Source organism: Diplotaxodon limnothrissa, linkage group LG23, assembly GCF_057381915.1.
Source record: "Diplotaxodon limnothrissa isolate DT_005_m linkage group LG23, D_limnothrissa_male_GT1.1, whole genome shotgun sequence".
Classification (NCBI taxonomy): domain Eukaryota; kingdom Metazoa; phylum Chordata; class Actinopteri; order Cichliformes; family Cichlidae; genus Diplotaxodon; species Diplotaxodon limnothrissa.
In genome coordinates, this window is record NC_140617.1 from 35,440,882 (window position 1) to 35,585,060 (window position 144,179).

At 41.0% G+C, this 144,179-nt stretch overlaps 6 protein-coding genes across 6 annotated transcripts; 2 read left to right on the forward strand and 4 right to left on the reverse strand.

Moving 5' to 3' along the window:
* Positions 1-2,835: 2,835 nt before the first annotated feature.
* Positions 2,836-9,337, reverse strand: xkr6a (XK, Kell blood group complex subunit-related family, member 6a). The gene is made up of 4 exons (XM_085347585.1): positions 8,748-9,337; positions 5,482-5,678; positions 4,489-4,906; positions 2,836-3,340 (listed from the first exon to the last, which is right to left on the reverse strand). The coding sequence occupies exons 1-4, from the start codon at positions 9,335-9,337 to the stop codon at positions 2,836-2,838; spliced, it is 1,710 nt and encodes a 569-aa protein (XP_085203711.1).
* Positions 9,338-22,064: 12,727 nt separating this feature from the next.
* LOC146608609 (general transcription factor II-I repeat domain-containing protein 2A-like) lies at positions 22,065-22,769 on the reverse strand. Its single transcript, XM_085348667.1, has one exon. It carries the CDS (start codon positions 22,767-22,769, stop codon positions 22,065-22,067), a length of 705 nt encoding a protein of 234 aa, XP_085204793.1.
* Positions 22,770-25,710: 2,941 nt separating this feature from the next.
* gckr (glucokinase (hexokinase 4) regulator) lies at positions 25,711-39,353 on the forward strand. Its single transcript, XM_085347843.1, has 19 exons — positions 25,711-25,810; positions 29,231-29,380; positions 29,465-29,533; positions 29,625-29,693; positions 29,923-29,996; positions 30,111-30,177; positions 30,251-30,304; positions 30,475-30,569; positions 30,669-30,774; positions 30,892-31,010; positions 33,348-33,446; positions 33,755-33,852; positions 34,016-34,092; positions 35,930-36,026; positions 36,099-36,208; positions 37,434-37,517; positions 37,836-37,976; positions 38,262-38,396; positions 39,199-39,353. The coding sequence occupies exons 1-19, from the start codon at positions 25,760-25,762 to the stop codon at positions 39,310-39,312; spliced, it is 1,809 nt and encodes a 602-aa protein (XP_085203969.1). The 5' UTR covers positions 25,711-25,759; the 3' UTR covers positions 39,313-39,353.
* Positions 39,354-44,007: 4,654 nt separating this feature from the next.
* Positions 44,008-56,154, reverse strand: rp1l1a (rp1 like 1a). The gene is made up of 7 exons (XM_085348347.1): positions 55,921-56,154; positions 54,727-55,125; positions 54,389-54,632; positions 49,751-54,279; positions 46,288-47,256; positions 45,179-46,192; positions 44,008-44,433 (listed from the first exon to the last, which is right to left on the reverse strand). Exons 1-7 carry the CDS (start codon positions 56,152-56,154, stop codon positions 44,008-44,010), a joined length of 7,815 nt encoding a protein of 2,604 aa, XP_085204473.1.
* Positions 56,155-63,816: 7,662 nt separating this feature from the next.
* lg23h8orf74 (linkage group 23 C8orf74 homolog) lies at positions 63,817-65,749 on the forward strand. Its single transcript, XM_085348982.1, has 5 exons — positions 63,817-63,897; positions 64,227-64,410; positions 64,736-64,959; positions 65,106-65,261; positions 65,486-65,749. Exons 1-5 carry the CDS (start codon positions 63,817-63,819, stop codon positions 65,747-65,749), a joined length of 909 nt encoding a protein of 302 aa, XP_085205108.1.
* Positions 65,750-68,454: 2,705 nt separating this feature from the next.
* On the reverse strand, positions 68,455-75,594 carry LOC146608613 (L-threonine 3-dehydrogenase, mitochondrial-like). Its single transcript, XM_085347518.1, has 10 exons — positions 75,523-75,594; positions 73,146-73,307; positions 72,553-72,595; positions 71,363-71,433; positions 71,021-71,170; positions 70,775-70,947; positions 70,545-70,635; positions 70,128-70,220; positions 69,862-70,038; positions 68,455-69,771 (listed from the first exon to the last, which is right to left on the reverse strand). Exons 2-10 carry the CDS (start codon positions 73,297-73,299, stop codon positions 69,632-69,634), a joined length of 1,092 nt encoding a protein of 363 aa, XP_085203644.1. The 5' UTR covers positions 73,300-73,307; positions 75,523-75,594; the 3' UTR covers positions 68,455-69,631.
* Between the last annotated feature and the right edge of the window lie 68,585 nt (positions 75,595-144,179).

A 144,179-nucleotide genomic window follows, 5' to 3' on the forward strand; every position in this document is an offset into this window, starting at 1 on the left:
ATCCTTAGAGATAAGGTAAGGACTCAGAGTAGAGATGTTTCTTCTCAGCATATAAAGACACCAAGTGAGGTGTTTCAGGCATCTGACTAATATGCATCCTGGAAGTTTCTTAGGTGAGACTACTGAGGAGAGACCTTGGGTAGACCCAGGACAAACTAAAGATATTGTCTCTTGGCTGTTTTTGGGAATGCCTTGGTATCTTCAGAGTCAGTGGCCATGGAAAGGGAGCACTGGTCATATCCGACAAGCTTTTCTACAACCAAATTTTAATGTGATACCTTAAAATTGCAGGTTTTACCAATAATTCAAAAGATTCTCATACTTCTGGGTCACTGGTTGAAATCAATCACAGAATTATAATTTGAGGACTAATAAATTAATAAATTACGTATATTTGCAAGTCGCTCTCAGAAAGACTTTGACTTTTACCAAAATTACAAAATTTGTTGACGTACCCCAGTTTTAACTCTCTCTATACCCAGCCCTCATAGCAAAGGCGGTTGTAGAAAGCAGGAGAAAGTGGGCTCATGGAACGGGATCAGAGGAAACACCCCCCCCCCCCCCCCCCCACAGCGTGAGATTTCAGGAGTTGCACCGTTCCCGTTGACATGCTGATGACTAATATCTCAGCTCATGTGTTTTCGCCTGCCAATGTAACAGCTTGGATTACAGGGGTAAACAAACCAAAAGAAATAAATAATGAGCCATACACCACAGCTCAGCTGTGGGTGGCTTTGGAGGAGTTGATATTGGACACGAAACAGGAGAAGACAAGTCACTGGGAGGGTTGTGATGACTGAAGTCCAAAACTGTTTTATGTCATTTTCAGTGGCAGCACCCTGTTAGTGTGGGACCAACATGATTAAGCTATCACACAAAAAAAATTTAGTAGACCTCAATTAAAAACAATTACTCTTGAATCTACCTTTATTTTTATGATATAAAAAGACCTCCCACAACTGCTTGGAGCATAAAAGGAAATGATGGAGAACTTCCCCTAAGATGGCATTCAAATTTCACACTTTATTTCCCTCCCAGATGAGCAATATGGTTATGACCAACATCATCTAGGACTTTACTTTTTACATTTTTACTTTTCCAAATGTTCAGGAAGAAATTATTTTAGTGCTTTTGTAATATGCTTTAAGAAGCAACTGTTTTTCATTTTTCCACATTACAGCTAACATGTTGCTAACTGCCCTCAACATACTTTTTTCAAGTCTATCTTAAGGATATAGTTGGGCTTGCTTTGTTCTATGCTCAATTGGCCTTTGAGTTACATGAGGAAAGTTGTACTAGTTCTTTATCTCTCCATTAAATATGAGTTCCTGCAAGCAGACTGCCTAGGTTAGCATAACAACCAAAAACAGGTAGAAACCTTTAGCTTTCAAGATCTCGAGTCAGATTTTGTGGCAGGACTTGCTGAGTTGTTGACATCGTGTAGGCAGAAACGAGCATAGAAAAGTAACTATTTTGTTGATAGAAATAACATTTGCTACAAATTCATATACATGCTTTTCTTTATTTAGATAAGTATGAATTTATAACATAGCATCTACTATTGCGCTACACAAAGTAACCCAGATTAGCTGGAAAACTTACTCCCCTGATTACCCTGATAGGTCAGGTATGAACTAACACATTTCTTTTAAAAGCCCTGATCAATAAGAATTATAATTTTTATAGTATGAATTTGTTTCCATATTTTGAATCACAAGCACATGAACTCCAAAATTCGAAGAGTTACTCTTTTACTGTCTTAGGAGCAAGTAAATGTGCAATTATTCTTAATGGTAGATGGTTTGGCTACTTTCTGAACCCACAAAAAACTATTTTTTACATTTATCTTTTTGTATAATTTAAATAAGACAAGATGCTAGCTACTAGATACTTTAGGAGAAGAAATCCAGGCTAGCTGTTTTTACCTGTTTTCAGTTTTTTTAAGCTAAGCTAAGCTAGTCAACTCTCTAGTGCTAATATTTTACTTGTTGCCTTTGACAAGACAAGTAAATCTACTAAACTAAAACTGTCCTTCTGAGAGACTTTAGCTAAAATTTTAGATTCTTTAAAATTGAGGCTGCAAATGTAAAAATTGTTGTTTGAGTGTGCCTTGGATGCCATTACTGCCACTTTGTCTCCATCTTTTCCATCATGCTCGGCCACTCTCCCCGTTAACCTTGTCAGTGATGTCGAGAAACTGATGTGTCCAACAACAACATAACAACAGATTAAAAAACATCCTCTCTGTACATAGAAAATATATACACTATCTTTTGACCAGACTAATAACGACATGTTACAACTCATTTTATTAAAAGTGACCGTCATTGTGTCACATCCTTTTATTCTTCTTAAACCTGTGAACGCGTGCAACATAAATGGCTTGCGGTGGTCAAGGACTCCATCGTAAAACTACGCTTATTTTTCATATTTTTACTTTTTTTTTCTTTGCCGCGGAGCGCGCACATGTGAAATTAAGGAAATGAGACCAAGTGAGGGACGATTAAAGTTAAATAGAGTGACAAAAGGTTTAAGAGAGGAGGAGACGGACTCGCGCCGAAGCAGCTTGTTGAGTCATGGCCATGGGACTCACAGGTCGCAGGTGCCCGCAAGGAATGTAAGTGTGATCGCGTGTGTGCGCACACATATAAGTGTGACAGATTGCTTCTGTGTGTGTATGTGCTTATATCAAGTGTGACTTTCTGTGCATGAACGTGTTTCTAAATCTTCTCTAAATCTGAACATCCACATATACATACATGTTTTTTTATGGTGCACATGTGCTTTTGTGTACTTGTCTGTATATGTGTGTGTGTGTGCTGATTTGTGTGTTTGTCAGAGTGAGGACTCATACTGCAACAGTTCATACAGGAGGGGTCCATCACGATAGCGGATGCCCACAGCGGCTGGCGTTATGTACTGCAGGATGTTTATAGTCCTCCGCAGGCGCCTGTCTACATAGTGGGCATCCCATGCTGGGTAACGCTTCCTGGGCATGTCGATCTTTATAAGCGGGCCCTCGGGCTTGGAAGTGGGGGGCGCAGACCTCACCTGGAAGACGGGAAGACACGTCTCGGCCACATCCTCTTCCGTCTGTGACTTGGCCATGTGGGCTGGTGTGGGAGGGGCTGTGGGTGGGGCTGACGGGGGGAGAGGGAGACCCCAGAGCAGCTGGGCACAGCAGGATGAGGCGGGACTTGGCTGGAGGTGGGCAGTGGCAGGATGGAGGAAACCGTAGTACAGCAGCATGACCAGGACGCCCCCTGCGAATGTCAGGTAGACGCTGCACAGTGCCAGGACGGCATAGGAGTCGGTCAGCACTGGATCTCTGTAGGCATACCTACAGGATGACAGGTGACAGTACAGGGGTTAAATTAATCGGTGTACATCTACACGTGTTTATAGCATTAAACCATCTTTCCCACTGGTCCCCCAAATCTGATTATAATTGTTTTATCTACTGATGGGTAGCCCAGTGTGTATTTTAAAACATGGTTTATTAGTGGAGTTGTACTTAATATTAATAATCTAAATCGGCAAAATAATTTCTAATCATCGTTTTAAAATAAATGTAGAGTCGTACACTCAGTAACCCTTCTTTTAGACAAGCCCCTGCATGCTGCAGGTGGCACTGCTAGAGGGACAGGAGGAGGGCACCAAACTTTAAAGCGATCTGTCAAATTTAACCAAGCAGTTTGTTTGCATACACGCAGCTTTTTGCTTTAGCATATTAAAACGACTGCACAAACATGTAAAGCATGCTGGTGGTGGATGAGAGCACATGAAAAGATGGATGAATTTCAATAAAGCCATGACTGTGATAACTCTGGCTGCCAGAAACACTGTCATCAACTGGCAAAACAATTTTTCGGTGTACTACTTACTGGCCCTGGGCCATGTGGCCATTAGTTATATTGCAAGTAGTATGGCAGTAAACTCATCACGAAAGCATTTACTAGCCTTTTATTACATGAATATTGTGATATAGGCTTACCTTGCTAGTGTTGTAAATGGGCTAAGCCTTGGTAAGCACTTATGGTATACTTTAAATGTGTCTGTTTACTTGTTCATTTCAGAATAAATTTGAAGTCTGAGCAGGATACAATACAGATTAAATACTCAGCAGAACAAGAACAAGTAACCTTCAAAATAAAACAGGAAGTAAAGAATGAAAGGAAAGCCTGAGAGAACACAGGCAGCATAGAAAAGATAAAAAAAACTCCAAAATTACAAAGGAAGGAGAAGAAAACATTTATAAGAGAATTAGAAAGAGATCATTATACAGATCATTGCCATTTAGCTTTGTGAAGCTGGATGAACCTGCGTGCCTTTACGGTAGCTCCTTGTGAAGTAAGAGGTACGCCTACCTTTTATAGTTTTTGGATATTCTTGCATACATTCTGTGATATTTATGTGAAAAAACATATTTTACGATTTTACGCTTGTTGCATCAGGGATATCAAAGAATGCAAACGGCGCTAAACTCACCACAGCCCGGTCAGGATGCTGTTCTCGGCCAGCACCACGGTGTAGTACGCCACCATCCTGTATCGCGTCCGACCCTCTTTCACGTTGAACCAGCAGAAGATGTAGACAATGCCGACCACCATGTTGAAGAGCACCTCCTCCCACTTGGACATGCAGAAATCAGTGCCTCCGTGCACCACCCAGAAGGCCATGGCGCACCAGTGGAGCACCACGAAGATGCCGAAGTAGATGTGGAAGAGGGAGGCAAAGAGGGCGAGCGAGAGGACGCGGGAGAAGATGGTGAAGAGGCGCCAGAAGAGGTGCAGCAGCGCCCCGCGGTAACTCATGCTGCGCTGGTCGTCACGAGAGTCTCGGAGCAGTTTGTGGTAGGAGGCCAGAACCCAGGCGAGAGACAGGAGGGAGGCTAAGGAGGAAATGCCTGCAGGGAGACACAGAGGTGGATGATTTCCATGCTTCTCCTGTTTTGTATAAACACGACATTATAATGACTCACTAGGGAGGGAGAGGGGGGAAGGTTGTTTTGTGTAATGGTGTGAGCATACAATAAGTAAGAGGTAGTGCGTGTCACGACCGAGACATTTGGTAATGACGAGTCTCAAATACAAAGTTATTTTTAATGTCCCAGCTGCCGTGTGTATCCGCCCCCTTGTGTACTCGTCACATCTTTCCATTAAGGTAAACTGTGTCCCAAAACTCCAGAGTGAGCGCGATGAATAACACCAGTGGGTGGCCGCCCAAGATGATGCATGCAACACGGAAGAGGAGGATGATGGAGTCTGACTCGCACATCGCTTTCTATCTTTGACAACCTGAACAACAGTAAAAACCTGCGAAATCCAGCAGCCATCTGCAGCTACACATAATCAAGCACAATAGGTGCAAATTGATAATTAGCACTTGAGCAGCTGCTCATTTGCATGCTGTTTGCCGGCTACGCGAAAACATGCTATTACGCCGGTACAGTGCAGTCTGTAAATCCATCCAACCACCTACACTGTAGCGTCTCAGCTCGGTTCTCCTGGATCATGATGCAGAGCTGCAGGACCAACTGAGGCGCCGACTCCAGAAACGTTTCCAGCAAACGCAACATGTTGACGTCAGCGTACTCGAACATCATGGCCCAGTACCAGCGCCGCTGGTGCTCCTTCTGCCGACGCGACATGACGCCTAGGTACAGCGTCCTGATGTACCTGTAGGGGTTCAGAGGGGCAAACACGCATATGTCAGGCTTTTCTACACACATTCAATCAGGGAAGTCAAACTCATTTCACGTCGTGGGCCATGTACGGCCTGCTTTGATCTTAAGTGTGCCAGACTCACTTAAGATCAAAGTGTAAAGCAGTTTATCTGCACATTAAATCTCTGCGATATCACAATGTAATAAAGAAGAAGTGCAAATTCAACAGTACATGTTAGTTTTTCTACATGATAAAGAAATTACTCTTTGGGCTTAAAATGTAAGAAATAAATGTGTAAAAATAACAGTAAAAGTTCTGGATTGTCCTGTACGTTTGAAGCAGAATGTTTTTGTTAAATCACAGAAAATATCTTTTTTAATTAATTAATTATATTTTACTGAGGACAAACTGAAAAAAACTTAAATTTCTATAGTAGATCATGAAAAAATCTATTACTTCATTACTTTGATGTAGTATGGATGGTGAACAAGATGTCAACTTTATTAAAATATAGATAAATTCAAAATTTACGCCCTCCTTCAGACTCCACCAAAGATGTCCACTGGGTCGGGTTGGAGCCTGTGCTGGGCCACTTCTGGCCCTCAGGCCTTATTTTTAACACACCTCCTTTAGATGCAAAAAATATAAATAAAAAAATCTGCATGCTGTCACTGATAGCAGATCTCCCTAATATGGTCATCTAAGGCACACGAGCAGCTTCCCGCCTGCTGGAGGGCCGGCCAATTAGAAAAAGCTGGTTTAAAGGGAGCCAAAAGAGCTGGTCTCAGACGGCAGTCAAACTCGTGGACTTCATCAAGGTCCCGTATCAGACAGATATGGATTATTTTGAACTCTACCAGAGTCCAGGAATAAGAATAAGGAGCTGGAAATGAGCCTAATAGGTCACATCTTCCCTTGCGTTCTTTCGCTTAATTGGGCAACTAAATCAAAACCAACACTCTGACTTATTCCTGTTTCACCTGATTGGTGGCTGTGAATATTTCTAGCCTTCATTACTTCATTACACTGAATTTAACCTTTCTATAAACAGCCTTGAAGAGATGCTGATCTATACGTGCTGGATGTGGGAAACTACAGCACATGTGGGCGGGATGTAGGCAGTGATCTCAATTAAACTGCCTCACTGCCACACTGAGCGTGTGTGTGTGTGTGAGAGGAGTATGCACACAAATGTAAACGTGCTGTAAAAATAAAATCCTTCAGCTTCCCCGTGCATGGCTGCAGTCCATGCATGGGTGTCCTCCATGCAGACGTGCACTTCTACATTATGTACAGTACGCCTATTAGAGCTGGAGGTTAATTCACGCCCCATAAATAATGCAGCGTCCCTGGAAGAAAATGCCCACATGTGCATCGATTTACAGCACGCCGGCCCTCCCAAACGAACCATTTCGAGATGTTTTGGTTTTAAAATAAGGCCAGAAGGATGTGTGTCCTTGACTCAAGAGCAGTGAAGGATAAATAATCAGTATCATTTGTTTGGCTTCTGTAAACAGGAGCTCTGGTCTGCAGTGTTGAGTGTAGCAGGCAAGCTCCTTAATGGCCTGACATGGAAGGAGGTGGTCTCAAACCAAGTACAGCTGATCTTCCATCCAGCCCACCCTGCCCCCACCACTCTCACGTCTCCTTCTTCTCCCCTCCCCCTTCTTTTTCACTCCACTTGTGCATGTCCTCACCCCCCATCTCTCCCTCTCCACGGCCTCTCCATCTCTCAATTTCCCCAGCTATAACCACCCTTTCTCGCCCTCTTCTCCCCCACCCTCTCTCTATGCTCCTTCCCATCCGGCCCTTCCTCCAGGTGGGAGAGTCCATTCTGAGGGCCAAGGGGGGACAAATACTGGTAAGTGTGTATGGGTGTGAGAGGGGTTGATTTAACCCTACAACCAAAGCACAGAAGCTGTGTAGCACATCAGCATAGTAGGACGTAAACACACACACACACTACTCTACTCTCCCTGCTGCCCACCCAGGGGCAAGTGGACACCATTAAGAAGTCTTCTCAGAGAGAAGAGAGAGGAGGGAGGGAAGAGAGCAAACGTTGTCCTTACATAGACTGGGAAGCTGGAAAGGAAAAAAAAAAACACCAGCGCACTCGTGTTACTTCTATAACTACAGTGTGTGTGTTTGTGTGTGTAGACCAAGCTGCATGCTTATATGAGGCAAGAAGCTCACAATGAAAAGAAGTGTGTGTATTTCAGTTTTTCCCCCAACAGTGCTTTTAGCACAATTAACACCTAACATTGTCCAACTGTGGGAATATATGTGTGTGTCTGTGTGTGTGAGAGAGAGAGATAAATAGAGAGAGGGAGAGAGAGAGAGAGTAAGAGATGTGCTGCCAAAAGCGCAGATGCTTTTCCTCTTTGTACTCTCCATGCATGCTGACACTCATGGGAAGAGCCTTGACACCGTTTTTCCACTGTTCACACACACGTGCTGACATGTGTCAGCGCACACACAGATACACGCAAAGGCATGCTGACATTTCAGAAGGGAAGAGCCTTGACCAAAAGCTGGAAATGCTGGGAATCTGTTCAGCACCATGGAGAGCGCTTCGGTCAGCCCTTAAAACACACACTCTGAAGGATGTGGCTCACTTTGTTTCTTTACACTGTGTGAAGGCTTAACTGTAGCTACTCTGCAACTGCAGATGCTTTACTCAGGTTCTGTTCTGGCTCTGAATTCTACTCTTTCTTACTGCAGGGCGGTCAGCGAGTTGCTGAATTAGCTTTTCATAGGATGAGTCAGAAATGAAAAGTTTCAACAGATCAGAGTTTGTGTGTGAAATCAGGCTCTCTGTTCTCCTGACTGTCTCTCTTAATATCTTCCTGTCATTCCCAGACAGCAACTGAAGCACAGAGGGAGTCGCAGAGAGCCTTTCCATGTCTTCCTCTCGCTTTTCTCTCCTGCCTGTCACTGTGAAGCGAGCTGTCTTTTCTAGTAGCCACATCAAGTGGACACCCTGCTCTGCTCATTAGGAGCATTAAGTTTTTGTGAGCCTGTTAGAGAGAGAGAGCGAGAGAAGGATCAGGTGTGTTTGTGTTGCCCCCCTCCCCCTCTTACCTCCACACTTGTCCCAGCTGGAGGATGTGTATGGTGGCCTGCCACAGCCAGATAGTGGCCAGCTGCAGGCGGTCCCTTCCAGGATACAGGCACCCCAGAACCACCGTGCCCCGCTTGGTCAGCCCCTCGACCTCCCCGAGCCCCCCGCCGGTGTAGTCCTGCACGAACCATCGGAAACTCAGAATCTGGACCAGTACCGAGGGCACCAGTACGAAGAAAAGAGTGAGGCCGAACCAGAGGTAGTCCTGCCTCTGGTAGTAGTCCATCGCCAGGCACAGGTCCGTGCCGACGTCCCAGAAGAAGACAAGGAGGGCAAGGATGATCCAGAGGCAGTCCAGCCACAGCTGCTCCCGGGGCGGGCAGTGAGTCTCCCGGATGCCGACCCCTCCGGCAGGCGGACTCCCGCCGAGCAGAGAGCCGAGGCAAGCTGAGCGGCAGCCCCAGTAGCAAGCGGAAGAGCGGCAGCACTGACAGATGTGGATCGCCGCGGAGTCCAGAGGCTCCTCGGCGTCAACATCATAGAGCTGGGCGAAACCCCCGCCGCCGCCGCACCCGACCCCGGCTTTGCCGCCGTCGGACTGTGCGGCCATGTTCGCCTTCCCGCTCCTGCCCTCCTGCGAGATGCACGACAAACGCACCGTTTTGCTTTCTTGTGGGGCGCGGACACCACGTCACTTCCCAGATACCTGCTGTCCCCTACCCTCTCGCTCCGCGGCGACTGCTGTGACTCTTTCCCGCCCTGGGCGCGAGGAGCCATCAGAGCCGGCGGCCGCGCGACGGCGGCTCCTCTTCTTTCTCTACCGGCCGACACACACCCGCCGGGGGCTCGCGGTCAGCAGCAGCAGCAGCGGAATCTGTTACCGTTCTAGTCCGGCAGCCCCGCATCCTCCCCGTCCTGCGCGCGCGGTCATCTAGGGCAATGAGAGGCTATGACGTAATGCATCTCCCGCTGTTCTTAAGATGTGTGAGTGACTGTGTGTGTGTGTGTGTGTGTGGGCGCTAAACGGACAGCAGGCTATTCTCTTTAACTGCGGCTCTGCTAATGTAAACCTTCCTGTTCAGTCAACTGGAGGCCCTCCTGCTCCTCCTGCCCCCAGCACTCAGGCTGCAGATGCCCGGCGTCCGCTGCCACCCATGTCCGCTCCGTTCCTTTCCGCAGCTCCAGCCCTCTGCAGCTCCTGCTTCCCCTCTCCTCACGTTCTCTTACGCTTTCACTCCGCCCTCTACCGGATAACAACTTCAAACCCCCCGATCCACATCCGCACACACGCTCGAGCGAGCGCGCGCACACGGACTATGGTCGTGCACTGTATGGGAACATATGGACTGTTTTTCCAAGTAGTTTTTCATTGGAAAGAAAAAATTCCCAACACCTGACGCTCAATCAATCAATACCCCCCCTCCCCCCCAACACACACAGCTCTCCATGACTCCCTCACACTCTCCACGAATCTCTCCATCATCTCCTCCAGTGGGCCGAGCGCCCAGTGGCTGTGCCAGCCTAATCAGCCCTAACATATGTGCGTTTGAGAGATCCCTGCTAGGCAACCATGGTGCCAGAGAGGGAAGGATTTAGGAACACGAGGAAATGGATGGACACTGTATATGTATGCGCGGAGACGGAGGGGGGTAGAAATGAGAGCATGGATGAAAGGAGGTGTGCAGAGAGAGAGAGAGAGACAAAGATAGAAAAGAAGGTTTAGCTGAAGCAGTTTGAGAGGATGAAAAGGCTGACGGGATGAATGCAAGAGAGAGAGGATGAGTGTGGAAGATTAAGGAATTGTTGTTGACGGGATGAAGAGGTTGTGTCAGAGGTAGAAGAGGGGGAAAAGGCCAGAAAATGTATGGTGAAACGGAGTGGAACAAAACAACGAAATGACATTAAAAATGAGCACATTCAGCAGATTTAAATGGAAAGAAGTTAGGATGGGGAAGTAGATACAGATGATGAAGGTCAGGAGAAGGGAAAATGGGAGGAGAGAATTTTTTTTAAAAGGAAGAAGGGAACAGTTGATTTAGGAATTCTCAGTGGGATGGAGAACATGTGTGTTTTTTTCCAATCATACTCCATTATTATTTTTAAAAAAAGCTCACACAATCTCTCTCTCTCTCACACACACACACACACACACACACACACACACACACAGACGTAAGCAAGCGTGCACTGCATCTCTTCATCACACTCGCACGCCTTTTCCGCGTCCCCAGAAGCACGTTTCTGTGCGAGCTCATGCACTCTCTTTCTCTCTCTCTGTCCACTGGAGATTAGCCGCTCTGTTGTCATGACAACCGTGGCTGGCTGAAGGACAGGGAGATGGTTGTAAAGCCATTTGCATGTGAGCAATAGGAGTGAGTGAGTGACAGCAACACTCGAGGTATTTAGTCATACAGGTCGTAACACCTGGACTCGAGGGTAATTCCACCCGGTCTTTTGGAAAAGGGCAGAGAATCAGCTGAGGTCGCAGCTGCAGCCTCCTATACAATATTTATCCCAATGAGTTTGCAAAGATGCCAGAAGACTTGAGATCAAACGCGTGCCGATGATTTGCTCGAGACAAAGGAGAGGAAGCGGTAGTTACATCAGCAGTGAACTTCTGAAGATCAAAACAGTGGCCTTGTTCTGAGCTGATGGGAATCATGAGGACACAAATAGGAAGTTTAATGTGGCTGTGACTGTGGAGGGAGCTAGATGAGATATAGATGTAATTAGACAATTCAGCTCATTCCATTCAGCGTACAGGACAGTGATTTGTGCAGCTTAGAGGAAAAGCTGAGTCGGAAAATGAAGTTGATTACAAATCTAACAGCAAGAGATGTGCGCTTGTTTGCAGTGGGGAGCACAGAGTTTCCACCGGTCTGTGCTTACAGTGCACAGACCGGTGGGAAAAAAATGCATCCAAAGTGGGTTGTCATTTGGCTCTAGATAGAGATCACCCTGCTGAAGATGTAAGCACAGTAGGGAGGATTACCGGGGAGGATGCTAACAACTTTCAGCCTCTAAATAGAATCCTACAGTGGTGGTAAACTGTGTTCAGATCCAGTGGCAATCCTGCTCTGTAGCTATGCATATCGACTCAATTTACATAAATGTTCTGCATTCAAGATATCACTTTACCTCTTAACATCTACAGAGTTATTTTCAGGTTTACATCCCATTACATGTTTGACTTATGGCATATCCAAGTGGAAATATTATAAAAGAAGAACCATAAGATGAAATTGATTTGAAAGACAGCATCTTTAGTTAACTGGGACAAAAAGAGAAAGCATATTTCTCCCACATTAGCTTCTCTTCATTGATTCCCTGTTGAGTCAATGAAAAGATTGAACTGAAATTCCTTCTCTTGACAGACAAGGTCTTGAATAATCAGACCCCATCTTGTCTTAAGGACCTCGTAGTACCATATCATCCAACTTTGCTCTCAGATTGAGAGGTTTACTTGTAGTTCCCAGGATATTTAAAAGTCGAATGGGAGGCAGAGTCTTCAGTTCACAGGCCCCTCTTCTGCTGAACCAGGTCCCAGTACCCAGGCCCACAACAATGCTTTTTTGTTAAACAACAAACAAAGTTTAAAGATTTGTGGTTCCAACAGGAGCACATGCCATCGCACCATAATTTTGTAGCTCGATCTCACTGCTGAGCCTGAGCAGAAGTCATCAGCCAAACAAATTTGTGTCTTGTTTCTGTTTTATCCATTTTAGGACAAGGTTATTATTACAGATAAATTCACGGGTAAGCATCTCTTTATCCCTCCTATCTATCCTGAACATTCATTTCGCAGAATCTGTAATGTTTTTGGTTCTTGGAATTCAGAGTCTTGCTCAAAAACCTTCTGACATGTGTACAGAAGCAAATAAAGTCTCTGATTAAGGTGAAACCAACAATAACTCGAGGTGTCAGTGTGTAAATTCAATTCAGTTTTATTTATATAGCACCAAATCACAACAGCAGTCACCTTAAGGTGTTTTGTATTGTAAGGACCGTATAATAATAATAATAATAATAATAATAAAAAAAAGTTTAAAAAGCATCATAATTGTCTTTGTACTATAGTGAAGAATAAAGTAAAGGTTTATTTTGTGTAGGATTTTTTTTTTTAAATATACCACTATTTCAGGATGACTGTATAAAATGTAAACCTCTTAAATGCCAAGAGAGAGATGTCTGGAGAAAAAAAACAAAAACAAACAAAAAATGCAAAACAAAAAAAAAAAAACAGCACATCTAGAGACACACCTTTTGTGGATGTAAATCTACAGCCATAGCTGATCACTTCATATTTGTTCTGTTTGCCTTACAGAAGCAGTTTGAAACTGATTTTTTTTTTTATTACAAAACTGCATCTTGCTTTCATTCCATTGGCTCCTAATTGAACTTGAAGAAAAAAAAAAAAGGCAAAGTTAGAGAGGAGACATCCATAAAAAGTATTTTAAATAAAGAATGTTGCATTATAATTCAGGGAGGTTCTACAGTACCCGACACTGGTTTGTGTTTGACTTGGTGACAACATCACACAAGAAATTACAGCAGAGCTCCAAGAAACAACATGTTTTCCCCTCCACACGAACAATTTTCTCTTCCAGGGTTTTATGGTTGATAATATGAAGAGCCACTTACGTGTTGATGGCTTTCTTGCTCCTCCGGGGTGGATGATTTGTCAAGAATTAAGAATCATACTGGGAATAAGTATGATGAGAAGGAGATCCTGCAGCTCCTTCAAAATCGAAGGGCCTTTTATGGTTTGCTGTCAAGGTCAGTGAACCGCTGCCTACTGCAGTCAGACAGTGCACACAGACCTTGAGCTAACCCCTCTGTTTTGAATGCAGGGGTTAGCTCAGGTGAATTTACTATTTACGAGGTGCTTCTGTGAACAGGTTCGAAAACATGTCAGTTTTGAAAGCCAGAGTAAACATCCTGTAGTTGCTGAGAGACAATATGAGCAGACATAGAAGGAAATTGACTGTACTCAGCAGCTGAGGCAAGAAGAGAACAAGACACGTTGTGCTTGATTTCCTCAGACTGTAGGATGTACAAATTCAGACACTGTTATCAGCTGGTCAACGAGTCTGCTGCTGATTCATTCAGTGGGGACGCTGTGTTCAGTTTGTGAAAAATGCAGCACAGCTGCTTCTCTACTCTGCCACCACAGACACAAATGCAGACATTTACAGTTTAAGTGGCATGTTAGATTTGTGCCAATTCAAGACAGTAAAGAGAGACCTGGATAGACTAGAAGGCCGTTTTTGTCCTGCAAGAATAAGAAATGTAATAATGTCCTGTGCATTTCTGCCTCCTTCACCATCTGTTTCCAGCTCTGTGGGGAAAGATCATCATCAGTTAGGTTAATTAAAGAGTCAGCTCTGACTGACCACTGATCCTTGGGTTCCTACAAATTAAAATTGAGTTAGTTTTAGTTTAAGTGTGTGAAATAAAGCCTCTGACACTTCCCTGTTCCTTTAAGACTGTTTATCTGAGAAGTAAATTATCTATCTGGCAACCAAATTGAACTTCTACTATTCACAGAAATATGCAGCAGAACAAATCTATATTTTTTAACCTGATAGGGTGGCCCAAGGGAAAAATGAACTGGTGGCTCCTCATTAACTTCCTGTTCTCCCAACCCTGTTTGTAATGTGACCTCTGCCACATCCCACAGGTTTGCTGTGGTTATTTAATAGGAATATCCACGAGTAAAAGCAAAAATGGTAAATGGACTGGCGCTTATATAGCGCTTTTCTAATCTTCTGAGCACTCAAAGTGCTTTATACAACTTGTGCATTCACCCAAGCACATTTGTCTAAGTGCTTTTTTTTTTTTAAGCTAACATTCACACATTCATACTCCGATGCATTGGAGAGCGTCTTGCCCAAGGATATTTGGCATGCAGACTAGGGGAAGCCAGGAATCGAACCACCAACCTTTCGATCAGTAGATGACCTGCTCTACCGCCTGAGCTACAGCCACCCTACAAAAGGATGAGAGTCTTGAACAAGGACTGAAGCAGGACATATTTTTTTTTAGCATATTTGTAATGCTACACTGTCTGATGCTTAGATGGCTCTGTGGTGTAGTGGTTTACACTACGTCATTCACACGAAAGAAATCCAGTTTTAGTCTGGGAAACATAACCCTAGCATTATTGGTCACAACCTGGTATACTCCCGATGGTGGTCCCAAGCCTGGGAAAATGGGAGGACAGCACCATTAAATCTGTGCAAAATCAAACATGTGGATTCCTCTGCTGTGATGACCTCTTGGGAAATAACAGAACAGCCAAAAGTACCTCACACTGTTAGATGTTCAAACAAAAATACAGCCAAAGTTTAAAATGGTAAATGTTTGTTTTTTTTTGTGACGAGCTCATGGCTTCCTTCTTAAAGTCATCTGCTAGGCACAGCACACCAGGAAGTACAGCTAGTAAGTGATCACACAATGAGTTGCAATGGCTGCTCTTTGGCACGCATCTGGAAGTTGGACAGTGAAAGTAAATAGGGTTTAAGAGAGGGAAATCCTAAAGACACAGGAATCAAAATGAGTCTAGTCAAGACTTCTAAGAATTGCCTTTTCCAAATTATCCGTACCATTCTTAATCCACAGGGTTTAATAGGATGTTGCTCCCCCTTTGCAGTTATAACAGCTTCAATCCTTCGGAGAAGGCTTAAGTCAGTGTTTATGGGAACCATTGACCATTCGTTCAGAAGTACATTTAAGAGGTCAGGAAGTCCTGACTCTGGTGCCAGTTTAGCTCAGTTGGTGAGCAGGCAACCACATACCAGCCTGTGTTCAAGTCTGACATCGCTTCAGGATACCTACACCAGGATTTGCCGGACTAGAGCAGCGCAGATACTGAAGGACCCGTCCCATCCTGGCAAACTGTTCCAACTTCTGCAATCCGGTAGAAGGTTCCGCATCATCCTGGCAAGAACAGAGAGACCCAAGAGGAGCTTCTATCCCCAAGCCATCCGGGCCCTAAACCAACTCCCCCCAATGTTTTCTGTTGGGTTGAGGTTAGGACTCTGTGCAGGCCAGCCAAGTTCTTCCACGCCAAACTCACTCATCCATGTCTTTCTGGACTTTGCTTTGTGTGCTGGTGTGCAGTTGTGCTTGAACAGGAAGGGAGTCAAACTTTTCCGACAAAATTGGGATCATGAAATTGTCCAAAATGTCTTGGTATGCTGAAGCATTAAGAGTTCCTTTCACTGGAACAAGGAGCTGAGCCCAGCTCCTGAAAACAAAACAGTCCATCACCATTATATCCCCTCCATTAAACTTTGCACTTGGCGCACTGCAGTCAGACAGATACCGTTCTGACAACCGTCAAACCCAGATTATTTTTCTCTCCAGAGAAGAAGTCTTCACTCCTAGCTAAATGCAAAACTAGTTAATTTCTTAAGAGACTTTTACATTCATTAATCATCAGAGATCAGATCCTCAGAAAGCATGTACTGTAAAACTTGCATGTTTCAACCTTACCACAATGCTCACAGTTCATTGTATATTTAATTTCTTTATGATAGCAATGAATAAAAACTCCTAAAGTTCTAAATAGCTTGCTTAAAAATGCTAAAGGAACCCTTTTTAGTCAGAGTATAGCATCAAGCTAGTTAAACTTCTGGGATATTGAACTGGTTATTTAGGGACCAGTGGGGATTGTTAATCAGTTTCAGTTGCTTTGATGTTAATGAAATGAACCACAGGGGCACTAGAGGGATAACAATGAGACGACCTCTAAAACAGGAATGGTTTTGCAGCTGGAGACCACTGACATTTTCTCTCTCATCTTTTCTGACTATTTTTTTTTCACTAGTTTTGCATTTTGATAGGGTCAGTGTCCCTACTGGTAGCATGAGGCGATACCTGGATCCTACAGAAGTTGCACACGCAGTCCAATTCCTCCAGGATTGCACATTAATACATGCCATTGCCAGAAGGGTTGCTGTTTCTCCCAGCACAGTCTCGAGAGCATTTTGGAGACTCAAGAAGACAGACAGTTCCTCCAGGAGAGCTGGACAGGACCAGAGAAGGTACTTAACCCAACAACAGGACCGATATTTGCCCCTTTGTGAAGGAGGGACAGGATGAGCACTGTTAGAGCTACAAAATGACCTCCAGCAGGTCACTGGTGTAAATGTCTCTGACCAAACAATCATAAACAGACTTCATGAAGGTGGCCTAACGGCCCAATGTCCTCTAGTGGACCCTGGTCGCTGCCCAGCACCATGGAGGATGACTGACATTTGCCACAGAATACCAGAATTAGCAGATTGCCCCCAAACAGTCCCGGGAGGTTGGATTTACTTTACCCGGTAAAGTAAATGAGTTGGGTATCTTTGTTGGCCTTCAGGAAACATGACCTGGAGGCTCTGAACACTAGAATGAGAGGAGACAAGTTTTAGTGACCGAATCTGTAAATCCTGGTGAGTATGAACCATAAAGAAACATTCTTACTTTGGCAGGTGGAGGAATGGCAAGGAAGGGGTGAGTGGTCCGAGTGAGCAGTTTTGGTCTCCAGGAGATGGTGGTCCGATTGAGTACTGTGACAGGAGGGCAGGCAGGTGGGTGAATCCGAGAGGTGTTGTGACGCAAAGAGCTGCCAAGCACAAACCAGCTTCAGGATGAAAGCGTGTATTGCCAGGAGATGGAGGTGGCAGACAACAGGATAGCTGATGGAAGAAAAAGCACAGGTTGGATATAATCCTCTTACAAACAAAATCTCTTTCAGTGACCCACTATGGTGACCAGCACTAACTGTGCTTAGCTGAATACTTGGTGAAGAGGAGTGATGAGCACTGGTCTTAAGTACTGGCAGCTCAATTGCCAGCAGGTGTGGAGACATGCAGGAAAGCAGCGACTGCTCCCAGGGGTGGAACTGTGACTCAGTGGAAAAACCCCAGCACTCACCCAGACCACGACAATTGTAGGGTCTACCTTATAATATAAAACGCCTTGAGGCAACTGTTGTTGTGGTTTGGTGCTGTATAAATAAACTGAATTGAAATTGGTGCCCTGTGCTTTTCACACTTGAGTTAAAGTTCATCCTGAGCACTTGTGACTGATGTGACACGGTCTGGAGAAGCTGTTGAGATGCTGCTTGTAACATTGTTCAGCATGACCGGTTTGGTGGTAGGTCAGTAATGGTCTGGGGAGGCATATCCTTGGAGAGACACACAGACCTTTACAAGCTAAGCTACAACACCCTGAGAGCCATTAGGTATAATAGGTATAAAAATGCTTGGACCAATTGTCAAACCCTACACTGGTGAAGGGGGTCCTGAGTTCCTCCTGATGTTCAGCAAAGCCTGCTCTCATGTGGCACGAATATGCAGGCAGTTTATGGAGAATGAAGGAATTGATACCATTGACTGTTCTTAATGCTCATCTGACCTAAATCCTTTTTTTTTTTTTTTTTTTTTTGTGTCCCGTTTGGATCTTTAGCCATCAGAATTGTTGTCTTAAGGCCAAGAAAGATGCCAAGCGGATTTATTTTACCAAGTGGATCATCATGGCCTTGCCATATTGGTCCATTTGACCCTTTATTATAGTTATGAATTTATTTTATTTTCAGTTGCTACAAACAGGACAGACATGACTGGGGGATAGGACAGGGAGAAAGAATGAAAGAAAGAGAGGGAGAGAAAGAAAACCGAAGGGGAGAAGAGATGGTGAGAAGGGGGGGAAGAAAGAAAAAAAAAACAAACAAAAAAAACCCAAAACACCTGGGTCACCTGTATGGAGAAAAAAAACAGAAGAGAAAGCAAACAACAAAGAGCAACATAATAAAAAAAACAGCACCATCACAATAAACTAGCTAGCAGTAGATATCAGTAGATACTAAATAATAAACTATATTGTGCAGCACGCAAGATAGACAGTGCACAATGTGCTTTGGGGCAGCAGCCAAGAAAGCTGTAGTCCGCGTCTGTAAATACCCGTGTGTACACCTGTGTGCATACCTGTGTGGATCAGCATGCTTGCATTCCAAAGGTTTCTCCATGTAACGATCTGCTAGGGAGTGTGGGGAGCCACAGCCCCGTCCTCCAGGGTATGAAGCAGGTATGGAGGAGATCAAAACTCCAGACATCCAGAGGCCCCCAGAACACAAGAGACCAAGGAAGACCAACAGAGGGGCAGCCGCGCCACTGTCTCAGTAAGAGCTGAGGAGAGTCCCAGATGAGGGCTCACTCAGCAGCCGCGGAGCAGAAGCCAGGGGGAGTTGCAGTGACGCGCCCGTGAGCTCCGCCGGCAGCCAGCTGTGCCTGAGTGACCGAGCCCCAGGCCGAGAGGCCGGGGGCACCCCACCTCCGAAGTGGCCCGAGCGAGCCCCAGGCTCCAGGCCCCGATAAGCGGCCGCCAAGGAGTGAGCCGGTGTGTACCCGGACGCCCATCCCCAGACACAAAGAACCACCAACGCACCGATACCTGAGGGAGTCCGCCACTGGCAGGGGAAGTGGTGGTAGGGGGAGATAGGCCTCCAAACCTTGGAGGGCCTGAGATGTCCCCAGAGAGGTGGCGCCTGACACCCAACCTGACATATAGACACAGACATACAGGCACACACAGACACAAACATCCATTCCCACCCTCATGCTCTCATATGCACTTACTCCACACTCAACCAACGTGGAGACAGACATAAAGAGACGCTGTACACACGATCACACTCCCCAAGCGTACTCTACGAACCGGGTCTAGGTACCCTTGCCCCTGGAGGGGGGAACTGCACCCAGACCCAGGTGGTGTTACCCTTTTCCCTGCGGTGGGGAGAGGCAGACCGCCCCGACTCCGCAGCAGCAGGGAGGCCCCACACCCCAGACCGCAGTCGGACGGCCAACTCCTCCTCCTAGCCCCCCCGCTCCAGCAGGTCGCAGAGAATGGGGGTGGGAGAAGACTCCAAACCTCCCTCCACCCGCTCATTGTAGTGTTGATGCATGTGTGTTCTAAGGTGCATTTAAAACCCAGGAGGGCATGGAGCTACCTGCCAGAGAGCAGCAGGTAAGCGCATGGTCTCTCCTGCTAGCCCTCAATGTCTCCAGCATGATTTTTTCCCATTTAGAGCTGATGTATTTTCGAAGTGTAAGTTTTTGAGCAGTGTAGAAAGTCAGAGTTAAGAGAATTGCATCACTATTTTTACACCGTTTGCTGAGAACATTTTGAGTTTTTATTTCACGTTTCCTTTGCAATCCAGTCTGAATCCAGCCCTCTGCTGGGATCAGAGTACTCCTAATATTTTGGATCAAAGTAACTGTAGCGAACCCCCCCGAATGAAGGATGACACTTTACTGATGACGTTTTGAAGGTTTAATGGCAGTAAACCATCAATCTCACCGTAAGAGCTGGTGATGTATACATAGAAACAGCGTGTAAGCAAAATAATCCACACTCTTACAATCGTAAACCTTATAACATGAAGTTCGTTTCAACGTAACATTTAACAAATGTAGCGACTGTCACAAAAACATCTAAACGTCTCCTTATTTACATCATAACCATACCTTGTGCCTCTATCAAGGGGGCTGCTAATGACAAAAGAAATCACCATAGGCTCCGTTAGGCCATCACTTTTCTAAACTCCCGCGACTGCTGCTGAAAACTGCGCCAAAAACAGTTTTACAGGAAATCGTCCCATCAAAATAAAAGCTTCTACACACGGACAGGAAGTTGGTAGTAGAAAACAGGAATGAGTGCCAAAATAAGGTGCAAGGAAACGCATTCAGGGTTATTTACAGTAACCCTTATCCGATTTAAATTATTTAAACAACAGAAACTGGAGGATTGATTGAGATAACTAGATTAAATTACCTGATTGTATCAAATCACGTAATCCTGTTTTTCCTTTGAACAGCTGAGCTCTGCTGTTTGTAGCTGTGGTTTTACCCCTCAATATCCTGAGTTGGTGCAGCCAACAAACTATGGTGGAGACATGTCCTGGTTGTGACTTCCCACAGAGTCCCACGCACAGCTCTGGTGTTGGACTGAGTCATATTTGATTGAGTCAAACTGTGCTTCAGATGTCTGGTGTGAGAATGAGAAGTACAAATGCATCACTACAAAGTCACAGGCCTTCACTGAAAATTCTAATTCATTTCATGTGGGAGAGAGAGAGAAAAGAGGCGACACGATTTATGAAGTGCGAGGAGAAATAACATTAGTCTTTTCTTTGTTGATGGAACATGATGTGAAAAATGTCCTCTCTGCAGTGTCGCTGACAGCAATTAGCCGGCAGCCACGAGAGACTGGTGGGAGTTTGGAGGAGTGATGAAATATATTAGACTCCACAATCTGCTGTGGTGTAAATATTTTCACTGCTGAGAATCAGTTGGGTCTTTTGGTACGTTGTAGGGTTGAAAAGCATGTTGGATAATGATGGAAGAAGAGGTTCTTATTTAAACTGCGCCAGCACTCTCGGAGCTGAGATCAAAGACTTTCTAATGCTGAGCTTTCAGTTTGATCTCCATGTTAACTGCTACTGTGGCAGCATGATTTAAAACCAGGGATCGGAAATGTTTGATCATTGGTTCCGTTAAAGAGAGACGGCTACACTTTATTTTCAGGAATGACATTTGCCAGATAAACACACAGGTGCTCATAGTGGTGATTGTGTGTGTGTTTGTGTTTCCCTTTTCCCGGTCTCAAAGGTCAAGTAGGTGAACTTTGCTACTACAGACAGAGCGGTGCCCTTTGTGGTTTTTATTCTGAGATGCTGTAAACAAACAGACAGGCTGGAGCGTTTGTTAGGACTGTAGCTGCCTCCACGCACGAAGCGATTCGTTCCTCACGTATCGTTTTGAAGCTGACGGCGGACTTTCCAAGCTGCTGTTGCCTGGGTGACCCTCTATTACAGGGGTATTAAACTAAAATTTGAGGAGGTCCAGTTGGAGAAAATCTTCTCAAGCAGAGGTCCGGGACATCATAATGTCTAACTTACGTTATGATTGTGATAGAGAAGCAACCTTTTTTTTTTTTTTTTAATTTATATCTGAACGTATGAACAATAGACTGTCAAATCAATGAAAATACAAGTTAAAACATTTCAACAAAATTTATTGTTAACACTGAAACACACAGTAGGCCTACATTAGAAATAGGGCTGCTGTTTAAAATGAATTAGAGAAAATAAATAAAATGGCTAAATTGTGCATCTTAAAACAAAGTGCTTAATTTCAGAAAAAAAAAGTTTCCCTTTTTCTTTACATTTTACATCTCGACTAAACAGTCTCAATACATTTTCAACAGATAACATCAAAACATTTTAACAATTTTACAGTTTCTCTTTCTTTCACCCCCTTATATTCCACGTCCCAACTTTCTGTTGTTCAGTGAGAGAACTGAGCTTTAGTTCGCTCTACTAGGATTTTAAATCTGGGCTGGAATGGTGTCAGGGCCATTCTCATACACATGTGTAAGTGCTCATTGGTGATCCTGGAACGATATTTAGTTTTTATTATGTTCATTGTGGAGAAAGCTGCCTCACAGCTGTATGTGGAGCCAAACATGGTCAAGATGTACAGGGCTACTTTCCTCAGATTTGGGAAAGCTGTCTCAGAGACCAATTGGGGCCAGAAAGTGGCAGGTTCAGTTCTTCCAAACTGCTCTTTCAGGGCCACATCTGCTTGGAGATCAATTAGTTGCATTTGAAGAGGCCCAGCATTTGCCCACTTGAAGTGCTGTGTGACTTCCTTTGAGAACCCTCTGACATCAGTGATGGCAAATGGGTTCTTTATGAACATGGTGAGCTGCTGTCCAAAGCTGAAGCTATCAAAACGTTTGCTGAAGTTTTCAATCAGCTTATCAACAAAGTCAACAAAAGAGGACACATCTCTCTGTCCCTGAACCTGTTCCTTCACTGTTGGGAAGTGTGCATAGTCTCCTTGCAGGTCTTCTTTGAACACTTCAAGTTTCCTCTGAAAGCAGCGGACAGCTGTCATCAGTTCACAAATTGAATTGTCCTTGCCCTGCAGCTTCAAATTCAGTTCATTCAGGTGTGAAGTGATATCAACCAAAAAGGCCACAATATCCATGTTTTTCCCATCATTTAAAAAGAGAGAAAAGTTTGTTGCTTTTTGACTTTCCAGCTCTTCCAAGAAAGCTGCTACTTCACTTCTGATGGACCAAAATCGCTCCAATGCCCTGCCTTTGCTAAGCCATCTCACATTGTTGTGAAGCAGAAGATCATCAGCGTGTGCATCAACTTCTCTGAGAAATTCCCTGAGCATGCGATGCTGACAAGAAGAAGATGCCCTGAGAAAATTTATCATTTTCATCATTGTTTTCATCACCTCAGCATACTCGTCTGACAGGGTGGAGCATAACACTGACTGATGAATAATGCAATGATAAGAGATTAGCTCGGGATTGTCCTCTTTCATTCTTGCTACAGCTCCTTTCTCTCTCCCCATCATAGCAGGGGCTCCATCTGTGGTTATTGAAACCACTTGGTTTGGCTCTATTCCTCGCTTTGTTAACATTTCCTTAATGGCCAGGTAAATATCCTCTCCTCTTGTAGTGCTGTGAAGGGAAGTTACACCTAGCAGGTCTTCACAGAACTCTTTCTTATCATTGTTGAAGAACCTTACATAAACTAACAGCTGAGCATTGTCAGACACATCAGTGGACTCATCTACAGCCAAGCCTACACGTGGTGTCTTATGAATAGCTTCTTCCAGCTGGGATAGCACATCCTGAGCTAATAATTCACTTCTCTTTGTGGCTGTTGATGCTGACATAGGTATTTGCTTTATTTTGTCATGAAGCTCTTCTTTTTGTTTACCCTCAAGTAATGTTTCTGCTACTGCACTCATGCACTCTTTGACAACACCTGCAAAGGGCTTTTTGTGTTGACCTAAAATCCAAGCAACTCTGAGGGAACATTCATGAGCACGTTGTTGGGCGGTGAAAGAACTGGTTAAGATCCTTGTGGACTGATCATATTGGGCTCTGAGACTGCTAATTTTCTGGGACCTGAGTTCAGACTTGGGTGGGTATGATTGTTCAAAAGCTTTGTGCTTTGTCTCATAGTGGCGTTTGACATTGCCACTTTTAATCAGTGCCACGGTTTCTGAACATATGAGACACACTGGTTTGCTGCTTGCGGCCGGAAGAATGAACATATATGCGTCAGTCCATTCAGTCTTGAAAGTTCTATTTTCGGTGTCTACTTTTCTCTTTTTTGAAAGCGCCATAGTTGTTTTACCTCTTGTGACTCCCGCTCACGTCTTGTCTCACTGTATCGTTAATCGTCTCGCTTGTCATTCACCTCTCACCATGTCTTTCCTCTGTCTGTCTGTGTCTGCACTAGTGATGGGTCGTTCGCGAACGAAATGGCTCTTAGAGCCGACTCTTTGACGTGAACGACGCGAGCCGGCTCCTTATCGCGAGCCGTCACGTGGGTTTTTTTTTTTTTCTTTCTCTCAGCCTCTCTCTCGCACTTTTTTCCCGCTTCACTCTGCACGCGGGCCTTGTGCTTTACGCTGGGCAGAGGGGGGAGGGGCGGTAGTTACACTCAGTAGCACAGGAACAGAGCCAGAGAGAGAGAAAGAGAGGCAGGGACAACAACATTAGAAAGGTATAGTAATCATCCACAACTATTTTCGGTTGCAGATGATAAAGGATTGAGAAAGTTTATTCATGCAGGTCCATATGACAGAGAATATGCATGTTCTTTTAGTTTTCATATTATAATTTATATTTAATTGTGTTGTGGTTTGCAGTGTTTTGTGTTCTTTTCACTTTAAATTTGTGAAAGGAAAAAGCTGAAAATTTAAATAGTTAAAACTTGAAATGTGAATAGTTGATTTTTGTATTATATGATTCATTTATTACATTTTATGTGGAGTGAATAAATAAAAGTATATTTACGGTGGCCCCTAGAGACAAAGCACATACAAACTTCAAATCACGTACGAACTCTGAAGCATGTACAAACTCCAAAACACGTACAAACTCCAAAACACGTAAAAACTCCAAAACATGTAAAAACACGTACAAACTCCGAAGCACGTAAAAACTCAGAAGCATATAAAAACTCAGAAGCACATAAAAACTCAAAACACGTACAAAAGAGAACAGAAGTGCTCCAGGATGCTGGGCGCAGTGTTGAGCCTTTGTTATCTTGTGGCTACACAAGCCAGCAAGTACCAACGACCGGATTTGGTGTGTGGTAATAACAGGTAAATGAACTTTTTTTTTAAATTATTTGAATATATATATGAGTGCCTGTGTATAAATACACAAACAATACACACATGCTTTCAATTGTGTAATTTAAGTGATCTAGTAGCTCTGCTTTGGAAGTTCAGTTCATGCTAGAAATGTGTTTTGGAGTTTGTACGTGTTTTGTCTCTAGGGGCCACCGCATATATTTATATATAAACATATATAAATAAAACCACTTGTTTTTACGTTAGTAATTCCTTTTGTGCATAATTTTATATTATTGTTAATAATAAATTAATTAAAGCAACAAAACAACCTGAAGAGCCGGTTCGGAGCCGAAAGAGCCGGCTCTTTTTAGTGGGTCGAACCGAAAGAGCCGGATCTCTAAAAAGAGCCGGAAATCCCATCACTAGTCTGCACTCAGAGTTGCGATCGCCTTGAATGCGCAGATGTGATTGGCTAAGTAGTGTCACGTGGGTGGCTTAACTCGCACACAATTGGTTTGTATGTTCCCTGGTCTAATACAATGTAAGGTTACCGCTTAAAATTGAATCGCCCCGTCAAAATTAAATATAATTTAATATTTTGTTAACTATAGGTCCGGGTCCATATAGGATGGCGACTGGGTCCGGACTCGGACCCCGGTCCGCCTGTTAGTGACCCCTGCTCTATTATATTTACTACCAGGTCATGTGTCAATCAACGGCATTCTTCATTCTCATTCGTTGTCACTTTTCAGTTGCCTGGAAGTTGAGCAAAGTTAAATCGGGTCCCGCCCACTTCCCCCTTTCGCTCGCAGTTTCTGTTTTCTCTGCAAATCGTTACCAGTGACCATTTTTGCCAGATAAAGTGGACAATGGCAGGATTAGACTGGACTTATGGTGTTTCCACTTTACGTCAATGGGAAGTAAGTTTATAGAAATCGGCGGACTATTTAGGGAAGTGATTTCTTTTCCTGCAAAGAGTTAGATGAGAAGGTTAACACCGCTTTTGACAGTAAATATAGTGGTAAATGTTGTGTATAGCTACAGACAGGATTTGGTTTGATACATTATTGTGAAAAAGTCTTGATTAGGGTTGCTAACTTTTAAACTATCAAATAATGGAGACTCTGGCGTGCACAGCCAGCTGGGCATAGTGTAAATATGCACTGTGTGTTCATATTCTTACAGTAAAAATACAGTAAAACTTTGGCATTCGGTTAATCAATACCTCATCTAAATCAATAAAGAAAAATGCAGTAAATGATGACAGAAATCACAAACAAGCAAAAAATAAAAAAATATTCAAATCAAATACTGCAAATACAGGCATCAATTAGCCAGGTTTCTATGCTACGGAGACCAAACGGAGTCGTAATTTTACGAATCACGCATTACTCCTCATACATGTTGTTCGTCAGGGACCGTCGCTAACTGGGCACAAACACTATAAAACACTCGTCTGATACAATTGCAGTCAAATCAGATTTAATATTCGTAAGGTCAATATATTATATTTTGCTCATTATACGGGATGTTCCGGCTAAAACGGGACAGTTGGCAACTATAATCGTGATCCACATCTCATTTCTTTATGCAGTGCTGTAAAAAAGTTTTTCTTTTTTGTCCATATTTGTTACACTTAGTTCAGATCATCAAACAAATTTCAATATCAGACAACAGGGTTGTGGCCAAGCAACTCACAGTTGTTCTAGATGAACATAACATTCTTGATAAATTTCAATCTGGCTTTCGTAAGGCTCACTCTACCGAAACTGCACTTCTTAGAGTGTCTAATGGTATTTTGATGAATTGTGATGCTGGAGAGTGCACTGTTTTGATGTTGCTGGATCTGACCTCTGCTTTTGACACTGTTTATCATCTTATTTTGTTAGATAGATTAAACCACTGGGTGGGTGTATCGGGTACCACATTGGAATGGTTTAAATCCTATTTGTCAAATCGATCTTTCTCTGTGGCTGCCTCTAAGTTCAGATCCTCCGTCAGCTCTCTTGCCTATGGGGTGCCTCAGGGCTCTGTCTTGGGACCGTTATTGTTTTTGTTGTATTTACTCCCTCTTCTGCAACTTCTTAGCTCTTTCTCTGATATTTCATATAATTGTTATGCAGATGATATTCAGCTATATATCTCTTTTAGGCCACCTGATGTTTCTAAGCTCCAAATCTTGCAGTCCTGCTTAGATTCCGTTAGAGAGTGGATGGCTGGTAATTACCTTCAACTAAATGCTGATAAAACGGAAGTCATTGTCTTTGCTCCTGAGAAATTTGTTCCCCACGTGGTTAATAATATAGGCCCTTTTGCTTTTTATATTAAATCCTCCATTAGGAACCTTGGTGTTACATTTGATCCAGCTCTGACGCTGGACACACACGTTAAATCTTTGGTTCGCTCTTGTTTTTACCATTTAAGAAATATCGCTAAGCTGAGTCCCATTGTGTCACGTTCCGAATTGGAAATGATTATTCATGTTTTTGTTTCATCTCGCTTAGACTATTGTAATTCCTTGTTTACTTGCTTAAGCAATGCCTCCCTGGAACGACTGCAGGGTGTTCAAAGTGCTGCTGCTAGGCTTCTGATAAAGCATCACAAATACTCCCATGCCACTCTCCTGCTGATTCAGCTGCATTGGCTCCCTGTCAAGTTCAGGGTCCATTTTAAGATCATAATCATGACCTATAGGGCCCTGCACGGTGTAGCTCCAACTTACATAAGTGATCTTCTTCTTCCTTATCACCCCAGCAGGTCCCTGAGGTCTTGTGACCAGGGGTTGCTTGTTGTCCAGCATACAAGGTTAAAAACAAAAGGTGACAGAGCGTTTGTATCAGCGGCTCCCAGACTCTGGAACTCGCTCCCTTTGAGTTTGAGATCTGTGGACTTAATGTCTGTTTTCTGCCTTTGTAAAGCACTTTGTGATTTTATCTTGAAAGGTGCTATATCAGGGGTAGTGCCATTTAAAATTTCCTCAGAGGTCAGTGTGCCATATGATTGCATTAGCAATAAATTTAATAACGCTCTATATGAACAGTTACACACTATCTATAGAACCACTTTATAGAATTATATTTGTTTGCAGATGTTGGCAGCTATCAGCAAATAGTTATCAGCTATTTTGAAACAAAAAAAGACTTTTTATCCATAACATCAAATGAACTGTACAACAGAAAATACAAATGCTATTTATGGCCTCCTCACAACAATGATAAGAAAAATAAACTAAGCCAATATGGCATGTTTGTTAATACAGAGACACACATGTTATGTGATCTCTGGTCTCCCACTCAGAGACCCAGGTCTCCGAGTGTCCAGCATTCAGACGGCTACCTGAGGACTCATGTGAGAGAAAATCTGCTCACACAGATATTTAGAGCCAAATACTGTCAATAAGGCCTCTGCAGTGTTCTGAAGACAGTTAAACTTGTCAGGTGTAGTGATGTCCAGCAGGTGAAAATGCAAGCTCCATGAACACACACAGCTGTGGATTACAGCTGCTTCGATGTCACATTAACTGGCATTAACTCAGCCAGTTAATGCGAGACAAATCTAGCTGCTCATTAAAGATTTCTGGTTTGTTCAGAAAATAAAACATTGGTCCATACACCTGAAAGTCCCAAAAATGCATTGTGTCTCGAGCCTACGGATGTATCCGTGTATTTCCGTGGTGCTGACACTGTGCTGTACAGTATTTATTCTAGCTAAGGTAACCAACCTTACGTTTTCCCCATTTGGCTCATCCTTGCTTCATGTTAGCTACTTTATGCTAGCTAAAGTAGTTGACTGCTGGATCTTACTTGCTTCATTCATTTTATGCTAGCTCAGGTAAACGTAGTTTGCTTCATGCCATCTATTTATTCTAGGTACGTAATAAACCTTATAAAAGATGGACCTAACTACTTGGCAACCTTTTTAAAGTTATAACAGTTATAAAAGTCCTGTTTTGAAGCTTAGTGCTGAGAACTTTTACCGCCGCCATCTTGCTGTTTGAAAACTGGATGTGACCAGCATGAGGCAGAAGTGATTGTGAAACTGCTAACAACTTATTAATCACAGGTCTTTAGTCAATGAGGATACCGTGACACTGAGACTGACCGGCATGTATAAAATGAACATGTTTTATACACCATGAGGTGAAATGATTGATTTGAACTCATAAACTCATCAGGAAGGTCAAGGCAGAGGGCCATTTTTCTCATTGTTATATAAGCCTGAGGTCAGTCACAGCGATCGGGCTTTGATGGTCCTTCAAAATGATGCAATTGTTTTCATGTTGGATTCACTTTTCAAAGATAGAAGTCAGTTAGTCGTCAGTCTAATTTGTTGTTTCTTAGTCCGCAGATTATGAGCCTTCACTTCCTGTTTCAGAGAAGTCTAACCCCCTGACATGTGACATCGACCGAGCTTCGGCCTATAGCATTGTGAAGATGTTACAAGTTTGTGATTCCCAGATGTTCCAGAAAGAGGCAGGAACGACCTACCAGGTATATCAGTACTAGCCTTCATGATGGGAAAATGTATTCTCAAAATTTCCTTTTGAGAATTTCTTTCTTTAAATCTCATTTCAGAGGCTTTTGAGTGACCAAGTGTTGAAAACCTTAATGGAGGTTGCTAAAAGGGTCGAGGTCATAATAAAGGTGCCTTTTTTTTCTCCTCCCTCAATATTTGGATCTGTATTTGCGTCGGTCAGTCGGGCATAGGCTATTGTGCCTTCTGTGTCTTTAACAGGATCCTCAGGAGAGCTGTGTTGTGATGAGCGGTTGTGGCACTTCTGGTCGGCTGGCTTTCCTGATCTCGGTAAAAGTTGTCCTGAAATACTCTCTGCGCTGTTCAGGCTTCTGGAAAGCGTATCAGTTACTTTCATAATGGAAAATCAAGTGCACAGTGAGCCAGAGCAGAACGAAACAGACCCTGCCAGTAATATGAGGAAAATGGCTCTTAATTAAATTATGTGATCAGATCTCTCTTGCTCATGGAAAAAAAATGCTTCCTGTATTGTGTGTTTATTGTCTGTTTGTGTTGTTAGTCAGGCTTCAACAAAGCACTGAGTCAGCTGAACCAAAGTGAAGTGTATTCATACATCATTGCAGGAGGAGACAGGTGAGTTGGGGTTGTGTAAACAGAATATAACCAGCAGCAATTTTTTTGCTTGATTAAAATCCTGTAATTAACCTGACATATGCACACATACATGTTCTGGTATCATGTCCTCAGAGCTCTGCTTTCCTCTCAAGAGGCTCCTGAAGACGACCCCAGACTGGGCGTGCTCAGTCTGAAGAAGGTCTGGGACATCCTGGAGTGTGTGTCTTGTGTTTTGTGAGAGCATTTTGACCACAGCATGTTGTTCTCTGCAGGTGTGTGAGGGAAAGAAGCGAGTCTTGTTCATTGGCATTTCCTGTGGACTGTCTGTAAGTCAGCCTCAGCTCTGAGGTCAGAGTTTGAATAGTGTATAGCAAATAAGGTTTACCTTGCTCATACCTGAGAAACAATTCAATCTGCAGGTAACTCGAGATCAACCTTTTGAGTTTTGGCGTTCACAACTCTTAACTTCTCGTGTGTGCGATTTCTGCCCCCATAGGCTCCATTTGTGGCAGGGCAGCTGGATTTCTGCTTGCAGCACCCTGAAGTCTACACACCTGTGCTGGTTGGCTTCAACCCTGCACATCAGGCCAGGTACAGGACTTTAAATATTTGCAATGAATGTATGATATGTGATAAGTTGTGAATAAATATCCATTTTGTCTTTGAAACAAACTGTCTTTATGTATGTAGAGATGAGCCCATACAAGACTGCACCTTCACGTTTCACAGTGTGGTACAAAGGATGCAAGAACTTGCAAAAAGCCAGAAGGCCTTCCTCATTAACCCAGCAGTTGGGGTACTTGTACCTTTTGAACTTGATGCCCTACACATTACGGTCGATGTGCATTTATATTCAAAAAAGTAAGTGAGCGGTGTGTTTATGATTGGCTGGTGACTGTGTGTGTCTGTTCAGCCCGAAGCCATCAGTGGGTCCTCCAGGATGAAGGGAGGCAGTGCAACTAAGATTCTCCTGGAAGTTGCCTTCTCTGCTGCTCATGCTGCCACTTCCTCCAACACACCTATCACACATAAGTAAGCTGGAAGACATATGTTATGTGTCATATGCCATGTAATGTCATGAACATGCTAACTCTTGGCATGTTGCTGTTGCAAGTGTGCCACAAGATTAGCTAAAGGGACAGAAAACTTACAAACATACAGTGCAGCACTTCAGAGTCACACTGCTAGTGACCAATGATTTATGTAAATTTGACAAGCTGAACACATTCTGTACTGCACTGGAAGCACGGCACGGAGGAGATTGATTGACAATGGTCTACAGCCAATCAGGACGCAGAACACAACGTGCTGTCAAAAAACCCCAAAAAGCAGCATGCAAAATTGCCCCCAAAAAATCTGCGAGACAGCGAGGCTGCGAAAAGTGAACCGCGTTACAGCGAGGGACCACTGTATACCTACTTCAAAGTGGCCTACAAGTAAGGATTTAGATGATGGTGCCACTGGTTCATATATTACCAGTTACATATTAAAGCCTTCCTTAGGCCTGGGGGATGAACTGCCGTGTTTCTCATCTGCTAGAAATTCCTCAGTCTGTGTCATTTGTTTGACAGTTTATGTTTATGGAAGTTTCCTGTGTTGCAAAGAAATTCTACTAAGTGAAACAATAGATTTCGATCAAATACACAGACCACATAAATAACCACATAAATAACACAAGCTTTAAGTGAGCATACATTTTGGACTAGGCCTAGTCCATCTAGTGCAGCGTTTCAGAACCGCACCACCAAACAAAAATGTCACAAAAAGCATATTGATAATTTTTCCCCTCACACCAGGCATAGCGGAATTGGCTCAGTTTGTCCCCAGTATACCTTTTTTGCTTTCTTCTGATCAGCACTCATGCTAGGGCCTTCATCTGGGTCGGAGTTTTCTCCAGGACCCAGGTCAGACTGGCTACTTTTTCTTTTCAAATATTTATCTATTGCTATTATGCGCTGCATTGTCTCACTATTATGTAATTTCTTCTTCATCTTCTTCTATTTTACTGGCAGTTGGCAACCCATTCAATTAGAGCAGGTAGTTGTACTGCCCTCTAGTGGAGGAGAATGTAATTGTTCTGCCCGTTATTCACGCCAGTCGCTTAGAGTAGCGGTCCCCAACCCCCAGGCAGAGACTGGTCCGTGAGTCGTTTGGTACCGGGCCGTCTGATACCAGGCTGTGAGAGTCGAGACTCGGGTGTGAAATTTATGGTTTTCAGGGTTTTTATAGGTTTTTATCATTTTTGATTGATTGATACTGATTGGAAGACTATACAAGAACAGCTGAACCAAAATAGTTTCATGTGTATTTAAGAAAATAATAAAAAGACAGAATGTACAGTTACTTCTGGGTCTCCATAATAACCCAACTTTACTCACAATAACTCACATTGTGTGCTTGTCAGTTGCATGTATCAATTTAGTATCTGCTCATGTTCTCATAACCCACAGAAAATTTACTGAAATGTCCTTGAAGCTGACATCACCAGCAAGTTGAGATTAAGCAGAAAAGTATGGGCTCAAAATGTGGTCATAAATATTTTGTACTTGTAAATCGGTTTTGTATGTGTAAAAAAAATTTGTGTGTGTATAAAAAAGATTTGTATGTGTAAAACTTGTGTGTAAAAAAGATTTGTATGTGTAAAAAAACTTGTGTGTACGTAAAAAAGATTTGTGTGTGGACTTAGCTAAAAAAAACCCTGCAAATTACAAGTACAAATTTTGACCCTATTTTTCTTCCTTTCATCTTATTGGTCAATGTCATGTCAATCACAAATGTAACAATCCAATCAGAGAACAGATGGGTTTGGCTGTCGGAGGGGCGCTTTTTTTGAAAAATCTTTTTTACGCGCGCACACATACAAATCCTGATTTACAAGTACAAAATATTTATGGCCTGTATTTTATATAGCACTTTTACTAGTCCCTAAGGACCCCAAAGCGCTTTACATATCCAGTCATCCACCCATTCATTCACACACTGGTGATGGCAAGCTACATTGTAGCCACAGCCACCCTGGGGCGCACTGACAGAGGCGAGGCTGCCGGACACTGGCGCCACCGGGCCCTCTGACCACCACCAGTAGGCAACGGGTGAAGTGTCTTGCCCAAGGACACAACGACTGAGACTGTCCGAGCCCGGGCTCGAACCGGCAACCTTCCGATTACAAGGCGAACTCCCAACTCTTGAGCCACGATGACCACATTTTGAGCCTATAGAAAAGCTGTTATGTGTATTGGAGGACACCACAGCGTATTTTATTGGGTTTTGCTGACCTCTAGAGGTCATTACAGAAAAGAGAATCTGTTTGGCATGATGATAGACACAAAAATCTGCACTCTGTGCTTTGTTTTTGTGTCTGTTCAATAGTGGTGTTCTGCAGCACATGATGGAATATGAGAGAACTCTGGCTGTCACGTACTCTCAGCCTGATGGCATCACTACTCTGGTGGAGGCAGCGGGAGAAAGGTAGAACATCTCATCCGACATCTTTAACTGACGCCTCGAAACTCACTGAAAAAGAAAACGAAGTATGTTGATTTATAGCAGCACACTGGTTCTAGCAGTTAGTGCAGGTTACAACTGAATTAGTTAATGAATCAGCACAAAAAGCATAGAAGCAAAAATGACTACAGATACTTAACATGTTGCCATACTCACAGCTTCCTTTGGCAATCTGTTTGCTGTGAGTAGAGAAAGCTTCTGAACTTCCCCCCGTGACATTTTTCATGTCGGGTCGGCAGTTTCAGTCTGATGTGCGTCTGGCTGTGTTTCAGTTTGCGGTGCAGCAGGCACGTGTATTACCTGGGCTGGGGTTCGCTGGCTTTGCTGGGCCTCATTGATGCCAGTGAGTGTAGCCCCACATTTGGTGCAGGTAAGCGCAGTGCGATGTCCTCATTAGGAGCCAAACTACACTGCCATAAAGAAAATGTCTTTTCTTTTTGTTTCGCATCACAACTAGTGATGGAAACTGTGTGTGTGTGTGTGTGTGTGTGTGTGTGTGTGTGTGTGTGTGTGTGTGTGTGTGGGGGGCACAGACTATGAAGACGTTCGAGGCTTCATCAGAGGAGGATACAGAGAGCTGAATAACAATGACGGTCCCTTAACTTCACTGGTGTGTGAAAGAAAACAATGTAATAACATCTATTTAGACAAAAGATAAACGATTAAGTAATTACTGCATCAAATCTTTCATTTCACACAATGCTCAATCAATTCACAGTGAAGTGCACAGATTCTTCTTCTACAGAAATCCTGCCACTACCAGCTGACTGCAAGCATGGAGATTTCTATTCTAACATGTCTGTGGGTTTGAAACAAGGCCACACAAAGTAATAACATGTCTGAAATCCTGTAAAATCCAATTAACATTAACATCCAGGTCTTGTTGTGTACCTTGCAATGACACATCTGTCTCTGCAGAGCAGAGACTAGAGCAGGATTAGAGTAAAATACACACTGCTGTATCTGCTCAATGTTCCTTAATCTTTTTTTTTTAATTATACCGCTTGTTGGTGTTAATTAGATTTTCATATCAGTGTCGGTAGGACTTACAGGGCACTCTATCAGTCATTTAGACATAAAATTACATGTTTGCTCCAGCATTCACCTGTTTCAGGGTAGGGATTATATGAATGGAATAATGTAAAAAAAAAATGAGCAAGATTAATGTAGAAAACAGAGAAAAATAACATATTTATAAAGCATTACAGCTAGCAAGTGCATGCTGAGGTGCCTGTTGCCACAAATTTAGCTAGCAGGTAGTACAAGGGGTTATTGTCTCTGACTAGTTCTGACTTACACTTGATTTCCTAGCATCCCAGCCTCAGTGGATCCCCAGGATCTTACAAGACCGAACTTATGGCTCCAGATGTTTTTCTACTAACATTTATGACCAGATCACCACCAAGTCATAAATGTGTATTAGCAAAATAATCTGAATGCAAGGAACAGAGCCAAACTTAGCCTGCATCATCTGACATCCTTCTACACATTCAACTGGAAAATGTGATATAGCCATACTGCTACAGTTTTGCAAACTGTGTGAATCATTAAGTCTTATTAAAGGACCCAAAATCCAAGATACAGGAGGCAAGGAGGCAGTCCAAGAGAACAAACGTTGAATTCAATTTATTTTATTTCAGTTTAAAGGGCCAAATCACAAAAACAGTCACCTCAAGGCGGTTTATATTGTAAGGTAAAGACGCTACACTAATACAGAGAAAAACCCAACAATCTGATGTCCCTCTTTGCACAAGCACTTGGCGACAGTGGGAAGGAAAAAGTCCCTTTTAAGAGGAAGAAACTTCCAGAAGAATCACAAGAATATCACAATGGAAAAAAAGGGGAAACATACTATTAGTAGACACCCCGTCAAAGAGAGGCGTGTCCTATTACACTAATTAGGGCAACAGGACACAGGGTGGAAACTATCAGGGAAGAGTGAAAGTCGGAAATGAGGGAAAAGGGAGGAAGTCGAACTGACTTAAATAGATAAAGATTAACCTTGAACAAATAAATACTAAGACATGACAGTGACAGACATGGATAACACACAGAGAACCAAAAACTAGAATACATACTAAAATAAAAAAGATTCAAAGCCTCTACAAACAAAACACCCCAAAGTTCTCTGAAGTGTAAAAACAGTAAAACTGAAACTCAAATATTGACTAAGAATACAACCTCCCCCCCAAAACAGTTGAACCATGGCACGCCTCGGTGAACAGCTTTCCACAGCTGTTATTGCTGCACGCCACCTTCCAACCCACCTCCAGCTCAGCTCCACATCTTCTGTCATCGTTGCCGTTCTGTTCTGTGCTGAGGCCACGCTGCCCTTTGCTTTCATTATAAACATGTGACAGGGCAGAGAGATGCTAATACCAGTCTTCTTCTTCTTCAGTGGTCCTGGCTATACCATAGTTTTCTCTGAAACTATGTCTTTCCTGTAGGGCCCCAAGTTCTCCATAGCACATGAGGACTTCCTACATCTGATCCTGCCGTGTCTTACTGATAAGGACACTGTGCTGCTAATCTACACGCACTCCGGTGAGACGGCGCTTTGTTTGTAACTTGGATTTTTTCCAGAGCAGCAAGTGTTTTGACAGCCTCTCTCCACAGATGACGCCACTGAAGTGGGTAACATGGCCCGCAGAGTGAGAGAAAAGACGCCCAACCTCCATGCTGTTTATCACCAGGCTGATGGAGACACAGCAGCTTCTTTACAACAAGTAGATGTCTGAAGTTTTGGAGCTGCAATATTATTGTCTGATCTTTATGGAGTCACAATTAGAGACAGAGAGGATCTAGCTAAACTAATAACACACAAACTGCACTGTTATTCACATGTCCAGCCCAAACTAAGTGTCATTTTAAAAAATAAGCTGTATTTTTCATTTTGGCAGTGACTTGACAATCACTCAGCCTACAGCGAGGTCTGTGTTCACACGTTAATCTTGAATCGTGTTTCACGCACAGTGCTGACTGATGGATTTTACAAACATGCACACTGCTGTGCGCACTGCATGTATGAACACCTGTTCAAGGTTTAACTGCATTGCTTTGACATTAGCATGAGCCAAGATGTTGTAAGACCTTGGGGGTCTTAGCATAACAACCTCCATCAGCTACAAAACTATTTCAGTTCATCAGTATTTTGGCATTTAAAAATATGAATTTCATTTCATTAGCCATTTTGTTTCAGGTTATGTACTGCTGCACTCAAAGCCCTCTTTAAAATATGTTTATAGACTGTTAAATCAGTTGTTCCCTCAGTAATTACAGGTTTTCCATGCCCTGAGGTATCACAACAAATTCTTTCTCATCTGTCAACAGAACAACATCCCGAAGTGCTCTGTTGCAAACTTGGGATGTGCCAGTGACAGCTGTTGCTAGAGGCATTATGTGTTCAGGTTCTCTTTTCTTTCCATTTCCAATTTGGGAACATCTGAGGAACACCTGGATGAAATTTCAGTACATCTTTGATCTCAAACCTGTACTTTAACCTTGAATGTCTCAGGAGTTCCTTGAGGGAATGTTTTGGATGGACTACAACTGGTAGTTTCTCTTTCCCAGTGTAAAAAAGATTAGTTTAAAGTCAGGTCTGTGGTAGTAAATCTACCAATTTAAATGAACTCTATGAATTCTGCCAGGAAGACTGATCAAATATTAAGCCAGAAGCTGATGGTTACCAAAAGGGCCTGGTCGTGGTTCAGCTTACTGTGGGACATTAGTGGGTTTGTATTGTATACAAACGTCTGACTAAGTTCTTCCAGCCTGAACCATGAGTGATCATGAATGTGTCTGGGTATAGTGTAGTCAGATGGTGTCTGGCTACAATTGTGTCTTATATGAAAATCAGATAACATATTAGCATTAACTGATACAAAAATCAAGGTTCACAACCTTTTATAACAACTGTACTTGGGTATTAATGTGGGTATCTTTTCTTTGCAGGACGACATCAAAAAACTGTGTTTATCTACACTAAAGATAACTTGGCCTCAAGAAGCACTTGTTTCAGGGACCTTGCAGCATATGGTACAGTATACACACACACTTTGACACACATTAGCCCAACAACTCACTGAAGCATGAGAAATAATATAATATTAAATGCTCTGCCTCTGCCATTATATTTCTGCCACCTTCTTTCCTTAGAGACGTTTGCACCCATATAAAGAGATAAATACAGTGTAAGGAGGGAGTGTCAAAAAAAGTAGTCTTTATTGATTCTCAATTTTTCTTGCTTCTGTAGATCTTATTTTGGATGGCAGGTTATTTTCTTTAATGTTTCCTCTCAGTGTGGTTTTTATAAATGCAGGGGAAGGAAAATCAATAACTTTTCTGTGTGAGCAGCGGGAGCTGTCCACCAAGCTGGTGCTGAACGCTGTGAGCACTGGAGCTCATGTCTTAAAGGGGAAGATATACCAGAACCACATGATTGACCTGCAGGTCACCAACACTAAACTGTACCGCAGGGCCACGCGTTTACTCCAGGTACTGTGATGTAAAACGCTAACAAAGCTTAAACACTGCATTACAGGGTGTACTGTTTGTGCTCCGTCCTTTTCATGATTACTGACTACAATTTTCATACTATGCCCTTTTTTTTAGTAACCAATAAACAACATGATGGGAACCCACAGGGCAAAGTGTTTTTGTTTTTTTAAATAAGTCCATCTTCTTACTTTTCTTTCTGTTTACGTGCAGCACATTCAGCAAAGAAGACTATAACTTACTAGAACTTAGAGGTAAATTAAGGCTTAATCATTCTATTTTCAGAAGCTTTCTACATGTCCAGAGGAAAAATGTGAGGAAGCTCTTTTAAAGGCAATCTACCGAGTAGACATGCTGACACTGGAGATGACATCCTCTGACATCACCACACACACGTGCTTTGCCAGAAACAGCACCAAGGTAAAGAGGTGATGTGCATGTTGCTGACAGATCCATACCAGAAACCCGATTTTAAAAACGGTTTCTTCTTGTCATTACCTCTTTCAGTTATACGTAAGTGCTTTAAAAAGCTTTACAAACATATGTTGAAACACATTTTAGAATTTAAAAACAACCGCTTTTTAAAATAATATTATTTTGACACATTAGCCTATAGCTGTGGAAACTACTATATTGCTGTTCATTGGTTCTGTGTAAGAGGTTGGAGGTTTTTATCAAAGTTCTTATAATCAAGAGGGTCTCAGGCTGTGATAGTTTTCTCTTGGGATTACATCACATTCACTTTTACTCATTTTACTCCATTTCAGAGGGGAAGTGCCAACTGCTGTGGCACTCCTCATCTCTTTGCTTGATTTTGCTCGTCGTCAGATTGTCCATTGATCCAAAGATGCTTTGTGACATAGAAAGAATCATGTTTAGAAGTTAACTTTGGTCTTCTTCCCCTCACCCCCAACCAGTCACAGCTGATTGCCGCCCTTTCCTGTGTCTGGTTCTGCTGGAAGCTTCTTCCTGTTAAAAGGGAGTTTTTCCTTCCCACTGTCGCTGAGCGCTTGCTAGTAGGGGTTTGTCTCACTGTTGTTGTTTTGTTGTGATTTTGCAGTATATAAATAAAAGTGAATTAAATTGAATAAATTACTTTATGTAGAATGACCCACATGGTTGAAGAAAAATCTGGTTTCTGGTACGGAAATCACATAAAGAGCTGAATAACTGAAGAGAGAGGAACTAAACGGCTGTATCATGTTGTCTCCCTCTTTTTAAGGTGGTCCCTCTGGCTTTGGTCATTTTACTTACCGGTTGGTCACTGGTGGAGGCGGAGTCACATTTGAAGCAGCAGCCAATTGTTAGGGAAGCCGTGGCTCAGTGGATGTGGTAACGGAGGCCGTTAAGTTAAAATCTTACATACAAAACACAAATTTGAGCACTTTTATCTCACTCTTAAATGAACATACTTCTGTTTTAATTTAATGTGATTGAAATAAAATAAGTAAATTAAAAAAAGTGTGTTTTCTAAGATAATGAAAGTTTTAGCCTTTTTGACTCAAATTCACTAAACTATGTTAGAAAGCCTGACACTCTATGTTCTGTAAGTGTTTTCTGGAATTTAAAGGCTCAGCAGGATCTGTCCGTGTGATGTAAGTCAATCTCAATCCCTCTTTTGCTCAACTTACTCACAGGTAGGGGATTAGCGTGGTTTATGTGTGAGTATCTTGAGAGAGAGGTTGAACAGCTTTGGAACTCCACTGGAGGAGAGCCAAACACAGCGGCGAAGCCGAGAGAGAAGGAGGTCCCAAGAAGATGAAGTGCACATCAGGTCTGGATCAGAAAGCGTTAGGACACAATTCTCAGCATTTCTGTTTGCCACCTATAAAATCACAGTGATTTTACTTCATAAACCATTTATTACTTACACTACTGGCTGTTTGATTTTGTAGCATGATGTTAACAAGTGCAGGAAAAAATGGAAGTAAAGGGCCTGAGATCATTGCACTTTATTATGTGTAAGACTAAAGCCGGGAAGTGATTAGCGTAGCTTAATAACCTGAAAGTAGAAGGACACATCTTGCTCTCTCTCATTTCTTGGGTTTCGATCTATACACAGAAACAAATTTGTTACACAATCAAAGTGTCTAATTGTCTCTAAACCGCTACTAGTGGAAGTTCCTTTCACCTGTAGCTTTTGAGTTTATAGGCGTTTAGCCATGCTAGCTGTTTCTTTCTGGTTAGATGCCATGCTAACCTAAGCTAATCACCATGTAACTAGACTTATTAATGTAAGTTTGCGTTTCAGTACTCTAAAGCTGGGCATTTTAACATGGTGGTCTGTGGGTATAACTCACTTTTGGAGCAACCTCAAGTGGCCATTAGAGGAACTGACATTTTTAGACATTTCACTGCATTTAACAATCATTTACAGATGAGGACAGAATTATTAAACAAATCAGGGCCTTGTGCTGGCCAGTCAGTCACATTCACTTAGGTCTTCTGGGGCAGTTTTTCACACACACCACAAGATCTGATATCTCCGTGTTGGCGTTGTCCCAACATCATAATAACAATAGTCCCAGATCAACATCGCAACTAACCAATATGTCTGAGCATTCAATTATCTTTAGTCAAGAAGTTAACTAATGCTATTAAAAAGTATCATTAGCAAACCAACTTTAGTAACCTAAATTTGGCTAAGAGGAAACCAAACTTGATAATATATTCATTATATCAATAAAATTAATAAAGAAAACACTTCAAATTCTTACCATTTGTCTGACAAGAAAGTTTTATATAAAGAAGGGTATTTTTCTTCTTTTTTTATCCACATTGCGAAGCTATGACAACATGATTGCTTAGTTGCAATGTTGATCCTGGAACGAGGTTAACACACCAAAACAGGCATGTTTTGAGTTATTTTCCAGTGTTAGAAAATTAAGCACTGCTCAGTGTTAGCCATTGTTAATCTTCAAAACTGACTAGGTTACTTTTAAACATATAACACTGTCAAAAGTGTTAATTTAACACTCAACAGTGTTGTATTTAACACTCAGAGGTGTGGACCCATATAGACACTCTCCAGTGTTAATTTAACACTGGAGATTTTGCTGTGTAGGCTCCACTCAACAAGAACTTACGAGAGGCAGCGAAGACCGGATTATGAATAAGCGCCAAGAAGACAGGTACTTCGTGTGGGTTATGCTTACATTTGAGTACCAGTCATGATCAGACAGCAACAAGTTGACGAAGTTGAGAATTTCTGCTACCTAGGTAGCATTATCTCAAACGACGATGTCGCCGATCGAGATGTCTGTTCCAGGATTGGCATGGTGTCTGGAGTTACAGCACATCTGGAACTCAACTTTACTGAACACGCCGATCAAGATTCATCTGTTCAACTCCATTGCTATCCCAATCACCCTCTACGTTAGCGAGACATGGCAATCAAGAAATGCAACAATCCGTCAGCTGAACGTGCTCCAACAACGTGGCCTCCGGCAAATTCTGGGACCGGATAATGAACAAAGAGGTGCTACAAAGAGCAGACATGCTTCCCCTAGCCGATATTGTTGCTCAACGTTGATTTCGGTTTGCAGCAAAATTCCTTTGCCTACTCCTTCACCGGCCAGCCAAAGTCGCCATGACATGGTTTCCACATAGAGGGAAACGCAAAAGAGGAGGTCCTAAGACCACCTGGTGCCGGACCATAATAGATGATCTGGAGCATGCCAGCATTAACTTGGATGAAGCCGAAGCAATAGCAGCTGATCAACAACAATGGACATCAATAGCTGGCCGATGCGCTGCATGGTGTAGGAGAAACTAAAGACTAAAGAAAAGACCACTCTCCAATCTTTCTTTAAACATAATCAATGTTTCTATGACCAAAGAGCTCTAGTTTCATTTCATCTGACTAATAGACGTACTTCCACGATACATGCTTGCATAACTGACTTGGAGTTTCAGCTCCATCAAACACTGCTGAGTTACAGAAATGTGTCCAGATTATTATAGAACATTTGGAGAATTACCATTCAGTGCATTTATTTTATTTCTGTCAGTATCATTACATTCATATAATCATTTGCTCTAAGTACATGATGTTCACTTTGTGATGCTTAAGATTAGTGGACGGACAGACAGACCAGTAACAGCATAGGCACACACACCTTCTTGGTGCCACAAAATAGGAGGCTTTTGTCAAACTAAGCAGTAAGAGATAAGCGCCTCATTCTCACTGTCCTGAGCACACACTGACCGTGTGCAGTGTCCCTGCTCTAATATACAGTTGAAGAGTAAGCCTGAAGCCTTTACCAGCAGCTTTGACTCATTCCAGCTTGTTTAACAGGCTTTGTGAGTCTAATGGAGAGCCACTAACTTAAGTGTGATCTCCTCCTCTGTTTGTGTCGATCATCCTCTATGTAACCATGGATACAATAAGGCATCAGTAACACGCTTCACGCTGTTGTTCCACATGGCTGGTGTGCAAACTCCGCCAGTATCTACAGCATGTAACACACACCTAAGGAGACTCCTTTACCAAAGCAGCAGAGAAAGGTTTACATCAACCTTAAAGTCAGGCTGTCGTCTCCTAAAATTTCCTGCAGCTACATGCTGCACACTGTTTCTCCTGGGACAAAAAGCATTTATGGTATGATCACAGTAATAGGATTACATAAATACAGTGAGGTACAGCACAGTTAAAACACATTCTAACTGTCAAGAATTCAAAGATAATACATTGTTATTAAAGTACAGTATGTATTATTTGAAGGTACCTGAAAATAGAATACTTTGACATTTTGAAAAATACAGCTGTTTACTTTCTTGCTAAGAATTGACTAAGAAAACATTTATATATGCAAGCTAAATGCTAAATGAATACAAAGTTGGGAGTTAATGAGCTTTGTTTAACTTAACACTGGAAGAAAAAGGAAACTGTGAGCTAGCTTTGTTTAGAGGACAATAAAAATGACATTAGTTTATTAGACACTCTAAAGGTCAGTAATTAGCTATGCTAAGCTAAGCTAATTCTAGCTTTTAAGTGTGTACGCTTGATAGTGCTGATAAGTCTTCATACTAGCTCAGCAAGAAAGCAAACAAGCCTATTTTTCAAAAAAAAGATTCTAATGTAATCACATTACAGACTTGTATAGGTTTAAACAATTGATTTAACAGGTTAAAGATTTAAACAAGTAGTTAAATAATAGGTAAGCTAGGAAATAACCTTTTTTAAAATCTCCACGACAATGACATTTTATGACTTCCTTTGTACACTTAATGACAAGTTTTGACAACTAAATATATATATAATGAAGACATGGTTTGAAGAGCAGTAGAGTAGAATAGTTTGGGGTTTTTCCGTAGCTGCAGCGGCAGAGACCACCCTCACTAACTTCTGATGCACACCCAGTCACTTTGTTTTATAAGCAGGGTGAAATATGACAAAAAACCCACAGTTCATAAAAGACCTTCAAGGATTACTTCTAGTATGATTTTTTTACCCTGAAAAACAAAGCAAGCTGGGTGACCAAAACCCTGAGAATCCAGCACTGACTCAATGATACAGCTCCAAGAAATAATCGCAGAACTGAACCGATAACCCAAGTAAATACAACTGCCACGGCTGAGCAAACGTGTAGTAAATATAAAAAGCTATTCCATTCAATACAGCAATAAATCTGTCCACTGAGCACAAAACTGAGTTCTGATAAGTCACCCATAGATACCAAGTGTTAGTTTTTCAAAAATATATTCTCATATGCCTTCTTACATACAGTTAACTTCAAAAATATACACAGATCCATTATAAACACAATAAATGTACGATAGACTGGTTTCAAGTTTCATTTTGCTTTTGTAACATAAATCAGTTTTGTTCCTCCTAAACAAGATCTGGATTAATAAAGTGCTTCAAGTTTTTAAGTGAGTCTTTAAACCTATAAAAATGCCTATGTTGATCCAGTGTAGTCCCAGGAAGAGCAAATTATGTTTTTAAAACTATGTCACTAAGTTGGGGATTCACCTGGCGAATAGTCTTTGAAAGTGTCCTGAGGTGTATCCAAAAACTGTCCAGTTTGTCTTAACCCTCTTTCGGTTTGAGTTGCTTGACCTTGGCTGGTGACCGGCTCCTTCTCTGGCCATTGCTACCACCTGTGGATATGCTGTCAGCCGTTTTGGACACTTCAGTGGAGTCCACAGGATTTTGTGGGGACTCAGCGTCGATGTCCTCCAATGAGCCAGGCTGGGACTCCACTGAGGTTCTGGTGAACTGATGCAGAAGAGCACCATCCTCTCCTTTGCTTCCATTTGCCTTATCCTCTTCCTCTAGCTTGAACTCTTTAACAGCATCTTCCTCCTCATCTTTGTCTTCTCCACTCTCTTCCTTCTCCTCCGATCCCGATTTGTCAGCAGTGGTGTCGCTTGAACGTTTGCTATCTATGTCCGAGTCTTCCGCGTCTGCCTTCTCTCCCTCGGTCATGCAGGCAGCTGGAATCGCGTCCTGCCCCTGTAGGGTTAAATGAGATAACAATAAATGATTTCTGAGCAGTTTTAATTAGATGAATTGGGCATTAGAGTGCTGTAATTACATCTACAAGATGCTTACATAGTACCACCAAATTAATGTGTGAGATTAAAATGAGTTAATCAGTGCAGGGAGGTGCCAGTAAATAATATCACCAAACTGATCCTTAACTGGTTTCAGCTTCCGATGGAGGCAAAAATACACAGTTTAAAAGTATTTTTAACATGTTGAAGCTTTTTTTGTAACTGGCAAAAGCAGCATACGTCCATCAGCGGAAGCTTCATGTTGGTGCCAAACAAAACAGATTTGTTCAGGCTCTCTAATTGGATGGCGAGATTATCTTTTCCCACAGGCTTAGAATTAGTGGTGAGGATGCAATAGGTCAGATTCCTCTTTAAGGAACAGCGCAGTTTGTTGTTCAGGGACTCAGTGGTGTTTTGTATTCACTTTGTATTCTATATTCACTTGTATTGGATTGATACAATAATTTGCGGTACTGCACGGCACTAAAGGGGAGTCAAAATTAAGCTGGAGAGTCAGTCTGATCATGTTTGTTGGCCTATTTGACATCTTTAATCAATGCGGTTAAACTTCCATGAGTGCAGTGCTGTTTTACTAACATGAAAGTGACTGTCCTTTAAAAGAAAAAAAAGAAAACAATGCTATCCTTTGTGTTATACATAATAATTACTGAATAAACTTCAGTAAAAACATGGTTCACATTTACCTGTGGCGAGGTTCTTTCCTTTTCAGATGCCTCCCCTTCCTGTTCCTCACTCGATTCACCCTCTCCTGTGTTGTCTTCCTCGTCATCTTCACCCTCTGCTGATGCACTGTCCCTCTCTGCAACCTCCTTTGACAATGTCGACTTTTCAATTTCTGTCGTTTCTGCGGCACTATCCTCCCCCTCTTCCACACTTTCACCCTCGGTGGGTTTTTCTTTATCGTCTACTCTCTCATCACTCTCTTCATTTTCTGGGGTTTCTCCTTTGCCCACTGACGCCTCTTTTACTGTGTCTTGGTCGCTTGTCTCCTCTTCTTCGCCAGTTCCTGTGTCTCCCTCATTTTCCTCTGTTTCATCTTCTCCCATCTCTTCTTCATCCTCTCCTGTTTGCTCCTCTCCCTCCTCCTCTTGGTCACTCTCATCCTCGTTTCTGGTACACTTACACTGATGTTCTTCATCCTCCCCTCCAGTTTCTGATGTCTCATCTTCTCTCACTTCTTCACCACTTGTTCCTTCTTCTTCCTCCTCCTCTTTGCTTGCATCACTTTCCTCATTTTCCTCCTGTTCATCTTCTGTCTCCTCTTCTTCCCTTGCTTTACCGTCATCGTTTTCTTTTTCAGCCTCTTCATCTTCCTCTGCAATCGTCTCCTCTAAAACAACAACAGCTCTGATGTCCTCTTTGGTTTCCTCGTCTTCCTCTTCCTCCTGGACTACGTCTAAATTCCTCCCATCGTCGTCTACAGCCGCCTGGCTTTCGTCTTCCACTGCCGCAGGCTGCGGCACGGTTGCAGGGGCTGGGGTTTTCTTCAGCTGAAGTATCTTAAGTAGGTCAAAGTCCTTCATCACCGGTGCTTCAGCCGCTAGCGGGTTGATTTTGAAAGGCCGTGCAGCCATTTTCTTGCGAACACAAGCTTCGCATGGACAGTATTCGTCGTCACTTCGCTGGTCGCTGAACTCCCCCGTCATCTCTCCGTCGCTGAGGGACTCGCTGGTCTTCACCGACTGTTTCTTCATAATCTAAAAAGACAAACAAACAAACAAAAATTAAATCCAACAATTTATGTCATCCAAGCAGTATCCTCTGCTATGAAGACAGTTTGTGGTAGATTTACCTTCAACATCTGACGTCTCTTCTCTGTTGTAGTGGACTCTCTGGAGAGATGTGTTCCTTGTGGCGGCCGAGGTGACCTACCACCTCTCCCCGCTCGACCCTGAATCTTCCTCATTTCACGTTCAATACTGCCCTGGATGCGTCGGCTCACCTCATCCCTCAGCTCGCATATCATGGTGTCCAGGATGTGACTGTCATCTAGATCCCATCGAACTTTGAACTCTGCCACTGCATTAATGTAGTGGACCATAAACTGTTTTTCAAGCTTCTTCAGAAGGTGAAGTACCCACACTGGGTCAGGGTCTTGGGATGGTCTTTTGGCCAAAGATGCTCGAAGAACAGTTGGGGGTGTGCCTGTACTAGAGTCTTCCAATGTCTCGTGCTCATTATCGGTGGGAGATTTGGAACTGTCTTTGGCAGAGGTCTTGTCTGATGACTCTGAGGGTTTGGAGCTTTCGCTTTTTTGAGGAGCTTCTTCACTTTGCACTGGTTCCTCTGCTGTGTCTGCCTTAGCTTGGTCTGTGAATGTTTCCTTGTGTTCTGTCTCAATATCTGTATCTCCTGCCATTTCATTTCCCTCTTCCTCCTCTTCTACAATGTTCTCTGCTACCTCGTGTGCTTGTAGAGATTCTCTCTCTTTTGGAGGTGTCTCATCTCCTCCTTGATTGCCATTTTCCTTCCCTGAACCTGCAGAGCCACTGCTCATATCCACCCCAGATGAGGACCTTGGTGGTGTCACCTGCTCTGGGCTACTGTTCTTGTTCTCCTTTGTCTCCTTGGCTTGGATGTTCCCAGGCTCAGTGAGCCACAGGGAATGAAGGATAGCCATTATGTCTTCATACTGCTGGCTGCGACCCTTCTGTACATCACAGCCAGGGCCCAATGAAGGCTCAATGAGCTGGAGCTGGGCCAAACAGTCCAAAAGACCCCTGGCTGATGTGCTTAGTCGGCGTCCATAAACCGGAGACACCTAAGATCAAAAAGAAAACATTCAGAGAATGTAGAATATGTTCAATGCAGGAATTATAGTCAAATTCAAATAATTACAACTGGTTAAAAAGGAATTTCAAAATCCTGAAATTAACTGAGCAGAATTTTAGGATTTCTAGATTTAACATCTAAGATCTGCAGGGACACAGGTTGCCTGTTTAGGACTGAAGGTAGTTTATGTTAACATCCACCTCTTTTCATGTCATTTTCACATATTCATCATCAGACGATCGTGGCTCAAGAGTTGGGAGCTCGCCTTGTAATCGGAAGGTTGCCGGTTCGAGCCCCGGCTTGGACAGTCTTGGTCGTTGTGTCCTTGGGCAAGACACTTCACCCGTTGCCTACTGGTGGCGCCAGTGTCCGGCAGCCTCGCCTCTGTCAGTGCGCCCCAGGGTGGCTGTGGCTACAAAAAGTAGCTTGCCATCACCAGTGTGTGAATGTGTGTGTGAATGGGTGGATGACTGGATATGTAAAGCGCTTTGGGGTCCTTAGGGACTAGTAAAGCGCTATATAAATACAGGCCATTTACCATTTATTTGGCATATCTAACCCAAAACGTATAACTTCTAAATTTGAAAATTTGCATGTTAATTATGTAGGGTCAAATGGATCATGAACATGGTACATTTCCTAGCAAGTCAAGTACTTTTGGTTGCTCACTTGCTCACAAGTGATTGCCACAAACTTGGCAGTTTTATTCCAGATGCCTCTGGTGATGCAACTTTCAGAGGTGGGACCAAGTCATTGTTTTGCAAGTCTCAAGTAAGTCTCAAGTCTTTATCCTCAAGTCTCAAGTCAAGTCTCAAGTAATGTCAGGCAAGTCAGAGTCGAGTCTCAAGTCACTGGTGTAAAAGTCCGAGTCAAGTCACAAGTCTGAAACTTTGAATTTCAAGTCCTTTCGAGTCTTTAAAAAAAAAAAAAAAAACGAAAAAATAATGTTGCAGTTATATGCTAAATGTAAATATTAGACCATGTAATTTTAAATCTGTGTTTTTCTCAACACATGACAAAATAGTGAACTTAGAAAATATACACAAGTTGTGAAATTGCACCTCTTTAAAATGCAGCTCAATTAAACTTAGCTCCAAGAATAATTTTCACCGACAGTTCTGAGATAAGCTGCATGTTATTCTTGGATGCGGTTGTAGGACCGGCTTTAAAATCGCATGACAAAAATATCATACACATTAAAAAAAAAAACTGTATCACCAACGTAGCCTGGACAACATTTGCTAGTTAGATGAAGTCAGCTATCTCATTGTAGCATATTTATATGCATATTTATAATCATACGGTTCTTGGAGTGAGTGCATACACTCATGAAGTTTAGTAACTTCAGGTCACTGCAACAAGCCCAGGTACAGTTTACCGCCAGATGGGTGCAGGACCTTGAAATGCACCGTGTAGAACGAAAGACCATCGTACGTATCATAAGTTTACCAGTCTCACAAATTGTCGTCATAAATACACATTCATTAACAGTTTATTAATATAACCTTTGAGCTCAACGGTAATTAATTAGCAGTGGAAATAATTTCTGGTACCCATCACAGAAATGTAGCAGTGACAATAATACTGTATGCTGTAATCGTACTGGGCAATTAGTGATACAAAAAACCTGTTTTATCCTGTGAATAAAAGTATATGTTTTTGTCAATGTACCATAATAACAGAAGCGAAACGCAATATTGTGTCAGGACAATTCACTATTTATGCACAATAAATAAAGGAGCATAGCGCGACAATTTCTGTTCAGCGCCAGACTTGCTTGTAACCTATATCACTAATTATGTTATGAAAATGACGTATTAACTACTAAAAAACACTGACCTTCGTGTAAATGCTTGGAGCAGACTAACCTGTGAGCTGGAGTGTTCTGGGACGTTATATTTGGTCTTAGAATGGCTGCAATCCAGGCCATCCGTCGCGTCTTTGTTACTTCGGAAACATGGCTGAACAATTTCTCTTCAACGACGTAATCCGATAACAACCGATCTCTTTACCCGTCGGCTTCCCGTGGCTGTCATGCGACCGGCTATTGCAGTTAATGATACAACAGCTTCTTGCCATTTTTGTGTTTCTTTTTATCGCTGTGTGACTGATTTTAATTGAAAGCCGCTAGTACCGCTTGCCACGAGTTCCCAGAATCCTTTGCGGTTCTACCCGTGAATGACGTCACATTTTCAATCTCTATATAATATGCATGTTAAATTTTATATTTGGGGTAAAATATCAAGTCTTTTCAAGTAAACCGGTTCAAGTCCAATTCAAGTCCCAAGTCATTGGTGTAAAAGTCCAAGTCAAGTCACAAGTCTTAGAACATTTTTTCGAGTCAAGTCTAAAGTCATAAAATTAATGACTCGAGTCTGACTCGAGTCCAAGTCATGTGACTCGAGTCCACACCTCTGGCAACTTTTTATCTATAGCTCTGTATAGCAGAATAATTTTCTGTCACAAAAAAGTAACTGGCTTACCTCGGGCATACTCCTACATCGACCCAGAGAAGAACTTAGAAGAACTTTCATCACAGCTGCAGAAGACTGCCAGCTTCTAGGCAGAGCCTCACTTTGTAATAGTAGAGCACTAGGGTGACCAGAAGTCCCCTCTGCATCTCCTGAAGTTGGATCTGAGCCCTTCTCCTCCTGTGCTATCTCACATTTAGCTTCATCTTCTTTCTCTTCATCCTCTTCAGGGTCACCTTTTTCCTCCAATTCTAACTTCTCACCTTCAGGACTCTCCTGTGCTAACTCTCCTCCAGGCATCTCTTCCATTTCCTTTGGCGTCAGCTCTTCCTCATTAAACTCATTGCCAAGTGCTAGCATGCTGCTGTTAGCAGGAATACTTCGCAGCCAGTCACTAACAACCTCACTGGGGGACGTGTTGGGCAAACAGGCAGGTGTCAGTTCCTCTCTTTTATCCATCTGATTGCTGCGTCTTTGACACATTCCACTTTTCTTGCTCTTGGACTTGTCACTGGACTTACTGGCTTTAGATTGTCGGCTGCATGGGCGTGCTGCAGCCATTGTTTCCTTTAGCAAGTCAGCAGCAGACAGAGATTGAGACAAAGTGCTTTCACTGCATGTCTCTACTTTGCTGTGTAAGGGACAAGGGCTTGAGGACTTGATAGGGGTTCCTTTCTTCAGAGAGCTGGCCATTTTGACACTACCACAATCGCTCCCTGTGCTAAATCTGGACTTACATTCGACCTGATCTTTTTCTTTACTCTGATCTGAAGCTAAATCTGCCGACTCAGCCCTGAGGCAACAGGGACTTTGGGAGGAGATTACTTTACTGTATGCAGTGTCTTCTTCCTGTTTGGCCTCACTAGCTGCTCTAGGGTTTCTTTGATTTTCCGTGCCATTATTTTCTGAGTTTCCAGGAACTGTTTTTGCTGTTGTGTTTGCAGAGGATTTTATCTGGACTTTCGCACCTGCTAATGACATTGCAGATGAGTTCCTGCTGTTGCTACCATTTGTCACCGGAGCAGACTTCACATTTTCTGTTTCACTGCCATTTCCAAGTTTGGTCGAGCTAGCATTAGCATGTTTTTCTTTAGACTTACAGTTGCAAGAAGACTTGTTAGACCTGCTGCTTCTGACTGAAATTGTACTTGCTGCTTTTTCTGTCTTTTGCAATCCATTTTCTTCACCTGATGGAGTTTCAATAGTTGGGATATCCACTGCTGAACCCCTCCTCCTGCCAGTACTGTTGGATTTTTGAGAAACGGTGGACCCCGTTATCTCCACATCCTCCTTCATGGTGGAAACCTCTGGGCTTTTTGGGAGACTGGGAGTTGAGGTCTTTGCCGTTTTTGCCTCATCAAATTCTGAAGTGGCTCCACAGCAGCATCTGGATTTGCCAGATTTAGCAGAGCCCGCGGAGTGAACTGACAAGACACTGGGCCCTCTTGTGTCTCCAGCATCAGAGCCATTCAACAACTGCTGCACAGGAGACTTACAACTTTTGGTGGATGCGGCTGAAGCATCGGGAGAGCGCATCCGCGGCGAACGTGTTCGCTTAGGTGAGAGAGTTTGGACATTAGATTTAATTTTTGGTGCACTCTCATTTGTTACCTTTTTGTCTCCATCCGCTGTTTCAATAATAGAAATATCAGTTTTTCCATTACAATTTGACTTTTGAGACACTGTAGATGAAACATTTGATCTTCCTGATGCAGCACTTGGTGCTCTCTCATTCGTCACATTTTCCTCGTCATCAACTGTAGGCGTTTTAATGGTGACAACATTTGCACTTGAATTTGATTTATGAGAAATGTTGGACCTTACTGAAGATTTTGACTTGGCAGACATGACACTTTCCACCCTCTCCTGATTCTCTTTAGCTTCACTTGGAACTGGAGATGCAGTTGTGTGATTTGACTTCTGGGACTTGGAGGACTTGGCACTAGGGGCTCTGTCCACCATGTCATCTCCCTCTATCTTTGTACTGTGAGACTTTGCAGAGGAAGCTGACTTATGGGATAAAATACTAGCAGTTCGCTTCTCAGCTTTTTCTGTTTTGTGTACTATTTCGGAGTCTGATTCTGTGTTTTGATTACTGTCAGATTCATGAGATTTGGAGGACTCTGCACTGGGTGTCCTCTCATTATTTACCAGTTTAAGATTGTTCTTTTTTTCTTCAGCTTCATCTGCTGTCTTTGAGCTTGAACATGTCACCATTTCATTGCCATCACATTTAGACCTGAACGACTTTGTAGACTTAGCAGACTTGTTCGATTTAACTGACGTGCCAGACATTTGACTTGGTGCCCTTTCTTCTCCCTCTCCCCCAGGCTCTGAGGCTTTAGTGGACTTATGGGATTTAATAGACTTTGCAGACAGGTTGGACTTTGATGACATTGCACTTGTTGGTCTTTCCTCTACCTCTGTTTCTGTTCCTTTTCCAGTTACCTTTATGGTAGCTTCAACTGCTGTCGCTTTTACACAGTTACTGCAAGTCGACCTCTGAGATATGCTGGACTTTACAGAAATATTTGAGTTTTTTGATCTAGCACTATCAGGTCTTTCAGCCTTTTCAGCCTTTGCAGACACATTTGACTTCACAGAGAGGCTACTGGGAGCTCTGTTGTTTGGGTCATGCTCTTCTACAGCTGGATTGTCACTTTGGGATGTGCCTTTAGCTCCTGACTGACAGGTGGAGTTACGAGACTTGACTGATGCATCAGTCTGAGCTGAAACACAAGATTTGGCTGACAAGGAGCTGACTGCTCTTTCTACAGTGTTCTCGCTGACTGCTGTCTCCCTTGAACTGATATCAGGAGCTTCACTTGTGTGTTCAGACTTGCTGGACTTTGCAGACTGATTTGACACTACGCTGAAGCTTCTCTTGTCCTCTTTTTTTGCACGAATATCAGTGCTGCCCTTACAGCCAGAGTTGTGTGATCTATTGGACCTGTGGCTTGTAGCTGAAGTAGCACTGGGAGCCCTTTCTTTCTCTTTTTGTGTTGCCTGAGGACTGGATGTTCTAGACATGGCACTGGATACTTTGCCCTCCAAGATATTTGGTGTGGCAGAGAGGCGTCCATTATTGGTGAGGTTGGTTTTGTTGGATTGGGTAGAAACATCTGAGGCAGCATCATCACTGTTAGGAAGGGGAGAGGCTTGGTTGGAACGATTGGTTCTCTGTGATTCCCTGCCACCGGAAACAGAATCGACCTTGCGTTTGCAGCCCCCGCAATTCGGACACACGCTGGAAGTCGCTGACTTTTGAGAGCTTGCTGAGAGTCCTGTGTGATTTGACAAGTCACTTACAGCCCTCTTTATCCCTTCATCATCATCACAGGCCCCTCCTTCCTCTGATTCTGACATCCTGGTTACGCTTATTTTAGATGTGTTGCAAGGGACTTGATCTACCTCATCTGGGCCAGCTGAGCAAGCGGCAGCTCCTCCACAGAGACAGGAAGAGGCTGCAGACACTGCCCTGCTTCCTAGCTCTTCCTGCTCCTTGTGTTTGGTAGAGTGGAAAGAATTGGCTGAGACGTCATTTATTGGCTTTTCGTGCAGTTGAGTTTCAGGGGTTGGGGACGGTTCATTGCTATGGTAACACCGTGAGATGCTTGGTGGCAGATCATCGTCCTCATCATCTTCATCTTCTTTCAACGACTGAAGGACATGTGAGGAGCTGCTGACTGCTGATGGCGGGCGATCTTCTTCGTCTTCAGCTGACTTTCTTCTGAGTGGTTGAAGGTTACTGTCCGCGACAACCACTTCACTTCGACTGCAACACCGGCTCACCTTGTGTACCTCAATATGGGTGTCCCCATCCTGCTCTACCTCTAATCTGTGCTCAACCTGCTCGGTTACACACATTTCCTCCTGGACCAGTTTGCTCTGCTCTGAACCTGAGCCACCCCCGCAGCTGGAGAGCCGTGCTCTGCAGCGCACCACCCTTCTTGAATTGCACGATGAGGAAGAGCTAGAAGAGTGCGTATGTCTCATCATACTGTGGGTGTGGCTGGGTGCATGTGGGGGTGGAACAGGAGCTGATTTATGGCTGTGTGCAGGGTTTTCCCATAAGTCGTAATGCTGTTCATGCCTCTGATGGCAACACGGGCAGCGGTTCCCTTCCAACTCGCACTGCAGCGGCTGGCTGGAATAGTCCACACCGTACTGATCAAAGGATGTTGAATCAGGGTCAGAACAACTTTCTGACTGGCCCTGCTGGAGATAATGAGGCTGAGCCTGACTTAGAGGGCAACATTCATTGCTCAGAGATGGAGATTTTTTAATTTGAGTGGACCACTGGAGGGTCTCGTCATTCTGGAGGTGAAAACGCACCCTCATCTCCACCGAGAGGCTGCCATCTTTATTTACCAGAACACGCTTTTCAATGTCATCATTCATAATGGCTGGCTTTCCCTGGGGGCATGCAGTGACACCATTGCCATATGACTTTTCAGAGGAAAAAGAGAAACGTGCCGAGCGGTTTGAGGAATCAGAACGAGGGTGAATGATGCTCTTTTTGGTTTCCAGACCAAAGTTAACTGAAGGAAAAGAGAAAAGTACAATATTTAACAAAATGTATTCCCTCTTTTTCTTGTACCTTTTAAAACTTGTCTGTTGTTAACTTGCCCAGTTGTCTAAAAAACTCACCATTTTTCTTGCTTTCATGTCCTTCGCTGTACTCACTGGCTCTGGATTGAGCTCCATGAGGTGGGGACCTTATTCCTTGAGTAGCAGGGGATCGTGCCCCATTTCCAGGAGTCCGGGGACCCAGACCAGGGAGTTTCTCTTCTGAAGTTTTCCTAATAAAGTTTATCAGCAAGGGGCTGAAGGCTTCCCGGCCAACACATACCAGAACACCTGGACAAGTCATCAGGCTTTGAATGCTGTCAATCTGGAAACAATTCACTAGAGTCAACAGTTTTCACTAAAATGAGCAACCTTTGCAAAGTTTTACTATGCAAATTCAAATAAATATAACTTTTTACCCTGCGTCCCTCTACAGTGTAGATCTTGCGGACATGAAACTGCATCACTTCGGACACCTCATCTAAAAAAGCTCTCAGGCTCCTGGCTGTCCTTCTGCTCAGGACCACGCTCCTCCTCATCCCCGGTTCGCTGTTCTTCACGAGCAAGATCCGTCGCTGTCTGTAAGGCATATGCAAATGGCCAGGTGGTGTTGCAGATGATGTTTCAGGCCTCTGGGGCCTCCGGTTGTGATGGTACCAGATGCCTGAGTGTTTGTTGACCAGCTCCATGTTTACTGGCTTCGCCTGGCGTCGGTCAGAGCAGAGGTAGCAGCCACCATCCTGGAGCTGCTCCAGGTGTTTGATGGTGTGAGTGCCACGAGGGGTGGTCACAGTCCGCACACCAAATGGCAGCGGCACCTGTGGACAAATTGTACATAAATATCAAATGTGACTGTTAATCTGTCTCTATCTCGTATCCATGTATTGCTCTCCCTACATTGTATAAAGCACTGCTGATCAGGACAAGCGCCGTTTTAGCCACTTAACATCCACCCTAGATGACCCATCTAGGGTTTGTTAAATATCCACCCCATTTTGTAGGATTTTCAGTTGTTTCGAACATGTAATGACAAAATAATTGGGATTTAATTTGAAATCAACAGTTCCTGAAAAATTGCTTATTTATCATGTGGCTAAAGCAAAACCCAACCATAACCTTTGATTAGCGTGGATGTTAAGAGGTGAAAAGACCTGCATCAGTAAAGTCAAAGCCACATACAGCATGCCGCACCTTATATCTTAGTGGGCCAGATGAGTGAAAGTATTTGATAAATGTATAAAATGAAAGAAAATGTTGTGGTAGTTCATTGCTCAGACTGTCCTGTAATTATAAAGCATAACATTTTTGTTAATTGACAGAAAATGTCTGTTCTTGTGTTTTTGTTTTGTTTTTTACACTGTGATATTACTTTTGTGTCATATGGATGGCCACGAGAGAGGTCTTTATCAGTAGGAAATGCTTAAATACAGTTAAAAGTCTAAAATTTATACATTTATATCCTACTTCACATTTTGCAAAGCTGTCCAAGGGTCATATTGGAGTCTTTTACTCTTCAGTTCTAGTCCCCAGGCCTAATGTTTGACACCCCTGACCTATATGCATGCATCTAAGCATTCAGCTTCAAAAGAAGTCTCTACTACAGTTCATCTAACCTTTTGAGAAAGGTCGTCCAGCAGGGCGTCAAAGCATTTGAAGCTGCGCTTGTGGATGGCCATCCTGACGCCCCCAAACTGGCTGTCACCACTTTTGTAGAATGTGATCCGTTTGGCTGGGGTGGTTGAGCTCACGTGAGCGGGGCGCGAGTTGGAAGGGGGCGGGGCAGGGATGGGGAAGACATGTTTAAATGGGGGCCGGGGGTTCCACAGCCCTGTCTGGACCGAATGCATGCTGTGGTCTCACATACACCTGGGAAACACACAAAGATAAGAACATGTTTATTTTTTTCTGCAGGTTTCTGTTTATTTTTCTGATCCCGTGCGTGCTAATCACACTCACAAGAAGAACAAGTCTTAATCAGGATGATTAATGGAGGATTTAGGACAGGACATCCGCTGAAAGGACTAGCTGACATTGGTGGGAAAAACCTTCTGTATCGTTTACAACTAAATTCTAATAATAAGCTGTCACTTTTCCAGCTGCTGAGGTGAATGTCTTGTTTCTGTAATGATTTTCTAGAAAAAGACATTTACCTGGATCCCCTCAAAATATTCTGTGCAGTCCCCCCCTGATCATTGATGATCATTGATCAGTTTCAATTTGTTTTTTGAATAAGAACTGCAAATCCTACAAAAGTTCAACAAAAACAAGCCACATACTTTACTGTGAACTGTAGACAAATGCTATATTTACATGGATGTTAAAGGCGGAGCTTCGCACAGGGAGCTATTTTTATTAGTGTGGCCTAGGACACGTATAGAAATCCTGTTTGGAACAGACGTAAAAAGTTTCTGCCCTGCTTCTGGAAAGGCAGCATCAATCGGCTTACATAACATATGCTGAGTATTTCAAACATTTAGCTTTTTTCTCTAGTTTTACAACACATGGATGAACATAGATGAACACTGCAAATAACTACTTGTTAGTTTTGAGTTTTGATGGGTTTCAGGTCTGTATCGACACACATATTAGCTTATATAATAGTTATAAAAACCACAAGCTAATTTCACGTGTATGTTGAGAGATCTGCTGTGGTGACCCTTAAATCCTTCAGCATCAAGACAAATATCACTTTTTCTACTCAGTGCATGTGGTCACAATGTGCCTCTTGATTGTTTCCTGTTATGTCTTCTGATGGGCTTAGCAGGCTTTTAAGTCTCACGAGGCCAAATCAGTGTTGACACTGCTTCTTAATGCCTCTTTAGCTCAGTCTTTCCTAATAACATTACATCAAACATATCATTTAAAATTCTATGAAGGGCACAGTTAACCCAACATTTAGGGACATGTTAAACAGGTTTTCAGTGTAGAACAGCATAAATAAAACTGACTGTAACGTTTATTTTACACTTGAAACTAACTCAGTCGATCTCATATAACTTATTCTGGCTTTCTTCTGAAATGGACAACAAAGTTGCTTTTGATGTGCAACATGAAAAGCAACCACTGAAGCTGTGGGAAAGTGATTATGCTGTGGGACTAAAGGAAGGTCTCAGGCTTACAGCTATGCTGATGTCCATGTGCACTAAGCAAGTTTTTCCAGCAAAGAGGCAAGTTAATCCAAGCAAATGTTAGCTTAGAGCTTTCAGACACTTAAACACATTCAGTTAGTGTTTCATTATCACCCTCTGCTTCTTTCTCACTGACATTCAAGATTTAATGGAATCAATATATCAGATTTTAGAAGTGGAATAAAGGAATATTTTCACTTTCTGTTAATCTCATCTAGTTTCTTCAGTGCTATTTTTAGACTTAATGAATTACAAATACTTCTTAAAAACTATTTTTTTTAGAAGCACACCAACAGTCCCAGTTTATATATGACAAACAAAGCTTAAAGTTCCCACATTTAAGCAGAATAAATGACTCATCTGTTAAATGAAAAGCTGTGGACGGACTGCTCGATGGACTGATCATTTCATATCTAACACACAGATTTTTCTTTCCAATACAAAACTCTGACTCACATATATTAGCCTTTAACACATTACACTGAAGCAAACCATTAACAGATAACAGCATTGTAGGTTTAAGCCTTTTCAACATAAAGCTCTATTATTTTCCCATGAAAGCATTATTATAGCAGATTTAATGTTTTTGCTCGTTTAGAATCTTTTTCAAATGATTTGAAGATGCTTACCGTTGTCGTAAAAGAACAGGAGAATGACTGCTGCCACTAATTAACAACCACTTTTTCCATGCCATATGTATTAGTTGCACTACTCACATATTCGGGAAGCATGGTCCAAAGAGGTATGGAAAAGCTGAAGAGAAATTTGTGGATATCTAGTCAGACCAGGAGACTGGTTTGCAGTAATTGTGCAAGTGTGTATGGTGGCGATCCCCGAGTGTACATATAAAGCAGAGTCCCTGATTCCACTCTCCAGCTCTCAGGGTAAAATGGCAGATGGACAAGAGGAGGGAGGAAGGGAGTGGGGGTGGAGAGAGGAGAACTGAGGAGATAGGAGAAGACAGGAGGGGTGAGGCTAAGGATAGAATGAAAAGCCTGCTTAAGAACCTCTGTGTGTGTGTGGGAGAAGGAGGGGTTGCTATGGTGAGGCCAAGACGTTAATAAGGCAAGTGATGCTCTTATGCATGCCGCACCTGAGCAGCAGAAGACACATATGCTAATTTGTAGTTGTGAGGTTGAATTATTGAGATTGAATAGAAATATTAATAGGCAAGTGGCAAATACATCAAAGATGTTTAGATTGTTAGTGAAATTATAATTTGAATCATGTCAACATGAAAGTTACAGGACGCCGAAGGACAAAGTTAGGTAGATAAAGTCTTAAAAAAAGTCTGACTTAGATAAAGTCAGATAAAGGCAGTCGGTTTTCACATTCTGGTTGCAGAGTTGGTGCAGAGGCCACAGGTTTTAGCACATATAACGGCCTCTATCTGTGTCTTCCTCACACACAGGGATCTAGTTGGAGGATTGTAATTACACACAACCTGTCTAACAGCAGGGTTCCTCCTGTCTAGAAACCCCTGAAACCACCAACTGCTGCCCTGGCAAAAAAAACCAACCCTCTAATACTACAGACAGAGTAGCAGTAAATCTGTAATGAGACAATCACGACCAGCTGATTGTCTCAGTCTGGCAAAGCACCATCTCACAAAGCCAGAAGGGGAAAGAGCAGCAGCAAGCCCTAGCACAAAACCAGCACCAGAGACAACAGTTGTGGCATTGATCAGGCTGGACACAGCATGAAAGGAGGAGCTGAAGGGCAAGGTGGGTTGCACAGCAGCTTGCAGAAAGAAAAAAAAAGTATTTGTCTAGTAGGTATTCTAAATGATAAATATGAATGTTGTGTATTGCTTTCCCAGTGTGGGTAAGCGGATGGCATATTATTTATATCCACAGTTCTTATTCCATTATCTTTTCTTTTAGTGGGATTAACGGTCTATATCTGTACCTAAAGAACACGTCCAAACTTAACAAGCTCTTTAGCTGCTATTGGCTCCGATAATTTCAACAGCCTGTTGCCAGCTTTTTCATATTTTAAGTTTTTTATTATCTGGAAAAGAACTGCCCACTGTGGTCGGGAGATGGTACTGACACGAACGATGAGGGTGAACAAAACAGTGAGCGAAAAGAGGCTCACACAAACATGCATATAAAGCGTGTTAGAGACAGAGTGTTAATTATTTGCGGATTCATAAGTGACGCTGGCCACATTACAGGTCATTTTAGCTGCTGTTTGCATATGAATATGATTGGAGCACATTCAAATATCGCACTGGTGGAAAAGACTTTCACTAAAGACACTTGATGTTCCAGGTTATGGTTGCCTAGGTAATCCTCTAATGTATTTACTATTAGATCACCAAGCTTAATCACCCCCATAGAACCTTATAGCATTGGCACATGTATAAATGTATACACATATTGTTTTCTTCTTGTCATAGGTGGGTATTTGGGTGTTAAAATACTATATGTATACTTATGATGCCAGCATATAGCAGGACAAGGATTATAGTTATTACTTAAAGTATTGTTATAAATACTATTAGCATTTATTTTATCCCATCCTTTAGTTGATCAGTGAGGCAACATGGTTAAGCGTCCTCACACAGTGGGTCTTTGCACCAACACGTTCTCATCCCAAAGTGTAACATACCGACGCTATGTGACAAATCCTCAGTATGTTACGCTTTCAGTCACCACATCCGTCTGTACGTTACACGTTCGGAAACGTGAGAACCTTTTGGAATGAATCAACACATGTACATTTATTTTACTTTCTCATCATTAATTGCTTTGGAAAACACTATCTAATATGATTAAGACTGTGTTTATCATTAGGATTAAGGTTAGGGTTAGGGCTGGAATACAAGGCTGGAATGTGTGTTACTGCCGGGAGTCTATTGGATTGCATCCACAATCCGGCGCGTATCACAGGGACTCGGAAAGTTACCTTTCGTGTTCCTATGGGACGCCTTGGGACGTGACAAATCGGCGGTATGTTGCACATTGGGAATGAGAATGGCCCCCTTTGCACACTGTTCCTACTAAACTCCTGTTCCGATGATTGTTTTTCTGTTAGTGTTGCTGTTGTAAGTCTGCGATTTCCTTGTTCTGGATATGTCCTATTTAGCTGCTGACCTGATTTGTTTATAATAATAATTTAAAGAAAACATGCATGTGGTCAAGCTAACGTCATCAACAACAACCTCAATCACTTATTATTTTCAAAACACTCTTCCCCAGCTGACAGTGTGGAGCGTAAGATGTGTATACATGAGCCAACAGGTGCCATGTAAACCCCACGATACCCTTTGAATGGCAGCCACATCACGTTTATACACAAGCAGAAAAGAAATGAAGCAAGAGACAACCCCCCAAAACAAACAAACAAACAAACAAACAAACAAACAAACAAACAAACAAACAAACAAACAAACAAACAAACAAACAAACAAACGGGAAATACAAAGGGAATAAATACATGTAAAAATAAATTAAATGGAAAAGTAAATAAATTAAGGAAATAATAAAAAAAAAACATCTGAAAACATCAATTTAAATTTCTGTATACATTTTTTAAAATATATATTTTATGTTAGGTGCCATTAACGGTAAACTGTTTAAAATTAATCATCATTTATATATTTTGGCTGTTATTACTCAACAGGTTGGTTTGTTACAGATGTTTAATCAGAGCAGTGTTTGGTACCGCTGTTCAGGGGCATGCTGTGTTGTGGAGTTAAAAATAATCTCTAGTAAGAGCAGAAGAAGAAAAACAGAATCAAACACGTCTTTTTACACTTTTAAAAACACCAGGGACATTTATTATTTCCATCTACAGGCTCAAAATGTCCTTGAAATATGTCTTGGTTTTATAGAAGTGTCTTATTGCATAAGTAAAATTTATGTAACTCCTCATTTCATCAATCTGTATCTGCTTCACAGCCTTAATGAGAGACAGAGGAGAGGTAGGTGGCCCTCAGGGGGATTCTGGGTAGACAGGAAGTCAAGGATGAGTAGTTCCGGTGCTGACAGGAACCTGAGGCATCACAGTGAGGCGTCAGGATGCTGCTCTCTGAGAAAGTTTTGGTACTAATGTGTATTCCTAGAGGATAAATCAAGCAGTTCATCACCTGTGCGCTTTGCCTGATGATGTTACACATGGGTATAGGCTTCAGTCCTGCAGGAGTACTTTCCTTTGTGATATGAACACAGTGAATCACTGAATTTGAACATGTTCACCTTAAAACTGACTGAAAACGGAGAGAAGTTCTGCTCTTGCTCTTGTGTGATCACTTCAGTCAGCAGAAAAAATGAAAATGAAAACAGAGCAGAGATTATTCCGCATGCGGTGGCCTATTTTTGGAAGTGCGCTCACTCCTTTGCTCAATCCCTTTTGTCTCTTATCCTATAAGCAGGTATGTGATGACCTTATTCCCACAACTGGACCACATACACAAACACAAGCCTTCTGGATATATGACCACTTGCTCATTGGGGTTTGTATTCTCACTAAAATAAATTAAATTAAATTGAAAACACACAAACACAGAACCTTACCACAGATGTTCAGCTTTGTCTAAGTTCAGAGAAGCAGGTGTTCGTAAAGCAACAGGTGAGAAAGAGAGGTTCATCTTACCTGTGAGGAAACATGCTGGAAGGAACCAGTGAAGATCAGTGTCCGAGTGTAGATCCCGATAAAGAAGCAGTTTGATAACAGAGTGATAATAAAGTCAGGTGTGGTCAGCGGCAGACAGCGCCGCGAGCTCGCTATCTGAGATTTGAGAAGTGAGCACAGGTTGCGGGCGCGCGCGTTCACGCACGCTGCAAGTCCGCGGCATGAAAACCCGGAAGTACAGCGATTAAGACTTTCAAAGTAATGACTTGAAAGCCTTTCAGTAAAAACGGTATGATTGAACGTAAACACACAAACTGCACAGCTCGGAAAATCAAGTCCAATCAGTTTATTTATTGTGAAAGCAATAAAGTAACAAGACTCATTTAGATTGGCTTTTAACTAAATTTGTGTTGAATATTTGATTGTGCTATTTTATGTATATCAGTTTTATATTATTGTGAAGCACTTTGTGGTTCTTATCCTGTGAAGAGTGCTATATAAATAAATAAAGTAAAGTAAAGTAAGGACAATACAGGAAAAAAACATAAACTAAACTACCGGTAAATAAAAGAAAAACACAAGGGAGGTACGATCTGTCTTCGAGTGAGCTTCAAAGATGTTGAGTACTGGTGAGGTCCTACTTTGAAGAGGAAGACTGTTCCAAATTTTAGGTGCAACTAAAGAAAAAGGCCTGATTTAAACAACCAGAACAACTAGAAGCATCTAGTCAGTTAACCTTAATGATCTAGGAGTGTGCATAGAGTTAAAAGTTCAAAAATGTAAGAAAGTGCTGATCTATTTTTTGCCTTAATAATAAACAAAAGGATCCTAAAATTCTGGAAGGCACTGGCATTACTTTCTCAAAATCAGCAGATGAGAGAATTGTCTTAATCTTTGCAAGGGCCCTCAGCTGGAAGAAACTGGCTTTAACAGCAGAATGTATTTGTTTGTTAAAAGTGGAGCTGCTAGGGTGACAGTTTAGCTTAGTAGACGAGCAGGCGTAGCTCTTGCTTGCACACAGGCACGTGACAGACTACAGACCTATTCTCCACTCTTGTAATTGGCATATGTAATGCACAGTGATGAGTCTACACAATGTTGCCTTGGGTTTAATAACTGAAGGGTCCACCCTAAAACTATTGTAATATATTGAAATCTGTGAATACTGATTATGAATGGTTCTTAATCCTAATTAGGACGCTTATTTTGTATGTAGATCTTTGCATTACAATATAAAGCACCTTGAGGTGACTGATAAAACTGAATTGAATTAAAGGCAAAATTGTAGTGTGTACGCAACTGAACTGAGCTCTGCAAATGTGAAAAGGGGTAACTACATTTGCACCAAACCCTAAAGGTTTGATGGTAAAAATCGCACCTGAAATAAAGCTTTTATTTTTAAAGACACAACCGGAAATTGGACACTACCGACTATTTTAACAGCCGTTACCTTGACATTATTTGATGGAGAACAGGAGGAGGAGGAGGAGAGGAAAGGCAGAAGAAGAGAGACGGAGAAAAGAAGGGAGAGGGCTGGGGTTGGTGCTAAAGAGGATTAGAGCTTTCCGCCATCTGTGGCCACAGACTGATAATAAGCCCAGTTACATTACCAGCCTGCTCTTTTCTTAACCCTGAAACAGCCCCATAAATGAAGACTGTGTGGTTTAATATCAGACAGTCGCTATTAAACCTACGAACAAACAAGCACTGAGTAATTACGTGTGATATTTACAGGTAACACTGAATTCGCTTCACACGTTCAATCAGCAGCTTTACGTCCCTACGTCATCGCGTCAGTCTCCAATGGCAACCGAGCTCCGCTTTGTGTTTATCAGGATGGATTCCCTAACAGAGAGTGAAATAGGTCAGATAGCGAGGCTACAGGTAGGCGGCCACTGAATTAACACCCAGACATTTAATTTAAGCGATATAAAGACGAAGTTGTGTCCCAGCATTTTTTTTTTTAAATGGCTCTAAAATCTATAATTTGACCTAAATCTTAAAGTAAGCGACTGGTTAGAGAGTTAGCTTGAAGTCATGCACGCACATTATTTTATTATTGGTCATTGGTTTATTTAAATTTGGAGCAGAACTGCAAAAATAAAGACATAACCACACCGTTTATGAATAAATAACTAAAACAACTTGTAAAATTGGTTCTACGTGTTGCTCAACATTTCTCACTTTTGTGTCTGTGTGATTGTGTTTGTCAGAGAGATGCTGGTGTGCAGAGGCTCAGCCGTTACTTCTCGTGGCCCGAGTTCAGTGACGAGCGACGATGCTTCCATCAAGAGTTTGTGTACGACGTGGTCGTGTTCGCTGCAGACTGTGGCTTCTCCTGGCCGAACGTTATCCGGGCAGCTGTGATCGCCAGAGACATCTTTCCACGGCTGGACGGTCAGAGTCAAACAGCAGTGTACTATAAAGTGGCCTGTTAGAGGACACACTGCTTAACCGAGAGGTCGTGGCCCTTTACATGGCCAGCAGAGAATTACTATCAGATGTAAAGCTCTCATTGCGCATAAAGCAATACAGACACCCTAGCATACCACACTGAGTGATTCATTGACTCTGAGTCATTCCCTGTGTGCCCTATTAAAACATTACTCATGCAGTGTTAGTAATGCAGGCCCACCTGTTCACAGTGTGCAGGATCATGTGCTGCTGGGGTTTGGTTCAGTAAACCTCGTTTAAAACTTCTGGACTGTTTTCTATCCATCAGATCCTGATGTACTCAACTTGCTGTCACTACTGAGAGAGGTGCTGTGTGAGGGATTACCGAACCTCACCCCCGTCCATCGACATGACTTCACCAGGTATCTCACAGACACCTGCATCACACGGCGGAAGCTTTTCCAGGCGGTGGTCGATGGAGCTGCTAACGTGTCTGTCACTCAGCTACACTTGGAGGTGCAACTGCCACCCACACCCCCTCCCTTAGCACAGGTAAGGAGGCCTCTTTAAGTGGCGGCTAGTGAACGTGCACTGCATAACCATCATGCAGATTCAGGGCTGCTATCTGATGGTACTGGAATCCATTTAATATGTTCCAATTTGTTTCAAACTTAGAAAATGACTCCTTTTTACTGCAGGGCGTCGATCTGCAAGAGTGGGAAAGTCAGCAGCATGAAGCAAGTCTCACTTCAACCTTGGAGCAGAAGGAAAATGAGCTGAGGTGTTTGAGACAGGGGTCACGGGTCACTGTGGAGGACATAACTCTTCTAGAGGATAAGCATCTGGATAAACAGGTTCATGTTCCCTAACCCTAATATCTAATCATGCAGTGTGCTACGAGAATATGTGGTTTTTGTGTTTTAAATGTTTTTCTCCTTGACGAAAAATATTTTTTTCTAAACCAGCCCTTTTTTTTAATACTCTCCAAAACATTATTATGGTTACGCCATCTGAGGTACTTCCCTTAGTGAAATTATTTGGACTGACTGACTGTCACTGTTTTTGGCTCCCCAAGTAGGGCATTGTGGAGTTGGTTCGTGCAGCAGTGAGGGCTACCGAGAGCCAGATAGTGGCAAGCCTAGTCCAAGAGGTCGATCTGCTCAGTGAGATCCTGCAGCTGAAACTGCAGCAGGAGGCTCTGGCCACTGGGAGGCACAACAATACTTCTCCTACCAATACAGAGACAAATGCAAAGGTACAAACTGCCAAAACTAAAACAGGATGGACGGCGTCTGGAAAAGCAGAGGGCAGGAAGTCAATGAATAAACCTGTTCAGAAGTAAGAATGTTGAACCATTTAGTAACAGTCACAGTTTCGGCTAACTGTGTTACTTTTGGATGCTCAAGCTTGTATTATCATTATTATTATTATTTTATTGCACATCTTATATTTATAATTTGAAGATTTCTGTATTTGAAATGTATCCCTTAACACTTGTTATGTCATATTTGATACATGAATTTTTGTGAGTTTTTAAACTTCTACATGATCGGTGTAATCCCACTCTCCTCGAAAAAACTGAATAAACTGCACATTTTTTAGCAACAAATTGCAAAAAAGAAACCTGGATGTAATGAATACACATTAAACAAATTAAAACTCATATGTGCAAATATATGAGCCCATATATATGTGGAGTTTTTTTGTTCTTCCCATGTACTGTGGCTTCCTCCCACAGTCTAGAGATGTGCAATTAGTGGGGTTATTTGGTGATTTTAATTTGCCAATAGGTGGAAATGTTAGTGTGAATAATTGTCTGTCTCTAAGCAGAAGAGAATGGATGGATATGCAAATTAATATTTCATTGTAGAAATGACCAGAAGGTTCAATAAAGACCTTCTGGTTATACAATTTCAAAGAAATTACAATTTTCTACTAATTATCTCATGATTTAGGCTTTAAAGGGTAAAAAGCAAGTTTCACAGCCACAGCAACATGGTTACCATGAACTGTATATAAAAAATGGACATAGCCAATGTGACGCCACTGGTTGGTTTCTAGACTCCACATTTTGAAGCCAGGGATAGCTTTTTGGCTGCTGCAAGGTTGCTTTTCTCCAGACAGACATGACCATAACTGGGTGGAATGCTAAGATGTCAGCTAGCATTAGCAAGCTTAGTTAGCAACACAGACACCTAATGCTAACACCTAAAAAAACTTTTAACTTGGTAACTTTTACTCTCAATTTCTAGTTGTTGTTTTAAGAGTTACATTTGGTTATTTTTCCTTTTATGTTGTGATGCTCATTTTTTCTGAATGTGATTTTTTTAATAATTTAAAATCTGCTGAACTTAGCTTACCTTCAGTGAATGGCATTAGTGGAGGTGAGGCCTAGAACAAAGCTTTCAAGAAAGCTAAAATTCACCCTCTGTAGCTGTAATGGCTCATCAGCATTGGGTCAGTTTTCAGTACTGCGTAGTTACAAAGAAAATTCAGAAAAACTTGTTGTTTTTTTAAAAAAAGGATTTATTAAAAAAACAGCAATAATTCTGAAATAATAGCTTTATAAAAAACAAACATTAACAGAACATCCAGTCCTTTCTTTTTGTACCTCCACACAGAAGAGCCCTGCTTATCTAATGCTGACATGTTAATCCATTCAGTCAACCCCAAAACATATAAATAAATAAATAAAATGCCCAAAACACACCAGTGCAAAGATCAAGCAGCATCTATAAGCTAATTTCCTTTGCTGCACATAATTTAAGGCCTCAAGCACTGCTAGGTTTCCTTTTCTGTTTACCCATCTTGTGCAGTCCCTGCAGCAGTACTGTGTAGGGTCACTATTTCCACAGTTATCTGCACCACTGTTTCAGGACACAGTTCACACTAGTAAACAGTGGGAGTGAAGCTCTTACTAAAAGCCAGGTTGTTTTCAAGTGTGGCAGACGTGCCCCTTAAGACTAGGGCTGAACGATTATGGAAAATAATCTAATTGCGATTTTTTGCCCCAATATTGCGATTGCGATGCGATATGCGATTATTTTTTAAGGTCTTTGTCTTCTGTATTATTAAACAAAGACAAGCAATACATCATATAGTATGGCCAATACTATATTACATTAATTTTAAACTGTTCTTTCCTGGAAGACAGACCTCTGTTATGATGACATGAGGTGATGCATGAATTGATGACTGACATTTTTATTTAACTTCTTCAATCACAACAGTATATTTGAACATACACAATAGTTTATTTTTAGCTTACAAACATCTGAGCATAAAGTGCTGACAAGGAACCCTGGTGTAAACATTAAAATGAAAGTCAGTACAATGTGCAGATTGCAGAAATATACATAAAAAAAATCAGTGGCTTTACCACACTCAGTTTTTCGACATCTGTGAACTACTAGACAGTCATTCAATTAAAAAATAATATTAAATAAATAAAACTAATAAATAAAAAATACACACATCTTACTGATCTCTGCAGTCAGTAACATTACACATAAAGTGCAAACATAATAGCAATTGTATAAACACACACACAAACACGCCTTTAAAGTTTAAAGGCGTGAAATTGGACGGTCTAGCCTTCTGATTAGCGTCACCGCTGTCTCGGTGGACTTTAATAAACTCGGCCGTCTGCTTCTTGCTATCTAAAATATAACCAGACACTGGTGTAAATTCTCGACTGTCTCATACTTCTGTTTAATAAGTTTTCTGTTTGACGTTTAGTCAGCTGTGTGAAAACCAAGGAGGAACCCACCCGGGGGATTAATAAAGTTTTATTTTATCTAATCTAATAACTTTAATCTCAGCCAAACCGATTTACTCACGAACAAACAAAACACTGAAAAAAGCCCAACGATAACATTTTTAGGTTGTCTAAGTGACTTATATATTACGTTTAACCCGAGCAGCGAAACTCCGCGGTGATCTGAAAATGATGTGCCGGGAGTTGTGCCGTTCTCGGCCGCATCAGTAACCCTCGAGCTCCCGGCTAGCTGTCGAGCTGGTGGGTAGCAGACGCCTCTGAAAACGTCGAAGCACTTTTGCAAATATGGGATATCTTGATAAACCGAGCAGATATTTGATGTTTACACAACTACTTTCTCGCCTGAAAATATGTTAAAAGTTTATTTTGTGACCCAGAAAGATTAGTATGAGTAATTTTAAAACTTAGTAGCGGCCGCCATTGCTGGAAACTGGAGTTTGGCTGGGCCGCGCTATGAATTCTGGGATATGGTAGTAATTTGGACAGCCTTATAATCGCAGTATAATCGCAGCCTTTGCGGTTAGAAAATTGCACTTGATCATGTCGCGATATTATCGCAAATGCGATATATCGTTCAGCCCTACTTAAGACACACTGCAACAGACTGGTAGCACACTTAGAGACAGCACATACATACTGTGTACACTCAGAAAGAGACCATAACTCTTAAAAGTTCAGCATCTTGCTTTGGTGAAAACATCCAGCGCTCTCTAGCAGCAAACTAATCACAAATTCTGGACGGATTCACAGAGAGGAAAAGAAAGGCATCAGGTTGATGGTTCAGTAGGAAAGCCTTTTGTTTTGCTTCTTAACAAACATATTGTGTAAATCTCAATTTCAGTCTCCTTTTTAGACTTTCTGCCTATCATCTTCAAAGTCTTTGTTGGGTCTGTGGCCTGTTCTCTGTACACTGCTAGAAAGATCCAAGGTCATCTGGGAGGGGAATTTGAAAAAAGAAATCATCCTCACAAGAGTTTCTGCAGGGAAGAGTCACAAGTACCCATGACATGTTGAACTTCTCTTTTGAGATAACATGACATTCAAAATGGATGAAACGCTAGTAAAACGTGTACCTGTGAATCCTCCTGTGAGGAAATATCAGATCATTTGTTGATTTCATTCATAATTCTTTACAGCCAATTGCAGGAAATCCCACATAATATTACTTATTACCGGTGCTAACAATGCGCTCCCTTCTAACTGAAGCAATGATCAGGGCACCCATCCTGTTGAGGGTTGAATTTGTGGCTATTGGTAACTTATCAAGGGCTAAAAGATGTGGGAGGATGCTAAAGTGCCAGGGATTTCTCCCAACTAAAACATCAACCCACATACGAACAGCAGGCTCTAGATGATTAAAAAAGAAAAAAAAATGTTTTAAGATTTTGCCACTGAAGACTGTCACATTCAGTTTTTAAATAAAGCTACAAAAATGCTGCAAATGTTTCAGAAGGCGCTCGCTAGCTTGTTTCCCAGAGTAATGTGAGTCAGCATGGTCTGCACCAGCTCCGGCAGGTTGTACTCGTGCCTCCAGCCCCAGTCCTGTCTCGCTGCGCTGTCCTCCAGTGCTTTTGGCCAGCCGTCGGCTGAAAAGATGTAGCAGAGAAGAAGATTATAGTAGCCAGTGAACACTCTGAAAGGATAAAACTATGACACTGGTATCCCAGCAGTCTCACCGATCGCCTGCCTGACAGGATCCACATTATAGGTAACCTTGAAGTCAGACAGGACTTTCTGGATCTCTCGGGTGAGGTCCTGTGGCGTGAAGCTCATGGCGTTGATGTTGTAGGTGCGGCTGACGAGCGCGTCTTCTGGAGCCTCCAGGAATTCCATAGTGGCCCTGATACAGTCATCTGGGTAGGAGAGGTGGACGGAGGAAGAGATGAGCGAAACGGGAGTGCTTCAGTGCCGCCAAAACAAAACGCATCAAAGTTTGCTTTACCGATGTACATCATAGGCAGCCGTGTGTCGCTGCGCAGGTTGCACTCAAACTGACCGCTCTTCACAGCAGCATGAAAGATCTGGACAGCGTAGTCTAGAAAACAGTGAAAAGAGACCATCAGAATCAGACTGCATCAAAGACATGGAGCAAAAAAAACAAACATTTCCAAACGGTGCGCCATCTTCCTTACATTGTCAGTTAGCCTGCACCTTTAGTATTTCCAGAGACATTATACAAGATAAGTGGTGGAGGTGATGATGGTGATATTATCACCATCAAAATTATTGTTGAGCCTCTATACCCGTTCATTTAAAAAGGAAGTGAATCACAACTTTAACCATATTGCAAATGTGATTGTTGAGGGCCAACACTTATTCCTGAAAGGTCTTTGGGTATATGTATCTCAGGTCTACTCACCTGTGGTTCCTCCTCCAGGCTGGGAGTCAGCCGAGATGATGCCTGGATACCTGAGACAGCGGAAATCCAGCCCATACCTTTGGTGGTAGTACTGATAATGGGAGGAAAAGACTCAAAAACACCAGAAATAAGATGAATAGAGGTCAGAATGAGGACTGGAGCTACAACAGCTGTAAGTGCGGAGAAGAAATACGGGTATGCGTTTTTAAAGTCTCTACAGAGTGTCTCACCTCACCCATCAGCTCCGCATGGACCTTGGATACACCGTAAATAGTGCGTGGCCTCTGCACACACAGATCAGGAGTGGGGTCTTTAGGGGAGGATGGACCCAAGGCACTGATTGTGCTGGGGACAAACACACGCAGACCATGTTCGGTGGCTATATCTAATATGTTATGGAAACCTAGAGAGAAAGAGAGGCTGTGCATAAGTCTGCTATGTTAATGCTATGGTACACGCGTTACAGAGGTGTCTACCTGTGATGTTGACCTCTTTAGCCAGGGCCACGTTGTGCTCCCCCACAGCGGACAGCACAGCTGAGTAGTGAACCAGCCAGCTGATGTTATTGTTGACCACAATCTGCCTGAGGTTCTTATAGTCCAGAATGTCAGAGAAGATGAATGGACCTGTGCAGGACACACAATAGACTGTGTGTGTCGACCCACTCATCTTTGGAAAGTGGAGTGCAGTTTTATGGACATGTGGTTTGCATTTACACTGAGCAAGAATGGAGCTCCTAAACAGAAAGACCGCATGGCCTTTGTAGGGTTTTTACTAACTTGTAGAATATGTGGAGAAGGTAAAAACAATGCACACACCGTTTTTGTAGACATAGTTGGGGGGTTTCCGGATGTCAGACAGGATCACATTGAATTTTCCAAATCTCCTCCTGAAAAAGAAACATTAGTTTTGGTAACTCTACTAAAAAAGCTGGTCTGCGGTACAAATGACATGATCGCATGACGTCTTTAAGCTTTCTTTCATTATATATCATTTTAACAGTTGTTTCAACAGCTCACACATTACACCCCATATAGGTTTGGCTCACAGGTATCACCTTTTGGAAGTTTTTCTTGTAAATAAAATTGCTGGATTTAGGACTGGCATCACCACAGTTCACCACAGCAGTTTAAAAGAGGTCTGCAACGATTCATTGAGTAATTTGAATAACTCGACTATAAAAAAAACTATTTCCTTGCTTTGATGCTTTGTCTAATGCGTGACCCTGTGGTGCTCACCCACATTTGTGATCAAAAATAGACCTGCAATAGGAGAGCGCGTGTGAATTAAAAGTATGACAACATTAAGCTCACACAGCCTCCAGTGTTTCAACAAAAAGACTGATAACACAACAGCAGCAGTAAAGAGGATGGTTTAATGTCATAGTTTAATGTTGAGCCGGGGTCTGTCTAAACGCGGAGTCATTACTGAGACGGTGTGCTCAGGTGGAGCGAAAGAAAAAATTTTTTTAGCGTCCAAAACAGCAGCTCTGTGCCCGTAAATCACCATTATAACCTTTACTGGGATAAAGCTAGCGGGAATCCTTCGTCACACAACCTGATGCATCCATCGCTGTTTGTTTTACACATCAAAAAAATCTACAGTATAGCTACAGAAGTTAGGTGACCCCTTACAAGCAAGCACTTGGCAAAAGTAGGAAGGAAAAACTTTTAACTTTTAACAGGAAGAATCCTCCAGCAGAACCAGGCTCAGGGAGGGGAAGCCATCTGCCACGACCAAGCTTCAACCACCTGGTATACCCAGGCGGTCTCCCAGACAAATACTGACCAAGCACAACCCTGTTTAGTTTCTGGGATCAGATTGGAGCAGGAATGTACAAAATGGTGTGGCCACAACTAATACAGTGACTGGTATGTTTATATTGACAGATTTTTTTACTGGTATCAGTCTGAAAACCCAGTATCAGTATCACGTATACGCAAAGAAAACTACTCTACATATGGAAATAGCTAAACAACGGAAATCAGAGGTTATTTAAACTTCTTACCTTAATGACTTAGCAAGCCCCACCCCCAGCTGTCCAAGTCCTCCTACAAGGATAAATTAGAGAAAAAGAAGCAAATTACCAAGCAGTTTAAGCACTTTTAAGAACTGTCGTGGAATTTTTGTAAATAAAGTCTGCAACACAGAAAGAGCTGTGGTCACACTATTTATTACTACGCGCAGGAGAATGGAAACATACATCAAAACATCACAGGTTCATAGTAATAAGCTTATGACATCGTCAAACTCTGTGTATCTTTCAGTTACAACAGTCTTTTGTCCACCCTGGGCTGTTGCTGAACAGAGAAGACTCCTACTATCTTTTCCCAGGCCAGCACCTGGCGCTGGCCCTGACCTTCATCCTTCTGAGCCAAACACTTAGCAGATAACATAGTGAAACATTGTAAGGCCTAGCTAAGCAGTTTTTTTATTTCACGAGGTCATACTGACACATACACATACTTCATCTACGCATGCAAAGGTTACACAAAAATCATACAGTGAAGTTCTAACCACCTATATCTAAATGTGAGGGTTAACTAGAAATTTCCCATTACAGAGCTTAAGTAACACAAGAGGTATGAGACAAAAACTAACCAGTAATGAGGACTTTGGGTTTGTCACTATCAGTGCAGGATGAAGCATGTGTTCTGACGCCATGTGCTGCAGAGGTCGTCTGCACAACACAGCGTGGGGGCCTGTTCCCAGCATGCTTCGATGCAGCTCTCAGCAACTGAACCACCGGCATCATAACACCTCCTATTAACAAAAGCACATATTAACATAAAACACTGAGTGCATCCACAGCCTTAGTATAACCAAGTGGGGTTACATTATTATTACTGTGGACACACATATTATCAGGCTTAACACCATCATCCTGTGATAATGTTGGCTTAGTTAAACTGACCTTAAATCAGCTCATCTGAAAAACCATCCAACACTTAGCTCGACAAAGCTACTTCCTCAGAGCCATCTAATGGCTCAGTCACATGAGTAAAAATAGGACAGCAGGCTCCTTAAATAAAAAAAAAAGTAAAAATTGGTGATGCCTCGTAATTGTAATTTCACATCTGTTTTGAACTTGTAGTCACTAAATGGTTGGCCAGAATTTGAGGGTGTTTCCCACTTGACCATTTTTGATGGCAAGCTTGCACAGGTTAGCTGACAAGAGGCGACTTTCCTGCAAATAGTTAAACTACAGGTCTCAGAGACATAAATACCTGAATGACCTCTAGTATCAGAATGATGCTGAAAAAGTAGACCATCATTCATACCTTACTGCTTCTTCTGCATCTAGGCTGGACAACTGTAATTCAATATTATCAGGACATCCTAAAAACTCCTTGAAAAGCCTTCAGCTGATCCAAAATGCAAGAGTACTGACAGGGAAATTGGAAATCCTTCTCCTCACATTCAGCGTCTTGACTAATAAGGTCCTATTTTATCCTGAAGACCTCATAGAACCATATCACCCCAATAGAGAACTTCACTCTCAGGCTGCTGGATTACTTGTGGTTCCTAAAGTTTCTAAAAGTAAAATGGGAGGCAGTGCCTTTAGCTTCCAGGGCCCTCTTCTGTGGAACTGGCTCCCAGTTTGGATTTGGGAGAAAGACATCCTCTCTACTTATAAGATTAGACCTAAAACTCCTTTTTATAATGTATATAGTTGGGGTGACCCAAATCCTTCCTTATTTAGACTGCAATAGGAATAGGGCTGCTAAGGGTGGGTTTCCCATGATGCACTGATTGTTTCCTCTTCACTCACCTCTTTTCACTCTCTGCATGTTTATAACAACACTCTGCATTCAATCATTAGTTATTATTTAACATCGGCTCTCTTCCACAGCGAGTATTTTGCCACGTCTCCCTCCGATCACCCCCAAACGCTTGCAGCAAATGGCTACACCGCCATCCTGGAGGTTTCTTTTCTTCCTGTTTAAAGACAGTTTTTCTTCCCCACTGTCGCTGAGTACTTGCTTATACAGGTTTATATGATTGTTGGTGTTTTCTCTATTATTGTAGGGTCTTTACCTTACAATATAAAGCACTTTGAAGTGAGTGCTGTTTTGATTTTGCACTTTATAATTAAAACTGAACTGAATTGAGGACAGTTGCAGTCTGACTTGAACTGACTGCAACCACTGGAAAGTGGCAAATTACTGCTGTCTAATTTCTAAATGTAGACATTTTGTGGCATGTTATGCTTTTCTACCTGCTCTACTTTAAGAAAGATGAGTTTATAAGGGGCATTTTGTGCATATATCAACTTGAAACTGTCAAAATAAACCTAACATGTGAAAGCCTTGCCCGACCCCCAACACCCATCTCAGATTAGCTTCATAACAGCCTCCTGCTGACTTGGTCTAAATATAGACCTCTTTATCTATATTCCAGACCACCATTAAGCTTATGGGGGAGCACAGGTTAATGTGGACAAACCCTTTCAGAGCAATGGAGTCTAGCAGCCTTGCAGTAAATACTTTGTGTGTTAAACTATATAAATAAACGTATTTATTTATTCGAGGTAAAACAACTAGTAACGGCACAACTGAATCAGTGCTTTTCAAAAAAACGAGAAAAACAAGTTTAAAGACATTTTTTTCTTTTGTTAGTACCACTGGACACAATAAAAGTGCATAAAGGGAAATTTCGTATCAATTCCCAAAGCTGCCCAATTATTTCGGTCTTATCTGGGGTATAAGTTATATACTTTGTTTAACGGATGTGTTTCTTTAAATCAAGATAGTGTCCCCTCAAGCAGGATCCTAACCACCGAGGATAACTAGCTTTACCTAGATAATGGTTACATATGTTGAGATTCAGACCATCTTATTCAGTTAACTTAAAAAGTGAAACGTGCAGTAAAAATAACGTAATGTAATGCGAGCTTTTACAGATGACATGAAATGTAGCCAACTGAAGCTCCTGTGCAGGGAGCATAGAAAACAAGCTAAACTCATGTTCTCCTTACTTTAATGCGACCTGGAGAAGCAGGTTCAGAAAACGACTCCGAAGCCCTCCGCTGTTTGCGATCAAAACGTGGAAATAGTCGCGCGTATATACGGCAAAGCTTATTCTGCTCTGTGATTGGCTTACAGTACGGGAGGCTCGCGACAGAACCAGTCTTAGGAAAATCTAAACTTCCGGCTGTAACTTTCAAAATAAAATCTCATAAGCCTGCTGGCGATAACAACAACAACAACAACAACAACAACAACAATAATAATAATAATAATAATACATATCTCTCATATCTAATACATATATCTCGTGGTTGGCCTGGGAAGGGGCGTTCCCCTTGGCGAGCTGGAGGATACCTCAAGAACACCCTAACATTATATAAAATGGCTGAAACTAATATGGAAAGCAACAGCAAATAAACTAAAATAAAAACATTTAGAAACCTAAGCAGAAAACAGCAAGACAGGATTATGTTGGAATTGCCAGAAAGTTTTTGCGCTAATATTACTGACAAATTTGAATAATACATTTCATTTATTGATTTAATCAATTTCATATACAATACTGTGCAAAAAACCTGAGCCACTACTTATTATATTGCTTCCAAAGACTCAGACTTACTAGTATTTTTTTTAAGTGGTCTTGAGGAACAGTTCTCCAGGTTCTCTGAAGGTCAAAGCCAGTGTCTAAGGTTTTCTTTGGACACCTTTTTTTTTGTTTGTTAAGCCGCCTAACACTGATCTATCATCAGGTATAGAAAAAATGCCTAACTCAAGGGATTAAGGAGTGTGGTGTCTACATACCAACACACTGGCAAAGAACCAATTTTACGGCACTTTGTTACTAGTGGGTCACATTGTTCCCATTTCCCAGACATAAAATAGTATTTTTCTACTTTGGCTAATTCCCATAGAGCTATTAGCCAAAAACCTGGCAGCATGGCGTGCAGTTTCTAATCAGAAATAGTCTCAGTAGAAGAGTGACTGCCAAGAAGCCAGACTGACTGAACTACACTGAAAATCAGTGGAAACTTTTTGGACTAATGAATCCAAATTTGAAGTTTTTGGTTCAAACCATCATCAATACATGGAGGAAGTCAAGAGAGTGGATTGCCTTAGATGTTTTTGCTGGCTTTTTTGTATATCTGTGTGTGTGTTTTGCTTTTAGGGTACTCTGTATCATATTTAGCATTACAAATGAACAGCCCCACAAATATGAATTTTCTTTGTTATAAATTTTGGTGACTCATCAGATCAGTGGCCAACATTGCACTTTCCTACTAACATATGTAACTCCACATGAATTTTATACAAACTAAAACATGATTATTAGTAAAAGCTCCCATAAGAATAAATTATCAAGCTGTGGTGAGAACAGTGGCAGGTGTGATTAAGTTGAGACGTGTTCATGCAACCACTTCTGTAATTAAGATGAAACCTAGTGTCAGTTATAACCTTGCCCCTGCTAATTATGTGCAATTGATTTATCCTCTGTTGCATGCAAAGAGATTAATCTGTGTCTTCAACCGTTAATAAACGGTGGACACATGCGCACACATACACTCCTAGATGTACGTGAACATGAATCTACATTCCTTAGAGCTTTTTGTCATAATATCAGTCTTTTTTGATCAATTTGAAGATTCTGTAAGGGGACAGTACATTTTTCTCCTGGCCTGTACGTCTGTTTGTATTTTTTGGGGTAGGCGGCCCAGTTTGTGGTGAATAGACTGTATATAAAAGATGGATATGGCATTAAGCTTTAAAAGGAGAAGTCAAACTGTATTAAGCCTGCATTCTTTTAATAGTGACTCGGGTGGCTATAAAAATTTCCAGTGTCGTTCTTGCCCTGTGGCCTCAGCAAATCCTTGTCGTGCTGTGTTTATGGTTTCTGATTTCAAGTCATAATCAATGCAACAGAACATGATATGGAATTAAAGCGCTACAATACAATACTGTCCAAGGTAGGGATAGATTTGCATTTGTCACAGATCTGGACAATATCCTGAACAATGTGATCTGGAGCTTTGATTTGTTTTTGAGATTTTTACAAATTGGTGAGATCTTTTGGACATGACTGGATACCCATCTGTCGAATATATGTGTAATAGAGCAATATTTATTCTGCTAAAGATCTCGTCTCTGATCTCTTTGCAAATTAACCTCATCTTTTATGTAGCTGGTTTTCAGATATTGTAGATACAATGCATGGGTGTTTGATGGATATGTGTTTGCAATATCTTAGTAAACGCGAAAGATTGGACCCTGAAAAATCCCAAATCCAGACACACATCTGTAAAATATACATGTAACATGCTCATATTTAATCTTTATGCACACACAAGATATTTAGGTAACGTACTGCCATAATTGATTAGAAATCTGAGATTTGTTTCCCCCCGTTTTTAAAGTGTCTTGAGGCAACTGTTGTTGTGATTTGGCACTCTATAAATAAAACTGAATAGAAATGAACTTTTGCCACATACTATTGTAAAGAAGATTTAATGTATTGCAATCTTTCATTTTAACATTTTGGTAGCCCCTACTTACGAAACCATGAATACAAAATAACACATGGCACAATAACACATGAAACGATTTCATTCTTAAAAATTAAGAAAGTAATTAAGCAAGTTTAGTATTTTGGTTTGCAGCGGAAAAAGAAAAGTAAAAATTAAGCAGAAAGTTTGGTAGTTTTTGGACAGTTAAAATGTAAAATTCGTTTTACATTTTCAAAAGCATGCTAATTTTACCCTTTGAGCTTTTCACTGTTTCCTAGAGGGAGACCAATATTTATAGAGCTGGTTTGGCTCACACTGTAATTGACCTCACTGACGCCTAATATAAATAAATAAAGTATTTTTTGTTTGTTTGTCTAGAAATACTATATTTAATGTAGCATTTAATATCAAAACTGTAGAATTTTCCCGTATTGCACACGCTTTAATCATGCCTGTCGGCTTGTAGCCACCAGGTGGCGGTAGATACCCAGAAATGTGCTTTCCACTCTGCACAGAAAAAGAAGAATCAGTTGTATACTTCTCTTTTGATAATTACATGCTGAAAATATAATAAACTACGTGTGTATTTCCATTTTTATATTAGGTTGTATTTTATTTTAAATTTTAAATTTTTTAATATTTCTATTTTATAATCTAATCTTCATCTTTGCTACTTAGACAACATAATAACAAACAAAAATATGCACAAAAAAGCTTTACTGTGACTGTTGAATTGAACTTGACAGGATTTATCCATCAGGAGTGCTTCAGTGCCCCGTCTACTTCCACACTCATACGTTTGGAAATGAACCAATTCTTCATGTGGATTCAGTTCCAACCCTGCAGAGCGGGCCACAATAGATGATTCATGTCTTATTGTTCTTTTGCTTAAAAAGGCTCTGTTGTTTTTGCCACTTTTGGAGGCCTGCCAAATGTAATACATTCACATACTCCTAGCTTGTTTTGCTCATTGTTGCTTTGTGTGAATGCTCAAAATGATGGAGTGTAAAAAAAACAAAGCTTTGTAAAAAGATTTTTTATTGCTGTGGTCGCCGTGGGTCTCCACATGAAGAAGAAGATATTCTTTGTTTAATGGGAAGTGGAAATAATTATTGCTCACACAGGCAAACATGAATGCGATTACTCATAAACAAAGGATTTTAGCCATAATACACAATGAAGTGATGTCCTGCAGTATAGTCATGTACACCATTAAGACAATACAATTTGCTGTAAATGATTAACATTACTATATGCTGGAAAACAGCTTTTTATTTTATTCAAACTTCATTAAAGAAAATCTTTATAAACATCTACAGGCTTCTTTTAAATTATTGCTCACATTTGTAGCATTACATGCTCAAAATTAATTAGTAAAAATGCTGTACATAACACACGTATTCTACAATAATAATATTACTGGTGCATTTGATTGTAAGCAGCATTTTTTGTTAAATTCAAGCTTGAGACAGTTTTAATGACTACATATGATGCTGGATATTTTAAGGATACACCGATGTGTTGACAGAACATTGACAGATATCGGCTGATATCAGTGAGTCGATACAAACAGAAAAAATTTGTTTTTTAAAAAAATGAAAATCTGTTTTGGCAGAAAAATCTAGAATGAATGGCAACAAATCAAACTAAGCGAAAGCATTTTTAGTGGGACTCTCGGCCAAATGCAAGTCATTTATACAGTGACATTTGTACTCACTCACAGCTTCAAGATTGGTGCATTCCTATTTAATCCAGGACAAAGCATCATATTTTTTAAGGTGATGAAATAATACTGGTAATGAAACAGACAAAATGCACAATGTTGTAAAATGAAAATAATCATCTAAAACTGTATTTGAGTTTAGTAAAAGCCTATCAGCTAAAAACATCCATGTTACTTAATATCTGAGCTTTTGTCAACATCAGAAACCACTAAGTTATTAAGTTAGCCTGTGTCAACCACAGTCCCCGCTGGCTTCAGAATAAAAGCAGTCCTGTCTGATATAACACAGCTCTATTAATTTGGAGCTGTATTTTCATTTTGCCTCTGCCTCATTTAACCACCCACAACTGACTTCAGCCCAACCTGAACTACTTGTCATAAACACTGCTCTGTCAACACGTATTATTTCCACAGATACAGTATACACAAACGCAATTAACTCAGAATAAGCTGTATTTAAACTGGAGTGTTTTAACAAAAGAAATGTGTTTCGAACAAATAGATATTTCAATAAATGAACAATAAAAAGGACAATTCGTGTAAATGAGCTTTTGTGGAAAATAAAGGGACACGATGTCAGCTCAAGTAACGACGCTCATATTCAATTTCAGCCCAGCGTTTAGTCAGTGTCCCCCCTAATTCACCATCATGACTCAGTCGGCTAATGGGATTGTAGTCAGGCCTATTTATTGCCATTAGGGAATTGAGGCAACATACAGTGGGTGAGGGGTTAATTACAAACAACTGAAGGGGTCAGAGGTGTCCGTGTGCGTGCTTGTGTGTGTAGCTCATGTGATCATGAGAGGGCCGGACCTTTGGTAATAGGGGGCGGATTTAAACAAGGATCCTTGGGAGAAGATTTATCCGCAGGCTGTGACACGGCAACAAATAGTGCTGCTAGGTGAAGGCCTCTCGATGTAGAGTCCAGTCTGGATGACAAATGGCTTGCATGTGTGTGTGTGTGTGTGTGTGTGTGTGTGTGTGTGTGTGTGTGTGTGTGTGTGTGTGTAAAATAGGAAGCCAGACCATATTCACTTATCACTGAGTCAGGTCCTCCATCGGATCCACTCCTGACATCCACAGGGACCCATTTGCTTCTTCCACTCGCTTCTCTTGTTTTGTCCCTGCCTCTCTCTTTCCTATCTCTCTCTCTCTCTCTTTAATACTCACTTTCACCCCCCACCCCACCTCCCCTCACCTCCTCTCCTCCAGCGCTCTCAGCAGTATCTCCCAAGCCTCTCAGCTTCCCATATTACACTTCCAGATAAGAGAGGAGAAGGGCCCGACTGACAGGAACCCCAAATTAATTTACAAGCAATGATGCCGTTCGTGGGCTGATAGAACAGTCTTTATACAATATGAAGGGACGGGGAGTGACGCCTCGGAGCCTCCACTGGGGAGAGTGGAGACCGTGCTATCTTTGTAATTATACGGAGAGACCTTGATCCTTCGCTCACTTTCTGTCTCCCTCGGTCTCTCTCTCTCTCGCTCCTGTTTTTTTTTCTTTTTTTTTATCCTCGATAAATGTTGCAGAAGGAACCCAGGAGACAAATCCGAGCTTACCGCTCTGGATGTAAGCGATGAAGAAATCAGTTTGGTTTCTTTCTTTCTGCGGCTTATATTAAGCACGATTCGATCAAATGTTTCATACGGTATTCTTCGGGGTGTTTCTTTAAGGAGACTATTGTGCCACAGTTGTTCCTTCCTCCTCAGCCTCCCACTGCTGTTACTTTCAACACTTATTGCATGATTCTCCACAGCTCTGTGGCCTAATAGGCTTACCACACCATAGAATCTAAAGAAACGTAAGTGGATTAAGGAAATCAGTTTTCCAGTTTATATACCATTCATTAGCCACTGCCAACAGTTGATGTTGGACCAAAGCTTCCACTATGAGAGCTATTCCACCCTGAGTTTCTGGCATAAATGCTTCAAGGTCCCCTGACAAACCCTGCAAAATGAGGAAATAATGTCTGGTGCTCATGGTTTGCTCTCACACAGTCGAGGGCTGGTCCTTCAGTCTTTGACTGGCTCGCTGAATGGCCGGGCAACATTTTCTGCTGATGAACAGGAGCTGTGTCAGATCAGGTGACAGTTAATTTCTTTTGTAAGGTCTAGAGCCTCACTGAGATAGGATTCATAAGCTTAATGCCAATATTTAGTGATTTAAAAATGTAATGTTCCTATATATTGACTCGTTAATTTTTTAGACACATTATTAGGGAAATTACAGATTTTCTAACATTTGTTATGCTCAGCTATTTATTTTCTCATTAAACTCTGTCTGACTCTGCCCAGATCAGATGGTTATTGTATTTGTGGAGTTTTGAGGGTGTGTTGCTGAAAGGAAAGTAGCAGAGTGCCCTCTAGTGGACAAACTATGCAATGTCAGCACTGATAACACGGTTGAAGGGTGTCTCTACCGTCTCTTCTTTAGTTTTTAATATTGGCTGTTTTAAATGGTGAGATCAATACATCATCAAATGCCTAGAATCAGCTAATAATATTGACCTGATGATAGGTCAAGCAATACATAAATCTGTACAATTCATTTCTCTTACTGACAGCAAGAAACCTCTGACAACTAGCTGGTTGGGACAAAATTGTCTCTAACGACCAGTGATTACTGGTAAGTGACCAGTTCCTAGGCCTTAAAATAAAGACAACCCAGTGCTAATCTTATTGATCAGCATCATCTACTATAGGGATGCACTGATATATCAACCAGACATTGGCTTGGTATTGACTTTGTTGACCGATGTCAGCTAATGGGCAATTCAAAGCACAATAACTGATGAGGATTGCCAATACTTGCATATACTCTGTTGTATCATATCAATTTTGGCTTAAAGATTGAGACTTTAGAATGTATGCAAAATGGTTGGATTAAATGGCAACAGAAACAGAACAAAGACAGAATGATCTTAGCACAGAACTTGTTAAATTATTGTAAATGGCAATGGTGGGATTTGTGGGTGGAGCCAATCTGATGGCAGGAGGAAGCTATTCTGTAGTGATGTGTCTTAATCAAATCTTGAGGGGTACTGAATTTATTTCCATTTTTTTAATGTAGTGGAACAATGCACTACCTGTAGGGGTTGTGCATTTCTTCACTAATGTTTCCTAAAGCTCAAGCTAACAAACTCTCTATTCTTTTCAACACCCATAGCATTTAGGCTCAGTAGTGATGATGACCATGGGATAGCCATGAACAAAAAAATAATTATATTGTCATTGTGGCTGATTAAAATCAGTTATTTCATTTTCAATCCTTTGTTTTCTGAGATGCTAGCACTGACACCTGGATGTGCATTTTTCAGCTACTGATATTGGGTCAATCAGGTAGATGTGATAACGCCATATTTATTAACATGGCGTTTACAGTCTTGGCGTGCCCACTACATCACGATCACTGATCAAAAATATTGGGTGGCTTTCCTTCTAAAAGCACGGGAATGGATTAGTTCACATAGTTTGAAGGCTAAATGCTTTGTGAGCTGTGAAATAGATAATTTGTTAAGGCCGGTATTCAGGGGCAGCTGCTGGCAGTTACGCAGTCCTGCCCTGATGGCAGTCCAGCAATCCGACACAGACCAAACTGGTTTAGGTCCACTTAACACGTTAATGTTGAATTCCCACATCATCGGCTCCGGCTCACAGCGCTTTGTTCATTTTTGATGGCTTTTTGGACACTTCAGAACCTCCGACCTTCATCCTTCTTTTTATTGTCAGGCACTCTAGTTTGACCTCAAAGTGACTTGTTCTTTATATTAGCATGACGTGTATCGAGTGAAGCCAGTGTTGCTAAGCTAGCATTAATGAACACTGACAGTAAATGTGCTAACACGCTGGACTGAAAATTGTAAAGAGGCTTTGATGACACTTTCCTGTGCACGTGATATATGAAGTAAGTGCGTGCATATGCTTAAATGTCTTTTTATTCAGTAAATTTTTATGGCTGCAGGAAGCTTGAAGTGGGGTTGATGATGAAGCAAACTTGGATGCGGGACGAGATCAGTGAGCTAACATAGCTTCCAGGGAGCCGTGAAGCAGCCGGGCTGTGCTCCTCGCACAGAGATGGAGAAGTGTAAATCCAGGGCTGAAAACTCCATTAGGCAGAGTCAGTCATGCATCTGTGTGCTCCAGTGCCAGACAGCTCTGTAAATCAGCTTCCTTTTTTCTAGCTCCACTGAAGAAAACAATATGGGTAGTGTCTGGGTACTGAGCATCGGGTCCTTGGGTTTTACACACACACACACACACACACACACACACACACACACCCTAGAGGCCTGGCTGCGACAGAGTGAGACCAAATGCTCTGATCCAGGTTGAACTAACCACTGACATGTGCACCTGTCAGACATGGCCTGCTGAAGGTGTGTGCGCATTTATATGGACATACTGTATACTGTGTGTGTGTGTGTGTGTGTGTGTGTGTGTGTGTGTGTGTGAAGTCTTGTCTGGGTGAGGCTTTAATACTGAAATGCCAAAATCTACAGTATAATTCACCTCACATTTTAATTTTGCAGAATGATTTCTCTCTTGAACCCCCCCCCCCCCCCACACACACACACACGCAAATACACAGACTGTAAAGTAAATGGATTTGGAGTGTGTCCGCCCGTCCTAATCTGTTGGCCAGTAAAGGCTGACTGAGGCCTAGCAGGTGCTAGACACTTGTCTGTGGAATGTGGAGGGCCAGACCTCAGACCTCCCACCAGGACTGAGCTTCCTCTGTGCTGCATATGTATGTGTGTATGTGTGTCTGTCGGGTGGAGGGTGTGTGGGTGGCAGTCACCACCTGCTCTAAACCTAATTTCAGTTTTTCTCAGGACCAAAACATTGCAACGCACCCAGCATGGCGTTAAAACGAAAATATGATGGATTAAAGAGCAAAATTGAAATAAACAAATTCATATTGAGTCTTAGTATTGTAAATGTTGAGTGGGTGCATGTCCATGTACAGTATTGTGCGGTTTGTTTGTGGTGTTATGATATCAGATTGAGAAAAGTTAAAAATAATAGAGTTGGTGTATGTTGTTTATAGAAATAAATAGAAGATAAAAATTGAACTAAAAAATATAAAAACTATATAATAATATAATGTAAAAATTCAAAACTAAATGAATGTTATTGCTGGGTAATTTCTAGGTAAATGTGATGGCCTCATGAAGTATCATATATATATATATAACAGTAGATTTTGTGGGTATAAATTTGTTGTTGTGAAATTTAAATGATGGAATGTTTTTATTAGGTATTAGGTGCATAAATGCTAAAAATAGATCATTTTAGCCCAGTGGAACGTGGCTGCAAGGCAATATGGTGACAGCACAACATCTGATATAGATGAGAACCTTCAGGAGCCTCAAATGTACCCGTGTAGAAAGTTTTGTTGCTCATCTCCTGATCACATAGGAGGAGTTTAGGGATAAACATACAGACAGACAGATGGACAGACAGAGATTTGATGTATTATAGTAAGAAGCCAAGAATTTTGTGACTTGCAAAGTTTTCTAATTATCACATATTTATATGTTACTATGTAAACAAGTATAAAGTCAGATAGTTCAGGGATAAATAATATTTATTGCAACGTTAGCTAACTTCAGCCAAAGTTTCCTCCAAGTTTGGGCCACAGGTGGGCTGTAACCCTTTCTAAAGTCAAACTTATGGCTGCTGAAGGGTCTAATGAATCAAAGAAGAAGCAGAAGAATGAATTAAAATAGAAAAGTTGCATGCCAGAAGAAAATCAAATACCAGGTTGAAAGATACTGAGATGTTGGGATGAGCTGAAGGTGATCAAATGCAAAATGACAGATTAACATCCACCCACCTTCCGTCAGGCTGGAGTCAGTCCCAGCTACCATAGGGCGAGAGGTGGAGTAGTCCCTGGACAAGTTGGCAGTCTGTTGCAGGGCTAATACAGAGAAACAAACCACCATTCACAATCACACATATGGACAATTTAGAATTCCCAATTAACACAAAGTATATTTAATCTCATATAGGTTTATAGGATTATGGGCAGTATGTGTGTATCTATTAGAATAGTTACAAAAACTAGTATTGTAACAGTGTATTATTCATCCATCATGCAATGCAAACATGCAAGAATGGCACCTATTTATACAATAAATCAAACATAATAAATTCAGGTGCAGTATTTTCTTTTCTTTTAGGTTGTTCACTCCTGTTGTGCAGTGGTCATCAGAATATCTGTTGGTGTTGTCTGAGACGGAGACCACAGTGCGCTAACTGCAGAACTCAGTAGCTCAGCATTAAAAATGCTATTAATTGAAGCTTATCGGCGGAACAATACGCAGCCTTAAATAAGTGTGAATCGGCAGAAAAGTGCTGTGTGCGCTGTCTCTAATGTCTTTAATGTAGATTAATGCTACCTGCCTGCGTTTTGGCAGCCTCTGCAGATGGCAATTAAGAGCAATAATCACCTTTTCATGGTCTGCTCTCTTAGTAGGTCACTATCCTCATAACAGCCCCCACCCTCCACACAGTCACACCACTTTTTCAAATGCAGGGTAATGAGAAAGGTCTTAAAGGGTGTCGGTGTTATTGTGTGTTGCTTTTTAATGGGCGTTGTTTTGTTTTCCTAAACGCTAGCATGAGTCAACACTTTAGGAAATATGCAGAATATTCAGATGTATTTGTTTGCTTTTCCCGAACCTTTAGCATCCAGGAACGACAGACGGCTCCTCCTTCCTGCGCCTGGTTCTGTTGGAGGGCTCTTCCTTTAAAAAGGGAGTTCTTCCTCTCCACCGTTGCCATTAATGCTTTCAAAACAATTTTTTGTTCATTAAGTTTCTCTCTCTAATACTGTAGGACTTCAATCCCACAATGTGAATTCGTCTTTTGTGGTAAATGTAATATTCCCCGCCCCGGCCACACACTAACACAGGGGTCTCGAACTCCAGGCCTCGAGGGCCGGTGTCCTGGAGGTTTTAGATGTTTCCTTGATCCAACACAGCTGATTTAAATGGCTAAATTACCTCCTCAACATGTCTTGAAGTTCTCCAGAGGCCTGGTAATGAACTAATCATTTGAATCAGGTGTGTTGACCCAGGATGAGATTTAAAATCTGCAGGACACTGGCCCTCGAGGCCTGGAGTTCGAGACCCTTGCACTAACACATATGTGGACCGAGAGCATGCTATCATCTCAGCTAGCAGCTGCAGCCTGTGGTACCACGAGCGCACAGGCAGTATGATAACCATAAAAGAGAAGGGCATTCATAAAAGTTTTTCAGGTGTAAAAGTGTTTTGGCTATTGTGCCAGTCTTAATAATCGATGATTCCAAAACCCCCCACAAATACTACATGTACTACATGTTTGCGTGATGAGCAGGAACATGAAATTGTGAAAGAACAAGGGTTCGCTTTCATGGCCAAGGCTCAAATGTGTAAAAGACGAAATGTTACAATTGAGTTCACAATACAATATTTTGCACTACATCTGCATATATGCACACATCTATCATAAGCACAGAACGGCAACCTCGCCAAACTGTCCCAAACAGAAATCTCATGTAGGCACCAGGTTGCATTGTTTGTGGGAATGCATGAAAATTCAAATCATCTGGGTAGCAGTATAGTGCAGCAGTAGATCATGAGGTTTTGGCAAATCCACTTCTACGTCTGCTTGCAGAGGTTCCCGCCTCTCTTAAGGGAAAGGAGGATGTGACCCAGTCTGCCTTTGTGATGTTAGTAAGGAAAGACATATGGTGTAGTGGGTCAGAGATCCTGCTTGTATTTCCATTCGATCTGATCTGAATGCAGGGACTCATCTTTTTCAGCAGAAATGGGGGAAACCACGGGGACTTCTGGGGGTTGATTATAATCTGGATTTAAAAAGATGACATGGATCGTTGTCATATTGCTAGACTGAAGGGCATGGATTAGATTCATATGTTTGATGTATGTTTATTAATGTATGTTTCACCATATAAGTGCAGGGTATTACTCTCATCTCACTGCATCATCATCACAACCTCTCCATATCTATATATAATATCCCAGTAAATTAATCCAGAATTGAAATCTCACTTTGTGCCCAGTTTTTCTTTCCCTTTAGATAATACAACATTTCCTTCATAAACTGGTGTGATAAAAATTCACCAGAATTCAGGAAATTATGTAGAGGAGAAACACCGAGGGCACTTTATGTACCCACTGCTCAAATCACATCTACATAATTTTATATCTGTATAAAACAAGGATATAGAAAAGTGAATTAAATAGAAGCAAGATTATTCAGCTTGTGCTTTCGTATGTGCGATTTAACATGGGAGACACTGCTGGACTAGACTAGAATGAAGGTAAAGGGGTGAGCCACGTATTTATTTCTCTCCCCCTTTCCCCCCTTTTCCACCTTCCTCATTTTTCCCGGTGTCAGTATGACTTATGGTGGCCAGCAGAAACGGGTGTCCAGCATTATACCTCCGACAAATAGTTGCGGCCAGCTCGGCCGGGCCTTGGACCAGACAGAAATCAATATTTCACCATTTAAAATCTATCAAAGGAGGATTTTTGAGAGTGCTACAGCTGCCTGCGTTCCCTTCCACCCGCTGCCAACCACCTTTCTCAAACTCCCACCCCTCCCTCTGTACGCAACGCCACAAGCACTGAATCAGACACTTTGTAGTTACAACTAGTAATCAATAAGCCAGCAGTCGCCTCGGAGTGGTGATGGATGGCGAGGAAGGCCGCGATTCATTTTGTCAGGCCATTACGCCGGCGAATTCTGTCCACTTCATCCTGCAGACAATCATTTTTCACACTTCATAAGAAGCAGAAATGGGCTGAGAGAGAAGAGAGAGAGAGGGGAGGCAGATTACGAGAAGGAGGAAGGGAATAGGTCAGGAATAAAGAACAAGGGGAAAGATTGAGAAGGGAAATACAGTCAACAAAGGAGGGAGGAGAGAAGAAGCTAAAAGAAGGCACGAGAAGAAAGGCGAAGGCAGAGTTATAAACCATACTGAGTAGGCCCTGCGGAGAAGAGGACATAAAATCATTAAAACCTCAGCTCTGCTTTGATTTTTATGTTTAAACTCGGACTGAAAGATTACAGTGACCTACGGTGATTTATGAGAAGCTCTCTTATGAAATAAGCCAAAACAACAACGAGAGAAAAAAGTACATTTGTTAAGCTTTAAAGCAAGACAACAAGTTGTAGGGAGAGTGTGCCCGAGCCGTGTGTAACCAAATCAGTCAGGGGGGAAATTGATTTTTTTTCCCCCTTCCTCTCCGCTCTCACTGAAAGAATTTTATCGCTGTAAAGTACACAAGGGCAAAGTAACCATGAACAAGTCCCGCTACTCAAACGTATTATGTTTACAAAACAGCAGAGTGGTAAATTAGTTGAGCTCTGACACTCTTGGCTTCAGCACAGAAAAATATTGTGCTATTGCTTCGCTCCACGTTCGGTTATAATAGCCGTGGAGTACTTAACCCTGTGTCATTTATCGGCTTAGGGAATGTAAGAGTGGCAGGAAGCGAGTGGACTTTAATGGGAGGGAGAAGCAGATAAACTCTACTTGGAATCCTTCCCGCCTTTCTTCCTTCCCTTCACCTTCTGTCATTTGCATCAATATGCCTCCCCCCCTTCCTCCCCCCGATGTTGGCCCAGCTCCCAAAGACCCACCATGTTCTTGTTGGATCGGTCTTGCCTCGGAAAACAAGCGACAGCTGCTGTGTGTGTTCGCGTGCGCATGGTGCGGGTGTGTATTTGTGCACGAGTTCGTGCTGCCCCTTCGTCGTAGTCTCGCCCCATATGTTGGTCCTCACCTGCTGGCGGGCGGGGATTATGAGATACAAGGCCTTATTAAAACTGGATTTGTTTACCCTCCCGCTTGCACGTGGCGACAACAAAAACAATACGACCCGACCGTTGCTGGGCCGCCGCCCAGGACCGTGAGAAAAGCCGCGGTGAACTCAGCAAGCCAGGCGTGAAGGTTATTTGTGAAAAGATGGACATTGGACAACAGAAAATTTACTGGACAATTTTGATCTTAGAAATCCTGGAATAAACTAATAATGAAAACCGTTTTTTAAGCTGAATAACCAGACTGTTTTTTTTCTTGCTGAAAAATAATGGAAGGGTAACTCACCTCAAGAATCTCAAACAGATGAACCTCTTGCTCTGAAGCAGTGTTCATTTCATTAACCAAAAGTGTTTGACATATTTGTCACATGTGACCTTTTTTTTCTGCTGAAAACAAAATGCATGAAGACACTTTTGTCAGCTAATACAAATGAGGTGAAAACATTCTGGAGAGGCGAGATCCAATCAGAGCTAATTAAGTTGTGCAGAAAGGCGGGACAATTTTGGAGGTGATCCAATCAGGACTCTCCTCGTGCAATAAGGTTAGATGTGCACCTCTCATCTGTCCCCGGGCATTGGAGCTAGTTGCACCTTTTTTCAGGAAACGGTGCAACTAGCTCCCATCCTCCCTGTTTCTCATGAAAAAATGACCAAACGTGAACCCTCGGGAGAAAAAGAAATGGACACATTTTGCATTTTATGTGAAGGAAAATAAGACATTTTGTAAACCGTGTAGATTAAATCTCACTAGTTAAAAACACGACAAACCAACAAATTTTATCCAGTAAGAGTGGAAAGTATTAGCAGAGGTCAGGGCTCAAGTCTGTTTTCCCATAGACGTCTATTGAATTCCTTTTGTAACCACTGTCATCCCTCCCTGGTGACCATTAGAAAGAACGGTGGTAGTATAGTAGTAATACTCTGTGTACATGGAGTTGTAATAAAAATGACAAATACACATGAATTTTCTTTATTAATATTATTAATGTAGATTTTATTTCTTGTTCTGTAAGAACGGACCTGAGTACACCGTAGCTGTACACAGAAAAATACTCAGCATCTCCCAGTGCAGATTCAGTCACTCCTGTTATTTTAAATCTCCTTTTTTGTGTTTTTGGTTGTTGTTGCAGGGAAACTGTGTAATCCTCATGAAAGACCCTTAGCTCTTTATCACAGAATGCTTGTACAATTAGTGTAGTCAGACCAAATTAAACGTGACACAAGAGATCAACACCAGCTATCCACACGGTCAATGTTTTTTTTTTTTACTGGTATTTCTGTGGGTATTTAAGTCGGTGGCATGGGAGACCATCGTTTATTCCCTGCAGGTTTACATGTAGGTTTTTTTCAAGACAAGACACAACCCTTATTAACTCTTAGTTAATGTGTCTTATTTGCCCCGTGTTCCTGTTTTGTGCATAAAACAGCTTCATGAAACAATAAAAGAATGAAGCTAATGTAACAACTTCTTTTACTACAGCTGAACTTTAAGAGAGCTCAGCGGCACTAAATGAAATCTACTTAGAGCTTAACTTGTATCAGATGCTCTCTCTGCTACTTGGCCAAACAAAGAAAGTCTTCTTAATTTCACTTCAACAGATCTAATTTGAACAAAAGATCCAAGTAAGTCCCCCACTACTACAGTCTTTCCCAAAAATACGAGAAAAGTTAGTCTTAGTCGTCTTAGATGAACAGTGCATTAAACGGTTTAACGATTATCTTTCTGACAGACATGTGTAGGTATTCCACAGGGATACAATTTTGGACTTCTATCAATCACCTTGTACATAAAACAATATTGTCTCTGCCACCCAAGATTGTACACTTTTATGCTGATGACACTATTTTAAATACCACTGGCTCCTCGTGATTCTTGATCAGGCCAATTAAAATCTGCAAATCCCTTTTTTATAAATCCTAGAAATCTCGTATCACACAAATTTTTGAAAAGTTCAGTGTGCATGATATTTACAAGGTCAAACCCTTCATGGTCATAAAGCTGAAACTGTTTATTGTTACAAATACTCTGGACTCTGCCTAGATGCTACTCTCACACCTTTCAAGAAAACTGAAAACTAAAGCTGGATTTTTATATAGAAACAAATCTTGTTTCTTCATATTTTTGTCTGCACTTGATTATGGTGATATTGTTTATATGCCTGCATCTTCGTCCGCCTTGACGCCTCAGTGTGTTGGAATTTATCACAGACGATAAATCCCAACACACTGAGCCTTACTCACTATCACATCTTATATTAAAAACTGGGATGGTCCTCCATAACTGACGAAAGGAGCGCTGTATATTGTTTATTTACAAGGCTCTACTGAAAAGATCGAATGCTTCTTGCTGTTTGAATTTAAACACAATGTCAGGTTTCAGAACACTTTAACATTATTGTAGCGCAGATTCACACTGCCTGTAAGTCCAATGAGCTGCAAAAACCCACGACGTTTGAAAAAGTATATATTTTTTATCTGCAACAACTTTTGCATTTTTCCTAATTTGTGATCATTTATAATGTTGCGTCACTATATGCATGTCTCAATTTTTGCGTATGTTTGCTGCACACAGCTATTGCTTGTAAAAACGATCTTGATCTTAGTGAGACAACCTGTTAGCATTTGTTAGCACCTTGATGTGACTGTTGTTGTGATTTGGTGCTGTACAAATAAAATTAAACTGAATTGAAATAAATGAAATAAATCATTTTAATAATAACAATGATACGCCTACTAATTAGTTTGGCTTAGATCAGTCATTACTGTATGTGACTAGGTTAAATGTGATTCTGGGCTTTCTTGATGCTCTACATATACACATTACTCTCTCTTCATGCTTGAAGTGCCTGCTGTCTCGCTCATCTCTCTCTGTGTACAGAGATACACTGCATATATCAGCCCTGCTCTTCGTCTAATTAGCAATTAGCTAAAGTCTTTTTTTCCCAGGCATTTTTAGCATTTAATGGATAGAACAGTGGGAGAGGGCAGAGAGAAATACTAGGCAGAAAAGGGTCTGGGACAGAGTCAGACTCACGTCCCTTTAGCTTTTCAGTATTTCCATACCTGGACAACCAAGTAAGCTATAGCCGCCCACACTGAATGCTTCCATAGAGACTTATGGAAAGCATTGATTCCATACCCATGCAAGCATAAACCTGACATATTGCATGAAAGGACCAAAAAACAGCTACAGGAACAAATCGAAAATCATATTTCAAGATCTCTCACAATAGTGTCATTACATCTACAAAGAGTTAAAAAATAGACATATATTTGTGCTGTCTTTTTCTGGTAAATTTAAAATAGAAGCAGCACAGTCAGTTGCAGTTTTATATGTGACACAATATTGACACATCATTTTCAGATATCACTGCTATCATCAGTATGCGTTTACAATGACACTCAGCGGTGTGTCCAGCTGAAATGAGAAGCTGCTCTGTAACAGCAACCTTTGCATCACTCTGTAAGTCAATAACAGCACGTCCAGCACTCCAAACCTCGCATAGATTTATTTAGAGGGAGATGATATGGATAACATCCATCATCTAATATCACGCATAACATTTATGGCAAATATTTTGAGAAATAGTTAATGCACCAAATGAAATGCCTGAATAATGAATGCAGTTTTTAAAACAGCACAGGAGCACTTCCTGGCTTATTACACCCAGAAACATCTCATGCTTTACGTCATATTAAATGATTTATTACGTACCTAAAGCACCTTCTGTAATATATTTTTAGTAGTGCTCTCGGGCTTCAGAATGAGTTTAGTTGCAGACATGAGTGATCTCTTCGAGCACTGAAACAAACACTTTCTTGCTCTTTACATTTTTCCTTCTCTTATCTACAACCTGTTTCTAGCTTCCACTCTTTCTTCCTTTGTTCTAATCACTCGCTCTTATCCTCCACCTGGCCCCCTCTTTTTGAAATCTTCCTTTACACGCATCTTCCTTCCTTTTTCTCCTCGCCTTCTTTATTCCTTTTGCTTCATCATTTTCTAGTTTCTTCTTTCTGTCACTAATTTGCTTCCTATCTGCTCTGTCTTCTCCTTTGCTCCCAATTTCTATTCCCCTCTTCTTTCGTCTCCCAATCTCTCTTCTCTTTTCCATGATAAGAAATCAGCATTCCCTTCCCTTAATTGGAAGCCATCAGTTGCTTAAACATATCGGGCTATGATCTCCTTGCTCTCTCCCCACAGTTAAAAATCTACATTAATTGTGACGTGTTCGCACTCATCACAGAACCGGCCCTGCAACGTCGGCATCTCTTTTGTGGAAACGAATTCTTGAAAATGGTGTTGAAATAAAAAGAATGAGATAATGACAGGAGAGCCGAGAAAGGCGAGAGCAGGTGGAGCACTTAGAGGGAAAGGTGGAGAGTCTGAAAGGAAGGTGAAGATAGCAGGAGAAAGGATGGAAGACGCAGATAAAGGCAAAGAGGCAGAGATAAATGGAGGAGAAGGAGAGAGAGACGGGGAGTGAGGGAAAGAAAGGTGGAGAGGCAAAGTCAGCATCTGTCTTGGAAATTAATAAGGAATGTGACAAGTTATGGAGTCGCAAAGGAGAGGGAGGGAGCGAAGGAGCGGATGGAGACCCCGCTGCCTTGTTAGTTTCCCGAGTACAGAGAAGTGACAGGGGAAACGGCTGATTTGCTTCTGATTATGTTGCTCTGCCTGAGCTTCTTTTCGACTCTATCACCGCTGGCCTTCTTTAAACAGTCCTATTTGATGCTGAAGGGTTGAAGTCGGGTCATTTAGGAAGGGGTGACTTGTTTATGTGACAGTTTAACAAAAGACTCATGAATCTGTTCTGTGGTCCATCCCAAATTTGGCTCATTAAACTGAAAGTTTTTTTAAATTTTTTTTTATTAAGCTGCTTTCAACGCTGACATCATCAGCAATGTGAGACCAGTTGGGTTTTATACTCCTTAATATTGTTTTCATACTCTTTCGGACATCTAATAAAGGAGATAATACCAGGGTGTTTGTGGCCATGTGGCGGCAGGAGAGATGATATTACCACAGCGTCTCATTTTTGTTTATCACAACTATATCAGCTGGTCACCTATTGCCAGGATTGCCAGAAGGGGGCACAAAACTACTGGCTTAGAGTCATTACAGGCCAAACAGAGAGGCCTCCACCTCTGGCCACCTCACTCGCTCGGCTGTGTGGGTTTGATTTTTAGGGTTTGGGTTTTTAAATTTAAGAGCTGGAAAAATGAAAAAAGTCAATTTTTTATCGTCTTAAAAAAAGAAAACAATTTAAACTCTGTTTGAAAAGATATTCTTTTAAGGTTGTTAAATGGAAAGAAAAGAAAAGAATCATTTAAAAACACCTTTTCAATGACTGCAGGGGGGCTGTTTGGTGGAAATAAATATAATTAAGTTAATAAAAAAGGAAAATAAAATGCTAAAGGAAAATAAAGTGTTTGGTTAAATTAGTTAAAAATTATGATTTTCTTTTAAAATGACTCAAATTATTGATTTTAATAATTGCTGTGAATTACACACACACACAAAATAAAAACTAAAGTAAATCAAATCAAATCAAATAAAGATCTTGTTGCAGACAGCCTATTAAAACCCACAATCAGGACAATTAACCAAAGACGTACTAGTTGTGTTTTTTAGTTAGTACAGTTCAAGTTTTAATAAATGAGAAAACAGGCATCAGGTTAAGGAGCTCGGAGGCGAGGACAAAAGCCAATTTCCTTTCTGCTTGTCGCCTTTTGTGCCAAAGAACATTGGAGGATTCGAGCTGTCAGTCAAGACTCGCAGCAGCATGTTGCCCCTGCAGCAGGACAATGAAAAAAAATTCCTTTATGGGAGCCTTTGAAGGGCCTTCAGTGAAACAAAAACGAAGCCCTTTCCACAGAGGATGCATCATGTTGTACAGCGATATGGAAGATTTTATTCCAGTAAAGCCTTTTGAAATTGAATTCATAACTTTGTCTGCATTTGCTAACAAAGATTAAGCTAAAAAAAGCATCAATTTTATATAATTTATGAATTAAAATACTGAGAAAAAATCCAGAGATCTCTAAGAACAGAACTTTGATTGAAGAGGGGAAAGAAATCACGCCTATATGTGTGTTAACTCAGCAGAGGCTAATTTTGGAGCACAGCCTGACATTAAAGACACTTCCAACATATATTAATGTAGAAATCATCTAATCCTGTCTGCTGTGCATTTATTATAAAATATACTGTCCTTTTTTTGGTTGTAAAATTCTACAAAGCCACCTGATATATTATTAAAGCTAATATAAATATGCATTCATCTGATTTTTTGTAGTTTCTGGGTTTCTCGGCAGCAAAGACTTAAAAGGGAACTGGGTGCTGAAAAACTTCCCTCGGCCGGCCAAGCATCACAGACATCAAAGTGAAGACATTGTTTGGGAGGAACAATGGCTGCCGTCACAGTCCAGGAGTTTGTGTGTTGTTGCGTATTTGCGCTCCCAGAATCCCCCTCTGACGGCGGAATCACTGGATTATCAAACCAGCAGATGCAAACCGCAGAGAACAATATCATCCGCAGCCCTCAGAGGGGAATCCTCAAAGGCCCCGTCTGCAAGAGACGCACAGATAACATCAGACAATGAAAGTAGGGAGTCCTGCACAAACTCTTATTCACTCGGTCGTTTTTCAGCATAATTTAATTACCTATTTCCAACCACGAAACAACGAATTCAGAACAAGTTTTCCTGTTAAATAAATTCCAACTCTTTTCTCTGTCATTCTTTACTTTTACTCAACAAATTTATAGCTGAAAAATCAACGTTGAAAAAGATTTTACTGTAAATTTACAGTAAATTACAGCTTACAAGTTGAACTCAGCTTTAGAGTAACTGCTTCAAAATGGCATTGTTTAACACTGTAAGTCTGCGCTTTAACTGTAGCAGACAAGAAAAAAAAAGAAAAGGGACAATTTTTAAAGTTTGAAATATGAAATGCATATTGTATAATTATATTTATGGTTAATTATACATGTGCAGAAAAAATATAGATAAAAATTTCTAGATTCTATGAATCCTCCCAGTGAAAGCTGAGCAAACCCTGCTGGTAATGATGCAATAATAATACCTGTAGGTGTCCCTTAATTCCTATTTTTCACACTTTCTTACATTTCCTTTCTGCGCGACTGCTGATTCTGTGCACCAAACACTAAACATCTGGCTGTCTTTAACGGTTAAAACAAATTCAAAGAATTATTACGGAACAGCCGACGTAGAGTGGACTGTCCCAGTCAGCTGGAAGCATATGGGAATGCCATCAAACTGTGATTTCCTTAAAACCTCTGGGATGCTTCAGCCATGGAGGTCCATGCCTTCACTGACACTTCAAAACCACAGAGACTGGTGGGGATAATGCAAAACATGGAGACACAGAGAGAGGGAGAGAGGGAGAGACAGACAAAAAAGAGGCGCTGGACAAGAAGAAAAATGTTTCTCTGTCACTGGTGCACTTTACACTATTTTAGGTTAAGCTTGATAGCGGCTGCTGGGACTCATTCTGTAATTGTCTCTTTAAGTGACAGAAATCATTTGAGAAAGTCCGCTCAGGCATTTCCGGACCATACAGAAAATCAGTAATGGTCAGAGTTCACACACACAGAGGTGAGGTGTATAAAACTAATACAAATTAGACCTTATTAGCAGAGGCTCAAGTAATCGCAAACAGAATTGATTTCTGGGTCCATTAATGGGGCTCATTAGCGTTTTAATTAAGCCAAGTTCGGCAGAACCAAGATAGAGGGCGAGGAAAAGGTAGATGGAAGGAAAAGAGAGGGGGTAGCAAGGAGAAAGTGAGAAATCTGGAAAGTAAGAAAAACAATGTGAAGAAATAATAAAATGACAGATGACTGGATTGAACATCAGTGTTTTAAAGTAGCAACAAAATCCCTCCAAAAGACAGAATCTACATCCCATCATTTACCTGTTAAATATTGTTTTGCTGTGCAGTCAAATTCAGATGTTCTGCATGCATGTAGCTTGTTAGCTCGAGTAAACTTGTTGCTGAGAGACGTAGCCGATGAGCCGGCGTGGCAACAGGCCAGGTTTATAAAAAAACTTTTTTTCTGGTAAAGAACCGTCAAGCGGTGTCCCTCATCTCGATTTAGGACCAACGAGAAACAGGATTACTATCTTTAAAGGAGGAATGAAAATAAGTTCCATGCACCGATATGGCTTTAATAAGCATGCAGAAACCTTCAAGTCGGCTCCTCTGCGCTTCCACGTCATCGGCCATGTTGACTGATATCAGAACTTCTGCAAATAAAATGACATTTGTCAATAACATTTGCTGTTGCTTATTTGTTCTATCGCACCAATTTTACAGTGGCGGGAAAACTTTCCAGGTAACTTAGAAAGAAAAAGCTTCAATCATAGTTACCAGTGCAGCAATTAGTTTGGACTGGACATGTTTTAAACTTCTCTGTAACACGATGTTCGAAATAAATGTGTAACACCTGAAAAAGCCGGACAGTATCTATATATGGTATCGATAGTATTGTATTGAATCGATACTAACACAATAGGACTGTCCTCTGATTTTGATATGTAGTCCATTGAATTCTGTTAAATTAATCATTTGAATAAATTTTATAGAAATGAAAAATAATGCCTATGGCACATTTAAACAAGAGAAGTGGACCCAAAGTGCTTTAGTGACAGATTTACATCCCAGGCAAAATACATGAAAAGCTGGAAGGTATCTTAACTAATTATAGTGTAAAATTAAAATCACAGTGATTTACGGATTTTTAAAATATGTTTACAATATATCGGCCCTGTGTTTACTTGGTATCTGATCGATACCAAAATTTGCAGTACGGCACAGCAATAGTGTGGAATCCATGTGTAAGATTGTTCAGATTTTTACACTTAATTCATACATGCAGCAGTTTCCCCTCGCAGAATGGAAAAATTCAGATTAATCACAGAGTAAAAAAATCTGTGAAATACGAGCTGACTTGGAGAAATGCTGACATGCATTTGTGGATTTAGAAATTAAAAGAAAAAAAAAAGTAAATAAAATAAAATCCCTTCTGAACGGCTGATGGGGCAGGGGGACAGGGAGTCGGGGAAAGAAAACCGAGCCGAGGAGCTGTGGGGCCGAGGTAGCAGAATTTATTCTGTCTGGAGTTTTTCTCCACACTGTTACCGGGAGAAGAAGATACAGGAGGAGGTCTGTGAGAGGGGGTTACTGTGATTGCTTCAGTGTGCCAGCAACAAAGAAAAATGATGTGCATAATAGTTTCCTGTCTCCTGCAGTAGCTGATGGGGTGTTTTGTGCCTAAAGAGTGCCTTTGAAAACAAACTTGGAGGGTTTTCTTCTCTTTGGACAGTGAAACCATTGAGCTGTGGAATGCTGGGTGACCAGAGTTTAATGATAACCTGTTAGCGGGTCATTAGAAATTCCTACTCACTAAACTGATGTCTTCCTGTATTTTTTAAATGTTTTATTTTCTTTTTTTGACCAAACAATGTAAAAGAAAAGTTGTTAATATCTTGCATTTATGGAAAACCATTAATTGTATGTGCTGCCATTTTTTAAAGGATACTTTATTCTGCTATTTTTTTAATTTTAAAAAATGTGGCATAAAATTTACTTAGGAACTGCGCTTTTTCTTGTGCTGAAGTTTTGAAGTATACAGCATACATTTCCTCCAAACCTTCTGCCTCGATTTCACTGAAATTTTGAAAACCATGACAAATCAGAGACCGTCAAATGTCCAAGCAACTCTAAATCCTAGCCCCGTGCGATCTAATTATGCACTTTGTCACATGAATAGTATAAATAACATACATACATGCAAAAATAACTAAAGTCATGCAACAGCTGCTGTAGAGAAAAAACAGTAGACATTTTCTCACATATGTTGCATTTTGGGTGAAACATTTACTGAAACTAAACACAGCAATGCTGCTTTAAAGGAAGAAAATCTATTTGACTGCTTTGCTTCTTTTCATTATCACATTTATTAGAAAACCTATTTTTGCTAATGTGATCTGTTGGATAAGCAGAATTATGATTTTGATTATTATTAGTATTAGTATCATTATGTATCATTATGCACGTCTTCTGTGCTATCTCCCACAATGCAACCCCCAAACGGTAGCAGCCATTTGGGGGTTGCATTTTAAGAAGAAACCTCTCTGCACCTGGAGGTTTCTTCCTGTTAAAAGGGAGTTCTTCCTTCCCACTGTTGCCAAAGGGGGTTGTCTGATTGTTGGGGTTTCTCTGTATTATTGCAGGGGCTTTACCTTAAAACATGAAGCACAGGGAAGTGGCTTTTGCTGTGAATTGGTGCTATATAAGTAAATACAATTGAATTGCATTATTATTATTATTATTATTATTATTATTATTATTATTATTATATGTATGAAAAGTGAAAAAAGTGTTGGGTACTATTACAAGGTGTTGACACTGTTTATAGATTTTTGTTGTTGGGGTCACGTCTCTGATCCTCGGCTGCTCCCGTATCCACAATGTAGCAGTGAAGAATTCAGGTGTTTGACTTCTACATTGGGTCTCCTCCTGAGCCTTTGCATATGAGGCGAATGTGCTAACCACTGCAGTATGGAACCACCTTGCACCTTCCATGCAAAAACAAAATCGCAGCGGGCTGAGTTGGTCCTGTTGCTGTGACGCGTCTCCAATGATCCATACAGAGTCGTATTCGTATTTTGAGTATTTATTTTAAGAACGAAACAAGATACTTTTGCGCTTTGAATCAAAACAAATAGCGTATGCATTAACTGACGTGCTAAAATGACGGTCAACAGAAAAGTTTGCCCACAAACCACTCACCCCAACGCCGCTGTTGCGAACACTGGCGTCAGGTAAATAACATGCGACCACACCCCCATGAAATCACCTGAGATGCAGCAAAATCTAAACACCTGTGCCACCATAGCAAATAAACAAAACATAAACATCGACGTTGGCTCTTACACACCTCCTGACTCTGAAATCCACAGTGGGAGTTCTCAAGTACTTTTTTCTGGATACATCCATGGATAATCAGCACAAAAAGTAAGCCTTGAGCAGGAGTGTATGAGCGTCTTGCATATTTAGAATTGAAAAAAAAATAATAAAAAGACTTTTCTTCTGTGCTGTACGACACCAAACTACAAACGCCGAGGCTCCAAACTGAAGCAGCATAAATGCAGACAAACAATACATTTGATTTCCACAGCTTCAGTTTTAATGCATACACATTATTTTTACTGAGAAGGTTCAATCGTCAAGTATGCTTTCATTCTGTTTTCCATTTTTTTTCTTATTTTCTTCACTCTCTCGCCCTTGGTTTTGACCTTTTCCCACATCCAATGCAATATTTTCTGGAGCTGAATGTCAGCGACCATCAAAAATGACTCACCAGCTAAAACACCATCAATTTCAGCCTTGTTAGGTTTCCACGAGCTTGTGTGCGCACGCAAACACACACGCGGTGGCGGGCCAGCAGCACACAATGTAAACCAATCCTCCATTGCTGTCAGCGAACAAGTGGCTACCTGCTGGGTGCAAAAAGGGCACAGTGAAGAGTGCTCTCAATCACTTTCAATTATTCCCCCCTCCTCTGTGCTTGAAGGGACTTTAAAAGGACAGTTTTTCCATGGGGTGTGTGTTTTAAGGAGGCACTTAGGCCACCTCCTGACTGTGATGGCACTTTGATATTGATTTATTATCCTCTTTAACAAACTCTATGGCTGGCAGACCTCGCACCAGACCTGCTGGCATCAGGGAGTCATTAGCTTGGAGTATTGGAAAAGACTGAAGTCTGCTTAAAAGCAGCCAGGGTGTGGGGTGTGTGGGTGGGGTGGGTGGGGTGCACGCATTTCAAATGTGTACAAATATTTGGATCATTTTCAGCCACAGTTTCCTCAATAATCTCTTTTCTATATCAAATTCGCCCCGTTGTGATCTCCAGACAGTTCTTATATCATGCTAATAGTGTGGATAATGATAATAAAAGAGAGCGTATGGGTGTATGTGTGGCAGCGTGCAAGATCAGGAGCGTCCCTGCTTGAAATGATTAGAAGGTTGGGGCCCATTATGAGCTCCTCTCTGCCTTTTGTATCTGCTGTAATGAATATTGAGGGGGGTATTTGGAGCACTTTGAGGAACTAACAGCCTTTTTAATCCTTTAATCCTGAGGAAAACCAATTTCACCCCTACACACACACACACACACACACACACACACACACACACACACACACACACACATGATTTGAAAGGGGTTTCACTGAACCTACTGTGTGTGTTTAACCTGCTCTCGTTAATTTCCCGGCTCAGAGACCTGGTGATCCTGGAGATTAGGTTCATTAAAATCACATATTGTATGCACAGTGGCATGGTGTCTGTGTGTGTGTGTGTGTGTGTGTGTAGCATGTGTGTGTGGATCAAGGGAGCAGAAAGGTAAGGGCCACCGTTATTGGGGTTATCATCCCCTTGTAGGTCTACCACACACATTAACACAAATGCGCACATTCATGTGACCCCTCTGCCCCACCCTACCTCCACCCCACTCACCCTCTGTGCGTCATTTCATCCCCAAGAGACTGCAGTAAGCAGTATCTGTTACAGTGTGCCGCAGACATGCAAACAACCTGCTGAGATGAGTGCTGAAGAAACATTAAGGAAGTTTTGTCCTGCCTCAGGTACACAGACCCTCTAGCAGAGATTTAACAACACCTGCTGTAAACCAGTTGTGTAAAACATAAAAGAAGGTGTTACTGCAGCTGTGTTTCCTTATTATGGCTCTGATCACTGTTTCTACAAATTATAGTGTTGAAAAAATTGCCACCTTAACATGGAAGACGGGTTTTTGTGCCCTTGTGATACTGGAAGCTGTGTGGTCTGATGCATTAGCCCCTGCTACGGTCTCCGAAGGCAAAATGGTACTAGATGAATCAGATGGATATGAGTTTAGTACCTTGCTAAGGACAGGAGCCGAATCTGCCAGGGCACTTCACCAGGGAGCGTCTGGTGGGTGACCTGCAGTTCTGGGGCTCTTCCAGACACAACCTAAACTGTGCTTTGGATACACTACCAGGGTGAAGCATTGGAATTGGGTGCAGTCTCACGGAGTGTGTCTTTGCCTCCTTCTTTCTAAATCCCTTAGTCTTGTTGCCATCAGGCAGTCAGTTTTTTTTGCTCCAAACTATAAAACTATAGATTTCCTTCCAATATCAAGTCTCTTGGCTGTCTGGAATCTAGGCAACGTTGTCTGTAAACTTCACAGTACAGTTCAATCTATGTCCGGAGAAGCCGTGAGTGAACAGCAGAAACTGAAATGAATTAGACTAGAGTGTACTTCATGAAAAAAAGGACATATGCTGCTCACTTCCAACACATGAAGGTCTAAAGGTTTAGATGAAGTCAGCTACAAGTTTCTACACATTTACCTTTAGAGTATCCTTAACTTCCTGAACTGAACAAATTAAGTCGGCTCAGAAGTGCAGTTCCTATAATGGCCACTTGAGGTTGGCTGCAAAATCAAATCATAAATCAACTATAATTTATCCAGGTGGATTTTGCAGAGGCTCAGAATTATTAGAATGGCTACTCTAATTGACAAGTGAAATAAAAAAAAAGGGTAGCTTTTGCCAATCAGTGTCTACTAGGCCTAAAATATGCTGACTGGAGCTTTCCGTTGTGCTTGTGCTGTTGGTGTCTTTTGGAATTTTTCTAATGGAATTATCCAACCAATATTTAGGCCTGCTGTGAGGTACATACTGTCCAAGTTTGCTTTTCAAATTGCTGAGGGAAATTCTAGTATTTTATCATCCATCCATCCATCCCCAGTTCATCTTGGTGTTTGTAAGCCAAAGTCTTTTCCATATTACCAGGCTTCTTCATCTCTAGGAAAGCGCCCAGACATCCTACAGAGGAAATTAATTTTTGCCCCTTAATACTGTACACTTGAGTGCTTGAAAAGAAGACAGCTGGACTTGTTCCTGGATTGCAAAGACTTTTCTCTAACAGTTTTCTCCAGTTAGCTACTGAGAACCCACATCAACATTTAACTGTAGTCTCATTTCTTTGTCACTACTCAATTCAATTCAATTTTATTTATATAGCGCCAAATCACAACAAAAGTCGCCTCAAGGCGCTTCACTCAAAGCTCATTGCCATAGATGATGTTAGGACCACCAAATATGCTTTTAGTGTTAGCTTGCTAGCATTAGCTGATCATGTAACATCTCATCTAATCCAATCAAGAGTCCCAACACCAGCATGGTGACATCATCATGAATACAGCCTTCTTTCATACAGTCTGTAGTTCACAGTTAAAGACATCATTCATTCATAACTATTATTTATTTTATTCTATTTTTTTTTTACCTACAATGCCTTAAAACATGATATTGTAGACTGGATTTTTTTATTTTCTGCAAAACGAAAGCATCAAAAATAACTGCAGTGTGTGGCCTGTTGTTATTGGTGTGAATAAAAATGAATAAAAAACATGCAGACAACCAGTACAGTCGTTACCAATCCTATTTTCTGATACATCACAGGCCGGCAGTATCATTATAAATATTCTATCAATGACTGCTGCATTCTCACACATTTGTGTGGGAGATGAGCACATGCAGCTCACGCACTGCACACTGAAAAAGCTCGATAAGGAAGCAGGGAGGAGTGAAAACTGCTTTATGTGCTTTTGTGTATACTGTTTGAATGTGCATGCCCTGATCCTTGCATGTGCATGACGATGGCAGTGAGTGTGTGTGTGTATGTTTTTGTTACTCCCAGCATCACCTCATATCATTGCTCCATAATGGAAAAGTGTCTGGGGAATTTTATCATTGAGCCTGGCTGTTCGGGGGACTTAGAGGCCGGGGGCCCCGCTCAAAGGGCCCCGGTGATGCTGAAAAGGTGATGGAATTGAAAAGAGGATAGGGAAAAGCTGCTCATCTCTATAGGTGGGTGAGAGAGGGTGTGCAAAAGTCAAGGGGGCAGGACACAGGAGAGCACCAGACAAGAATCGTCTTCCCAGCGTGCCACAGGGCTGCTTTTACTCCCTCCATAGGTGAGGAGCAACATAATTAGACAGATAAAAACCAGCACTGAATGTGGAAGCCCAGATAAGCTCTAATGAGAAGGAGATGGGAGAGAGAAAGAGAAGGATACATCTAAAGAGGGGGATAGAGAGGGGAAGGGAAAAGAAGGTGGCGAAGCGATAGACATGAGGAAAAAAGCAGACGAGAGGAGAAAAAAAGGAGGAAGATTCAGATCAGAGGAGGGTTATTAGTGCGAGATGACACACACGAGGAGTCCTGGACAGGGAGTCGGATCTCCCTGCTTTCTCTTCTTCCATGTGCATGGCTGCTTGCTGCAAAAAGTGTCCCTTAGTCATTTAATACTGAACACAATAAACAAGAAACAAGAAAGTGTGAAATAACTGTTTTAGATTCTTTAAAATTTGCTTTCATTGCTGCTTTGCACACTCTTGGCATTCTCTCGATGAGCTTCTTGAGATCGTCACCTGAAATGATTTTCCAACAGTCTTGAAGGAATTCCCAGAGATGCAGCACTTGTTGGCCCTTTTGCCTTCACTCTGTGGTCCATCTCATCCCAAACCATCTCACTTAGGTTTAGGTCAGGTGACTGTGGAGGCCAGGCGATCAGGTGTAGCACTCCTTCACTCTCCTTCTTGCTCAAATAGCCTTTACTCAGCCTGGAGGTGTGTTTGGGGTCAGTGCCCTGTTGAAAAATAAAAGGTCCAAATAAAGCCAAACCAGATGGGATGGCACATCGCTGCAGGATGCTGTGGTAGTGTCCCCAACAGTGTCACCAGCAAAGCACCCCCACACCATCACACCTTCTCTGCCATGCTTCACGGTTGGAGCCATGCATGTAGAGACCATCCGTTCACCTTTTCTGCATCGCACAAAGACACAGCCGATTGAGCCAAAGATCTCAAATTTGGACTCATCAGACCAAAGCAGATTTCCACTGGTCTAATGTCCATTCCTTGTGTTTCTTGGCCCAAACACTCTTCTGCTTGTTGCTTTTCCTTAGTCGTGGTTTCTTAGCAGCTATTTGACCATAACGGTCTGATTCACCCTCCTCTGAACAGTTGATGTAGAGATGTGTCTGCTACTGGAACTCTGTCTGGGCTCTAATCTGAGGTGCTGTTAACTTGTGATTTGTGAGGCTGGTGACTCGGATGAATTTATCATCAACAGCAGAGGTGACTCTTGGTCTTCTTTTCCTGGGTTGGTCCTCATGTGATCCAGTTTTGTCGTAACGCTTGATTGTTTTTGCGACTACATTTGGGGAGAAATTCAAAGTTTTTGCAATTTTCAGAACTGACTGACCTTCAGCTCTTAAAGTATCGATGGACTGTTGTTTCTCTTTACTTAGCTGATTGGTTCTTGCCATAATATGAATTCTAACAGTTTTCAAATAGGGCTGTCAGCTGTGTACCAACCTGACTTCTGCACAACACAACTGATGGTCCCAACCCCATTAAGACGGCAAGAAACTCCACAAATAAACCCTGACAAGACACACCTGTGAAGTGAAAACCATTTCAGGTGACTGCAGCATGAAACTCAATGAGAGGGTTTGCAGTGCTGTCAACCCTGAAAGTAGTAAAGGGTGGCTACTTTCAGGAATCTAGAATATAAGACATATTCAGAGTTATTTATTTTTTCTTTGCTACATAATTCCATATATCTTGCTTTATATATTTGATGTCTTCAGTATGTCTCTACAATGTAGAAAGTAGTCAAAAAAAAACAACAACATGAAATAAATGATGAAATACTTTTTTTTTCAAAAATGTTCCACTAAACATAGATTTATTTATGTTTTTACAAACCTGAAATATTCACCTCGTAAAAATAAAACCATGAAATATTTTTTGCAGTGTTCCCCCTCTTTGTGTCTCTCTCTGACTATCTGATCTCTCCTGCTGCCACCAACCGCTCTGTGGCCATCTGGGTACAACATCCGCTCTCTGGGAGGCATCTCTGTTTATCTATATCATCCTGCAGCAGATTAGCTAACACCTCTCACCCCTCCTGCTATGACCTGCCCTGCTGTCTCACCCCCAACACACATTCTTCTACATTTCAATAGCTCCATTCGTGAATGCTCTGAAAGCTCAGTTTTGTTATTTTGCTTTATCATCTGAAAATAAACAGCGAGAGAAAAGAGGTTATTCATTTAGTCTACAGTGCAGTGACTTGTCTGTTGTTTTTCTGGGTTTTATTTATTCATTACAGATCATTTGGCTGTGACCAAGTTGGCAGCAAAGACACAAACAGAAAGAAGGGCGTATCTTTGCAACACACAATCCAATCATGATCGGAATTGTTCAGTGGGCGATATGTCATCACTACCTGCTGTGTAATCTGATTGCTGCACCTTTGCTTGGCTTCTTTGTAAATTGCCAGATCTAGATAGGTTGCCCTTTCTGTTAGGATGGTAAAACCTGGTGATTGGAAAATAATACAGGGTCCCTCAGCCTATAATGACAACAAGGTAGGGGCAGGCTTAGAGTAGCATTTTAGAAACATGCCAAATAATCATGTTTTCAGAAACTAGAAGATGCTGTCTTTCAGACTAGCATGCATTTCTCCTCATGAGATTACTATTTTTGTATACTGTACATATTAAAATCTCATATAAAGGGGTAAATAGGAATCTTACCAAACCTTCCAATAAACGTCCACAAGCCACAGATGGATTACATTACAGGTATTTAAAAATCGAAATCCTTTAGGGTTTTCTCTTTGCTTGGCAACTCAAAGATTCAGCTCCCTCAACAGATTTTCTATATGACTGATGTCTGGAGACGGTCCAGGCCACTCCATGACCTTTATTGTGCTTCTTTTATAGCCACTTCTTTGTTGCAGTTTTGGGCCACTGTCATGCTGGAAGACCCGTCCACGACCCATCTTCTGTTTTCTGACTGGGGTAAGAAGGTTCTCGTTCGAGGATTTTTGGTTCGTGTCTCCATCCATTGACCCTTCAAGTCACGATGCTTCCACCTCCATGCTTGACTGATGCTCTGCCTTCACATCATTAACTAGCGCCTCCTGTGTAGTTTGGGGCTGATCCTCACCTCACCCTCATGGGGTAAGGATGAGCTTGCATGGAGCTCCAGACTGAGGCTGACTTATTTTGTATTTCCTTTATTTCCAAATAATGTTAACAGCAGTTGTTAGTTTCTCACCAAACTTCTCACTGATGGTCTTGTAGCCAATTCCAGCCTTGTGCACGTCTGTCCCTGCATGTCCTTGGACAACTCTTTGGTCTTTCCCATCGTGGTGGAGAGGTTGGAATAGAAGAGACTGATTCTGTGGACAGGTGTGCTTTATATAAACAATGAATTAGCATCAGGAATATCTGTATCAAATAATATTGTATCGCAGTATCAAATATAAAATATCAAATACCTGTTTCCTCAGTGATTTGACGCAGAAGTATTTTTCCTTGCTGATCTACTCTATCAGGGTTCAAGAATAAAAATGTAGATAATATTGGCTCTCTATAACTGTCCGATATGGGAATTCTTCAACTTATGGCATAAGCTGTTGAATATACTTATTCTAACTGGAACCAATTCAGCTGCCAGTGCTTGATGTAAAATAGTCTCTGATGGTCTGAGATGTGTATTACCTAGTTTAACCATCAGACAACATTCCCACATCTAGATTTCTTTGACTCTATTTTGTTTACAGGCCACTGTTTAATCCAAAAGAGGTAATGGTATTGATTAACACAAACCAAACTGGTTGAATACTCAGGAATAAGGTGATCAATCATATCTTTAGGAGTCCTGGGCCACATATTTTACCCCCTGCATTAATCCAATCCCCATTATCAGGCCTAAGGAGGAGGTCGTAATGGATTTGTGCACTCTAACAGAAAATGGCTTTTTGAACCAACACACAATTATCACAAAGAGTTTTGGCTAACCATACCCATATTATCAACATAATGGGAAATAAGCCTGCAGCTTTTTAAATGAGTTAGAAAACGGGGGGTTAATAATGTGTACAGAAAGTTTTCAACTTTAATTTATCATTTTAGGAGAGACCATTAATCAAAGCAACCACAAAGTGATGTTTTTTCCTATTGATTTCAATCTATTATTTAATCCCTTTAGTTAATTTCCACACAGACTACTGTGCTTTTAGTTTGCTGCTGGTAATAAATAGACCTGCTGCATTTCAAATGTGAAAAACAAATGGAATATGCTTGTATGCCAGTGGCTGGAGTCGGCTGATTACATTTTTAAACTTTTGAAGCAACAAGCAGGGGTGAAAAATATAGAAATATCGAGTGAAACACTGATGTGATGCACATGTACATCCTTCATCACAAGTCGTCTTAACATGGCAGAAGGAAATGTTATAGCAAATATAAGTCATTTAACAGTAAAAATGGCCTTGACTAAAGGTCTGCTTACTGGTCTGGAGAAAGCTGGTGAAGGTCAAAAATGACTTTGGTTAAAGGATATGGTATTTCTCATTTTAAGGTGGAAAACATGATCTGAAATCTTTAGCAGCTGCATCTGTGAAAGGGTCTTTAAAAAGTATTACATTTATCCAACCACAGGTTTCCAACCCGTCCCAATTCAACCCAAGTAAATCCAGTTTTTTGCATACATGACAACGTTATGGTCTAAGCCAGCGGTCCCCAACCCCTGGGCCGTGGACCGGTACCGGTCCGTGAGTCGTTTGGCACCGGGCCGTGAGAGTTGAGGCTCTAGTGTGAAATTTGTGGTTTTCAGGGATTTTATCGTTAACTCGGCTTCCCTGGCTCTTTTCCCGTGTTGTAGTTGTGCGTCTTATTTTGAAAGAAATAAGACGTATCATTTTATTCTGTTATATTTATCCGCCACACGTTAAAGGCCGGTCCGTGAAAATATTGTCTGCCATTAAACCGGTCTGTGGTGCAAAAAAGGTTGGGGACCGCTGCTCTAAGTGACATAAATTTCATCATCAGGCGGTCAGTGCCCGCGGCAACCTCCAGGTTAAAAATTAAACACATGTATTAACACAAATAGTTCTTCGAATGGTCTCTCAGGTTTATAGCCTGGTACAAAAACCAGTTTAGCTGACTTCCCCTTTCATAACCATTGTGCTGTTGAAAGGTCAGTGCAGGTCTCACCTCTGATAATTGGAGTCACTTGACACTTTTGCTAAATCTTCTATCAGGGGTATATTTTTGACTCGGCTTTTACTCTTTACTCAGTTTTCCAACTTGAGCTCCATTGTGTCGTGCTCTGAATTAGAATTTGTCATCACGCTTTTATTTCATTGGATTATTGAAATTTCTTGATCTATTTTTATAACAAAGCTTCCCTGGAACGACTCAAACGTCACATGATGCCTTCTGGTTTTGACGTTTGGAGCATAGATAGCACTAGTTTACATCGGTGAACTATTAAAACCATACATGTTTTCTTTTGTTCATTATTTTATATTCATATCTACGCTTTATGTGTGTATGCATGTGTATGCATTACAATAGATGATATATATAAGAAATGGACATAGCTTCCTGCTCTGAAATGTAAAATCAGTGTAGAATTTAGTGGTGTACTGAGTGACTTCCCTGTTTCATAAAGATGTGCGGTTGTGTTGTGACTGTGTATGAATGTGTATGCGTCCCCTGTATCGGCAGCAGTGAGCATGTCCTTTAAGAGAGCGTAATCCCGGCCTAGTTTGACTGGAGAACAAACAAAAATACACACATTTTCAAACTTTGGATAGAAATAACTGTTGGTGTTGTATTTTATGAACCCATCATGGCAGTCTGTTATTCTAATAGAAGATTTAACTCGTGAAAAGGTTTGCAGTACTGAAGTACTACAGTAGTACTTCTTTATATTTGTTTTTATCTTACCGCGTGGATGACTACATGTCTTTTGAAATGAGGATCAGAAACATGAAAAAATTAGGGTTCAAGGTTACTGAAGTAGACCAAGAAAGCAAAAGTCCCATAAAAGTGTAAGAGTAGAGGAAAACGCAGGCTAGTAGGGATTTTATGAATCATGATGACTTGTCTGTCGGGTAAACAAAGCTTCCTCGCCTGGTCGCCTAATACTCTGAAAAAGTGCCAAATCAGCCGGTGAGCATTCCGTTGTGTGTGGGGATTAAAGCTAAAACCCGCGAGTCCGTGGCACCCCTGTATGCAAACACAGTCCGCTACATTAACCCAGTTTGATATCACAATGCATAATCTCTGCTTTTTAGAAAACACACACACACAAACACACACAGGCGTAATCTCTTCTTCCCGCAACTGTTGGGGTGTGACCTCCATGGCCTGATGCCTGCTGAGTGACGGGCCGCTCATCTCTGCACAGCACGCTGTGTTAGGCACATGAACAACGCGTACACACACTATTGTACAGCCACAAATAACATCTAGTTATTTTGTGTGGTGGTGAATTCCAACCTACAACAAAACCAGACAACACTTTACTTTTTTCCCCTTTTTCCCCTCAAATATTAGATTACTCTTTTTCTGATGTTTTTTTTTTTTAAGTTAGTGACCTAAAGTGACCCCTCCCACTCTACCACTACCAATCTGCAGCCTCTGCAGGCAGAAAATGTGTTTCGAATACATTTAGAAACATCACACAGAGGCTTTCTGTCCATATTCCAAGGGAAGTGGGTATCTTTTATGACACGCATGACTTAAAATCACTCGAATTTGTCACGTTATGGTATTTAAATCAGTAAAGACACCAAATCAAAGATTTTGAGTGCTGACTCCACCAATTTCTGAACCCAATCCTGATGTTGGGACAGTCTGTAAATGTCAATACAACAGAATGCAAAGATGTGCAAATTTAAAAAACCCTATATTTTATTCACGATAGAACATAAAAAAACATATCAAAAGGTTTAAACTGAGAAAATACATCATTTTAATAAAGATCATTTTGAATTTGATGGTGGCAACATGTCTCAGAAAGTTGGTTTTTGTCACTGTGTGGCATGCATCTCTTCTTTTAACAGCAGTCTGAAAACATCTGGGGACAATATGTTCTATTGTGTATAAAATATGAGTTTATGAGATCTCCAGTGTTGCATTCTGGTTTTATTGACACTTTACTAAGAGTCCCAACATTTGCAGCATTGGGTTAATAGATTATTTAGAGGTAAACAGGCACAGTTGGGACAAAGAACAAAGTTGGAGTTAACTAATCATTTAAATAAAAATGATGTAGTACAGAACAGTGGTATACAGTGTTTTTGTACCTTGTTTACATTTTTCAGTAAGATGTAACTATCCAGATTCTCCGATCATTTGTGGACATGACCCTGCCCCCCGTCCATGGCTTTTTCTGCCTCTGAATGGGACTTTTGGAGGTTATTTTCTGTGTAAGCATAATTAGTCCACATATATAAAAATGATACATTTGTTTTACATTATTTAAGAGAATCTTTTCTGCCATTTCATGAATGCAACGGTTTTGGCTAAAACCTTTTTCTGGGGTACAAACAAATTTTTAAGCGGGAAAAACCCGACACGTGCAAATGAGTGCTAGTCAAGCTGAGAAGGTTGTGCTAATGTACTTCAAGCTGTTTTGTTCGGTCTGAAAATGTCAAAACAAGCACAAGTGTTCATCTATTAAAGTGTTTTAATATTCAAATGATTAGAACTAAAAAATAAATATTAAAAATTAAAATTTAGTGTGGACTTTTTTGGTGGTGAAGAACTGTCATTTTTAAAACTGAATGTTTCCTTGTAGCGATCAAATGAGCCAGAATGAATGGGGATTAGCTTTATTAGCTGAATGCTAGCATTTTATGAGCAAATTTACTTTGGTGTGTTCATATTTTCTTAATCCAATACCGATGACTGAAAAAAAAATATATATATATTTTTGTCTAGAAGCAGATGCAAATAATTATTTTAGCACTTTGAGCTTTATTCACTCGTATAGATTGAGTTCACATGTGAACTTCAGATGTGAGTTTACTTACAAAAATGAATCCTCACATTGATGGTGGATGACATGGCTTAAAAACTTCAGCAGCGTCATGAATTGTATGCTAACTGCAGAAAATGTCTCCTTTATCCTTCTCCATTACTGTGAGAAGACGACATCGACAGCTCTCTAACTAAATAAACAAATCCTTATATTCCCTCTGCTGAATGTGTCACTTGTCTCTGCAGTGCTTTGTGGTTTCTTAGATTATGGCTGCATTTTCAGTCTTTTAACAGCGTTAAAGAACAATACGAGGCCGGAGCGGACGGATGTAAGCTTGGACGCTTGTCAAATCCTTCCCATTTCCAGCAGTTCACCTTCACTCTAACCTGCAACCTTGACGTTCGCAACGCAACGGTTCAGCAACTTCCCCTTCATATCTGCACCTGGCACGCATCAGACCTGTGAAGTGACGGCAAACACCCATTAGTTAATATTTACACAGCATTTACAAAGCCACTTTTCCAGTCAGTTATAGGTGCTCTGCAGATGTTTATCACTGTGGGCATTGATCCATGTCATTCCATGCAAAGGTTGGCCTCTGGAAAGGTTAATTGGAAAACAAGGCAGCAGAACAGTTGAAAGTTTGCAGATTTAGTGTGTTTTCTGGCGCTCTAGTGGACAATGAAGGTGAATAAGTTAGTACGTTCTATAAAATAAAAAGGTGGGTGTTTCACCGCATACTTAATCTCGACATGCACACGTTAAAACATTAACAGTAAAATATCTAATTTTAGAGAAAGTGGTAAAAAAATTAGAATTTCTCACATCAGAACTGTCTATGAACCTGCCAGTCAAAGCTGCCACTCCCCCTGATTTTAAGCCCTAACAAAGAGAGTCTGACTGATAAACGGTTTTTAAAACCTATAATCGGATATATCGATTTTTTTTCTTACAGACACTTTTCACTTATCTGTCACTATAAATATAGATACTGGTATATATTATTAAAAAGTCTTATTTATACCTTAAAATTGGGCATTTTAACATAAGCATCTATGCAGACTGACTTCCTTATGGAGTAAGCCTCAAGTGGCCATTAGAGGAACTGCACGTTCTTGACAACATGTAGGAGAAGTTCTTGGTTTGGATTAAAAATATACCTCATGTGGCCGACCTTAACCACATCCTAAAAAAATCAAAATTTCTAAGTATGACATTTCCCACCCCAAGAACACGCCTCATAGAGTTTTACAGCTTTTATCATTAAATACAAGGTTTGCTGAAAGACTCTGACATGAAAAATTAATCCACTTTTTATTTATTTATTATCACTCCACTGTGATGATGATTGTATTTTTCTTGATTATGATAAGCAGAGGACTTCGTGTGATATAGAAATGGCATCTGATGTTCGTGTGACACATTCACACCTGATAATTGAAGTCTATGTTTTACTCAGATTTATTTACATCTATGGTCAACAGCTGTAAAGTCAGGGTTGATATTAATAGGCTGCCACGTTGTAACTGCTAAGCCTGTTTAAAAACAGCAAATACCAACACGTCCATGCATGTTCAGCACACTTTGAGATTTTTTTTTTACTGCAGATGAACCTGAAGTTGTCCTTTCTATGAATAGATCTCCATGCTGTGTAGCAGTGCAAGCTCTCCTGAATGCTTTCCTAAAAGTCTGCTGTAATTATCAAAGCAGAATCCATAAGTCTTGCACAGTGAAATGACAGACAGGGCGAATAGGCCTCTTTGTTTGGCCATGACAGACTTGCACAGGATTGGCTTCACACACTATCAGTTATTCAAACTTGCTAGTAATAATTCCACATGAAGTGAGTGAAACATTTATTAGTAACAGATAAGAACGTCACAATCAGTTAGTCTGGGGATCTCTTGGATCACCGTTTCAAACTGATATCCATTGACGTCAACATAACTTTCATGTGGTTGTCAGCTTTGGCACGGGACAGCTCGCTAGTGACCTCTGCATTTCCAAAATAGGCAAAACTTCAGAAACTAGAAAGTGTTTGAAATAAAATCTTTCTTTTTTCTTTTTTTTTTCTTTTTTTTTTTTTTTACAGCTTTTCCATTTCTAATTGGTGAAAAATGTAGAGGTGGATGTTAACCTAACCCTAGATGGGTCACCATCTAGGGTTAGACTTGTTGGTGAGAGGTTGACAACAACATGAGTGAAAAGTATTTAAAGTGACCTAAGAACAACTAATTAACTTTCATTTTGGTGCCATACTTGGCCTTGTCCTGCCATGGACAGCCAGCACTGGGCAATGCTGGCTGATTTCTATGGCTGACCGCTTGGCTGTCACAGCATGAAAAGTACTGCCACCCCTTTCTAAGTCAAGAACTGTCCCCAAACACTGCCGTTTCCATGTTTGTGTTTAATATTATACTGTGAGAAGCTGGTACTAAAGCCAAGCCGAGGATGTGCAAGGCCCTCGAGCTGAAGGGGAGACACTTTAAAAGCAATTCATCACCTCGCTGTGGCCTGTCTCTCCTCTTTCCTCTTATGTCTCTCTCCCATTTCCCTGTCTTTCCACTGCTCCTGCTCATTTAAAAAAAAAGAAACTCTCTCTCTCTCTTTCTCTCTTGTTGTTCCGCTCGCCTATGTCCTTAAAAAAAAATCTCCTGCTCTCCCCTCGCCTCTAAACCCCTGCGCCCCCACCCACCCCTCCCCTGTCGTCTCTCGGTCTCTGTCTAATCCCGGAGGTGAAAGCTTGGGTTCTGTTTTTGGCGTATGGGTATCTGACCTCAGCATCGCCTCTAATCCGGCTTAGTTCACTTAATGATGCCACTTGTGGTGCTGCGAACGCCACCGAGAAGTCTATAAAAGCCTTCCATTAAAATGCAAATCCGACCTGGCGGAGAGAAGCTAAGCGACACAAAAGTGGGAGAATTTGACCGCAGACCCCTTCTTTTTCGTCTCTCAGCTATGCAGCCGATGCAGCGTGCGCTCCCTCCAATAATAACTGATCCTGTGATTAGGACCTCTGCTGCATGTTGCTGATGAAATAGACTCCTGTGCTCCTGCAGAACAAAACAAGAATGAGAGGGAAAACTCAACCTATTCCATTTCAGAGAAGAGTCGTGTAATTTTTTTTTTTTGCGCTGTTGTTGTCAGGAAATGAACAAATGGTTATCAATGTTCGGAGGGGAAATCTCCCATCTCTTGGCCAGGTTTTCCCAGCTGATACTATTTTCTCCGTACAAGGCAGGAAATGAAATTTCTCTGTGCGCTGTATCACCTCTCGTCCCCCCCCCTCCTCCTCCTCCTCATCTGCTCTACCTTTTTATCAGGAGCGAGAGGAAGGAGCCTCCTCTCCGTCTCCAAACAGAGAAGTTGTCTTCAGCAATAACATGCCGTACACATCAGAGCCGATACACGCAGCAATAGAGTAGTTTCAATTTACAGAATTATTTGGTGACGGATTTCCGAGCTTTTTTTTTTTCTTTTTTTTTCTAAGGAGGGATTATAGCATATATCATGTCCGCCATACTCCTGTGTGGTTGCAGGTTTCTCATAGTAATTAGTAAAACTACATTTATTCTTTATTGCTATATTTTTTATGAAAGATAATTGCCCTGATTTTGAAATATAAAGTCTCAAAAAAACATTTTTTTCAGGTGACTACTAAGCACATTTACTACTCTATGAAAGCTAGATCTGTAATTAGCCATGATGCTTAAATGCAAAACGTAGATCTCGATTTTATAGAATTTCTTTCCTTCAAATGCCTGAAAGTCCAAATGACATGCTGAGAAATATGTCAAAGTATTATTGTAGTAATTTTTTTCATTTTTAAGAAACTACGTGGATATAAAGGTCTTCTTTTATACTGAATTGGTACAAATTGTAGTTCTAAATAACACACACATAAAAACAACCTCAAATATTGCAGCATGACCTTGTTTTAAGATCATTTATGTGACCATTGGGATTATTGCGCTCATATATTGCACATTTCAACAGCAAAGGCTATACATAAGACATAAGTAAGGATTACGAGCGCATCTAAAAATGCGCAGGCTAATATAAAAACACTTTAATAAGAGGATAAAAGGATTAAAAGATTAAAACTAAATAGAAGATGAAAATGTACAGCAAGAGCACGATACAAGATATACAAAGTTGTTTTTTTAGAATACATTCAACGTGCTCTTCACTATATAAATCTTTCATTTTTTTTCATACTATAGCACACACCTATCACTCAAAATAATAAATAAAAAAACACAGCAAAGGCAGACTGAGAGATTAAACCAGTACAATCAGGTATTAATAGTATTATTGGCACAAATACAACAATGTTGCGCTCTCAGTTTATGAATAATGGGTAATCTTAGTCCTCAGCTGCCAAACTGCTAACATTTTTATCAGGTCGGGTTATGTTTCTCATTCCAGGCAACACCTCGGAATGGAAATGCTTAAGACAAACATTGTTTTTGGCAGAGCGGGCTGATGAGCCAGAGCTGTTGGCTCCATGGTGAAAACAAGCCTACTGAGAGTGAGGAGAGTGAATTTTGGGTCGCTTCACTGCCCCGTCACTTGCCAGTGACTGGCCTCATTCCTGCCTCAGAAATGTGGTTTTTACACACACACACACACACACACACACACACACACACACACACACACACACACACACACACACACACACACACACACACACACAGTGAATGGATCTTCTTATCTTTGATATAAAATTATGCCTAACACAGTAGTACAGTTGATGGATATGAAAAACACTTCCTTTTTGTAGCTGTTCTTATAATATACTGTTGCATAGACAATGTTTATAAATTTTGTGCAAACACAATGTGTGTGTGTTTATTTGATAAATAAGCCCAAGAAATGAATCACTGATGGTTGTGGTTGTCTTTAAATTACCAAAAGGTAATATATATATCTATATATCTATATCTATATATATATATATATATATATATATATATTAAATATCAAAACTAGTTAATGGAAAATAGCTCACAGATCAAGTTCACTATACACTATTTTTAAAAAAAAGATTATTTATACAACATAATAAATTACCGATTGGCAACAATATATAATAGTGAATAATAATAATAATTAGTAATGAATGATGAAGGCTATACTACTCTTTAAACTGTAAATAGTTTGGAAAACAGTTGCTACTATACAATAACCAATCTGGATGCTCATGAATGATGGTTAATGTACTTCATTTAAAGCCCTCATGAGTAGGCAGATTGCGCGGCAGTGTCCCGTACGTCTTTTCTCTCTCATTGTTTTTATTTGTTTGATTTTACTTCGTTTATGGAAAATGTGATCTGGGTTAAAATACAATAGCTTCTCTTCAGACCCGATATATGCGCAGGACTGATGCCAAAAAACCAAACAAAGTCCAGTTTAAAATAATATTTTATTACATGATCTATGTGATGATATTTAGATATATTAAAATATCACTATTTATTTGATTTATTCAGTTGTAATAGTAACTATATATTACAACAGCTGTTATGAAGTACACATGTTATCCATGTTATATATGAGTTTTGGTTCATAATATCCTGTTACTGCTGTCAAATAAAAACCTAAATTAAATTCTGTGTTCAAAAACATGAACAAACAGTCTGTCGTCTAATTAAAAATTTTTGAAATTCTTCAAAAGTTCCGACTTTCCACTTTAAGACCCAGAGAATAAAAAAGCAGTTGTTTACTACAGATAAGTGTTTAGAGGATGCATTCCAGACAGAAGCTCCTGCAGTGACCATGAAGAGACTTGTTTTTGTTATTTTTATGGCATGCAAATCAAATAATTCACTGCTACTTGGGTTTAAAGTTGCACTTGTATACCATCACAATTAGTATGGTTTCAGCAACTTTCTCCACTCAAGCTCACAAGAAGAGTCAATGTGATATGTAGACTGTGAAACAACAAATCTGAATCCAAATCACTCAAATGAACTGTTCCAAAGGACTGAAAATGTCCCATCTGTGCTCATTTAGCCTTCAAGTGCCCAGGGGGAATTAGGGGAAATTAACAAATGGCATTTACTCAAAATGGCACTGCAACAACAACAACAGCAACAACAAAAAACACTTATCATAAGCAAACCCACACACACACACACACACACACACACACACACACACACACACACACACACACACACACACACACACACACACACATATGACAATACATTAAAAAACAGTTTAAATGTAAAATAAATATTTGGTAAAAAAGTAGCTCCCAGCTTTATACTATTGTACTGTAAAATCATTGTAACTGAACTTTTACCTCATAAGTCTGTAAGTCCACTTTAAATTGTAATCATCTACACAGCAGTGTTTAGGTAAATGAGCTGTGTGTCCCTTTGAAACAGCAGTGTTTAGGTAGTTGTGGGAAATAGAGGGTGTAAACTGGGAAGGGTACGACTAGAGAGAGAGAGAAAGATGTGGGGAGCATCTGCCTGCGGTCATGCTTCATTCACTTTCGCTATGGCCTCTCAGCTCTTTGAAAATGCAAGACGGTGAAAGAAAAAGGGAAGGGCTGTGGGGTTAAGGGAAAGGGGGGGCTGTTTAGTAGAGAGCTGGCAAGGCACATAATTTCCCCCTGATTTTTATCTGCTACATTCACCCTGTAATTCTGACCATCACTCCAACCTGTTTCTAAACCACTTTTTTTGTTGTGGCCAGAACCCAGGGCCTCAGCGGAAAGAAGTAAAAGCTGCATAAAAAACTCAGGAACGATGACCGCTCAATCAGTTCGCCTTCACGACCCAACGAAGTGTTTTCTCTTTAGTCTACTTCTGAACAGGCTTATTGGTGCAAAAAGGTTGATGGTCGTCAGAGGAGTTCTCGGCGTAAACATGTAATCTTGTTTTTATAATTTGGACACCTTAGAATAAACCAGGCTGTTCTTTATGTTCTTAAGAACATTTTTTCCAAGCTTGCTTGCACTATAAATCGTACTCTAGAGGAACGGATGCTACAAAATGTAGTTCCCATCAAAAGAGGCTCTATCACGAGTTGTCTGAGGCTCCCCTCTGCTTCTTGGATGAGCCCGAGGTTTTGGGTGCTAGAAGGGGCGGGGAATTGATTTGTGTCTACGAGGGCTGACAAAGGCAGCGCTTTTGCATGTTAAGAAAAGGCTGTTTTTTTGGGTGGGAGAAAGACGTGAGGTCATTGCTGTGCTGTTTCTGGGGCCATTGGCGCGATGCTGATAAGGCAACACAAGCGAGCATGTTAGACAGAGGAAGATGTATCTACTTGTGATATAGCGTCGCACCCAGACCTGCCCCACCCTGCCCCACTCTTATCCAACCCCCTGCCAACCTCAAATCTATAGCATCAGGAAGCAAACCGTCATTCTTCCAGCGCCGTTCCAATGACACGTTGACCTCAAGGGCGTCAACGTTCCGAACTTTTCCGTGTAGATATCACAATGCGAGCGACGCTGTTAATACAAAAGTAAGTCGAACAACCAAATCAGGACGGTCAGAAGTCCTATTGTTCAAATTGCTCACCTCCTTTCCAGCCGACTTTCTTCTGTGTTCTACAAATGCACATTCAGCTATAATCCCTTTATGCTTCTCAGGAAAGCCTTACACATTCAAACGTGAGGTCTTTGTCAACGCTTGACGTATTCTCATGTCGCCAGTTTGCTGTTGGTTGTAATGCTAATAGCCGTCAATACAATGACAACATAACTGAATAGTTGAAATGAGTGATGATGTCGAAATGGGCAAGATGCTGAATACAGACGAAAACTTGATGAGGGAAAGACATTTTCGCACCCTGGACAATTTCTATTATGTCAAAGATTTTTGGCAAATTTGATTCTCATTTATCTACAAATCAAATGTACAATGTGCCGTTTATGTATTCTTTAATTGGTTCATAGAAAGCAATCCTGGATAATTTTAGCTTCCGCGGAACTTAAATCAACACAAAGGACAAAACAACATCGGTCTTACTTTTGGACTTTTCGAGCCAAACTCTCATGAAGGCCATCTTTCTTTCTCTGACTTCTCTCTGTTGGCTACGCTCTTTCATTTGTGAGTCCTTTTGTCCTTTTGCGTGCCTCCGTTTTGTCCCATTAACTCAGACGTGTCAAGGCATGCCCATTGCTAGCTGTGCCCAAGCCTGAGCATGGCAAAGCAGGACAGATGGTTGCTAGGGAGGTTGCCAGGGCGGATCAGTGGGCCTGTGTGTGTGCCTGTGTGTGTGTTCAGTATCTCAAAGCCACGCTTCACCGTTGGACAATAGCATGGTCGGCCCACACCGGGGTTGGCTGGTGGCACCAAGCCGCGACCCAATAATGCCGGTGCCGCTGAGGGTTGCGACCTGGAAACGGGGGCCGACTGTGATAACAGCTTGGCCGAACGGCAGGGTGGACACCTTGTCAGTGTCGCCACGTCGTAATGCGTGAATGTCACTGTCCTGCTTGCCCGCCTGCCCTCCACCTCTTATTTTCTCCAGTCACCCCCCCAACACACACACACTCCTCCTCCTCCTACATCCACCACACCCTCTCTTCTTCCATCTTGAGAAAAACAACATGTCCTAGGAAGATATGAAGACCAGAACCAGGAAGAAAATAAAAGGACTCCCTGTTGATTTATTGTCCTGCTCTATTCTCAGCTCGGTTTTGAATCCATGCCTTGGCAAAGGGCTCATTCAGCTTTCATGACCCATTGTCGAGAGTTCAAGGCTTGACTTTTGGTTTAAGTCACATTGTCATTTTTGGGCATCTTTATTGAATATGTTCTCTCTTGACTGAATCCATAATACAGACACCAGTGAATTATAAGATTAGAAACCTGTGTTTATGAGCCTGCCTCTTGCTACTCCGAGCCGATTCTCAATGGAACAATGATCCGTGCCTGGTGGATGAATGTGAATAAGAATAAACTTGTTCTATTGTTTGAGACAGCGCAAAGACCTCAAAGTATGTGTAAATTTAAACTTGGCTTAACCTTAACAGGACAGATTACACTCAGCAGGTAAGTCTGTGGGTAACAGGGGCAGGCTGCTGGCGTTGGCATGCCGCCCCACCAGCAATAACTCTAATGGAGCACTTTCAGAGCTCCTGGGAAGGCAAATCAAATGATGTCAACCATGTCATAATCCAAGCTGGACTCCACTGAAGAAACTACAATTTTAAGAGAGAGATGTGTGGATTGGTCAGGGCCCTTGACACAGAGCTCTTATCTTAAGTTCTCTGATCTGACATCTGTGATGTGTGATACACATGACCGGGGAAATCATGGTCAGCCTGACAGTCTGGAAAATCAAAATGTAAGGATTTGTTCATAGTGCTTCTTTAGAAACTTACTTTAAGAGAAAGAAATTTTAGACCTTTCCTGCCTTATATTTACAAAAAATACCTAATAACAAGGTTGCTAGTGACCAGTTTAAGGTTAGGACTAAGGGAACTTTCAGCTCATTATATAAAGATGTGCCAAACAATGACAAAAGAAGACCTGGAAGGTAAAAATGCATGTAAGGGAGCTGCTTCAAAATGTAGCATTTTCTAGTTTATTAAACTGAGATTGCTTAGAATTTGCACCCCAGCCCTAGCCTTTAGCAGATTGTTGGTGACCTGGTAGATGTTAGGAGGTTAACTCTCTGAGGTCTTAAGCCATCACTGGTGAAAAGCCCAAACCTACCCCTAACCCTAGGCCTTCACAGTAAGCTGTCTTTGTTTTCCTACCAAGTCTTTGCATTCAGGTAACAAATAAAATAATCGTTCTGACACACTTGAAAAACTGTTCATGCTTTCAAAAAAGTCTGTTTTGCTTTACTCCAAAATGTAGACGTTAGGGTAGGGTTACCTGTGACGACTTAAACCTCAGTGGGTTATTATTTATTTGCAGCTTCAACTGTCCTACATTTCCTATAGAAAAAGACATTTTCAATCAAATGAAACACTGTACAAACAAAACCAGCAGCTGGGTGACAGTGTTTCAACAAACGGCTTTGCTCTTCAATTACCGCGTTCGAGCCCTTAAAACGAAGATATTTTTGTCTCTGTCTCCTTGTTACAATCCATGTCTGATGTCTTGCTCTCACAAGTAGCTCCCTAAGGTTTTTCTCTGATGAATTGTAAAGCCACAATCTTTTAAAGTTGGTACTCTGTAACCACAACATCATGCTTGGTTTTGACACTGATTGGGGATCAATTGGTCTGTGATTATGAGCTTGCTGACAGCGTTGGCTCAGGTCATGTGTCATTTTTGCAGAGCGATGGAAGATGAGAAGAGGGATGATGATGACTTGGGGTTTTTCTGGTTTCTAAAGCTCTCCAACCTCTAACCCTACGGAGCACAATGTTGCTTATCCAGGACTGCAAGAAGAACCAGGACAAAAAATGCTTCGATGTTAGTGTTTTTGTGTTTTTGCAAAGTCCTCCATCAAACGTGTTACACTAATTTATTTTCTACAACTAAGTGTTTTCAAAGAAATGGACAGTGGTGAGGAGAAGAAGGGGATTATAGTTAGAGCTGGGTGCATAATTAGCACTTACGTGGTAAAGCCCGAGTAAAAGTCTGGCAAATCCTGCATGTACAAAGCTAGAAAGTGACAGCCAAGAATCTATTGATGAACCGTCATCCGCATGACATTAGCACCCACTTTTATTGAAGAAGCGAGCTAGGAGAGCTGCCTATTGAAGCGCCTCAGGGTGCCATCAGATCCTTCGTTCTGATAGGACCACAAACCTCCAACCTGCATGTGTGAGATCTCTCCTCTGACTCACACCATTCAGCCAGTGACTGATGACGTTCCCCTCCAGTGCCAGGCGACATTACGGCACAAAGGGCCACTCCGGGTGAAACAAAGACCCTCTAATTGTGCCTTTGAGTAAACCGCTTGGTCAGTCAGCTGGTGGCTAGAGGGTCCCTCGGGTCCGGCTGTCCTACAGATTGGCTCAGGCTTGGGCTGCTGCACCAGGAGGAAAGTGAGAAAAAAGAGTCTTTTGTCTCCTAGTTCAGATGCTTGACTAATATTATGGTTGAGCGTGGAATTATATTACAAGTGAAACAATTACTGGGTGTGTATCCAAAGCCTGATATATCTTTTTCCTCCCCATTGTCTGTTTTGAGAACATCATTATAGATCAGTTTTAGTCAGTAATAGTCGTTACCACAATAATGCCTACTCATCTACAGATGAAAAAAGCTTCCTATCTGAGTAGTGATCATGAAAACCTACAGAGCTCAGTGATTATTAATAGTTTAATTGTATGTTTATGTCCTGTCTTTAAGAATTACTCTGCAGAGCTCAGTGGGCTCATGGTCACAGGTAAGTAAGGTTTATAGGTGATGACATTTTCAGGGTAAGGATTAAGTTCACCTTTTTTGTAAAACTCAGAAAAAGATCTTATGACATCGTCCTAAAGAAATGCAAGGCCAAGATACATGTAAGAGAGTTCACTTTCTGAAACTGCAATCAATTGGCATGTGGCTGAAATGCAACCTCTGCAATGATCATTCTGGCGCCCTCTTGGAATTCCTCCAGTGTGAAAACACGAGGACTGCAATGAAAGCACTTTTTTAATCCGCCTTTTGAAGTGAGGACTTTATTAAATGGACAATAATAACAGGGAAATGCACAGACATCTGTTAGGCAACACAAATGCTGCGCCTTTGAAGAGCCCAATCAAGGCTCATCTGAAATATAACAGTTAAACAAGAAAGCAAGACATGAGTGGTTAATAGTGCTTGCTTTTAATGATTAACCTTTTTTGTTTTTTATTAATAAGCATGTATCCTAGTGCTGCAGCAGCTATCATAAATCCACCATGACCAACTACAAATGTATATTTGTAGCTGGTAATGGTGTAGGGAGTAGCAACTGCCTGTTTAGACTGTGCTCTAAATAGGGAGTTATATCATCCAGTTCATCCGGGACACTGGGACCATCCTGACTGTGATGGATGGGGGATGCTGGTGGTCTGTTGTTGTGGATGCAAACATCCAGGCCATTTGGTCCTATTGTTAGCCATTGTAAATGGTGGCTATTGAAGGATAACCCTGCCTCTAGTCCTGAGGTCAATGAGGTTTGATGATGGTGTAATGGATACTAAATGACACTTTAAAGAGGGAGAATTAGGGTGCAGTGTTTTCACATCTAATAATCTTCATTTTTATGGAGACAAATTCTCTTCCCAGTAAAATGCTGTGGGAGTGGGTCCTGCTTCAGCTCACCTGACTGAGCAGGCAACCATATGCCACAAGGCTCAATGCAGTGGCTCGGGTTCAAGTCCAGGTGGGGCCCTTTGCTGCAAATCTTCCCCCACATGCTTTTTCTTCCAAGTGTCCATTCTTCACTGCTCTACTAAAGAAAGGCAAGATGCCTAAAAATATAATGGGAAAATAGACAACTTTGGGCAGTCAAAGGTTGAATATAAAAACCAAAAGTCATCTTGGGTTATTCTTATAGCAGAACCTCACAGAATCTAGACCAGTGCCGTGACAACTTCTCCACATCAAAACATGTTTTCTCCAAAACCAGTCGGTTATTTGTGGCGTCTCCCATGTAGCGGCATGTCGCAAGTACAGTGTTTGTTGTTGCTGTGAAAAGACAGCCTGCTCTCAGATACATATTTGTGTGTGTGTGTGTCTGTGAGAGAGAAAAGCCTGGCTGCTAGGATGAAGCAGCGACAGACAACAGACTGAGAGGCAGTCTGCTCCCGCTGAGCCCTCACTGCTGTGCTCTGAACACGCCGCTAGAAAGTGCTCTTCTGCAGATTATACACGACTCCCCCGCTTAGAGTCCCCCGCATTGGATCCGCACACACACACACACACACACACACACACACACACACACACACACACACACACACACACTGTGCACTGCTCTGTTTCAGCCTATCGTGTGTGGAAATATAGCAAAGCGATTTTGCCTAATAGATATACACACTACCCTTTGTATATCTACAGGGCTTGAAAGTGTTTTAAATAAATAAAAAATGTAAATAAATTCAACATATTAGTGTTTTAAGATGATTACGCTACGTGCAAAACGTCATTTGCAGGGTCTAACACGGGTGCATTGATTTCATTTGTATCAGACGGATTTGTTTGACATGAGCAATAAGGGGCGGGGCCAACTGAAAATCAAAAGGGGCGAGTCGAGTGTCTGCAAAGCAAGATGGATGGACAGGGTGTTTTCATCAACTCTTTTCTCGTTAAATCTCTGTTTTATTCATACTTTAATAATTCAGTATCAGGTTATTATTCATCAGTCTATCAGCCTGTAAATAATAATAAGTAAATATTTTGGAAATTTTATTTGTGGATCTGCATACTTGTGTATATGTTTTATGTATCTTGTGCTTCCTTAGCAAGGTAATAAATGTAAATAACTGTCTGCAGAGAGATTAGGGTCTTCATGCTAGGCTGCACTGCCAATTGAAATCTGCTGATGAGGATGGTCAGAGGACCAACTGTTCCTCAGACAACACCACAGTCCATCGCCATTTGTTATCAGCTCTCACACACACAGCACAGCCTGGTGGGGTTATTATAGTCCCGGTCCCCAAGGACTACAGTGTGTCTGTAAGGGTCTGCTGTGAGTGTGAAGAATAATTTTGCATTCCACATACTTCTGTGTGATGAAAAATTGTGTTCATATATGTGCATGCAGGGAAAAACAAATGTGAAATAAATGCATGCATGTGTGTAAGTCCCACTGGGTGCTGACTGACGGACAATGGAGGAATTCCCAGTGGGCACTCTGACTCCCAGTGAGACTTTCCAGTCTCGGTGGAGTCCCATATTTCCCAGAGTCCCCAGTGTCTCCTCTATCACTTTTAAGACAGTAATTATTTCTTCGTTTTCAATTAGCAGCTGTCACCCAGAGTGGACATGGAGGCCACAGAGGATGTAGCTATTTTCTGTCAAGCCAAGATTAATCTTAATTTTTTAATTCACAGGCTGATCATCCAGAATAAAAGCTTCTCCTCTTCTCTGCACAAAATGATGCTGATTGTAGCCGCACCTGTTGCAGTTACAGTAAAACCTTAAATATAGTTTTTAACATGTTAAAAAATGCCTTTGAATTTTAGTATACGGGACCTGATATAGCTTTTTATATAAGTGTGTTAAATAGGACTGAGTGTCTGTTGGTGCCTGACCATTAAACTATAATTAACTGAGCATTCACCAAATGGACAAGATAAACCCAAGCCCAAATTTCCTCTGATTTCAGATTTTTACGTGAAGCTAGGCTAACTTCTAACTGATTATAATTTTGTATTTATACCACAGAAATGAGGTCCAACAACATTTTTAACAAATCTCCAAGAAAATAAAATTATGCCACAATACACTGAACAATTTCTTTAAAGAAATAGTAGTTTTACACTGAGAGAGAGTAAGCTAAGCTAATGTGCCACATATGTGTATATATTAATACACTCACTGTCAAAACATTGCCAAGCTAGGCTGACTTTTCTCTGGTGTAACTGAAATTATGAATTTGTTTTGGGCTAATTTGCAACATATTGAAAAAAATATACATTTAAGGTACATTACAAGTAGTTGCACTTGTGCATTAACATCATGCACTAAGTAGCTAAAGTGGGTTTTAGCAGTTGAGGAAACCTAAGATCCATTGTAGCAATACAGCATGCGGGGGGATTACTTATTCTTGACTTGTTTTTTGAGCTTGGATCTTCTTTTTTTTTTTTTGTTTCTTTTTTTTTGATTTAGCGAAAAAGATATAAACAGCATGAAATATTTGGGTGATATGTGGTCTAGATGTTGATAAATTGATGTTCCCTATCCTCCCCTATTCTCCATGTAACTTAGCATTGACCATGAAGATCACAGGCAGCCCAGTGCCAGTCAACTCTATGTTGAAATGCACATCACTGCAAACTTCACACTACTGCAAACTAGCCTAACTAGTCTAGACTAAAATGCACCAAACTGCAAGATTTGGACCACACAAAATTAGTGTACTTTTTTGTGAGACCTTTCAAACATAATACAACACAACACATCATATATCGATCCAATATATGATTTAAAACCTCTAAACCAAATAGGATATTGTACTGGGGAGGGTGATGGGAGGGGCCACTAACCCAAAGCCTCACGGGACTGTTCATGCTGACGTTCAAGTATTAAGTTACAGTGTTATAACAGCTATTCCAGTTATCTGTTATATTGTTAATTTATAACATAACTGCTTGTTCTGTATTAAGTGGGGCAAGCAATGCCCAACATAAATGAGACTGCTCTGGTCACGTTTGAGTTTTGGGGTGTTATGCTAATAAAGTTGCATTCCTGTAGTTGGCAGTTGTATGGAAAACAGGAACTGCAAATCAAAATAGAGATCTCTGTCTCCTCCTTAGCTCGCTACAATTTTCCAGTTTATACAGTTTCAATTGCTGAGCAGTCTTTACCTTCAAAAATAATCTCATCTTTTTCCATCCAGTTTTTCTTACATCTCAATTTCTCAAACATTAATCAATAACAAAGCAAACATTAATAATTACTCTCCTAGCTAACTGCACATTATCTAGCTAACTGTTTGCTAGCTAACTGCAAATTATCTAGCTAAGTGCTAGCTAACTCTACATTATGTAGCTAACTGCTAGCTAACTTTATATTATCTAGCACAGCGGTCCCCAACCTTTTTTGCGCCATGGACTGGTTTATGCCCGACATTATTTTCACGGACCGTCCTTTAAGGTGTCGCGGATTAATACAACAAAAAAAAAACTAGTACCGGTACCGAAAAAAAGAAGATTTATTCATAACACACGCGAAAAGACCCAGGAAAACCGAGTTAACGATAAAAACGATAACAAAATAACGCTGAAAACCAATAAAAACCCTGAAAACCATACATTTCACACCTGAGCCTCAACTCTCGTGGCCCGGTACCAAACGACTCTCGGACCGGTACCGGTCCGTGGCCCGGGGGTTGGGGACCGCTGATCTAGCAGACACATTATGCGTGTTTGGTGGCACTCATTGAGCTGTCTGAAAAGTTGTATTTGAAATAAACCTCCACTTAACCCCCCCCCCCCCCCCCCAACTAATTACAAAACAAAAACCATTATTGTGTTCATGCTTCATTGCTAGAAAATGAGTACTGCCACCACAACTATATTTATATCACAGGGATGAGAACAAGAACGGGGTATACTGAAGGCTATGGGAAGACATTATATGTTTATATGTTTGTTACTGAGGAAGTATCTTCTCTAGAAGCAATGCACATGGAAGGCTGCAGCACATGAAGAATGAACTTGTCTGACGGTGATACGCATTAACCTGCTTATCAGATTTAATTGCTCATCAAGGTGCTGGACCATATCGTTCCAGCCCACTTCAACCCTGCGGTCAGGAGTGATCCCTGTGCTAAAACAAAGGAATTATGCTGCATATCTGAAATACAATGTTCAAAATTAAGATCTCAGTGAACGAAGGAAAAACGTTTGTTTTTCTTATTTCATTTCTTAATCTATAAAGATAAAGCGGCAACATTTTGCTGCGAGCTATCAGCTCAAAGTTGTAAACAGAAAAATACGAGTTCAAGTCGAGGTGTTTTAAGGCTTCAGCATGCAGCTGGTGTACAGCCTCTGTTTTCAAAATGCCCTCGCTGTTTCAAACTGCAGCTGCAGTCCGTGCAGTAGAAACCACATGTTTGCATTTGAATACAGCCCCTCTGCATCATGGCCCATCATGGGAATGCGGACCATGTGGGCTGGTGGCTTTGGTAAGTTTTGGACCTTTTTACGTGAGGAGTTTCCGGTCGAGCGCTCTAGTTCTGTGACGGACAGTGCAACTGTTTTTTGAATGCTGATTGAAAAACCCTCAGCGTTCTTTTTGAGCATTTTGAAACACTAAATAAACGTCACATTTGCACATTAAAGTGATTTCCAAGCAAATGTGAAGCACATGGTAGAAGTAGTTTATTAACACATTAAAAGGTTACAGAGACAAGCAGGAAACTGAAGCAGTGTGGCCCTGTTGTACTTCAGAGGATCTGGGACCTCCACGCCATTTCAATTCAAATGGGGTGGCAGTAGCCCAGCGCTTTGAGAGCTTCTCAGAGGGGCGATTTCTGGAGCGAATCCCTTGTTGCAAACTCCTCTTTAACACTCTCTGTCAAGGTTGAACCAACAATGCACTTAACCCCAGCTCCGGCAGAGCTGCGGCGGCAGAGGATTGCGGTTTTCCTTTCAGCTGAGAGTGTGTGGAGTTAAGAAGAATGTTGTGGAAAAGGGAGCATGAGTCAGCACTCTTTGATTTATTAAAGCACAAAAAAGAAGAAATGAAACATAATCAGGTATTTAAAAGATGCAGTTATTCATTTTTGTAATTATGTTTTGGAAGGAGAATGTGGAAAAATGTTATAAATAACTAGAAATAAGTCGAACGTGTTGGCGGTGCTCTGAGTGCGAGTTGTGCGAAACTTTGCTGCATGATGAAGCGTAACTTGGAGATACTATCCCACTGCGAATAAACCGGTGCCTGTCCTCTTATGGGAAATGTTGCCAGCATTATATTTAATTAGCTTTCTTTAGCGTGTGTATAAAGAAAACAATTAGTCTTAATTAAAATCGCTGCATGCCGTTGTGTGGTTTCAAAGTAATAAACTGCCGGTGCACACACACTGAGCATAAATAAATAATTTCCACTTGCTTTATTGAGTAGTGGCTTTACATTTACCATGGGGGTAGCTTTATGCAAGCTGCTCATATTTATCCTAATTGGCTTATGATCTTAGCATTAATAACTGTTAGACTTTAATCAAGGAATGTTAATAGCACACGGCTATATGTGCATGTCATTATATAGTCATGTAGGTTATATAGCTTGAACCCGCGTGCTAAAGCAGCTTTTGTTCCTGATGGAAGCCTGTGTGTGTGTCAATAATTTATTTGTAATAGCAGAGATTTCTTTCCATTTTTTACAGTGTGGGAGACTCAGGCCACAGAGCAGCAAACACAATAACGGTGCAAGCGTGTGACGAATGAGAAGGGTAAATATTGTGTACATCTGAGAGCTGCTGAGGCGAGGCAGTAGCCTAAAGAGGTACTGAGAAGGAGAGGGAAAAAAACACAAATGCACACACACAGAAACACACACGAAGCACACATGAATTTGGTTTAATATGTAGCTTCTCCACTTGGGAAGTGAAGCAGAACCCTTGCTGTTCTCCCACCAGAAGGCTTGGAGAATATGGGCTGTGTATTTGTGTGTATGTTTGTGTGCGTGTGGGTATGCTTAAGAGTTGACTCTATTATTCAGTCTCTTCATATTCTTCAAATTGCTCCAGCAGGGAAAAGTGGCACAGGCCCCGGAGGACTGTAGGAGCTGGTGTTCTTTTTCTTCTTATTGTTGTTGTTATTTAACATTAGAGGAGGTGGAATCCACAAAGAAAAATATTTGGAAAGTCTGACTGTATTTTACTGAGGGATTAACTCACAGCTAGTGTCTTGGAAGAATATAGCTATAGTCTGAAAAAGCCTTTGTTGCTTAGAAATACCTGATGCTAATGCTAATGCACAGGCACCACTTTCAGAGTTCTTGTAACCCTTGGAAGTAGTCCTTCCCTTCTTTGTGTGTCCACAACGGAGGAGCTAGGGACCATCAAAGATCACAGAAGCCCATTTTTAGGGAGAGCAAAGCTGTTTTATCTATAATGCATGTAGCTTATTGCTAATTCTATTGTAGCAAGAGGACAGTGCAACAAATTAACCTGCAATCCCCTCCTCCCCCTTGTGCGAGTCTCTCAACTTTTCTCCCTTTCCAACTCCAGTGACACTTTTTATGTGTTATTATTGCTATTGACAACACAATTTCAACTTTAATCCCATTTCCCCAAAAGTTGGGATGCCGGGTAAAATGTAAATATAAACAGACAGCAAAGATTTACAAGTACAATAAGCCCATATTTTATTCAGAATAGAACATAGAAAAAAATCATGAACGTAAACTTTCAGCATTTTTTGAAAAATATTTGGTCTTTTTGAATTTGATGACAGCAAAAGGTTGGAAAAGTAAATGGTACTAAAAAGAAACAGCTAGAGGAACACTGAGCAACGAACATGGTTACCTGGCAACAGGTTGGTAAGATGATTGGGCAGGTGTTCATCTGCCCCGTTTCATAATAATATTCCTCTACATAAAATTGTAAACAGACACTCTGAATATATCATCGCCTACACTACATAAAATCATGAAAAAGGTTCAGAGAATCTGGAGAAATCTGTGTGTGCAAGGGAGAAGACTGAACATCTTTGGGCCCTTGACTTTCAGGCCCTTGGGTGGCACTGTATTAAAAACACGCAAGTGTCTGACATGGAAATCACTGCATGGGTTCAGGAACACTTTCACAAAGTATTATATGTCAACAACAGGTTAAAGTTTCTATTATGCAAAGATGACGGCAAAAACTGATTTTCAGGCTTCAGAAATGTATGATGTCAATAAGAGATATCCCTAATGTTGCCACCTCGGGTACACAATAAGCTTCAATGTTCAAACCTATTTCCAAAGGATATTGATTTAGAAGAAAGCTGGTTGTAAGGCAGGGAAAATGGAACTAAAATGGTTTGTTTCAGGAAAATGGCAACATCTGGGGACAACAAAAAAATGACAGACACTGCGAACGTACAAAAAAATGATGGCTACTTGAGCTTGATTCAGTCCCCATAGACTTCCAGCAGTTTTACAACCTAGTTATAAACAACCTTGTACAAAAATGGTTTTGGCCTGTACATTTTTTTTTCACAACAACTGTATAGTTGGTGAATATGTCTCTCAGTTAGAGCATTTCTGAGTGTTTTAATTGGTTAATCTGACCAACATGGCATCCTGTGGAGTACTGACCATCCAAGAAATTTGTGCTTTAATTTTGATGAGTAAAAGTCTACTTTTAAATAACCTGTTGCTCAGCAGTAATTAATAAATGCGTGCGTCTGCGTGTTGCATTTGTACAATGAATAAATGTAGCTCGCTAACCAAACTTGCTAATGTTTACCAATAATGTAGCACGTCACGCTCTCATCCAAATGTTGGGACTTTTTGCTTGAAAAACAACGTGTTGGCAACTAAGATGCCAAACTTGCAGTTAGCAGGTAACAAGGTCTCATTGAGGTATAGCCATCTTCTATATACAGTCTTTGGTTTGTGACAGTGGATTAAAAAACCACTACACCAAGGTCCAGTCTAATATAAATATGGATTATTTTTGATCTGATCACTCAGTCAAAGCTATTTTACTGGAGTCCAAAAATAAAAAATATGGAGTTGTAAGCACAATACTTCTCCCTTTGATGGGGTGATGTACAAACACAGTGTATTCACTGCCATTCATGGTCCCGGGCAGGACTCCACTCTTTTTTTCCCCAGACTAATTGCGTCTACCTCTTGGCCACATTGTCAAAGTTCAGGTGCAGTTTAAACTTTTACAACTTCAGCATGCGGGTGCCTTTCAAAGAGCTTAATTAAACTAATTATTCGACCAGAGCTGAGCTAGATTGTCAGAGTGATTAAAGTTTTAGTCCTGCTGATGGTGTATTATCAAAGCCTTATAATTTTCGTGGTTATTTAGAATTAATTGGAAATAATATGAACGGTGCACTGGGCACATAGTGTGGCCCTCTAATCTATGGCTTTTGTTAGTGGTTGAGATAAAGCTAACCTTTTCCCTCTTCATACAGGTTCAAGTTAATTAAATCTCCTTTTAATTGTATTTTAACACAAAACGCATATTTCCTCCATTAAATATGTCTCCTCAAGTCGAAGTGAGAAAAAAGCAAGGCTAATAGAGGGAGTGAATCGAGAAAAGGGAGGGAGCGGGAAAAAGTAGTCATTTTTGCCCCTTCTTCATTTTGCGAGAGAAGTGAAGTGTCAGCGAATTCAGGGTGGTGAGGGCAAAATTAATTATTTCAGCTTGATAAAGCTTTTCATCTCCCTGACTCCTTGCACTGAAAAAGCCAATTAATGATGTCAAACATGCTCTCCCTCTCCAGGGACAGCCTCCCCGCTGATGAGTATGTTTACTGGGTGAGCTCTGTGCATATGTGTGGCGTGCGTGTGTATGTGTGTGGGTGGATGTGTGTTGCCTCCCCACCCACCAAAGGACCCTTCCTTCCTAATCAGGGCCCACCTGTCAGGCCCCTGCCTCATTATCTATGTACAGAGAGGCCATTTTGTCAGGGCGGCTTCTGCAGCAGCCAGCAAGCCTTCTGCCCGCCACTGGGACTGTATGGCGCTGTCCTATGCAAGATAATTCACTTAATTATGGGGTAGAAGTGGCCTCAAGCAGGCACAGGTCAACACAAACTGACATGTAGCTCTCTGCATGCTCATACAGCCTTAACTATGTGCAGGCCCAAAGACAAGAGGATACAAATTCCTCCCGTCTGAGGAAAGCTTTCTAATGAACTGACTGTGAAGATTCTCTTATCACGTGCACCCCTTGAACTGCAAGGTTAGAGTTCAGAGTCAATTACAGCAGTAGCTCAGTAGTAGGTATTTACTGTCTTGACCTAGGACACTAGGGCATTCATTTACTTAAATGCTTGATTGAACAAGGCAGCAACTTTTTAAGCTGACAAATGAAGCCAGTGCAAATGTGTCAGAACTGCAGTGTCTCAAATGGCCACTGGGGGCTGATTTCAGTGAGTCAGCCCGCCATTTTATTTTGTTTTATGAAACCAGGTCAAAATCTCTTTTTTAAAGGAGACCAGGCCAAGAACATAATTACATAGAAACAAACACGAGAATCCGTCAACAACCTTAAAATGTACTCACGTAAAACATCTGCACACCGACAAGTTAACTGTTACGATCTCACCATAACTTTAAACTCCTTCAGTGTAACAAGGGCGTGATGCTAATGTTCAGATTGTAATTTATTCCAAGCATTTTGTGCCAACAGGGTAAGTAGCAGTAAATACTCAGAGAAACTGAAAAAAGAAGAAAGCAAAAAATATCTTCTTTCTAAAAAGAACATGGCAGCACTGCCTAGGTTTGCAATGTTGCATATAATCAAACCGCAAGATTTCTGGAACAGTGTCCTTCGGACAGACAAAGGGTTTGGCCATGCACAACACCTCATTTGGTGGAAACCAAACAGCATATCAGCACAAACACCTCATAGCAACTGTCAAACATGGTGGTGGAGGGATGTTGATTGGGCACCAGCAGTCACTGAGACCATGGACTACTCTGTAGGCTAAAGCATATAGATGTAGGCCAGGATAACAAGACGATGATCCCAAACACAGCAGCAAATCTATAACGGAATAAAGAAATGTGGTGGTGTCACAGTGTTGCACTGGTCCAGTCGAAGTCCAGACCTCAAATTGATTCAAATGCCTGACCTTAAACAACCTGTGCATAATGAATGCCCACAAACCTCACTAAACTGAAGCAATGTTGTAAAGTAGAAAAGGCTAAAACTTCTCCACAATGACGTGATAGACTGATAAAGTCGTGCAGAGAATGATTACTTCAAGTTATTGCTGCTAAAAGTTGTTCTAATAGCTACATGTACTTAGTTTTTCACAGGACTACATATGTTAGTCCTAATTAGCAGGTACACATGTCTGTGCAACACATTCATAGCTAATAACTTAGCTCTAACACCAAAAAACAATATGGCGGTGACCATAATACTAAAGTCGGGCTTCTCAGTAATGATCCAAAAACCAATGAGTAATCTGACTTTTTATCTTTTATATGCAGTCTATCTATTAAACATAACATAACACTAAACATAAAACCTGAACTTTTTAAAATTTATGTATTTATTTATAATTTTTTTAGATGGTTACGACAGCATCTCTTACACCAGTAGTTTAGCAATCAGTCTTAGCCACAAAGTATCGGAGAGATTTGATAGGAGCCAAAGTAATCGCCAATAGGGAGCATAGATAAAACAGGATATAACACTGAAATAGAAAAATCCTCCAACTCAAACATGGCTAAAAGTCATCATTTGAAGTCTCAACTGTTTCAGTAACTTCTTTGAATGAAGGCACTGGCCGGACAACTAAAGAAAAATCAAGAGTAATGCCTGCAACTAATAAAATGATAGGAAAACCAAAGAGCCACATCAGCATGTCTCTGCAGTGCTTTCTCATCTTTAAGTGTTTTTCCTCTTGGAAATTTCTCCCTTGAGTTCCTGTAGTTATATTTTCTTACAAAGAGGCCACACATAAAAGGCCATTATATTCTGAACAGCCACCGTATGTAGCTAGAGCTCAATCATTAACATAAAGAAAAGTAGCGTGTGAGGATCATGGGAAGTATTCCTTTTGTTTCACCGTATTATTAATGAACAAGCTTAGTATGTATGTTCAGACAAATCATCAGCAGCAAAGTGTGACCCGTACAGAGCTGAGATGATATTTGTGTGTGCGTGCATGTTTGTGGATAAATTTATATATGTGTATGCTGTTGGACAGGGTGAGAGTGAAATATGGACTTGGACAGGGAGATGAGAGTGCTGGCACCGATCGCTGACAACACGATCAAGATGTAGTTGACTGGTGTGTGTGTGTGTGTTTGGGGGTTTTGAATGTGCGTGTTGGCGTCTAAATATCTACTGCACTCGCGCCCCGTCGCTTCCCAGACCCCCCAAACTTCATTCATTTCATTCTGAAGGATGATGGTGATTTAAAGTCACATCCCACTAAAGCAAAACACACACACACAGACCCACACACGCACATTAACATCCACTCAGAAATAGAGATGCACACACACAAACACACTTATGGGAACCATGTGGGACAGACTGTCTCTGACATTACAACCACATCTCACTCACTCTCCGACCCATGTCTTCCTCATTAAACCTTCATTTGGAAAGGTTTTGTGCGCTTATGTGTGTGTGTGTGTTTAGAGAAGTCCTTCTAGTCAGGCTGATAAAGTTAATGCCTGCTCGTTTATGGGAACAAAGTCGTCTCTCTTTACATCTCTCCCGCTTTTCAAACTGATTTAGTCATCATTCAGCTGTATAGACTTTACACATGTGCTGGCATGTGTCTGTTTGTATTTGAGACATTTGAGTTATGTTTCTCTCTGAGCAGCTATATCAAAATAACTGCTGCAACTGCTTCTTTTTATCCGAAATTCCTATAGGAAACAGAACCAGACGCAGGTAACAATCCGATGAAATATTTGACCTCGCTGAGGTGTGGTTGACTTGTTTTGACACCCGGGGATTTACTCTCCAGCTTGTTTATCACCCAGCACTCAAGTTAAATTATTAATAACTGCAGCAGGCGCGTGGAGAAAGTTACACAGCAAAGTTTGGTAGAACTCCAAATGCATGTTTTATCTTACTCCCCGGATAAGACGGAGCTAATAAAGAAGCTTGTAAGAGACAAAGGCTACGTTCACAAAAAGCGCATCAAATCCGATTTTTTTGACCCTATGCGACCCATATCCGATCATGGTATGACAGTGTGAACGGCACAAATCCAATATTTTCAAATCTTATAATCTGGACATCCGTAAAACTGAATCAACACTTCCTACAGCACTGTTGTGTCACACTGCATTCATCTTGGTATTAAACTTTGCTGGTAATTGGCCTTTTTCATCCGAGTGTCCTTTACAACAGGTAATTTTGGGGAATATTTGGGAAGTGTGAGTTCTGCCAGAATTTGACTGGCCCCACCTGCTGCCTCAATTATTATTTCTGTCTTAAAACTTCATTATAATCTTTGAAGCTGTTTATTATATGTGTAAAATGGTTAAAGGTAGGCAAATAATACAGATTAACAAACTTAACTGTTTGTGGTGTCATATGTGAAAAAAGTCCCCAGTGCTAAGGCCCAGCGGGGGTGGATGGTGAGGGGTTTTTAATACATCATGTTATTATAATTCAGTGATTTTCAACTGAGTTTGTATGATTTTTGTTCTGATCTGTGATCAAATGTTGCATATAGTATTAACACCAATCCTCTTCTAGTCCTCAAATATGAAGGTTTTGCTGCAGTTGGACAAATTATGTTGACAAAGCAAATTTGAGGTAAATATCTCACAGCTGTGGATTGATCGTTTCCCACTTTTCTCCACTGCAGTTAGTCGACCTACAGTTGTAATTTTTACACAACCGTGTTTTATGAACTTGTGATCTTCTTGCCTTTGAAGTGGTTGCTTCAAAGATGGAGACCAGGTCTGTGACCACTTACCTCTCTTCCACAGCATGTCTTTTATCCTGTCCTTCTTCTCTCACCCCAACCAGTCGCACCAGATGGCCCCGCCCCTCCCCGAGCCTGGCTCTGCCGGAGGTTTCTTCCTGTTAAAAGGGAGTTTTTCCTTCCCACTGTCACCAAAGTGCTTGCTCATAGGGGGTCATATGATTGTTGGGTTTTTCTCTGTATGTATTATTGTAGGGTCTACCTTACAATATAAAGCACCTTGAGGCGACTGTTGTTGTGATTTGGCGCTGTATAAATAAAACTGAATTGAATTGAACTCACCTATAGTTGTCATCTTCAAAATAATTCTGGTCCATGAAGACGATGAAAGAAAATTGCAATAAGTTGCCAATTACATTAATTAATGATTAATCTGTATAAAAATGCAATCTGTTACAGCCCACTTACAGTACTACTTACTTACATCAAATCCAGAAATTCCTCCAAAAATGGTGACGTAGTTGCTGCAGGATGTCAATTTAACTGCAAAACGACACACATAGCAAAATCGCTGGAACACAACCAGTCTGAAACTACATGACTATAGTCCCTTATTCCAAAGAGAGAAGTTGCACTCATCAGCACAGACTGAGTCACACTGATTTCAACATATTGGCAATTTGTCTGTTTTCATAAATTTAATGGTAATTAATTGCAAACCTTATGCAGTCAGTCCGAGATTAGAGTAGCCCTAATTACTATGCGCAGCAATATTTGTTTTTTTCAAAATACCTAAAAAACCTTTCTAAACTTCTTTCATATTATAGGAGACTCACTTAATAAAAATAATCATGTTTTAAGCCAATGTAACTAATCGGTAATCAGGTTACCTGTTAGTCCAAATGCTCTTCCTGATCTATTTTTAGTTGAACTCTAAATTACGGCCTGAAATCGAGTCGTTTTATTTTATTATGCAGACATGTCTGGGTGTCACGGTGTAGAGTGGCTGGTGACATTTGACAGTTTACAGTCTATGTCCATGCCACCACTGAGAGTGTGTCTGTGCCTGCAAATGCCATCAGTCAATATTATATACTGTATGTACACATGTTGAGCTCTGTCTGCCTGTATGCCAAAATATCCACCTTAACAAGTCATTTAATTTAAGCTACTACCAGTGGAATTTGAAACTTGATGAGTTCTGCGACCCCCTTCATCCCTCAGCACCAATATTTTACACGAGCTGTCTCAGAGCTTTTCCACAGCCGTTCCACTAAGTCCTTTAAATTAATTTGAGAGTGATGAGGTTCAATAACCAGGATGCAGGGCTTTTATTTACTGTGTGAATCCATATTGTAGCATTTTTAAACAGCTCAGCAAGTGGAAGGAGTTGATTGCTGCAGAAATTTGACATCTGATTCAATATTTCCTTCATTATTCAGTGATGTAAAAATGAATGAGCCTGTTTTGCACATAAAACAAACCTACAAAAGAATAATTTTCAGCTCCACAAAACGGTATTACCCCAAAATGTGTTCTGTGAACATTAATCAGTAAAAACCATGTGTATAAAAAATTAAATATGTCATTTATAACCAATAACTTTTAAAAACTAAAAGTGTTTTATGTCCACGAAAGAGCCTGTTTTAAATGGTTCAGAATAAAGGTTTCTTCACTCACTTTACATCATATTATTATGACTGGGTGTTGAATATAACTTAATAAAAACATTACAGACAAAAGAAAAATAATATCTTGATTTATTTCTCATGAATTATGAATTCTGTTTTTTCTGTAAAAGCATGATTCATTAGGGGTGAGGGTTGGCACACACACTGTAAAAAGCAGACCATCCCAGCCATCTGAAACAAAATCCTCTCCAATAGAAACCCCCCCCAAATTATATTATTATTACTAAAAGACAACAGTGATAATCAAATACTCAGATCAACTCGGCTAGCATGAGGACGGGCGACACCAGAAAACCAAATAAATATTTATCCGTGGTTTGGAAGAGTCGGTGCAGTTTAATTTCATGACACCTCATGAAGTGCTAGACTCTGTTCTGCTGTAGAGCATATAAAGCTATTTGTTCACGTTCTCCGGATGACAATTCCTGGCAAAGGACAAAAGCCTGATGCTGATGCTCTGTTAATAGACACTGCTCTCCTCCTGGTTTCAATTGAGTGTCTTGTCTTTTGGCAGGACAGCAGAATTCCACATATAGCCACTGAGGAAAGTGAGAAATGAATTATGGTCACAATATGAGGAGATTATCCAATGATTCGTATTCATGTAGTGTTCCTGTTCGCTCTTTTTAATCTGCAATAATTCTCCTTTTGCACACAATCTTAGGATGTGTGTGAATTTGTAATAAAATTGAGGGGATGGATTATTTCTTGTCTGTAGTTTTTCCCTCTCTGTCTGTAATTCATTGCCCAACTTTTCATCACTTCTTTTTCTCTGCGTCCTTCTTCTCTCGCAAAGCCGTCGTTCGTAGGACTCATCGCAGCACTCTGATTGTTGCTGTGTTTGACACGTGTCAAAACAGGCTACACTGTTTCAGCCTGTGACATTTTCTTTTTTCTTTCCCATCACTCCCCTTTCTCTTCCCCCCTCCACAGCATATTTTCTGTGTAATTCCACTGTGCCAAATTCCTCCATGTCCAGAGGCATTTTTTTAAACAAATGACAGATATAAACCGCCCTTTTGAGATGGGTGGCTCATCTCCCTCGACTGACTTCCTAGTTGTATCCTCATTTGAACTTCACTGTCGTCTGGGGTTTTTGAATCCTTGGTCTCATAAAGGGTTCTGTGTTTGTGTAACCCTTTTACTTTTTACCACTGTGTTTTTTCTTTCTTTCTTTTTTTAGTTTAACTTCCAAGACTTTAATATCCAGGACTTTTTACCCTTTGCGGTCATGGATAAAGTGAATAAAAATGCGCTTAAAGCTGAACAGCATAATTTTATTATCTTATTAATTAGTATTATTAGTGGTTAACTGGCTGTAAACCTTAGTGAATAGTTAATACATCTAGCCCACTGTATCCATGGGGTAACACTATACAGTCAACCCCTGGTATTTGCATCGATTATACGCTTATAACTGCCTATTTCAATTTTCCCGGGAACTTTGTGTTTGGAGTTTGCGCATCATTTGGTTAATGTTTTTTAAGAAAAAAAAAACACATTTAATTGAGATTTTGCTCTTCACATTAATATTTTAAAATTTGTAAAATAAATAAATAAAATGAAAATTTTTTAGATACGAAAGAATGTGCTGATTTTCTGTGATTAATTTGGAGTTACGTTCCACAGAAACATCCGTGAATACTGATCTGCGAATAGGCAGGTGTTGACTGTATCTATATGTTAGTTCGCTGAAAAGGCTGGTTTTGAGTGATAGTTAGCTAGTTGTTCTGAGAGCTAGCTACAGAGCTAAATCCTAGCTCAAGGAAGTAAATGAAATAACTGGAAAATAAGAATAACTTCTGAAGCATTAAATAAAAAAAAGGGAAAAACAACAGAAAAAAGTGTTTTAAAGAAAAAAAATCTAGTTTTTTTTTTATTGTAGGTTTGAAATTAACAATATATATTTTTAATGTAAATTTTAATAATTGAACTCAATGTTATCCATTATTATATAAGGGTTTGCTTATATAATTTTTTTTTCAGTAAACCAACTGGAAGCCCGTTTCCTCCACTAAAAAAAAAAAAAGGATCCATAACTTGAAATTTCGACTTATTTTCTCGAAATTTCGACTTATTAACTCAAAATTTTGAGAAAAGTAACTTGAAATTTCTAGTCAGCGCTGCCAATCATTAATCTACATGAATGATGTCATTTCCTTGTTACCCGGAAGCTGAAGCCCTCAGGTATAAATGCCCTAGCTAAGCTACCAGTATTACATCCAGTCATGAATGCTCAGATTGCTGAGTATTTTTCACGAATTATGTTTCTCGAGTTATGGATTTCGAGTTATGGATACTTGCTTTTTTTTTTTGTGGCAGAAACCATATGCCTTTGTCTATCTACCAAGTTATAGTTCTGCTTATCTCTGCTTTCTGTGCTGATTCGATTTTTGTAATGCTCAAAAGCAAATGGAAAGTCTAACATCATTTTAAATGGGATCATTCTTAATGCTTGGATAAAAATCCTTTTTGGACTGCAGGACTGCCTCAAGTCTAGAAACCACTGATTAACAAATGCTGTTTTCTCCCTTGAAATGCTCTACGAGGCTGTCACCTTTAGTTGCTGCTTGGTTGTGGTTCTCTTTGTCTTTAGTTTTGTCTTCTGTAACTGCTCTACTGGGTTAAGGTCAAGCGGCTATTTAAAAAAATATCCAATTTCTTTGCTTTGAGAAACTTTTGGGCTGCTTTTGCAGAATACTTTGGGTTATCATTTGGTAGTCTGAGTAGTCATTGTAGTCTCAGTAGGCAAAACCTGGAGCCTCTCTTCCCCTTCCTATCCTTATCTCCTGATTGTCATTCAAGGCCATTACCACTTGAATGAAAGTCAATCAACTCAAACTAAATGGCAATAAAAGTGAAGCTATCCTTATTAGCTCAAAGGACTCACTTGCTTCAGACTTCACAACACAAGTGCACCTTGTCTGTGGAACTTATCACCACGTCACCGTCTTCACCTAGCGTCTTTGCCATAGCTCAAATCATTGCCCAAAACCAATCTGTTCTGATCAGCTTATCAGCTATAACCATCTTGTGTTACATGTCTTACAATCATAATATTCCTGGATTTTAAATCTCTTTTTTTATCTTGTTCTTCTTGTTAGTTTTGTGTTTCAAGGTCACCTTGGCTGCTGAAAAAATGTATCTCTGCAAAGAGCATAGCCTTGTACAGATCAGATCCACTGGCAGCCATTCATGCCCAGATTATAACAGTTCCTTCACCGTGTTTGCCAGCTTCTCCGCCTCCACGCTCTTCTCTTCCTAATGTTCTGGTTCTCTCTTGTTCTTGAGTGTAACCAGTGGTTTGCACATCTTTTAAACCCTCTATATTTACAATCATTAAGACACATTGATTCTATACTTTGGCACTCTTTGAGAGTGTTTTTCACTTTTTGTTGCTTAGTTAGTTTTTAGTATTTCATTTTTTATTTGTAACAAGGAAAAAAAACTCTTTTATCCACTTAATTTCTCATTTAATAATGAGAAAACATACCTCACCATGAAGCTGCTCATCGATCACTTGTTAATTCAATATCTTTTTTAAACACCTTTAATCAAATCTGAAAGTAAGCACTTCAATTACATATTGATTGGTGATGTAAAAAATATGTCACTCTTCTTACAAACCTAACTTTATATAGGACGAATTTCATTTCAAACGTAACATATTCAAAGCTAATGTTGATTTCAATACTGTTTTCATTGTTCTTTTTTTTTTTTCTGACTATACGGACAGAGTAGGAGGAGGAAAAAGAGGAGAATTAGAGGAAGGAGAAGGAGAAGATGGGAATGGGGGTTAGTTAAAACCTCAGTAGTGTCACAACTGCCAATTTGTGGCCAGTTTGAGATGTTGACATCTGCATTCTTTCACGTTCACTATAACGCTCTGTGCAGAGCCCAGAGACCAGCTTTAGATTGCTTTATTTATCTCAATGCTCCTGCGGTTGAAAAGATTTGGTGACCTCTGAAGTAGTGTGAGCAAATGTGTGTGACCAGAAAATAAAGTCACCCATGTCTCCAAAACGATCTAACAGAAAGAAAGTCAAAGCTATTATTTATCTTCACTGAAATTAAAATTGAAAACTGGTGCTCGGATTTGATGTGCACTGTGTCATCACAGAAGTTTTCAGAGACTTTGATGGAAAACCAGTGGGCAGATGCTAAAAATGTGTCAGTCAAGTGAAAATCTATCCACTCAGATAAGAGTAATCAACACTTACCCTTGGCAGCTTCCTTGGTTTCCTTAAAAGCTGACGTGCTAAAGACCTGTTAAATGCCAAATATTACAAAATTATTCTGGCTGCAGCTTTGATCAGCAATATCTTCTCAAGATTTCTTCCAAACATGTTTGAAGAAACAAAACAACATAAATAATAAATGATAAAATGACATCTAAGTTTACACCATTTTTAAACACACAATATGTTTACAATATGTTTTTTGTTTCAGGACAAATATTCATTTTCGTAGCTTTATAATAATTTTTTTTATTATATTTGAAATTTGACTTCCTCCTGTTGGAGTTAAATCTGCAATGTAGCTTAACCTGTATTCAGCATACAGTTTATGATGTCTAAAAGCCATAAAAGCTGACATCAGCATTGCTCAAAAATTCCCTGACTGTTCTCAAATTTCCTCAAACACTCCTTTCAGATTCCTGTTCCTCACAGGGGACTGCAGTCCTCTTACAAGTGCTGTCTGGTTCCCATGAGCTGTGAAACAGGATCATGACCAGACTACATATTTAACAGTGTTCTGGGTTGTCCCATATGGAAAAGATATATATATATATATATATATATATATATATATATATATATATATATATATATATA

Bases quoted from the DNA above. Each gene is read 5' to 3' on its own strand.
- xkr6a (XM_085347585.1), bottom strand. From the start codon at position 9,337: ATGGCCGCACAGTCCGACGGCGGCAAAGCCGGGGTCGGGTGCGGCGGC. The intron at 5,679-8,747 runs GTAAGAGGGGGA...GAACCCCTACAG, and splicing joins CAGCTGGGACAAGTGTGGAG to GTACATCAGGACGCTGTACC. The intron at 4,907-5,481 runs GTAGGTGGTTGG...GTCTCCCTGCAG, and splicing joins CCGAGCTGAGACGCTACAGT to GCATTTCCTCCTTAGCCTCC.
- LOC146608609 (XM_085348667.1), bottom strand. From the start codon at position 22,769: ATGGATATTGTGGCCTTTTTGGTTGATATCACTTCACACCTGAATGAA.
- gckr (XM_085347843.1), top strand. From the start codon at position 25,760: ATGGCAGGATTAGACTGGACTTATGGTGTTTCCACTTTACGTCAATGG. The intron at 25,811-29,230 runs GTAAGTTTATAG...GTTGTTTCTTAG, and splicing joins CCACTTTACGTCAATGGGAA to TCCGCAGATTATGAGCCTTC. The intron at 30,178-30,250 runs GTCTGGGACATC...TGTTCTCTGCAG, and splicing joins GCGTGCTCAGTCTGAAGAAG to GTGTGTGAGGGAAAGAAGCG.
- rp1l1a (XM_085348347.1), bottom strand. From the start codon at position 56,154: ATGCATTCGGTCCAGACAGGGCTGTGGAACCCCCGGCCCCCATTTAAA. The intron at 55,126-55,920 runs GTTAGATGAACT...ATTTGTCCACAG, and splicing joins TGGACGACCTTTCTCAAAAG to GTGCCGCTGCCATTTGGTGT. The intron at 47,257-49,750 runs GTAAGCCAGTTA...TTTTGATCTTAG, and splicing joins GATGTAGGAGTATGCCCGAG to GTGTCTCCGGTTTATGGACG.
- lg23h8orf74 (XM_085348982.1), top strand. From the start codon at position 63,817: ATGGCAACCGAGCTCCGCTTTGTGTTTATCAGGATGGATTCCCTAACA. The intron at 63,898-64,226 runs GTAGGCGGCCAC...TGTGTTTGTCAG, and splicing joins GTCAGATAGCGAGGCTACAG to AGAGATGCTGGTGTGCAGAG. The intron at 65,262-65,485 runs GTTCATGTTCCC...CTCCCCAAGTAG, and splicing joins ATAAGCATCTGGATAAACAG to GGCATTGTGGAGTTGGTTCG.
- LOC146608613 (XM_085347518.1), bottom strand. From the start codon at position 73,299: ATGATGCCGGTGGTTCAGTTGCTGAGAGCTGCATCGAAGCATGCTGGG. The intron at 71,171-71,362 runs GTGTGTGCATTG...TGTCCTGCACAG, and splicing joins CAACTATGTCTACAAAAACG to GTCCATTCATCTTCTCTGAC. The intron at 70,221-70,544 runs GTGAGTAGACCT...ACTGTTTTCTAG, and splicing joins GCCTGGAGGAGGAACCACAG to ACTACGCTGTCCAGATCTTT.